This window comes from Callospermophilus lateralis, chromosome 9, assembly GCF_048772815.1.
Source record: "Callospermophilus lateralis isolate mCalLat2 chromosome 9, mCalLat2.hap1, whole genome shotgun sequence".
In the NCBI taxonomy this organism is placed as follows: Eukaryota; Metazoa; Chordata; class Mammalia; order Rodentia; family Sciuridae; genus Callospermophilus; species Callospermophilus lateralis.
This window is the reverse complement of record NC_135313.1, coordinates 71,781,762-71,923,083: the sequence shown is the minus strand read 5'-3', so window position 1 is coordinate 71,923,083 and position 141,322 is coordinate 71,781,762. Positions and strand designations below refer to the sequence as shown.

The following is a 141,322-nucleotide window of genomic DNA, read 5'->3' as shown; positions in this document are numbered from 1 at the left end:
TAAGCATTGAATTGTGTCTCCTAAATTCTTATATTAAAGCTGTAATCCTCTACGTGACTGTACTTGGAAATAGAGCCTGTAAGGGCATAATTAAGTCAAATGAGGGTGGACATATAGGACCCTTACAGGATAAGACTAGAGCCCTCAAAAGAAGAGATACCAGAGATTCTCTCCACCATGTAAGGACACAACAAAAAATCCGCCATCACAGGGCAGAAAGAGCCCTCGCCACAAGCTTGATCTTGAACTTCACAGCCTTCGTAACAGTTAAAAATAAATTGATGTTTTGTAAAGCCACCCAATATGTGGTATTTCTTGTACTGTGGCATTTGTTATGCTATGGTATTAGTTATGGCAGCCTAAGCTGATTAATATACTCTATAAACCTCAGTTTTCACAGTTCTGAACAAAAGGTTTTAGGGAGGAATAGATAAAATAGCCCATTAACAGTGCATGGTACAGAATAAGCTATTATCTTAAGTAATAAGAATTCAGAAAGAAAAGCTTCAAAGGAAATGACTTTGATTCTTTATGAGCTGCCTTGTCCATTACCACATGATCATACATGCAGCAGGGATGCTCTTATTCATTACATTGCATGTGGGAGGGGAGTTGAGTGGTTGTTTAAAAAACAGGGGTTCTTCTGTGTCCTGACTTTAAGATAGTTTTTGACTTTTTTCTTTATTTTACTTTGGCTGTTTGCCTTTATGTGAACATGCTTTTATTTGGCTTCCTAGACTGCCACAGCATTTTGTTTTGCTTTGTTGTTTCACTAATTGGTTTTATTTTGGACTTTGCCTTTATTTGGATAGAAAGCCTTTATTTGACTCTCTGGAGTAACATAAGAGATGGGTTAATGTTACACAGGCAATATTTTATTTTTATTATTGTATATTTGAATTTATGTAAGGTAAATTTGATTTATACTCATATATAAACAAATGTGTGTATATGTGTGTATATATATATTTAGTATCATAAGAAACAAAAAATTAATCAATTATCTTGGCTACTAAATAAAATTGGTAGGTTATATCCATTTGTTTATATAGTGATGATTTAGTGAAATGCGTTCATTCAAATCCATTTAAGTTGAAGAGCAGGATCTTAAACACTTAGGCAATAAAATAAAATATATATAAATAGAAAGTGGTATGTGTGTGAGTATATAAGGCAGAAATCAAAAATACACCAATAATTGTAGAAGATATTGAAAAAGTAGTCAACAGTCTGTCCTTTGAAAGATCATGAGATGCAGATTACTTGATTGGTGTTACACTAGATTTGCCAGTTGCTAAAACCAGCCTGGAACTTCTGGTCCTCCTGTCTCAATGTTTCAAGTAGCTGAGATTACAGACAAGTGCTACCACACCAGGATCTTTGGTGTCTCTTTATCATTTTCTTCTAGCTATGCAAAATTCTTCCTCAGAAAGGTCTCCTGAAGTCCCCACAAAATACTACAGCAAAGGAGAGAAAATTAATCACAGAAAACTAATTTTTCTGGTAGAAAAGGATATTGGTTTGAGGTATTGAGATCTGCTGAGAGCCATTAGCCAAGTAGGTATGACAATTTCCTTGCCAGCGTACCCCATGTTGCTTAGAGGAAGGACTAGTGGAAATGGACTTGCCTTGGACATTTGCAGTGACATTGCATGTAAGGTGACCTTGCTCAAGGACCAGGGCGGATCCGGGTTTAGGGCAGATCAGGGTTTAGGGCTCTCCTTGGGTTTAGGGTGATTCCAGGTTTAAGGTGTACCCTGCTGGGAATAGGGCATATCCTGCTGCCTCAGGCGTGCCCACTCCTGGAGTTCCCATTGAGTTCTCACGGGATTCAGAGAGTATTTGGGCAGAGAATGTGGATTTCCCCAGAAAGTGATTGTAGAGTGTCGGTGTGAGTTCGGGAATATAGAATTGCTGTTTGAATCTACAAAGCTGTGAGTGGCTCGTGATTTTGTGCCCAGCCAGACTGCAGCAGAGATCCACTGTTTCTAAAATGGCAGTTCTTTCTCATGAGCCATTTATTATCCCATTTTTCTCTACCACACACACACAGCTACGTTTCTAAATCTTTTCTCAAAATTCAAAGTAAACAAGGATAACAATGTTCCTTCCTCTTCCCCTAATGCCCTGTGTCACCCTGAAATGCAGTTTTTACTTCATCTAACTCTTGCCCAATAGACATGGTCTGTCAGCTTCACAGAATAGGGAAAGCCTTCAGGGTTTGGGAAAATAACTTCTTAGAAAACAAGAAACCTGTTTGGGGACTGGAATTTTGTGTGATACTTGGAACAACAAAATATACACATGAAATATGGATGATTCCCCCTGACCTTTGAATAAAATCCAAATGCCTTAATCTGTCCTTCACAGTCCCGCATGTCCTGGTAGATCCCATGAGTTCGAATTGTGGCATAGCCTGATCATGCTGGGTTTCCTTCTGTCCCTTCAACAGCAAGCAGTTCCTTCTCAGGGCTTTTGCCCTCACTGTCTCTTCTGCCTAAAACATGCTACCCTGAACCTATTTCACTTGTACTCTCCCTGCCATTCAATTCCCAGCTCAACAGTAACTAGAGAGGCTCCATATTCAACCCTATTGAATGGACAAAGATGTTAAACTACATCCAAACAACTCCAAGGAGAGTTTTCACCTTAGGATTCCCCAAATAGTCCTCCCTCCAATCTGCTCACCATCTGCTTCCTGGATTAACTTTGCCACCTGTAGGGATTTGTTTGTGAACATGGTGAGTGAACCAACAGAGAAGGGTCAACAGGAAGCAATGAATAGAACGTGCCTCACCTTCTCCATTTTTGTTTTCAAAATCTAGAAAGGGGTGTGTGTGTGTGTGTGTGTGTGTGTGTGTGTGTAGCAGAAGGAACTACAGAGGAACAATAAAGTTAACTTTCAGAAACCAGAATCCTCTATTTTATTTCTATACTTGCCTACTTAAAATTTTAAATAGATATGAACTTTCAATTGCTTTGAGATTTAAATGCCATACAGGGAAGAGGAGTATATTAATCATTTCTATATGCCCATAACCTACCACACAGCCTGAGTTACAACAGGCAGGCAAGAAATAGTTCTAAAATTTATTTAATTAAAATAATAAGTCAAAAAGACACAGCACAAAGTATTAAGCATAAGAGAAAAACCAATAACAGTATGTCCCTCTTTCATAAATCCATACTGTTTATTATAATCCTCAATAAAGAATAGAATCAAAGGGCTAACTCTGTCTCCTTCTATTCTCTCCTTTTTCTTCCTTCCAAGACTTTCTCTCCTTAAAGTCATAAGAAGAAGCTGGCTGAATTTACAGAATGTCAGACTAGAAAGAACCTCAGAATCCTTTCATCTAACTCTCTTTATTTTCTTGTGAAAAACTGAAACCCCAGAAATTCAGTCTTCCCCAAAGAGACAGAGTGGTTTAAAGACAGGACTATGGCTAAACTGCAGTCTCCTTCCATTGAATTCCACAAGTACTTAGTGAATATTTAATGATAATAACAGAAAGGCAATGAGTAAATGTGTTTAATTTCATAGAAGTCATGAGAATAGAACTTCATTTGCCATAATCCCCCAGATGAGGACAGGACATTGAAGCTAACATACTCGCCTTAGATTACACAGCTAAACCCCAGGATGTCCAGAGTGAGGGTCCAAGGATGATGACAAGGTTAACCATTCTGCAGTACCACCACTCCGCACCTGGGCAAACGCTGCTGATATACAAGGAGCCAGATATGACTCCTGGCTTTGTGGAGATAAGGATCCAGTAGAGGAGATAAATAATGAAAAAATAAGTTTTAGTATGATTGTGATTCAAATAATGGTTCTAAGAAATACTATGGGTTTATCAAAGAAGATCAAAATATTTGCCTTATTGCAGCTCTACTTGTTCCCCAAAGCAATCTATAACCTTGATAAAATGCTATGATAAGTTTATAAGTAGTCATAATGAAAGAAAGAATTCCAATCATTAGTAATTTTTGTTTTGAATACCCCATTAAAAAATCACATTAAAAAAGGCACCAGTAAGTCCTGACTCCTGATACCTGTAAGAGTGGCCTTATTTAGAAATAGGGTCTTTGCAGACGTAATCAACTTAAGATGAAGTCATTATAGTGGTTCTAATCCAATTCCATTGGTCTCCCTATGATAAGAGAGGAACACATTGTGAGAACAGACACCTTGGGATTGCAAGTTTTGCAGTTATAAACCCAGTCACCACCATGAGCTAGAAAGAAGCAAGGAAGGATTATATCCAGAGTCTCAGGGGAACAGTTTCCTTCTGGCACCTGTATTTCAGGTTTGTATTTTCCAGAACTTCAAGAGATAAAATTTGTTGTTTTAAGCCACTGAGATTATGAAAATTTGTTATGTCAGTCCTGGGAATTCGTCCTATTCATTTTTCCTATTTAGAGATATTTAAGAAAATATCTTAAATATTAGCCATGGCCCTGTTGACTTCCTGTTTTACTAGGAAGCTGGGAGCAAAAACATAAGGAAATGTATGGTTTAACTTAAGACAGAGGGACAGCTGGCCTCATCCCAAAAGCAGAAGCCCTGAGAATGTGCCACGCAGTCCCAACACTGAATCTCCATGGGCAGCCCACAAGGACTGTTCCTCCTTCCAGTGGAAATAAACAGAAGATACTGCCTGCTTTAGCAGACCCTTGGCAGCCTGGTCCTGCCAGTTGGCCAAAGTGAATGTTATCTTCTACATTGGAATACTGATTTCCAGTGTCAAGTAGCCAATTTGCATCTCTGATTGTAAAAATAAATAAATAAATACATAAATAATAAAAACATTGATGAGATAAAACCAGTGAAAGAAGGGAGGACCAAGACCAAGTAGGAGATAGTAGTGCATGTCTAGGCTTCAAGGCATCTTGTTTCCCTTCCTAACTCTACTTCCTGCCAGCCACAGGGATTTGACAAGGTCAGTGTCAATTTGGAGTCTGTTTCCCCATATTCCCAGTGCAGAAAGTAATGACACGTCATCATGATCAAAGCAAAAGACAGAGAAAGTGGAAACAACCTTTGAGAATGCAAAGTTATATAAAAATAGAGGCATTCAAAAGTTCCCTGGAGAATGCAAGCTACGCTTCCCCAGTTCCACATTATTGGAGACCATTATGGGCCAACTCCATTACACATACCATAGTGGTAGTGACACAGGATCCCAAACCCAAGAGAATTCCATCACTTCAGCTCCAGAGGTACACCCTCCTCCACACTATTTGCAACACTTCCTCTGACCATGTCCAGCATCCTCTCAGGGTTGCACATCCCCGTGTGCATGCCTTCAAAGGAGGAAGGACAACGGACTAAGCATGGGTTCTGAGGCCCTGGAGCAAGTACTGATATGTGTCAGTGTCTTCAAAGACTGACCTGACATTCCCAAGCAGCCATGGGAGAATCTTCTCAGGTAATCCAAAGCATGCCTTTGGGGTCTGTCCTGTGATCAGTCACATTTTGCCTTGGTAAAATTATGCATGATTGTCTTTTTTTTCTTGTGTGCCTTTTTTTCTTGTGTGCAGAGCTCCATCTCATTTATCCTGGGTCCCTCTAGAACTTATAAGAGTGACTTTTTTTTTTTTTAATCAGAGCTGCTCAGTAAGCATTTGATGAATACATTCATAATCTGCCCAAAGCTCTGGCAGTTGATTAATTTCCCATTGATTTTTTTACTTTGGGCAATGTAGGTATTTGCTGAATATTATTTACATGATTCATATTATTATTAATATTATTAATATTTTAATATAATTTATACTGTTTCTTGACTTAATTGCAATAAGTAATGAAATAATTTTGCATTGAAAGCCTAACTCAAACACAATAATAATACACATTTTACATACTTTTTTGATGATAAGGTGCCAATTAAAATATATACCATCGATTTACTAGCTTATTTTCAAGAACAAAAACATCACTTTAAATGTGCACATAGATGGTAAAAAGTATCCTAATTTCAAAAATGCCAAGTTGGAGAAGGTGTGCATCACAGTGCAAGGAGTGCAGTTTGAACCTTTGTCTAGGAAGAGTAAGACTTGCTGGGAAAACTCTGTAGTGGAGAACATAGATTCCCATCTCTTTTGTCTCAGACTTCTCTTTCTGATTGATAGTATCTCATGTTTCGTCACATCTTCCTCTGCAATACCTGCTATCTGTCTTGCCGTATTCATCAGCAGCTTCCTGCTTCAGGCATGAGGCTCAGTCCTCAACATACCACAACCTACCACAACTTGTCTCCCTATACACAGTCTCCCCAGCCTAATTCTTCTTATCTGATCATCTAGTGGCCCCAAAACTATTGAATTAAGTTTAAACTTCTTAGCCTTGCATTCAAAATCATGTACAATTTAATTTTTTACCTACTTTGACAGTCTTAGCATTTAATCTAAATAAACTGGCTTACTTCTCTGAGATGCAATAGCCTTCCTTCTGACAGTTTCCCTGATATTACAAACCTCAGTTTCTTTGTTTAAACTCTTCTCTCTTCCTATGATCCTCTTCCTGTCTCTAGTCACTGCTGATCAATCCACTGTTAGTAGTTCACCTCAAATGGCACCTCCTCTGTGAAGTATTCCCTGATGATAGCAGCCAGAATGTCTAATTACCACTCCTGGATTCCTATAGGATTTAGTATATGCTTCACTCATACATCCCATGACACATCACCCAGTTGTTTATTGGTATGGTCATTCATTTATCAGGACAGAAAGCTCATTTTATATTTTTGACCCCCACATCCTTAAACAATGTCCCAGTGTAATGAAATTAGGAATAAATATATGACAAATGAATAAATTAAATATTTGGAACAGATAATTCACTTGATTAAATGTCAGAGAGGTTTCTGAGGTGACATGAAAGGAAATGGAGCAGATAAAAATAACTAAAATTAAGAACTTCTTTCCTAGTTTTTTCACTTGTTCCTTCGGTAGGATGCTCAGAAGCTTGACAGAGGAATGTTGGGCCTGTGGGAATGCACTAGAAGATAAAACAGCTGTTGTCCCTGACCAGTTTGTTTCGTTTAAACCAGGTAGAATAAATCAAAATGGAAATGAGAGAATGTTAAATATTCTGGGGTTGAAGAAGAGGAAAAAAAAAAAACAACTAGAGTCTATGCAATCACCCAAAACCTGTGTTTTAAAATAGCATCAGAAAAATATGCCCTCACTCAATTTACGGGGAGAAGAGGAAGCACTTTTTTTCTTTCCTGCTGGTGTTAAGTTCAGCTGATAAACTCTGTGACTCCAGCCCCACCCTTCTCCATAGTGCTGGAGAAGAATAAAAATGCAGGATGTCTAAGAGATGTGTCTGAAGAGCGACAGTAATTACTAGCCAGGGCTAATGAAAATTCTCCTAGGACCTCACAGAAGTACACTGATCATGGCTGAGCACCGAAAAGAAGACAGAGCAGCTGCTTACCAGAGCACGTGTGCAGTGCAGAACAAAGAGAGCAAAATATATCACTGGCTCCTAGCCACAAACTAAGAAACCGAATGATGGAAAAGCCAGATTGTATCGATCTGTCGCTCTTGTCTATGATATGATATTCAACTCCATAATCAGTGAGTGGGACAACACTTCCACTTGCTGGTAAGCAGATTGTTAATATTCTCTAGTCTTGCTCATGCTGATGTATTTCATCTCCGGAAATGGTTGCAAAATATGTTTGTGTCCTATATTTTGTTTCACTTATAACACCTGACAAAAGATGGTGTACACATTATACACAAAAGCATGAGCACACAGGGACCACAGGGACGATGTCCTGCCTTTTTCACTTTGGAAAGCAGGCACAATTTTATCCTTAGAACCAGGAGGTACAAGGGGGGTATTTGTCAACCTATTGATTCTCCTCCTTACCTGGCTTAAAGGATTGGTTTACTAACTGTCTTTTGAATTTGTTGTTGTTGTTTATTTGTTTGTTTGTTTAAAAATAGATACTCTAAAAATCTTTTTCTAAAATGTAGGGAGAATCATGATCAATAGTACACAATACAATGAACTCTGATTTGTTTTACGACTATTGCTAACTAATGACTTATACCTTGGAATTTTTCAAAGGGTAAAAATCCCTTAAAGTAGTAAATAGTTCATAAGTATACATACTATTATAGATTTTTGATTCTTCACTATGTCCCTTGTCTGCTGTTTTGTATCCTTTGCTTAGGGTTTAACTTTTGGAACATGGTTTACTTTCTCAAAAAATTGAAAAAACCAAAACTAGTAAACTGCCCAAAGAAGGAAAAGTACTTGTATAGAAAATTGGGAACGATTGGAGACCCACAAACCACCTTAAATCAATCTAAATTTTCCTTTCCCAACTTCTGAACTGTGATTTCCCCTAGGGTAGGAATCATGTTATGGAACTTTTGCACTGCACAGAAGGAGGAAGATCATCTAGCACTTGCTCAACAAGCCCCGAGGCCCTCTTTGTCATTGTCCAAGTAAGTAATAGTTGATCATTTACTTGCTTTATGAGCTCCTGTCGTAGGACCTGGGTGCAGAGAGGAACACCATTCTATTTTGCTTTTAAGTACTGGCAAAGTGAAAGCTCTATTTAGTTTTGTAATTGTCATTCTTTTTCTTTTCTTTTCTTTTCTTTTTTTTTTTTTTTTTTTTGTAACTTTTTTGCAAAAACTTTAACAAGATTGCAAAGAAACACGCCAAGTCTGCATGCAAGCCAGGTTTAAGAAAAAAGTAGGACAGGCTGAGAGGAAACCAGTGGACTCCCCTAAAGAAACTGTACTTGCATTAATTCTTCTATTTTCATTCTTCTTTTTTCTCTTTTTTAGAGTTGGTGTTTGAATATGGCTAAAAATAAGCAAGACACAATGGGTTTTGCAAAAGAAACAAGAGAAAGTAAGCATTTAAATCAAGGGCCAACATCATAGGTTAAATAATGTTCCCAAAATTCTGAGTGTTTCATCTAAAAATGTTTAGATGTTTCATCTAAAGTGTTTCATTTTTAAAATGCTGTCTGTTTTCTTTTCCTTAACAAATTAACTCTATATACTCTGAACATTTCTTGTTTCATCTCTCTCGCAGATGAAAAACCATTATGAAATTTGATTGGGGGAACCTTAAAAATAACCCAATACTATCCTCTCGTACTGCACAGATGGACAATTTGATCCCAGTATGTGGTAACTTGAGTGGAAACACAGTGGATCACTGGAAGTAGCTGTAAGACAAGCACCAGCCTCTGTTTCCCAAACTAGTGCTATTCCCATCGAACCTCACCACCTTTTACTGGAAGAATATCATTAGAACTTGGCCTTTTCTCATCTTTCCTCATAAATCTGGCCCTCGAATCTTTCAATCATTTTTATTCTCTTTCAACTAATCTCTAAGATTTCAACATGGCATAACAGATAACTTTTCAATAAAACATAAAATAATCAGTTCATTTATTCATAATGACATCAAAAGTTCCAGGCTTCTAGCTTTACTATTTTGCTATTCCTGCTAGTAAAAATAATTCTTTGCTGCTATTTTCTGACTTAAAATCAAACTCTCATACATATTTCTGGTTTTGCGCTTTTCCTACTCTTTCTCGTGTGTTCAGATCAGATTGTGAAGATTTCTGAAGCCTGACATAAGAATCGTTGAGTGCTCAATCCTGCTGCCTACTGCCTGTCATCCATCCATCAATTCAAAAATGAATATGTAGGAATGTAGTTCACAGTCTTGGCAGGACAAATTTTTTAAAGACTGATTGATTTTAAAACATTTACCAATTTGCTAGAAATCTACTCTGACAAAAAAAAATCTCAATACTAAAACATAATTATAGGAAAGCAGGAGAAAAAAATAGGTTTCATTCTTACCGGTACATGGAAATAGTCCAAGAGAAAACAGCACCAAATGAAATACTGATTTCCTTTTTTTCCTGTTCTTTGACATTAGATAAATCTAAGGTTTTTTTGAGCTTAGTTATTTGGGATGAGGTAAGAAAAGAGCTAGCACATAAGTTTAAGCATGGTAACTGGACTTTCATTGGAAAATAAATTGTAGCAAGGCCATAGAAACCCATTGTATTTAGTGTACATGTACACACATGTATGAACATGTTTTTTTTTTCTCATGAAAAGTAATAAATATACAGATAGAAGGGAGCTCATATTCTAAGAAATATTCTCCCTTCTGAGCTCTTGATGTCTAAGGTGGAAACCTGAGAAATATAAGGTTAACTTAACATAAACAATATTAAAATATAAAAAGTACACATGGATGTTGACACAGTCTTTTTTTTATCAATCTTAGTGTTTCAAGAAGGAGGAATTTGGGGTAGTTATTACAAAAACTTCCTACATGTGTTACCTGGAAAAAATTATGCCGTTTTCCTTCAGAAATTTTTGCCCAATAAGACAGAAAATGATCCTAAATATATTAGAAACCATAAATTTTTTTCTAAGACAAAATTTTTCTTGTTCAAGGAGAATCTGTTAGGTTCATTTAATAGTGATAATAATTTACAAATAAATCTTTAGAAAATATTTATTGTCTGTCTCCAAGTGTTCAATCCCAAGCACATAAAAACACACATGTTGGAAGACTGAGAATTTCTTTGACTAGAAGCTGTCTCAGGAGTATCCCTTCCAGATCCTTCAATCTCTGAACTGGAGTTGAGCTGGTGGTTGAAAAGCCAACTTCTCCCATTAAGTTTATTTCATGTAGGAGAAACTGAAGTATGCAAAATAATTTTAGGGCAAAGGCAGCCCTAAATCTGGCCTTTCCCAGACTGTGGAAATCTTGAAGAGATTCAGGCAAGGAGTTCATAAAGAGGTAAGATTTCCATGGGGTCTGTCCTGGTGAGGTCAGTATGGATTCATGTGCTACCGGGCTTTCTGTTGTCTCTAAAGGAGCATCAGACAGAGCTGAGCTGGTGCTCCTCAACATCCAGATGAAAACCAACCCCATGTGACTATCTGAGGTGGCACTTTCCTAAGAGGCAAGCTCATTGAACATTGGCATGGAATGTCAAGGCACTTTATGGAGCATCTCTGAAGTTTTACCAAGTTAGAAAAGACATCTGGGGCAGAAGTCTGCTTGAAATCCAGTGACTACATGTAAGAACTGAGCAGAATCACTTGTCTAACTCTTTTAAGTCCTAACAAGCAAAGGATGGAGAATGTGGGAAAAGGAAAACAGCCTATTCTTTTAACGGGGTGGGAGGACAAAAGAAAATTGCCTTAGTCTGTCTCCTGGCATTTGCCAAAGAGAACATGCTGAAAGGCAGTATCAAGAACCATCAGTTTGTGGGTCAGGGTTCCTGCCAGAGTAACCTAATTGTCTTTGACTCGCTTTTAATCTCTATGAATGTGGTAAGAATAGCTAATGTTGCTTTACAGCATTTAGTCTTGGTGTTCAATATAGAAAATCTACAGAAAGATTCTTATCTACAGAGGAATGGAAAATATTGTCACGCAGTGATAAAAAGTCCAACAGAGAGGAAGGTGGGAAGCGTCCCCTTTCCTGTGCAGGTTTCATCTGTGCACAAAGGTCCCACCGGCTTCAAAGAAAACCTGTGCCCCAAATAATGGCTAAGTGTGTGGTGGAGAGTGAATAGGAGAGTGTTATGAATAGCATTACCAAAAAAACTACATGATACCTATAGGTACTGATGGAAAAATGGCAAAGTATTCAAAACTGAAAACAGGGTAACTGAAATATTGTCACAAGGTGCAAAGAGAATCGGTTTTGAACACTATAACCTTTAACATAAAAGAAGAGAATTTTGTAACAAGTCACAAGAAAACACTTTTCTTTAAAAATCCAATTTTATGACTTCAATACACAATTTTCAATGACTCTAATTCTTATCAGGTAATCTCATTAGTATAGATGAAGAGGGAAACAGACACTATTGGCCTCTCTGCTCATAAATACAGTACATGATAGAGGTTAATTAAAAAAAAAAAACATTTGAGGACAAAAAGGTATAAGATGTACAATCCAAAAATGTTTAAAGACTTTCCATTACAAGCTAGTGGAAAATTAATCATTGGCTCTATTAATGTATGTGGGGATTGTGTCCAAAAATGTCATTAGTTTTTAAGCTCCCACATACAAAAGGAATCAAATTCCATATAGCACATTTTAAAGGAAACTGTATTTTTGTCCTTTGACAACTATATTGTAGACATCATTTCTAAAATCACATTTTGATTTTTCTGACTTAGAAAATATTACTATAGTAATAAGATATAAAACCAATCAGATCTTTTCTCCGCATTTGCTTTACACACTCTGTATAAATAAAAACTTAAATTGATGGTCCAGATTAAACTTAAGTTTGTTTGTTTGTTTTCCCCAAAGTGAATTTGTGAAAATGCAATTCCAAACAACAACATTTAGCAAAGCCCTACTACAAGCGTGTCTATGATCGTGGAGAAACAATGCTGAAGTTAGGTAAAGTTAGGACACCTCCCAATGTACTGCGTGAGCCTCCATCCAGGAAGAGAGCTCAGAGTGCCCTGCTATAGCACCAGAGAGAAAGTGACACAGAGCCATTCAGAAAGAACAGAGATCACCTTCTTCTTTAGATAGGGACAAGGGCTGCTTTGAAGGAAGAAGATGAAAGAGAATCAGTATCATTTCAACAGTGAGCAATGGTGGCCAGGGGAATGAGAGGAGAGGAGAGTCGACAGAGGAGAAAACAGGAACCAGGTTGCTGTGTCAGGAGTGTGGTTGGCTTAAGAGAAAACTACCATGCACATGACTGGGGCTGATTGACGAGGACCCTGACCTGACACACTTAAGTGCTTTGGGCTTGATTCAACCATCAAAGGGTATTACCAATATTTTATTTTTAAGCAGAGGCATAAATTAACTAATTTTAGGAAAATTGACTTGGCAGGGGGTTTATAAAATAATTGAGGGGGAGAGAGTTGAAACCAGTTCATCTTGTGCCATAATCTATCTTAGAAATAGATAACAAAGGCTTGAACTAGCACAGTGTCTGAAGGGAAGGAAAAGGAAAGACCAGACGGAAGGAGCATAGCAGAGGGATAAGGCAAGAGGACCTTGTGGGGCAACAGGCTTGAGGGGCAATGGGAGGGGACTCAAGGACTCTGCACCATCCCTAGGGACAGGGAGAATGATGCCATTGTGAACAGTGGTGGTAATAACCCTAAGTGTTTTGCTCAGTTATCTGACCCTGATTTCATTTTCAGCACTGAAGTTAAGCTCCAGCACATAGTAGCAAAACTTTGAAGTCCAAAAATCAAGTCCCTTGTTATAAAGCCTCGCTACATGGGAAAATCTAGTTTTCTCTTTTTCCTACTCTACAGAAGTCACAGACAATGGAAAAAATCAACAAGTACCAAGGTTCTACGGCTTTTCAAAAGCAGTAATTCCCAAGGATTTGCCATTTTGCTATATCTGCTCTCTTGAAGCCTAGCCCAGCTCTATCCCCCTTCCCCTTCACAATCAAAATGGAACTCCTCAGAAGCCTCCTGGAGAGGCGTCCACCATTTACCCAAAAGAATCATTTCCTAAGCATCTTCTCTAGCAATTCCTTATAATCATCCCTGGTGGGATTTTATACCCCAAATCCCAATTTTGTGTGAGCTACCTCCTCTCTCCCATGTGAGTTTGGCTCAATACAGAAAGCTGCTTCTCCTAAATTTGATTCAACAATTCCATGTCCTGGACATTAATTGAGCACCCACTGTGTACAAAACTGTGAAACAGGTCTGGAAAGTGGATGAACAAGTCTGAAACTAAAATATATATGTGACATATTGTATCTTTCAAAGATGGGCTCAGGTTATATCCACTGCACATGCTCTCTTTATGATGTGGGTTTTGAGAGAAAAGATGGACATTCTCTTCCCTGGAATCTGGGTAATCCTGTAGGCACTGCAGAAATAATGCTAGACACTGTATTGCCTGGGTAATACAGTTTTATAACTCATCACTGGATGAGTTATAAAAGGCAATACAGTTTTTACCCAGTTATCTAAGAATCCTGGGAACCTAATACCATGCTCTGAGGAAACCAGGGTGCACCTCCTTAGGAAGTCCACATGTGGGTGCTCCAGCCATGGGTTCTCCCCTAGGTCCCAGCTGAGAGCCAGCATCAAACACTGCACATGTGAGCAATGGAACCTTCATAGGATTCCAGCCCAACCTCCAAGCTGCTTCAGCTAATCCCTAGTGGAGCAAAGACAGGTATTCTCATTGAACCCTGCTGGAATTCCGATCTTTGGGCAAAATAAATGTTGGTATAAGCCATTAAGCCTTGGGATTATTTGCTTCTTCACAGTAGATAACCAGAACAGATACAGAGCATGACTTCAAAAAGCTTACAGTCAATTCAGGGAGACAAACTTGTTCACAAATGACAACAGTAGTAGCAAAATTATGTTAAGTGAGCCACAAGCAAAAATGAATGTGTACGCAAAAGTGGGCATATACTGGTTTACACACAGAAAACATTTAAATGCATAAAAATTTAGTAATAGTCACATCTGTGGAGCCACCCTGGGATGTAAGAGAAGGAAGTCTTCTTTGGCCTATCTCTTGGTATGCATTACTCCTTACCTTACACATGGACTTACTTCTCTGACTTGACTTCTACAGTGGTACAATAGTGGGAGGGAGGGGAAGGACCAAACACGTGCTGTAGGTTCCCTATAAAGACATTTTGCAGCCAGTCTCTTGGAACAGCTGCATTTTATCTCTGTGTGCTTCAGTTTCAGATCTATACAAAAATAGTACTAATCTCATAGAGGCTTTTGTGAAAATCAAAGTTATGTAAACGTAGCGAACACAATAGCAAGTACTGAATAAACATTAGTAAAATGTCTCAGAATCCCTGAGCTACTAAGCACTGGCATGGCATGCGGACAGAGAGTCCAAGTGGCCGAATCAGACTTGCTTTAGGAAGAAAGATATTCTTACTCGCTTTAGATCAAAGGATAAAAGGGAAGCAGCATTCTTAGATGTGATTGCATGGCAAGGTATATGATGGTCTTGATAACAAGCAATAACTTCTGCAAATGGCACACTGACTTACATTTTCCAAAATGCTAAAAGACCACTGAATTTATACCTCCCATCCCACTTCCCCATTCTGCTTCCCCTTCTTCATGGTTTTCATTGTGTATGACAAGTTGACTGAGTATTACAGATGACTGGTCCACCAAAAGAGGCCAAAGAGATCTGTACTTACAATATTTTTGCACCTAATGTTTGGCCTTTCCCTGTATTTAGAGAAACTGAACATTGTCTCAGTTTTGTCAAAGGAGAACTGATCTTTCCATTTGTTCTTTTTTTTTCTTAAATATTTTTAGTTGTAGTTGGACATAACAACTTTATTTTATTTACTTATTTTTCTATGTGGTGCTGAGAATCAAACTCAGTGCCTTACACATGCTAGGCAAGCACTCTACCACAGAGCCACAGCCACAGCCTTCCATTTGTTCTTGTATGTACTTTTTCCATTCAAATTATATAGGGTGGTGTAAGTTATTCACAAGAGTAAGTAGGGTAATTTATCTTCTTCTTGCTCAAAGTACCTTATGTCATACACAGTTTGCAAAAACATGCTCTATCTATAAGTATGAAGCATTTTAGTAGCATAAGAAAATAGACAAGGCAGAATCATCCATAAAATTACATGATAATGAGCATATAACCATAGTACTTTCATAACTGACAATATATTGTCTCAAGGTTTATAGATTTCAGGGTAATGGCCTCATCATTCTGCTTGCAAACTCTAATGAGTAATGAGTAGTTCCTCTCTGACTCAGGACTTCGATTGTTGTTTCCTGTTTAGTCGAACTTACCCAAGTATCTTAGAAACAGATGAAATATTTTATCAGTTCCTCAAGGGTAGCTGGGGTTGTCTTTTTTCCTTATGAACTAGATGTTTCACCTCATGCAAATTTCTGGCATTTCAGGAAAAATTTTATATCTGTTTTTTTTCTTTAACATAGAGATGATACCAGCTACTCAAAGTATGAGGATGTTCTATATCCACAATGATTTAAAGAAAATAAAAGAAGAAAAAAGCTCTCTGAAGAATAGAGAAATTGAAATTAAAAAGTAGAGAAATTATGCTAAGTATGGTCAAGAGACAATTTAACTGAATTTCATTAATTTAGCCATTTTAAATCCCTTTGGTATTAAACGAGGGTGAGATTAAATAAATCAAGAGATTGATTAAGGAACAAAATCTCACTGATTCCATCTCTGCTTTGCGAATGTGAATCAAAGTGTGTGTGAATTGTAATGACTATGGAGAGCAGGCTGTACAGACTGCATACTCAAAACTCTCAATGATACCCTGTGTTGAGTCACATAGGGGCATGAAGAGTTCCTAATGAGCTCTCCACAAAGTTCTTGAAGGGGGAAAAATCATCTGCAAGTATTTTGTGACAACACTTACTCAGTACTTCCGAAAGCTGGTTCACATCACCAGCCAACAAACTGTACACAGGTTCTATGCAATACAACACAATCAGCCTCAGGTTTTCCAGACTATTTACCCCTTATTTTGGAAAAGGAAGCTATCATAGGACACAAGTCTATGACTCTCTGATATCTTTGAAGTACTATTCCATCATAGGTCATCAGCACAAGGGCTGCTTCAACAGGAAGATCACTGAAGTCAAAACAGCAGGAAATACAGCCCCACTAGCCCATAGCCAGGGGCTAACTACTTTCTCTCTGAGACAAAAGCCATACATACTTCCAGCACTGAAAGTGCCTTCTCTATGCTCTGATCAGAAACAATAGGGCACCTGCTCTAACTTCATCCCCTCTAGGCAAGGAACGTCTACACTTTCCTACTCACCTACCAAAGCACACACACTTATACACATGGTCCTTTACCTCATGTAAAGAGTAAGTTTAAACCTGTTTTTTATATGTTCATTCTTACTCCTCTGTGTGGGCAATATATGTTTTCCAGTTTGATGTTGCATCTAGAGCTTGAGGTGTAGCTAGAGAACTTGAAAAGTCTCTAATTTGCTTTTGATAATCTGCCTGTACAATAGAAGCTTATTAGTACTTGAAAATACTGCTTATTACTGTACAAGTAAAATAAATACATTTTATTGTATGGAAACTTAATCTCAATAAAGTTGATTTTTAAAAAGTGAAAAAAAAAAGAAAAGAAAATATTGCTTATTTACAATCTAAACAATTGGGGCCCTATAATAAGCAATTCAAATTTTGTGACAAAAAAAGTAAGTAGAAAAACTTTTGTTGTCATAAGAAATGATTCATTCTTCTAAAAACAACACTTCTAGAGTGTGTTAAAAGGTCAATATATTTGCAGAGCTATGTAGGGATTACTGATGTTTGTGGTATTTATTCTGATCCAAGTTCCTTTTTCCCTTTCTCTGAGTGGGATAGTTTCAATTACAGTATTTCAAGATCATATTTTTACTAAGCATTAACAGTACTAAGTCCATAACAATCAACATTCAGCAGAGTCTACCAACCAACAAACAAAAAATCAAGCCAAATAGAAAACCAGAACCTACTGACTATTCTGCTCTCAGGCAGAAAGACAAGTGCCTGGGCTTCTGGCTGACTCTGGAGTCCCATGTACTTTCTTCTCCAGGTCATGCTTGCCCCTGGAAGACTCTTTGCTAGCCTTGAAACCTGTAGGAGCCATCAACACCACCACACACACCTGACTGTTCCAGTCATGTGGCTGCCCATGGTCCCCATACCAGGAAACACTGCCAGCACATGCAGGCTCTATGATTCAATGGAATTGTAAAAAGTGCTGAATGTCAGTTTGGTGTCAAAGATGGTATATAAACCTGTAAACGTGTTCTATATCCTGAGGACAATATATGATGAATCGAAATTTCTTAAATTCTTTTAGCCTTGGTAACCATGACTATAAAATAAAAACATTTACTTTTTCAGGGTTGTTCTGAAGATATGAAAATATGCCTAGGACAGTGCCTAGCATGTATTCACTAAAAAAAATTTTTAAAAGACTTTATTAGTAGTACTAATAGTCATAAAAATAACAGTAGCATTCATAAAGATATTTGGAATGCTATTTGAATAATAATGAGAAGGGGTAAACAAGCTGAGACCCAGGACATTACAGATGGATCGAGCTACAGAACAACTGTAGCAAGCATTAGGATGTTAAAGTTTAAGAAATCCAAGTCAGTGAAGTCAGTATTCAAGCAGAGCAGAGATAAACCTACAGAAGGCATCCTGAAGAAGGGGCAGCTTCACTTCTACCTTGTCTGCACAGATCTTTCTAATTAGACCATTCAAAAGGGTAGTCCATCCTAGGAGGTCACTCTGCTAGTTCAAACCAATATCCAGAGAAGGCAGACCAGTATCAGACCCCAGGAAGAGTACTTGGATCCAGAGAGGCACCTTCAAAATTTTGGTGGAGTGCTTGCCTACTGTGCACAAGGCACTGGGAATGGAACCCAGTGAATCAACCAAAAGAAACCAAGTTTTCATTGAAAAGAAATCACTGTTTATATATTTTTGTTTTTAAGATGTATTAAAAAGCATTGAGAAATCACTCCCCAAAATTCAGTGATGAAGGACGAACAAACAAAAGATAATCTTTCCTATCACCTTGCCAGAGCCTGGACAAGCTTGGCTTTGGCTGACTTCTGCTTTGTCCTCCTGATGGCTTCTGGAATTCCAGTGCATCCATGGATCAAAGCCTAGATGCATCAGGCCCCAAAGTTTTAAGCTCTTCTTCAAGTTCTAGATTGTGTCTCCAAAAGTCAATATGGGGGTCTCTCTTTTTACTATGTTTTAACTACAGCATAGGAGATTTTTTTGTTACCATGCCATATTAACTCTCTCTTATCTCTATTTCCACTTTATTCTAAGATTTTTAAGGCAAAGTCTCTTTCCTCTTTTAGGCTTAACATCTCCAGCATCTCACAGACTGGCAGTTGTTACTTCTCCCCCCATCCCCAGCCCATCTCTCTTAGGTGAATGGGAGATTGTTTAGAGCTAGAGAAAACACTGGCAGGACATACATCAGAGGTTAATGTCAACTGAAATGCCAAGAAGTAACAGAAGGGCTTATGTGACATGAAAACAAACAAACAAACAAATACATCTCAGACTGATAGAGCTCCATGCCTCTAAACAGACTTAATGACTCCAGAGGCATCTGAGCCTACCTAACCATATCCTAGTTTTAAATTAGCATTTTACAATTCTAGTTGTAACTTGGATGCATAGCTGCAACAAAATCACAGTTACAATACCAGTAGGCATATACCCACTGAAAGGGGACTGGCCCAAATGATGAGATGTTCCTATGAATATACACAACACCATTTGCATTTAAAAAATTGACACTTTGGGTGCAGTGTTTGGTGACAGCCAAAACTGCCTTCAAAGAGCTAATGGAGATAGAAGAGGAAAGAAGGTGACAGTGGAGGAGTGTGAATTCATATGCATCATCTCCCTGGCTCAGCAGAGCAAAGCAGTGAAATAATACATATGCCATGATGATTAATGCCCTGAGACTCAATGACATCATGCTTTGGAGATCCAACAACCTGCTTCTCATATCCTGAGCTGATGAAGAGCCCCATGTGATCTTACTGAGAAGAAAGAAAATAGTTTAGCGGTGAGTCAGTGAAGATTTCAATCTTAAATACACTTTGTTTTTGTAAAAATTTATTTGACATAATTATGTTCATGTTTTAGCCATATACATTTATCTATTGGTATACATACATATATGTGTGTGTGTATATATATATAATATGTATATTAATACAAAAATATACATATTCTTTTTACCATGCCTATATAAGTGATCACTCACAATTGAGTCATGGGACTAGGTGGTTGTACTCAAGCCAGTAGTGAAAGGGACGACAAGACTGAGACCCCAAAGTAATTTGAAGACAAGTAGAAACAAAAAGCACAGGTGTGAGTATGTGGACCAAGCAGGGATCCATTATTCTGAGAACAAAACTGAGAGAGCTTGCTTAGAACCAAGAAATCTGGGTAAGAACTAGAAACAAGGAACGTAAATTCATAACCACGGAGCAGAGGCTCTAAGCAAAAAAAGAGGTAAATATACCCATCCTGGGGGACAAAGGTGTTTAAAGGAAATAACTAGAGCTTCACATTCTTCTAATTCATTGAGGGCAAGGAACGTTGGAAACTTCCAAATATTTAGACTATAGAAAAGACAAACAACATTGACTAAACCAAGTATATTTACTTCCTGCTGTCCACACCCCCTCCCCAACTTATTATGTAGCATGCATTGGAGACTGTGTGGACAAAGAAAAATAAAACATTAAAATGTAGAGACCGAAAACATCTTAACCTGAACGTTTTAGAGATAAAGTTGAAAAGCTGTGTGACATTGATAAATATGTAAAGTTGGGCAGAGAATCAGTTTGTTTTAGAAAAACACTGGCTTTTATCAGCATACTCAAAAAGAGAAGCACAGGGCTTTCCTTGCAGTTGTCCTCTATGCTCCAGTGCTCTGAAAGAGGTAGCCAACAACATTACGTATTCTAATATTTTTGTTTTTTCTAAGCTCCGTTTCTACATTGCCACCTACATTTCAGATTTGAAATCATATTCATCACTATTTCCAGTGATCTGCCCTTTTTTCTTCATCTCCCTCTTTCCCACTGTGTTTCTCTTTTCCCTACTCTAAGGAAGTTTCCCCTGTTATTATCTCTGTTTGTTGCAGACAACTTTAAAATAGAGAGGATCCTGTCACCACCATATGTACCTTGCCAGCTTCGTTTTTGTCTTTTTTTCTGGTTAGCACAGCCTTTCTTGAAAACCAACTAAAGTTGTGAACACAGAAAAGAGGCTTCTAAGAAAACAGAATCCCAATTTCTCGGGACTATTGTCTTTCCAGGTAATAAAGAGTCACTGTAGAGTTGCATCATTTAGAACAATAGCTGTGATGTGTGTTCCCTGCAGCATCAGAAGTACAGTAGACTCACTGTCCAGCACAGTTTCCAGGAAGAGGTGGGGCTCCCTAGTCATCTCGGGATCGGTTTCTATGAATATAAAACACAGAGAGAAGACAGAAGTCTGAACTGTGCTTCTGATTAGCTAGACATTCTCTGTTCAAGGAATGGAGTCATATAACAAAACATTGCTCTGGATCATATGAAAGTAAAGAAATCTATGATCTATTTGGAAAGCAGATCTCTCAGTGTAGGTTTATCTGATACTCTTTGTGACAACATGGTTATTAACAGCTAATTTTGAATATATTTTAATTTTTAAAGCAAAACTTAAAAATAGTGAATTCATAGCAAAATTGAGTGGAAAGTGCAGAGATGTCTCATACACCCTCTAACCACTATTGGAATCCTACACCACAGTGGTAAATATGATAAAATTGTGAACCCATACTCATATGTCCTAATCACTCAAAGACCATAGTTTACATTAGCATTCACTCTTAGAGTTTGAAATTCTATGGATTTTGACAAAAGTATAATTATATATTTTGAGCATTATGGCATCATACAGAATAGCTTTATTACCCTATGAATCCTCTGTGCTCCATGGATCAGTCTCCTCTCTCCCATCCCCCATCCATTACCTTTTATTGTCTCAACAGTCTTGCCTCTAACACAATGTCATATAGCTGGAATCATATAGTACAGGGCCTTTTCAGAGTAGCTTCTTTCACTTAGTAATATGCATATAATGTTCCTCCAAGTCTTGATATAGCTTGATAGCTCCTTTCTTTTTAGTTCTTAATAATATTCCATTGCATGAATGTACCACAGTTTGTTTATCCTTTCACCTACTGAAGGACATCTTGGCCAATTCAACATTTTGGCAATTATGAATAAAGCAGGCATACACACATGCATGTAGAGTTTTGTGTGGACGTAAGTTTACAACTTATTTGGGAAAATTCCAAACAATGCAACTGCTAGATTCTATGGCAAGAGTTTCTAGCTTCTATAAAAAAAAAAAAAAAAAAAAAAAAAAAAAAAAACCTGCCTGTCTTCCAAAGCAACTGTGCCATTTTGTTTTTTCACCAACAATTGATGACAGTCTCTGTAGTTCCACATTCTCACCAACATTTGAGTACATTTTGGATCCATGGGTTGGATTTTTATCATTCTGATAGGTGCATAGTGGTATGTCCCTATTTTAATTTGTAATTCCTAATGACATGAGGTTGATATTTTTTTCGTGTGCTTATTTGCTACCTTTTAATCTTCTTTAGTGAGATGTCTGTTCAGATTTATTGCACATTAATCAAGTTGTTTATGTTCTTATCATTGAGATTCATGAGTTCTTTGTATATTTTGGATAACAGCCCTTTATCAGATATACTTGTAAGTATTTTCATATTGATCCTTAACAGTATCTCTTGCAGATGAGAAATTTTTAATTTTTTGTCAATTAATCTTTGCTCCACAAAGCACACAAATGTAATAGCCTATTAAGGGCATACTTCCCAGTTACCCAGTTATGGCAATTAGGACCCCAATATCGGGAGAAAGAAAAAAGAAAAGTGATAACTGGAACCAACCATGTTCTTCAAGTCTTAATGAGTAAATGACTCTATTGCTCTCAACTGTCACCCCATCACTAGATAAGTCTCATTGGAAGCTCAAGAGGAAAAGGCGTAGGGGAAATCATCAAAGTGCAAGGCAGGCTTTGTAGGAAAGGGAAGGGAGAGATGCTGAAATTTTCCCAACCTTTCCATCACAGAGCCAAGTATAAGGGCAGACAAGAGAAACATTCTTAAAGCTTGGGAGCGTTGCCTATAGGAAGGGAAAATGAACATTTTATTTCTAACTTTGACATGTGCACCTGCAGTGGCCTTGTTAATCCACCTCCTGAACTAATTTGAACTGAAGGACAAGGAGACATAGGAAAGACAGAGGCCCCAGCCTTAAGGCAACCCACATGCATGTGTACTTAGGCAAGTGAACTTGGGAGAAGTAGCTAGGTTTATGCTATCATGACATATTCTGTTCACCCAGGCTGGCCACTGAACTAGCAGACCCCCACAGCAAGATGCTGGGTGGGTGTTTGTGAGATCTAACTGATGCTGGAGCTGCCATCTGTACAGTTGCATAGACCCCCAAAGGCCAGAGAACTCCCACCCATACAATTGCCACATGAAGGGCCTCAGCCTGTCAGGCCACATTATCCAGAGACACAGTAAAAACATTCACAGAGGACAGTCTACACTATAATATGTGACAGACAGGTCCTTTTATCCTCCTTCTTCCCTGGAGTTCCAGTTTGGATCATCCCAAACTGAAGAAACCTAGAAAAGGGACAGGGGAAGAGAGACCATATCCCAAAGGCAGACCACACTGCTGTCTTCCATCTGGAAATTTTGTACTTCTCTGATGATGTTGGAAGAGATAATTTTAAATTGGGGGAATAGAGACTTTCAAAAGACTGAATTGTTAGGGTTTTGTTTTTAATAGAAAAAAATGACCAAAATATCATGATATTTGCCCAAGGAAAAGATAAATTTGACAAAGCTTAAGTAATTACAGAAAAAAATCACTTTCATATATATGCTCCAGGCAAGTTTACATTAATCAAAGTAAACAAAATAATACAATATTGCTATTAGGAAGAAAAGTGTCAATTAAAGTGGTCACAAGTGAAAAATGAAAACATAGGACATTAAAAATAAACTCCATGCTTAAAAAATAATTATTAGGAGAATATGAATCAAATAGCAAACTATACAGGATTAATAATGGTATTACAGAGAATAATAGAATTTCAGTATATCATAGGAGTAGAAGCATGATTATAGAACAGATTCAAACCCTCATACTGTATACTGGTGAAATATTTTGCTGATTCATCAAAATATAGTTTTATGTAAAGTTTTTTTCATAATTAAATTTATTTGTAAATTATTGGGAAGCCCATCACCAAGATATAACTTATTATAGTTGAAAGAATTCTGTTAAAATAATTTTGAATTTTTATTTTCTCAAGATAGTATGTCATATCAAATACATTCTACTGTCATGTATAACTAAAAAGAACAAGTAAAATAATTTTTAAAATGTTATGTCATACATTTCCATCCATATCAGTAACAATTTTCATGGTTATTATTTTCTTATCTGAAATAATTAGAGGGAGATAGTAGGTAGATTATATGTCTCTCTCTCTCTCTCTTTTTCTCTCTCTCTCTCTCTCTCTCTCTCTCTCTCTCTCTCACACACACACACACACACACACACACTCATGAACTAATACCACAATGTGATGGCATGGTTTGGATAATATAAGATGCCATCACAAATCATGATAATATCTAATATCATCAAGAAAGACTAATTTGGTAAGGAATATTTGACATAGGCTTTGCAAGGTAGAGAAAATATTGCTAACCAGGGATGTCAAAACTTTATCTATGAAGCAAAGGGCCTGCAGCAGAAATATAGTGGGAATAAGCATATATAGGATGGCATGAAGGTGCTACAGAGATATCACCCTACATATTTTTAAATCCTTTTACAAATATCTATATTCTAAAATTATAATCATGAAATACTTGTGGTAATCTTATTTTCACTAATAAAACTAATTGAGGTATAAATAAATCAAATGGTTTTTACTAGACCATTCGCTGTAAGAAAGTCAATTCCAGATTATTTGGATTTCTAATTTTATTGTCTTTCCATTTTATTTTTAGGGTTCTCTAGAAATAACTTGGAATAAATTGATGATATGATAAAAATATTATTTCATTTTAAAAAATCCTGACTAGCTGCTGTATCCATGGTATATCAGAATCCACATGGAAAATGTTTAGATGATACCTTCTAACACTGTTACCATAAAGATTAATGATAAAATGTTTTAAAAAGTGACTATTGTTATCAGCATTTTTCTCTTCATCATTTGATTCATCATTACTCTCTGTTATTGTGATTATGTACTGAGATGATACCAGTAACATCCGTAGATAAAACAGTGCTGATAAAAATAGATTTAATTTGAAATTTTGGTTTATGAAAAAAAACCTAAAAATATATAGTTCAGGGTAAACAAAATTCCTCAAAATAGCTAGATTTGGTGATAAGTTAGTTGTGCCAGTTTAGGAACTACTCTGCAAGTGAAAAAATATATAAAGTAAAATGTCGGGCTTTGGTCCACTGTGTATGCCTTATTACCACTTAAAAGGGAACTTAGGAGATGAAGGTCCCAAAAGGCTAAATGACCAGAGGCTAAATGACAGTCTGCTCACACATCACCCCACTCATCCTTCATACTTCCCATCTATTTACTTATTGATTGTTACTATCATAGCATACTTTATTTAGGTCTATCTTGCAAAAAGCATTCAAAAGCAACATGCCCCCCAAATTCACCTTCATCTTTTAAGAAAGGTAGCTGGGGTGCCAGTAGTTTCTTCTACTCTTGGTGCTTCATTTGAGGAAAGCTCTTGACATCAGCCACATGTGCCCCAGTCAGCTGTTCAGTAACCCCCCAGACATTGCACTGAATTACCAGATAAGTATTTGATTTACCTGCAGTCTATTTGATCTGTGATCCCTGTACCTTTTCTCTCTTTGATCATTTTTCTCTTCACTCACTATTCCTTCCATGCAGGATGGGTGGTGGGTATGAACAATTCCAAAAGTTGATGCATTTTGCTTTGTTCTCCTAATGTATTGTTGGTGGTGGTGGTAGTGGTGTGTGTGTGTGTGTGTGTGTGTGTGTGTGTGCACGCGTGTGTGTGCGTGTGTGTGTGTGGTGCTGGGGATTGAACCCAGGGCTTTGTGCTTTATGAGGAAAGCATTCTACCAACTGAGCTACATCCCCAGCCCCTCTCCTAATGGTTTTACTGAGAAAAATCAATTAAACTGTTGACTTAAATACCATTGTGGGATCAATTATAATTCCAATTAACTGGGCCATCTGGGTTGTTCACCACTAGCCTTGGAAAAAAACTCACGATGGTGAGAAAAAAAAAAATGTTTCCTATTCTTTTTATTCATCACCCACTCTAGGATTTTCCTGTAGGCACTAATGCTGGACTCTTGAGATCCCAGAACTGTTCTCCAGGTCTTGGTAAGATCTTATCTCTGTCTGTGACCACAAAGGACATCAATGACATTCCCTTCTGTCCCCACCAAAAGAGCTAACATGAACTAATTCCTTTACTATGTACCAATACCTCTGCCAATGAACATCGCGTGCCTTATTTATTCAATTCCCTTGAGGTAGACAATATTGTTCTCTTCTTTTGAAAACCAGGAACCTGAATCTTAGGAAAAGCATTGTGCCTAAAGCCACAGAGGGTTCAAACTTAGGTACATTAAGACAAGTGCTACTTCTCAATCTTGGCTGTCCTGCATCTCCCTCAGAGCCAGGCTTCTTCTGACATAAACAAGCCAGAGAAAACCCATAATTTTTTCTTAAGGTTGAGGTCCTCTAATACTTGCGTCCTTTATAAAATAAGTATTCCCCGAGACACATAACCCCTACCTCCAATTTGTTGAATCAGAATCACCAAAGGTGAAACCCAGGACTAGTGTTTGAACATTCTCCAGAGGGATACATACATCAAAGTTTGAGCTCCACTGTGTTGTCTTTCTTCTTAGACTCTAAAAGTATACTCAACAAAGGTTTCCTGGAGACAGTGCCCTGACCCCTGGTGGTGTAGCCCAAAACTGTAACTCCGACATGATGGAGATTTGATAAAATACTTTTGATCCCACCCAAAACTCACCTTTAACTGGCAACTTGTTTAAGTTTTGGTTGGCTCTAAGTGAGCTCTGATCACTTTATTTAGGTCTATCTTGCAGAAAGCATTCAAAAGCAACTAGTTTTGCTAAACTTCCTGTAGCAGTCACAAAAAGAGACACCCCATTCAATCAAAAGATTTATTGATTATCTATTCCTTGCAGATGATGCAGAGCTTAAAGTGCATATGCAGTAGTGATGGTTGGTATGGATCATCCCCCATGGAGGACAAGTGGCCACCTGAACATTTAATGTCAGCATCCACTATAAATGACAGACTCTACCCCAAACATCCCCACCTGGGCCTTCATATGTGTGTGTCATTGAACAAAAGTCTTTCACAGGTTGTGTTTTGTTTTGGGACAGCTTAAATCTGGCAGATACCCTGTGTAATAAGCATCTGCAACTCTTGCTCCTACCTGTGAGGATCTTATGCCTGGTAGATAAGTTATAAAATCTTTGTTTTCTGTGTGCTTTTATTTGTTTGCGTACATGTGTATCGTATGTTGTGGCAACATGGTACTAAATTGGCTTATAGATGACTGAGAGCTCATAAATTTGAAAAGACAAGTCAAATGTCTTTAAGCTCACATGAATTAAATAAATATGTGACAAAGAAGTTAATCGAAATTTGTTGGGAAGAACAAGAGCTCTTGTCCTTAGAAAAGCTAGAGTAGATGCAGTCAAAAAAATAATAATAATAATGAATTCCTTCTCATGTGCATTCTCTCTCTCTCTCTCTCTCTCTCTCTCACTCACTCACACACACATACACACACACACACACACACACACACACAGACACACACAAATTCCCATGAGCAGTCTTTATCACCGGACTATTTTTTGAATTCTTAGTAAGTTTAAACTTGATCTCTCACTGGCTCCCTCCTTTCTTTTCTTTTAATAAGAACTTTTAACTTTCTAGATGAGTTTCTTTTCTTTGCTATTCTCCCTGCCATGATGTTATGTTCCTGTATTTATTAAAACTTTCTATTATCAAATATTATCTACATGTCACAAACTCAGCATCTGGCTTGACATAAGATATCCACCCCCAGCAAGTCCCCTCACCATATGCTATAAGAAAAAAAAAAAAAAAAAACAGAAGCAACCTGGTGTCAACAAGTAGAAGTCAAAAATATTTGATAAAACCCCTAAACATCAGCCCACTTATTCATTAAACACTTGAATAAAAAAGAATTACCAGCAATAATCCCCATTATTTTAATATTGATACTTCATTAGTATTTGTTCACTTTCTCCCCTTCTCGAGATAAAAAAAATAATAATGTATAATTCAGAGTCATCTCATACATTTCAAACTCAAACTCACCATAGGACTGTAACTGGAAAAACTCCGAGTGATCCTCCTGGTCTCCAAACCAGGTTTCGTCTCCTCTGTTCTACATGAATTCACAACCCCTGCAACACAACAGGACAACCAAATACTGAGACTGAAACACAGTCTTGCCCTGGCAACTTTCCTATCTAGTTATTTTAGGACATGGACAGTCACAAATAGAAAGAAAAAAATACACAACAGCAAAACTTGAATGATGTTCCTGTGATTCCAAGCCCTGTATGGATGGAAAATTTATTCTATAATGAATCAAGTGGAGAATGCAACCATTTCTAATCTGGAGTCACCCCTAAGTGTTTTACATGTAGCTTCCATGTGGACTGTGAGATTTCAGAATCTCAAATGCTAGTTCCTATAATCTAACTACAAATTTTACTTCATTTGCCTTTGTTTTCAGGTAATTAATGAGTGCATCTTAGTTGGAAGGAAGTTTTCTTCTACAATTTTGGTTTTTAAGCAAAACCTAAAGCCCTACTTTTGGTCAATTCTATGCTGTTCTATTAAAACCAGACTTACCTGAGCCTTTTCTTTGAAGCAGAACAGACATAATTTTGTGATCTATTTTTTAAATAGAATACCATGTTGGTTTCTGCTCACATGACATTCATTTCAAGTCCCAAGAAACAATTTATAGAGAGAGCAAATGTGCCACATGGACAGCAACTATCATATAAATATGTATTGTGGAAAATTTTCCACCCACATGGAAAACCTCATGGTCTGGTTTGGAAAACAAGCACTTCAAAGTTGTGGAAAATAGGAGCTGTCCCTGCCTTTAAGGCAGATCTGGCACTGAGAGTTATTCTATTTATTTTGAGCTTGTAACTGGTTCTCCCTTAATTTGAGATATTTATTGTGTGTGATCAGCTGAAAGTTAATATGATGTTACCTTAAAAAAAAAGAAAGAAAGAAAGAAAAAAAAACCCTCTTTTTCTTGTATTTTCAAATCAAGGAAATCCATCCTCCATTGAAAACACAGCTTTTGTTCTCCAAATCAAATTTGAACTGCTTGAGTTTCTAAAAATAAAGGCAATATTTAATATAGCAACAAATACATTGGAAACCATTGCAGCTTTGACCAACCATATGTGAAATAGTGCCCCTCTCTTTATTTGTCTCCATAATATAGAGAAATTATGGAGAAGGAAACAAAAATAGTTGGCTTTTTTATGGATTCCTTTTAATGAACTATAATATTTTGCTGCCAGCTACTAGTAGAGATTTAGAATTGTTTGTATAATGCACATGAAATTGAGAAGCCAGCAGCTCTGGCTCATGCTCCTGATGGCCTGACACCTCTATCTCCCCTTCGGGATCTACTGGATGTTTCCTCATAGAGCAATCTGTCCCGGGGCTTCTTCTGTGATTGAACAAGCAGCTGCACCTGTCTATACACTAATCTATCGCTTTAAGATCATTAGTAAAGACCCAAGTTGCATTGCCCCAGAATCTCCTTAGAGGCTTCAAAAACTGTTTCTGAGGTTTGCTGCGTCCCTACCTGTGCTGTAGTGCTGGAGCTGGCCGGAGGAAAGGAGGAAAAGCTGCCCTGTAGGAGATCCCAGCTCAGCATGAAGTGGGGGGAGGGCACAGTGTGGGCAGCTGGAGGAAGAGAAGGCGGAGGGAGGAATTCATGTGCCACTGCAAACATGATACAGTGCCAACGAAAACACCATTCTTTTTTCCAAGAAGTTCAAGGCACTTTGTAAACATTAACTCATGAGGCCAAGTACTCATGGAGCAATTATTACTTTAATATACCCTTAAGATAACTATTGCCGTCAAAATCATTAGAAAAGGGATTCTCTTCATCATTTCATTATTTCTCAAGTATTTATTGAGCACCTACTGTGTACAGAGCACTGGCACCTGAGGGATCCTATGGGGCTCTTATAGTACTCTTCACTGTCATACTGGGCTACACTTATTTACGTTTTAGTTTCGCCAAACTGTTTAATGGAATATGTTCCATTCTTCAGAATGCCCATAATGTGCTAAGTGCTGAGCAAACACACCAAAAGAAAAAATTTAAACTACCTATAAATCTCTTTATAATTATAGGAATTGAGGAATATAAATTCAAAGTGCTTTATTTTAAGATGCCATAAACAAAGCTTTAGTGTAAGCAATTTCTGTCTCTTTTAATATCTGTGGAATTGCTATATGAGACAAGGAGAGTTAAGATCAGCAATATCATGCCAAGCAGTTTATATAAATAATATATATTTATGATTAATCAAATGATCAAGCATGTTTGGTGAAGCAGAGAGCCTTTATCCATGGGACTTTTTCTGGCCTTTTTATTTTATGTGACAAAATGGCAAGTCAGATATAAAAAATGATGGTAGCCATTTCTAAATCCTTATCCTTAGGCAATGAACTCCAGAATATATGGTTAGTCTAAGACTAACTGGACTGAAGTGGCTGGTGGTGGCTTTTTTAAAATGCATGACATTCTGATGACTCAAAAGGAATTCAGTCTGTTGTCTTTTAAAGAAACAGGATAAAGATTCTAGTCTGGCTAGGGAGTCACTAATCCAGCCCAGTTTGGATCAAACCTAGGAACTGTTACAGATCTCACTTAGAAACTTACACATATTTTAAAAGTCATAGGGAATTATACCAATTACAACCCAAATTCCTTCCCTAAGAAATATTTCCTTGACTGAATAAAGTACAACAGAGGTATAAAATTGATCTGCCACTCAAAACACACATAGCCAAAAATTCAAGCTCCACATCTCAGCAGTTGGCCTCAAATTACCCTTCCAGCCTTAACATCACCTTCCTTATCGCTGTAACCACAGCATGCATTTCCATGATACCATATCTTGCTTTTCTGGGGTCGTCTGCCTTGAAGTCTGCCCTTCCCCAAGCTACACACACAGACACACACACACACCACATGCCCATGCGCATACACACTCTCACACTTTTTCCACATGGAAAACTTCATTCTTCAAGATCAGATGACATAGCAAAAAGATTTTAAAAATAAATGCTGGTAAGGGTGAGGAGAAAGGGGAACTTTCATATGTTGACGGTGGGAATGTAAATTAGTATAGTCATTATGGAAAACAGCATGGAGGTTTCTCAAAAAACTAGAAATAGAACTACCATATGATTCAGCAATTCCACAACTAGGTATATATCCAAAGGAAGTGAAATCAGTATGTTGAGGAGACATCTGCACTTGCATGTTTATTGCAGCACTATTTGCAAAAGACAAAGTAAGAAATCAACTTAGGTATCCATCATGGACGACTGAATAAAGCAAATGTGGTATATATACATAATAGAATATTATTCAGCCATAAAAAGAATAAAATTCGGTCATTTGCAGCCAGAGGGTGGAAGTGTAGAACACTATGTTGCATTATATAAGTCAGGGACAGAAGGACAAATACCATATGTTATCACTTATGTGATAGGTAAAAGTGATCTCAAAAAAGTGGAGAATATAATAATGATTGTCAGAGCCTGGGAAGGGGACAGGGAGATGGACAGAGAGTAGCTAACCAGTGTTGGGTACAGTTGTCTAGGAAGAATAACATTTGATTTTTTATAGCACTGTAGAATAACTGTGGTTGATAGTGATTAAATAGTTCTGGTATTGTCTGATACTCCCCTACTCCTTTGAAAGGTTCTTATGTCTTCTTTCCCTGCCACAAACTTTTCTTTAAATAGTTCAAAATAGATGATGAAGAGCATTTCATATGATCCCAACATAAGGAAATGATATATATTGTATATGATAGATATGGCAATTTCCTTAATCTGATCATTACACATTGTGTACATTTATTGAAATGTCACATTGTGCCTCATGAATGTGTACAATTACAATGTGTCAATTAAAGTAAATATTAGCAAAAAGAAGAGTTCAGAAAAAAATCAAATGACATTTCTGGTTATTTCTTCCCCAATTTCCTAATAGCCAGCTTATAATTTATTTATGTATTTATGTAGGTATCTAACTGAAGCCTGAGTATCTCATGTATATAGGCCATGTCTTATTTCTTTATGTCTTCAGCAACTAGTATTAAAACTTTGTTGAACATGAATTTTCCAGAATAGATCAATATAATACTTGCTGAGGGTAGCAAAGTAATCAGTTACACTTGGATTTACTCTTCAACTAGATGCTCAATTGGGATTAAAAAAAGAAAAACTTTTTATTAAGCAGAGCTGCTAATGAAGAGAATAAAATTGATTAAATAAACAAGTTAAAAAGAGATCTATTATTTTTGATTAAAGAACTAGTACTTTAACACAGGCATCATAGCGCATGTCTATAATCCCAGCAACTCAGGAGGCTGAGACAGGAGGATCACAAGTTCAAGGCCAGCCTGGCTAGCACATTAACATCAACACTATTGTCATTCAGCTTGTCATCCCTTAGATGGCCAATAATCTGAGAGCTGGGCTATGTTCTATCTACTCCAATTAAAATAAGAGCACTGAAGAGAAGAGTATACCTGTGGAATTGCTGTGTAAGGGCAAGAAATAGCTAAGCCCAACAGCAGTGGCAATACTAGCTGGAAACTGCCTCTTTCTAACTTCAAATTAAACAGGAGGTAAACAGAAGGGAGGGATAGAGAAGGACCTAGAGCAAAGAGCAAAGGAAGAGTGGAAAGGGAGGTATTTGTTGCTGTGAAACATTATTCTGAGAATGATTTTTTGCTATTTTTCTCTTAATGAAAGCAAAAATATAGACATTTATACAGGCAGTTCAGAACATATTGAAGGGCAATTAAAGATAAACACTACCAAGTAAAGAAGTTGTTCTGTCTCCAGAACCTCTTGGAAAAAATTATTTTTAGGACATCCTGCTTTCTTTCAACATGTTTAGAAAAATGTCTTTCATTTTCTAGGTTTGAAACACGAATAACTTTTTGCCAGTTTTAAACAAGATGAATTTCCGGAAATCAATAATTTAACAATGTTGCTAATGTAGATCACTTTGTACTACTGTGTAAGCTGTACATGGTATGTATATTTAAAACCCCACACTTGCAGGGGGTACAGTAACATACTCTCACCTGCATTATTAATTTATTTGATCCTCACACAAACATTTTGATGTAAGTCATGTATCTTACTGATAGTCTGAGCTTCAAAGAGTTTTAGTATCCTGCCGAATTAATATACAAACCAAACCAGTCAACTGGTACTCCCAGTGTTCTTCCTGTCACATCACACTATATTAATACTTTAAAAAAAATTATAAATGCAACTTTGATTCTTTACATTTCTTTAAAAATTTTGGCACTGTATATTTTGCATGCCAATTTACTAAGCAAGAGGGATGCTTATGATGATACACAATGAATATTTTTCCTGGGCACTCAGAAATCCCCTGAGAATTCAGATATTATGCAAGGAATGCACTCTCTGCTAAGTAAATCTCTGCAACACGCAAGCAAATATTAATTTTCAACTTTCAACTTTAATTCTTTAGCCAGTAATGTAGATTCAGTTTTTCTAGCCAAATCCAGCAGAGGGCAGGATACTCCCATCAACGCCAGCTGGTTGCAGCCTCCTACCAAAGCAATGAGACTTCAACTCCCAGAGAGTTTTCTGCCATTACAGCAATCATTATTTACTCACCTGGATTTGAAAAAGGGTGAAGTTTAAACTAAAAATAGGAGTTACAGGACATGGCCTTGGAAATGTCAGAGGAAGTTTTGTTTCCCAGGCTGCCCACTTTTTCTTTGGGAATTGGTTTTAAAGGAACCTGGAAACTAGCCATTTCCTATTATCTTTGTGGAATATCTTGTAGAAGAGACTGCATAGGGAACTAATTTAACATAAACCATAATGATTTCTGTTTGTGGCATTAGGTGGCATAACTCTCAAGGAGGCCACTTCTTTCACACATCCTGCAGGACTCCCCCTGAGCTGACCATCCCTCCCTGTCCTTGGAAACTCTTAAGAACTGCCCATTATGTGGTCTCTGTTGTAATTACTTCACAGCTCCCACTGATAGGGGATAATGATCTCCTTCCCACTAACTTACATTCTTTCCCTCTCCCTGAGCTTGACTCAGGGGCAACTCCATTGGGAAGTTTCTGCAAGTCTTGGTGTCAATAGTCATTATCTACAAAATGTTTGCAAAATGAACTACAATTTGGGAGTTTTGTACCAAGCCTTGTGTCTAAAAAGATATTTCCCATTCATTCTAGTCCAGGTAGCAGTATAATAAGTGCAGAATGGAAGAAGACAAGGACAAATGCCACATTTCATAGGAGAGATTAATGCTGAAGAAAAATTGCAGCCACCATCTATGCTAGAGTGTCAAATGACTAGCTAGAAGCTTGTCATCAGTACCTGAAAGTCTTCCCAGGTGGGGTGGTGGCTGAAGGAGGCTGGGTGCTTGGGCAGGCTTTGTATCACTCTCCAACTCCCACCCCACTTCCTTACTACCTTCCAGCCCAGTGAGACAAAATCAGTTTTACCTGTTTCGTTAGTGTACACCTGTGGGTACTAAAACCTCCTTTAAAGAAAGGGTAACTGCAATAATAAGCAAATAGTCAATCCATTGATAATCAAAACAACAGAGCTGAGGGTATAGCTCAGTGGTAGAGTGATTGCCTAGCATGTGTGAGTCCCTGGTTTTGATTCTCTATACCATAAAAACAAACAAACAAACAAATGTAATCAGAGAAACAAAAGAATTTTTAAAACACAGGTTGATATAATTGCTCTAGAATGTAAAGGTTTGACTTTACTATTGAGGAAACCAAACTCAGAAAGGAGGAAAGATCAGTCCAGGGTGAAGGCTGGCACTTAGGAAAACTGGACTTGAAATCCTGTCTAGCCTCTAAAATTCAAGGCTTTCGAGCCTTGCACTCAAAGACTGACTTACATTGAACCTGAAAGAGACTGAGGCATTAAATAAAGGGACTGAGCTCTCAGTCACCTGTGGATGGCTGTCAACCAGCAAAGGGTAGGTGCAAAGTTGCTTAAGCTTCACCAGCAAAAGATTAAGGCCATTTTTCTCAACCACATCTACAAAATGCTACCCTGTGTAAGGCAATGTGTAGGACACTTGGACAGAGTGGTAAATGACATAGACATGGCACTGATCTTCCAGACAGAGAACCAGACATTATAACTTGATGAATGCTACACCCAGTAAGTACAGAGTACTAGAAGAGATTTATTAAACTCTGTGGACTGCAGGACCTCCTAGATTATTCACTTGTCAATGTCTTATTGCTAACTCAAATAATCAGTTCTTCCAACAGCATAAAGTCCAGCCAGGTTCTCTTCACTCGAGGTGTAGGATCTAATCCAGGACTTGACATTGCATTCAGTGAGCATGAGTTCTCACTCTCTTGCCATCTGGGAGAGCAAAATAAATAATGATAATATTAGATTATCATCTATAGATTATAATTGATGTGACTGGCAATTTTAAACAGTACAGTCAGTTGTTTTGTAGAGTATTCAGTTTGGGTTTGTCATGATTAGAGGAAAGCTATGGGTTTGGGTAAGAATTCTACAGAAATGATGCCAGGCCCTTCTCAGTGCATCATTATCAGGAAGCACAAGGTGTCAATATGTCACATATTTGATGATATTACCTTTGATCACTTGGTTAAATGTGTGTTTGTCAAGTTTCTCCACAACGACACTACGTTCTCTATTGGAATTAGTGAGATAGTTCCAATATTTGAAAAATATGCAAATATCTTATTTCTAGTTACATTTTTGCTCACTAGTTTTTCCATACATTGAGTCATCCCTAAAGCAAATTATCACTGTGGTGTTCCCCGAATGGTGACCTGGACTTTCTATTTCTGCCATTCCTTCTCCACTTACTCTTTGGAATTCTACTGTAAAGGATGACCTGTCCTTTCTCCTTCATTTACCTGTTTCAATTATCTGTTTTTGTCAATATGAACTCATGCATATTTAGTTTATTCTGTGGATTATAATCCAATATTATCAGTATTTATTTTGTTGCCAGTCAGCTCTGGCCATCAGGGGGTACTTCAGGTTGGTTTCCAGTCCTTTTAGTATGTGACCATTTTTTGCTAAAAAAAAAAAAAAAAAATGTGATATTTAGAAACCATGCTCTGGGCATGCTCATTGTTGCTGGGACATCATTCTAGGTGAAGAGAGCTAGGAAATATATGCATACACACACACAAACGCACATCCATCTGAATCTATTTCTCTCTCTCTCTCTCTCTCTCTCTCTCTCTCTCTCTCTCTCTCTCCCCCCCCCTCTCTCTCTCTCACACACACACACACACACACACACACACTCACACTCACACACATACACCCAGAACCAGTATATATAGAACCAGTAGTTCACACTGATACTTCTTATTCTAATTCATGGGGTTCCTTCCAGTCTTCCACCTCTCCTCCTTAGTAACTCCTTTCTCTGACAGTGAGAAACTGGCTCTCATTATCCACAATTTATTTACTCATTTGCTCAACTTAGAATACATATAAATTATCTTCACATTCACTAACATAGCCCTATAAAAAACAAATTTACAAAAGACATTATAATATGTGTGTGCTGTGCAATTCTTTATTCTTCGGTCTTGTAAAATACACTAAAAATACTATTATTCACTATTATTTATGTTTATTTTTTTCTTTTTTATTCCAGTTGTTATAGTTGTAATATTCGTTTACTGTACAGTTAGATTTCTTGGTTACAGTTCACATGTCATTTAAGTTCTCCACAAATCACAGTCATATTAATTTTTGTGATATTGGAGATTCAATCCAAAGTCACTAACACTGAGCTACATCCCCAACTATTTTTTTGAGATAATTTTTATTTTATTTTTTATTTTTGTTTTTGGTCTCTAACTTGCAATCCTTCTGTTTCTGTTTCTCTAGTTGCTGGGATTACAGCATTGCTATGCCTGGCTTTATTATTATTATTTTTTTAAATATGTGAAACATTACTTGATTCTAGAAGTCAGAAATATACACAAAAGTATTCTTAGAGAAAAATCCCCATTTATCCCTTCTACATATTCTCTACTCTTTGCATTCATTGCCACTTATCCCTGTAAATAACCAATCATATTGGTTGTTTATCCTTCTTATATTTCTTTTTGCACAAATGAGCAAACATATGTATATTTTTTTATATCCTTCTTTCTAAGCCAAGGATATCATTCTATAGATGTATTGCACACTTTGCTTTTTTGACTTAAAGTATATCCCACATATCTCTGTATCTGCCCAGAGTGGTATTTTGTTAGAGTCTGTAAACAAGTCTGGATGGTGCCTGGCAAAATGCCAGAGGGAGTGGTTTGTGAAGTAACGCCAGCGAGCCATTAAGTGTGGAGATTCCTTATTGGTTGACTGCTGTATCTATTTTATGCTAATTAAGATAAGCTGTGTGGAATGTATAAATACCACTCCTGTTCTACAATAAACGGCTCCCATTCCTGCTGTATGAATGTACACAAGTTGTTCGTCACCCCCCAGTTATTTTGCTGCAGCCAGCCGGGCTGCGGCAGTATTTCTCATTCTTTCTATAGTAGCATAATGCCATCAGTTGTAGAGATGCTTTACCACTTATTCAACCATTCTTTCATGTATAACCATTTAGGTGGTTTCTCATATTTTATATTTACAAACAATGCTCCAATCAATCACATCATGCCCATATGTTCGCTTTCAGAATAACTTCCTAGAAATAGGATTATTTTGAAAGATGTGCTGGTTATTCTTTTTTATCAACTTGACTGGACTGAGAAATACTAGAAAATTGGTAAAGCACACTTCTGGGTGTGTCTCTAAGACTATTGTATGTGGGTAAGGAAACTGAGTGGTGAAATCTCATACCGAATATGGGTGGCACAGTCCCATACACTGGGAACGAAGATGGAACAAAAAATACAAAGGGGACGCTTACATGTGCTTGCAGCTGGACTTCTTAAGCAGATGGAGGTTTTTTGCTGCTGCCCTTAACCACCAACATCAGACTCCAAATTTCTCTAAGGGCAGACCTGCACCAACAACTCTCCAGCAGTTTCCAGGCCTTCAGCTTTGGACTGGAGTTCCATCATTAGTCACTCTTATCCTGAAACTTCCTGTTTCTTGAACTGAGCAATTACTTATTTCCCTTAAGCTCCAGCCTGCAGATAGCTCATTGTGGGACCATTTAACCTCTGATCATTTAAGCTAACCTAATAGATACTCTCATAACTAGGTATGTAGGTATGTAGGTAGATTATTTTATATATATATTCAATTATATATATATAAAATCAATTGATTCAGTACCTCTGAAAGATCCTAATGCAAAAGGTAAATGCAAACGTACCATTTTTAAATATTGCTAAATTTTCCTGGGAAGACTGTAATACCTATCAACATTCAAATCCCACTCCCAGAGGTTTTAATGTAATTGGCCAAGGGTGGGGATCAAGCACTCCTATCATTTAAAAATTTTGACTTCTTTACTGAGATTTAATTTAGATACTATAAATTCATGTACCCTAAGTGTACAACTTAATAATTTTAATGTAAATGTATACACATGACAATATAAGTTACTTTAACATAATTATAAAAGCATGAAATATAATTTGTTTTAATAATAATTATTGTTATCTTAAAATTTCCCTAAATGATTTTAATGACAAAAGTTTAAGATCACTAAACTGTTACATAACTTTCAGTGGTTTTTACGACTATATGGTGTCACTATTAAAGACCCATTTAGATACTTGGGCTTTTCTTACACTGTAGTATCCTTGTTGGTTTAAGTCCAATGGAACCAGATGTACATTAAACAAAAGCCTGCAGCTCAATCAGTTCTCATTCTTCAAAGTCACATCATAATCCATGGGCTATAAATGCTAGATCTAAGGAGTTTCCAGCACAAGTTTTACACTTGTCCAACCTAGCTGTCTTACACCAGAGCCTTGGACTGGAATCATGTCTTTAAACCAGGTTTTGTTTGTGACTTAAGGAGATTCTTTTATTCATGCCCGTTGGTTCTTTCAGTCCCAGTGATCAGTTGAACATAACTCTAGAAGTCAACACAAATTTTAAATAGATCCCACGTGAGATAGTCCTTTGAATGACTCTTCGAAGAAGCACTCCATGTATACAAAGTCTGCCTAGGCTGGGAAGTATTAGGTCAGTGATATTTGAAATGAACTTTAACTGAAGACTGTAAATTAACCGGGAGAAGCACAGGGACATAAATGGAAGCACAATTCCAAGCAAAGCAAGCTGCACAGGCAAAGACCCTGAAGGAGAAGGCTGGTGTGCCCGAGGCAGAGACATGAGAGTGAAAAATGCCACTAGAAAAGGCGAGAAAGGTAGATCTGAGACCCGATATCACTCTGGCCCTCTTAAGCTTTAAGGATTTGGGTTCTGATCTTAAAAGCAATGAAAACAAACAATATTTTCAAAAGCTAGATTAAAGGATGGTTAGTGGGCTTGTAAAGTATGATCAGATTTATTGAGAAAAGTTTGGTGACTGTAGCAAGGAAAATAGGCTTGCCAGGGTGGCTACTGGGAGACCCATTAGAAAGATAATGTGCTATGATCATCAATGATCATAGCAGCACAATTCACAATAGCTAGATTGTGGAACCAACCTAGATGCCCTTCAATAGATGAATGGATAAAAAAAAATGTGGCATCTATACACAATGGAGTATTATGCAGCACTAAAAAATGACAAAATCATGGAATTTGCAGGGAAATGGATGGCATTAGAGCAGATTATGCTAAGTGAAGCTAGCCAATCCTTAAAAAACAAATGCCAAATGTCTTCTTTGATTTAAGGAGAGCAACTAAGAACTGAGCAGGGGGAAAGAGCATGAGGAAAAGATTAACATTAAACTGAGATGAGTGATGGGAGGGAAAGGGAGAGAGAAGGGAAATTGCATGGAAACGGAAGGAAACCCTCATCGTTATACGAAATCACATATATGAGGTTGTGAGGGGAAGGGGGGGAAGGGAGAGAACTGAACAACAACAGATGAGGTAGAGAGGGAAGATGGGAGGGGAGGGGAGGGGGCATAGTAGGGGATAGGAAAGGCAGCAGAATACAACAGTCACTAATATGGCATTATGTAAACATTGTGAATGTGTAACGGATGTGATTCTGCAATTTGTATTTGGAGTAAAAATGGAAGTGCATAACTCACTTGAATCAAATGTATGAAAGGTGAAAAAAATAAAATAAAATAAAATAAATAAATAAATCAAAAAAAAGAAAGATAATGTGCTGAAACAGGAAGAAATGATATTTTAAAACTGAAGTGGTGCTATTATGAAGAAAAGCAATATATCGACAGGACCCAATAATTGGTTGACTCTAGAGGTCGAAAGAGATAAAGATAATCAAGAATGACTCAAGTTAAAGGACCACCCACTTCTCTTTACAGAGTCCTCTCCTCTAGCCCTCCTTATTCTTTGGGAGATTTTAGCATCTAACCCTCTCATTCTCTGTATTCTGCCTTAATTCTTGATGGTTTCAGTATATTTGCAGACAGTCATTCCATTACCATTGTTGTTCAGTTCCTTGATTTCCTCTCCTTTAATCATTTTGAATTCGGTATTACCTTAGCTACTGATTCCCAGGGACACAACTTTTCTATCACTTCCCAAAGTATTCTCATTCTCCTTTATGTTTAATATATTCTTTACCAAGGCAAGTACTATTCTGATTCTATTATCATGAATTATTTTTTACCCATTTTATGTGCCTGTAAATTAAATTACATAGTTTTTATTCTTTTATGTCTTACTTTTGCTTTCAACATCATGTCTGTGAGATTCATAATACAGGATATAGTTCTATTCACAGTATGTCTTCTTTCATTATAATATCCAATTATATAGTGTAGCATTATTTGTTCTCATGACCATAGGTATTGAATGGTTTCTAGTTATCACTTATAAACATAAAGATGTTCTGAGTAATCTTGTAAAACCTTTCTGAGGGAGTATATTTTCATTTTTTCTTGGATAATTAAAGGTGAGTGGAATTGATGGGCCATGGGGGAAATACACTCAGAGTATTGTAAGAAACTGGTAAATAATTTTAAAAATGAACAATTTCATATTCCACAAACAATGCATGATAGAACCAATTTTTCAACATTTTTTGCCAACATTTGGGGTTGTTATATTGGCTTTGCAATTTATTATCTTACTGAATTCCTAGTAGTATCTCATTATGGTTTTAACTTGCATTTCCATTGAATACCTTTTCAGATACTGGAGGCTGAGGTGGGTTGGTTGCAAGTTTAAAGCCAGTCTTGGCAACTTAACAAGACCCAATCTCAGTCTTTCTTGAGGTGTCACAGTCTTTGGCCCAATTGATAGGAGACACTTATCTACGTATAATTGAATTATAAGAGTTATTTTATGTTCTTAATGCAAGGCCTTCACATATGTATATTTGGCTAGCATTTTCTCCCATTTGATGTCTTGCCTTTCTATATTCTGTAGACTAGATGACAATATGATATCAATGTTATTTACCTGTTTGATGTGTAGTTTCCTATTTGTACTGTAGTTATTTAAGAGAATTAGGAGATACATACTGAAGTAGGTAGAAGTAAAGAAAAATTGAGAAAGAAATGGAGACAAAGAGAGTGCAGACATAGTAAAATGTTAACACATGAGAAATCTGAGTAAAAGGTAATCAGAAATTATACTAACAACTTTTTTGTAAGTCTGAAATTATTTCAACATATTTTTAAAAGAATATATGATATCAGATAAATCACAGTAAGAAAGCATTTTATTCTGAGAAAAAAAAAAGGTGTTATGGACTGAATGTTTTCCCAAAAAATTCATAGGTTGAAGCCCCAACCCCCAACATAACATTGGGAAATGGGGTTCCTGGAAGGTGACTAAGTTCAGATGAAATCATGAGGATGAAGCCCCCATGATAGGTTTTCTCCCTTCACAAAAAGAAGAGGAGAAATCAGAACTTCCTCTCTGCAATGTGAAGATATAGCAAGAAGGAAGTTGTCTATAACTCAGGAACAGGATCCTCACCAAATACTGAATATTCTGGTATCTTAATCTTGGACTTCCGAGGCTCCAGAACTGTGAAAAATAAATGTTTGTTGTTTAAGTCACCCAATCTATGATATTTTGTTATGGCAACCAGAGCTGACTAAGACAGAAGGGTTTATCAGATGTTATGTATTGGCATGAAGTTAAATCAAATAAGAACTAAAATATGTTGAAAAACTGTGCAGCAGCTAAATTGTAGAATTTTAGACTCTAGACTAAAGATAATTGATTGTATTCCTGAGGGCAGTGGAGATACATTAACAGCTACTGAACACTGGAAAAAAATGTATGACATACTATTTCAGAAAAATTAATCTGGAAAAGGCATGTTGGGAAGATGAGACTGGTTGGATGTACCAATTAATATATAAGTGTAACAATTCAGCAAATAAAAGTTTAGACTTGGGCAGGAGTAATAAGGATGGAAAGGAAGTGACAGACAGGAGAAACATTATGGTGCGGTAGCTTTGTATGGGCCTTAGAAATTTGTTATTTTAAAAGCCCCCCAGTACATATTCCAATACATACCCAAATATGGGAACATTGAGATTACAGAAGTACTGATACCATACAGTGACATTAAAAAGAATGTGCCCCCTGGACAAAGATTATCAGTCAAATGGAACCAGATTGAACCTAAAGATAGTGGGGGCGGTTACTATGATAAAATTGTGAGTTTGTTATAAGACAGGGAATTTGAACAAAGCAAAAATTCCAATGTAATAAGTCCGAAAGAAAGCTAATGAAATGGAGAAGTGTATATTGACAAAAAATGGAGCCAGAGATTTGGGTAGATGCCGTTCAATAATAAGTAGTACAAATATGTTTAGAATTTTATTAAATTACAATATATTTCAAAATTTGTTCTGTGCATTTTGGGGACAGTATCAACACAAACTGTTTCTACTATGGTACCCTCTAGTCATCACCCTTAATATTCTGAGCTGTAAAAATTTCCCATGCATGTTTCTTAAAGATTGAATCAAATGCTATTTCAAAGATCTCCAGTTATGTACTTTATGCAGAGTCCCTCACAGAACAGCCTAAATGCTTTGTGCTTTGGTTTCAAACAAACTAAAATCATTGGAGGTAGTCAAAAGAACAACCCAATTATCTTCTCCCCCCCCCACACACACATATCAGATATAAGCCAAATAATCATTTACTTGCAAATATCATTTTAAAAAGATACATTGACTCATGCAGAAGATAAATACATAGTCAGATGATAGGATAAAATGAGAGTTACATCAAGTCAAGGTGGTGGATAAATAGTAGGTCCTCCCCACAACACCACCCACTATTTGAGAAGAAGGAAAGGTACGAAAGAAAGTACCACAATTTTAAAACAAAGTAAATTTGTCATCTGCTGTCAACCTCAGTTTTCTCCACAGGTAACAAATTCATTTCTGTTGGTTTCTACTGGGATAGAGAGTATTTTGCAAAAGGGGTACAGAGAGGTTACAAAGTAACTTTCTGAAATATTTTTTGCTTATTGTGGGAGGTGAGAGAGTGGGCAAAGTACAAAATGATCTCTCCCACTAATACTACCAATTAGATATTCAAAGCAGTTAATGAGCCGTTCTTTTAAAGTGCAAAGGTCTCATAGGGTTGCACCTCATTTGCACCCGAATGTCATTAAACAAATAATTAGAATGAGTTAAATTTCAAGACAGAAACTTTGTGTCAGGGAAAGGAGTTGTGAGAGTTGAAAGGAGTAGTGAGAGTGGCAGACAATTCCTGAGTCCCTGAAGGCAGAGAATTTGGGAAGATCAGCAGGAAAAGCCAGTAGCAACAGGATTTCAAGAGAAACTGAGGATGGCCAAGTGTAGAGTTGCCATTTTGTTCAGGAACCATAGATCAATGGGTATAAATCACTCATCTTCCAGAAAAATTCAGATGACTACATTAAGATGTTAAGATACTCATTATTAATTAATGCTAATTTCCTTTATTTTCATACAAAAATTGTAATCCTTATAACAATCTTGCAAGAGACTTAAGTCCTTATCTCCCAAATGAGGAAACTTGCACACAGAGAATTTTGCATGGCTTGCTCGAGGACTTAAGAGAACTCATAAATACTAGGAAAGAATTTGAATATATATCTATATAATATCTATATATAATATATTATATATATTATGTGTGTGTGTGTGTGTATATATATATATATATATATATATTTTTTTTTTTTTTTTTTTTTTTTTTTTTTTTAACTACAAAGATGTCTTTTTTTTCAAGGCAGGCCTCTACATTTGGCAGGCTACAAATCTCATCTTTGTTCTACTGGGCTTCATCTTCTCAGGCTAGAGCCTGATGGACTTTCTAGCTCAAGTTAATGTCTTGCTGGTCAACCTATGCCTTCTTAAAGGTGTGGCCCAAAAAATGGAAGAAACTCAAACTTTGGATTTAGACACATTGGAGTTCACAGCTCAACTCTGCCATATACATGTTATGTAACCATCAGCACATTTCTTCTTTAGTAAAATAGATGATCATATTCTCTTATAGTTGATCATATTCTTGGTGGGCTATATGTTGCTGCATAAAAAAATAAACTCATAATTTATTAGCTTAAAAGTAATAATTACAATGTTCATATCTATAATCACGTACCTGTTCAGGATAGTTTGTCTCTGGTCCACTCAGTGTCCGGGGCAGCTTAAAAGTCTGAATCACCTGAAGGTTCCATTACTTACAAGTCAGGCAATTGATTCTGGCTCTTGTATGAGACTTTACCTGGTGTCATCAGCCAAAATATCTATACCTGGACTCTCCCTATAGCTTGATTTTCCTAACAATATGGTACCTGGATTACAAATGCAAGCATTCCAAGAGAAAGAGCAATTAGGTGGCTCTTCAGTGTAAGCTCTGTTTCTTTCTGTGATCTAGCCTCAGAAGTCACAGAGCATCACTTTAGCAAGATTTTACTCTTTGAGGTAGATTCCAAGTCCAAGATTTAGGGTATGGGATATATAGTTCATGAATGGGAGAATTGAAAGATTCTAGAAGAGCATTTGTATGCTACCAAAAGTATGATGCAGGTCATTATTGGAAACTAAAATCTGCTACAACACACTTTTAGGTGAAAAAACTCCATATCTCTGCCACATGCCAAATACACTCATCTCTTGGCCCTGGGGTGACTCTCCCAAGCTTATCAAGCTAAGGCTTGCTGAACAAGTTCTTTTCATCCTAATCAAATAAAGTTTATTGACTGTGGTTCCTTGGGTTTATCATATTGCGTATCAATCTTTTTGCATCATCCTTGGAGACAAGGAAAACAATGAAACAATATGTCCCTGAAGTGCCTCTCTCTCTTTCCAGAAACCTAGCCAAGTTAAGGGAACAAAAAAGAGCAAGTCTGGGCCAGAATATCCAGACAAACGTTATCTTCAAAGACACTGGCTTTCTCACGCATGCTGGGAATTAGGGCAAGTTGCTGTTATCTGTAGAAAGTTGCTTTCTTGAATGCATGCCAACTTCCTTGGCATGGCGGTCATACAATGGGACAAAGCAAATTAAGTCAGTGACATCACTGCTTCTGTAGCCCAGTTTATAAAACCATTCTCCCGGTGGTAACTGGTGTGAATCAGAGCACTGTGGAGAGGGAAGTGCTCATCCAGCCAGCCACCACTGGATAACTGCCATGGGAAATGGAGATATTCTTTTCCTGAGTATCACCAGAGGCACTGTGTGAAACAAAGGGACACCTGTCCAGTCCATCACCATTGAACTTTCTGATGAAGAATCTACATAGCTCATTGCCACTGGATCTTCCCTGTAAGCATTTCTGGGTAAACTTTATATCTTATATCCCGTCTCCAGGTGTCTTCTTGGTATCTCAACAGCCTATCTCATTGGCCTACCACAATTGGTCCATGGATGGTATTTCTCCAGATTTTAAGACCTGTGAACTAAATAGATGATTTCTGTATTGCATACACATCTGACATACAGAGATGGGATAGATAAAGAAAAAGCGTTAAATATACTCACATTCAAAAAGGAAAAACAAACAGATAAATCAGTGCAGTCACTTGGCCTTAAATTGTAAAATAGAGTTAGACACATGTTACCTGTACTTTCATTAGGGTTCATACCTACTACCAGTATGAGCCCAGAGTTCTCCAGGGTTCTTACCTCTACATTGGGGAGCTATCAACACACAATCTATCTTTCCTATTCCATAAAATAGTCATTTTCTTGTTCTGCTTCCTTCTCAAAGATATTTCATGATTGAGAGTCTTCTTTTAATTATATAGTCCCTATCATTTTCAATTACAAGGTTATAAAATTCCTTTAAACACTTTGTGGGTTTCTTATGAATCAATTTATAATCCACTCCATTAGACAAAAGCCACATGCTCAAATCTCACTGAAATCTTCTTTTCTTTTAAACTTGGATTCTGTTAAAGAGTACCACTGTTAAGATTCTCAGAAATTATATTGTTTTATGGAAAGAATCTTAAAGGCACACAATAAGATCCTTATATGGCCTTTTGTCTGCTCAAAATGGTCTATAAGGCACTATCTCAAAACTTTATGAGGCATTAACAAAAGGTTTTTATCTTTAGATCATGTTTTCCTGACAGCACCCTGGATTTGATCTCTGCTCAGAAGCCATATCTTAATTTAGCATCATTTGCCATCTGGAGAGGCTGGGAATGAGAAACAGTTTTCTTTTCCAACCCAGCAAGTCCTGGAGACTTATATATAACAGTTCTTTCTTTAGCTCATCTCTCTTCCTTGCATTTTACTACAGGCAGCTAGAAACAGAAGGCAAAGCACTTTCAACCCTCTTTCTGCAAAACTCCTTAACTAGAATATAGGTATATTTCCTATTTTTCACCTCACTGCAGGAGACATTGTTGCTAAACTTTCTACCAGTACATAACAAGAGTTCCCTTTCCTCCAGCTTGCAATAATATTTTCCTCTTTTTCCTTTAATTCCTCACCAGCAGTCTTTTTAAGATCCCTTATGTTTCCTCTAACCAATTCCTTGAACTCCTTTAAACTTTCACTAACACTGTTTCACTTCCCATCCCCACTTGCCCCTGATTCTTTTTCTCTTTTTCTTTCTGTCTTTCCTTTCCTTCTTTTTCTTTTTTATTTTCTTTTTCTTTCTTTCTTTCTTTCTTCTTTTTTTTTTTTTTTTTTTTGTACTTGGGATTAAACTCAGAGGCAATTTGCCACTAAGCTAGATCCCCAGTGCTTTTTATTTTGAAATAAGGTCTTGCTAAGTTGCCTTGCGCTTACAATCCTCCTGACTCAGCCTCCCAACTTGCTAGAATTACAGGGGAGCACCACCACGCCCAGCTTTGCCCCTTATCCCGAACCTACTGCCTCATGTATTTGGTTGGATTTTGGCTGTAATCCAAAATATGTGTTCTAGTCATCTACTACTGCCAGTAAATCCACCTGAAACTTAATGTTCTGAAAAAAACGACATTTATTTTGCTTAAAAATATACAACTTGAGAAAGATGCTGTGGAGATTGCTCATCTCTGCTCAACTCAGCTTTAGTAGGGAAAACTCAAAAGCTGAGGACTGAATTCACACTTTGTCTCTGCTCCAGGGTGCTTGAGTCCTCAACTGGTAAACTTAAGCCTATATAAAACTTGTTGGCAAGGACCCGGAATCATCTGAAGTCTTATTCAGGTTCATGTCCGATAACTGATACTGGATGTTGGATGAGACCTTTACTGAGGATGTTGGCTAGAATATCCACATGTAATAGTTTCCTGTATCCTAGGCCTCCTAAAAACATGGTGGCTGAGTTCCAAGAGGGAGCATTTAAGGGAAAAAATGAGCCAGGAAGATGAACTGCCTTTTATGCCTTATTCTCAGTAGTCATGTTTGTCATTTTGCTGCATTCTTTTCTTTTCATCGAAACAGTCACACAGGCACAATAAATTCAAGTAGAGGGTAAATGGATGTTAAAGATGGGGGAATGGCAAGGTTTTGGAAGAACATGCGAGACCCAAACTACAAACGTCACCATTTTTGGAAATACTCCACTACCATCAACAGGGTCACACGAAATAATTTACATTTAAAAATAGATGTTCAACACATATCTACTCCCTTCCTCAAGCAAAACTTGCAGTTCTTTTCCACATTTTTTCCAAATATCACTTTTACATGGGATGTATGGATGGTGTTTAAAACCCCTTGGGTTGAATGTAGACAGCCATGGGTATATACATGTGTATATAATTTCAAAAAATATTGAAAACACAGGGAGGTCCAAAAGAAAAAGACATGAAAACAGCTCTTATAAATATATTCAAGTACTAAAATAAATATACAAATGATGGGAAAGGAAGTGGAAAGTATGAAAAATACAAATGAAACTTTCAGAACTCATCAATTCTTAAAGTATCAATGATCAGGGTAAATAATAGATATTATTATAGTCTCCACTATTGCAAATAATATTATAAAAATATATTTTTGGAAAATGGAACTAACTTCTATAATGCTAAATGTCAAATTTACAGCTACTTCCTTCAGGAAAAAAAAAATAGGAGGAAAAGGGGATCAATATTCACAAGTTAAATTTTAAAATTTAAATCATCTTTAACATTCTAGTAGATAACCACAGCAAATATGCAAGCAAGCACACGTTGTCTCTGTGCTCAATCCTGCCCTTAAGTAACATCTCAATTGAAACTGAAATCAACTTGCAGTAATTCAAGGCTACTATTAGAGAGAGCACTAAAAAAGGTACACTATGATAAAAGCCACTGGAGACTGTGTCAACCTGCCCTTAGAGTTGTTCTTTCTCAAATTTTATTAAACAAGGTCTGGTTTCATGAAGCCAAACTCAAAATAGTTTCTGTTAGATTTTATATGGATCATGATTCAGAAGTGGCCAGCCCATGTGAAGGGGTAAGCAACAAAGCAAAACTTTTTCCCTTCCAGAACAGGCATAGCAACTAAAATCCTTCTTCCATTATAATACTTTTTGAGTAGCAAGAACTGGGGAAATGAAAGAACACACAAAATCAGGAAGAAAAAAAGGAAAAGTGGGAGTAAGAAAGGGGAGTGAAAGTATCACATTAAGGGGCATGTCAGGCACCTGCCACTCCAACCCCCAACCTTCCAGAGGAGGAAATATTGTAACTGTCAGAAATAAGATAGACGTGTGATAAGTATATGCAATTCTCTACATTCATTTAGAATAATAATCAATGCTTTTGTTCTATAATTCCATAAAAATGGCAAAATTTATACAGAACTAATGCTAAGATTCTATAGTAGAGGCACAATACAAAATATTATGTTCCATTTATGCTTACAGTAAGACTTAACAATGTAGGAATAATTTTGAAACTGTTTGCACTGCTCACAATTAGACAATCCCTTAATGTGATGATCATCATTATCCAAAGTACGTGTATGAAGACATGAATTGATGTGAATATACTTTGTATACAACCAGAGTGGGGGGGGGAGATTTCAAATGTACTCACTAATATATTTTAATACATAGGATCCAATCTACTCAGATTATTGGATATATAAATAATACTTTGAAAGCAAAAAAATTATCATTCTTCACTTTACAATATCTATTCCCACTCATCAATATAAACAGATGATTATGAAGCTTTTGTGATCTTTTTCTAATTTTCATCCCCCATCTCTCAGTATTATAAACATATTTTAATCAGTTGGACATATTCAAAAAAATTTTAGGTACTTGTCATTCTGTTGCACTTGACTTGATTCAGTCTCAAAAGATGTAATTCACAGAATAAATAGACAAGCATTCAAATAAATAATTGGGGAAACAAATATAGCATGATAAGAACTTTAAAAATAAAAATGGATTTCTGTTCCCACCAGTAGCAGACTAACTATTTGGCACTATAATTGCCCTCCTGCTATAAACAGCCAAATATATATTTAATAGGAATTAAACACATATGCAATATGTATGTAAAAAATACAAGTAAATACACACACATATATATATCCACATATATATTGTATATGTATTTACAATATCAAACTACTTCAGGCATTCAACAACAGGTGGGAGAACAGGATTATAATTCCTAAAATAAGGAAAACACAAGAAACAAGCCATATCATCACTCAGGATCCTTCTTTTCCTTGAGTATTTTTTAGAGAATTGTGAGAAAAAAGGCAGAATCAAACTGCCCATAGCATCTTGCTGAGTTGAAGAGACAGATGCTGCAAGGGTAAAGATAACTAGTACTTCAAGACCATGAAAGTACTTCACAGAGAAACAGTTTCAAAGAGCTTTGAAAGTCTGCATTATGGTACCTGGAGTCTTTTTTGAAATGCTTCATGGTACATGTTTAGTTAATTTTCAAGAAACAAAGCAAAGAAAAATTACTGAGGTGATATAGAGTTCACACCAGCTGGATTGTGTATGTGTACTGACCAGGCAGAGTATAGAGAGCTTGGGGCATTCAGTTGAAACCCTGGAGGATCACAGGATTAAGCTAACCCTGGAGTTAAGGTTACTCTACACCTTAAATAAATGTAAAATGCAAAAAAAAAAAAAAAAAAAAAAAAAAAAAGAACTAGTCTTCAACCCCCTTAAATGTCTTCAAAGTCAAAATTTGACTCTTCAGAAAAAAATGACAATAAAATCTATACACTCAATAGCATAACCTTTACAATGTCCAGCATCTAGTAAGAAATTATTAGACATGCAAAAAGGAAGAAAATGCTGACCCATAAGCAAAAGAAAAAGTGGTTAAAACAGACCCAGAGAAAGATAAAGACATTTAAAACAGCTATTATAACTATGTTCGATCACTAAAACAAATATACAAATAATGGGAAAACAAGTGAAAGGTATAAAAAATACAAAGGAAACTTTCAGAGCTGAGAAGTACAATGTTTGAAAAGAAAATGTCACTGGAAACTTATTTCAGGAAATCAGAGAATGCAAATAAAAAAAAGAATGAACTTAGACGAAATAAGTGGTAGAATTGAGTCATGTGTAAGTACATAGAAAAGAAGCTATAGAAAAATAAATAGAATCTCAGTTACCTAAGGAACAATATCAAGTTGTCAAATATGCATGTACTTGAAGCACTTTTCTCTGAAAGAGAAAAGATTAGTATGGGACAGGGCAGCGGGGTGGGGACCTGAAAACACTGTGAGGTCCAAACATTTTTCAGAATTGGATGAAAATTGAAACCACACAGTCCAGGAAGTTAAATGAACCAAAATTGAATTTAAAAAAGCAATCTAAAACCATCACAATCTCATTGCTGAAAACCCATGGAGAAAAATTTTAAGATGAAAAGAAAGGGTCACAATAGAGGAAAACATAATTACCACTGACCTTGTCAGAAACAGTGAGACTTAGGAGGCAATGAAACAATGCAATGTCTTTAAATGCTGGCAGATAAACAAAACTGCTAACTTAGAATTCAATGTCCATTGAAAATATCCTTCAAAAATGAAGACATTTTCAGGTTAAGGAAGCTGAGAATTCAATGCTCCATAAAGAATGTTAAAATAAAAAAATTCTTCAGATTGAAAAAAATAATATCAGATCAAAACTCAGATCTAAAGAAAGAAATGACAAGCATCAGGGAGAAACAGTCCTTATTTTTAAAACTTTCAAATTTAATTATTTAAACTATAACCATGTAAATCAAAAATTATATCAATATATTATGAAATGTATAATATGTATAGAAGCAAAAGTTATGACAATAATAATAAAAAGGATAAGAGTGAGAAAATAAAATATATTTGATAAGGTTCTTACTTTTTATGTAAACTGCTTTAGCAGTGTTTCAAGATAGATTCTTATAAGTTAAAGATACTTGTGAATCCTAGAATAACATCTAAAATTTTAAATAGATATTACTTATAAGTTATAGATAAAATAAATTGGAAAACTCAAAATATTGAACTGATTCAAAATATGAAGGAAGAAAGTAAAAATAGAGTAGATGGGAAATAACAAAGTAATAAAGTTAAAATCAATCATATTGAAAATTATGTTAAATATAAGTGGTCTACACATTTCAATTTTAAAAGTGAGAGGTTGTGAGACTAAATAAAAATGTAAAATCTAAATATATATACTGTCTCCAAGTTTGATATATAAAGACCTAGATATATAAAGAAAAAGTTGGAAAAATACGGGCCATTCAAATACTCATTATAAAAAAGTTTTAGTGGCTATATTAATAGCAGACAAAGTAGATTCAGATCAAGGAATATAATCAGGCATAAAAAGGGATGTCTCATAATAAAAGGATTTATTCAAGAAGACACAATAATCTAAATGTATAATAACTAAAAATAGAGCTTTAAAATACCAGAAACAAAAACTGACAAAATGCAAGGAGAAATCAACAACTCCACTATTACAGTTGGAAATTTCAACAACTGTCTTTTAGTACATAGTGGAATAAGTAGAAGGGAATCAGGATAAAAGATTGAACACAATCAGCTAAACATTATATTTATAGAACATTATTCACAAAACTATAGAATACATATATATATGTTTTTAAGGGCACACAGAACACACACCATATTCTTGGCCATAAAAAAATCTCAGTAACCTGGAGAGGATAGAAACCATTCAGAGTATGGAGGACTCAAGATAAAACTGTCAGTAAGCAGAAGAACAGGATTTGGCTCAGAAAACTGGTTTCAGTAGCCAGGCCTACTACAACATGCTACTGGCCAAGGAAAATACTGCCAACTTCTGAAAAGATGTCCTTTTTTCTGGTGAATTATTGGTCAAAGTATATATAAAACAGAATCTAGACATTCAAAAATAGTCCTTTTTAGGAGTTTTTCACATTTTGTTTATCCATCCCTGCATTACTCATCTTTTTTTTTTTTTTTTCCTAAGTAGAAAGGAGGAGAATGAGCTTTTACTCACATCCATGCTCGCATCCTGTTTTTGTCCACCAAAATTTTCCAGGTAGAATAGTGTGTCAAGTTTTAAATTTCATCCCTGCATTATTTAGCAATCGAGGGCAAACATCTTATTTTTGAAATTCAAAACATAACATGTCACTTTCCTCCATACTAGTCAGGTTTCTGTGCTCACAACTACCATGATTACCAAGATTGCTAGTTATTTAATGTCTAGGCACCAATTCTCTCAGCCTATAAAACTTTTGTTGATTTCACTGTTCTATCACTTATCCATAAAGTGCCCTCAAGATTCTCAAAGCTTATAAGCGATATATGGCATCCCTATTATAATTTTTAAGGGACTAAGACTTTCAATTCTTTGCTGATTAAATTTAGATTCTGATGTAAAAATGAGCAATTGTATTTGCAGATATTAACACAGTAGAAAAACTAAGAAATGGAAGATTTTCCAATTTCATCAACTTTTCCAATACCATCCTAAAAGCATGTAAAACTTTGGGATAAATTAAACAAAATAAGTGCAATAGAAGTAGAAAAAAATCCTCAAAATGTTGCTGAAAGAAATTAAAGAAAACATAAACAAATGAAGAAATATATTCCTGAATTGAAGGCCTGATATTTTTCAAGGAAGACATTTTCTCCAAACTGGTCTATGACATCAATGCAATCTCAATCAAAATTGAGGATTTTTTGGTAGAAAATTAAAACCTGGTTCTAAAATGTGCCTAAAAATTAGACAGACTAGCATACAACAACCTCAAAACAGAACAACAAAGTTAGAAGAATTACACAGTTTCATTTAAAGATTTACTATAAAGTGTGAATAATCCAGGTAATATGCTATTGATGTACGTATGGGCATACTGATGAAAGAAACAGAACCACAAATACATGACAAATCAAACTTTGACAGAGGTTATAATATATTTAAATGTTAAAAAAATTCTTCAAAACAAATATAGAACAATCAGAAATCCTTACAGCTGTGACCCTTACCTTACACAATACACAAAAATTAACTCAAAATGGACTAGAGATTAAAAACTTAAAGCTAAACCTATAAAAAACCTCTAGAAAAAACACATAAGATAGGATTCTTCATTTTCTTGGAGTAGACAAAGATTTTTAGAGAGAAGCCAAAAGCAAATCACACATTTAAAAAACATAGTAAATTGATCCTCATCAATTACATTGATTTTAAAACTTCTGCTCTTTTGGGGGGATTGGCTAACTTCACTTAGCATTATCTTTTATAACTCCATCCATTTACCTGCAAATGCCATGATTTTAATCTCTTTTTTTTTCTGAGTAAAATTCCATTGTGTATATATGCCACATTTTTTAATCCATTCATTCACTGAAAGGCATCTACGTTGGTTCCACAGTTTAGCTATTATAAATTGTGCTGCTATAAACATTGATATGGCTGTGTCCCTATAATATGCTTTTCTCTGATATAAGGAGGCTGACTCATAGTGGGGTAGGGAGGGGAAGCATGGGAGGAATAGATGAATTCTAGATAGGGCAGAGGGGTGGGAGGGAAAAGAAGGGGGCAGGGAATTAGCAAGGATGGTGAAATGTGATAGACATCATTATCCAAACATGTATGAAGACACGAATTGGTGTCAACATACTTTATATACAAGCAGAGATATGAAAAATTGTGCTGTATATATGTAGTAAGAATTGTAATGCATTCCACTGTCATTTATTTATTTATTTATTTAAAGAGAGAGAGAGAGAATTTTTTAATATTTATTTTTAGTTTTCGGCAGACACAACATCTTTGTTTGTATGTGGTGCATCGAGGCTCGAACCCAGGCCGTATGCATGCCAGGCGAGCGCACTACCACTTGAGCCACATCCCCAGCCCCTCTGTCCTTTATTTTTTTAAAAATCAATTTAAAAAAAATCTTCTGCTATTTGAGAAATACTATTAACTTAAAAATATATCACCAACTGGAAGAAAACATTTGCAACGCAGACACTTGATAAAAAAGAGTACATCCTGAGTAATTATACTCATATTACATTGATTTTTGCCCATTAATCTTCTGGTAGCATTTTAATAGATTTGTTAGGATTTTTGTATGTACACAATAATTTCAAATAATCATTTATTTCTTCCTTTCTAATCTGCATTTATTTTCTTTCCTTCTCTTACCTTATTTTATGAATTAGCTTGCCAATACAGTGTTGAAGAGAACTTTCAAGAATGAACATTATTAACATATCCCTGGTCTTAAAGGAAAATCATTCAGTCCTTAACAATGAAGTATCATAGTAGCAGGCTTTTCATAGAATTGCTGTGATTTACAGAACACAATGTGAGGATTCAAACACACATGCATATCTATTTATTTTTTCTATTGACTCTCATTTATACTTAAAAGAGATAGCCACACTGTGCATCCTCATTTTGACAGCACAAGCTTTGCATCTCCCAAATAAGCACCCTTCCTCTGGCTCTCCTATAAGATTAGGATGGGTATCTAGCTTAAGACTGCATATGGGGAGAAATATCCAGAAGCATATGATACTTCAACTAATTCTGACCATAAAAATAGAAGTCAATCATGTGAGTTAGATAGAAATAGGAAGTTCCAGAAAGACAGAAAAATAATCACATGATTTCAGAATCCTAGATAAACATGCAGTATTTATACCACTCTCAGTAGTTGCGGTTGATAGACCAATTGAAGAAAGAAATAAGACATGAGCCTATAGAAGACAAAAGAAGGGAATTCAGTTACTATGAAATTCTAATTTCATCCTAAAGTAAACAGAAAGCTGGTAAATAAGATTTCTTAAAATAAGAGTATGTGAGGATACTTATAATTTAGATCATCCTGCTCACTATTTAGTATACTCACTAATTATAGGAGCAGAAATGGAGAAACTATATAAGAAAAACCCATGGCATATGCCAAAGAAACGACTGGAAGGTCCTAAACTAAAACAATAGTAGTAGCCTACAGAGTAGTGACATAAAGACGGAGAGGAGTGACAGAGTTTGGAGAGAGGAACAATAACATGGTTGTTAGGTGGAAGAACAGGGACCACAGACAGTTTTCTCATGAAAGAAAATGAGTTCATTTTTGACAAAATATTCTAATGTACTTCACAATATATGATGTCAATATTTGCAGGAAAAGAATATAAATATAGTTAGTACAATTTGAAATAATAATGAGTCATAAAAGTACAATTTGTACTAACAATAAGATCTCACTACATTATCACTGGAAAGGTTAAAATGAAAAAAATCTGGAGCAACTATTATTCTCCCATGCTGGTAGAAAAAGACTCTGTAAAATGGTATAGAAACCTTGGCCATAGTTTCTATTTACACCAGTAGGGATTTACCCAGTTACATTCCTAGATATTTATCCAAGGGAAATGAAAATTTATATTCTTTAAAATCTCATACATGAATGTTCATAACAGATTTATTCATAATAACTCCAAACTGGGAGCAATCCAGACGTTCAACAAGTGAATGAATAAACAAAGTGTGGTGTGTTCATGGAATGGAATTGTACCCAGCAATATAAAAGAACAAGCTGCTGACATATCTAACAACATGGTTGAATCTCAAAAACAGCATGCTAAGCCAAAGAAGTCTGGCACAAAGAAGCACACTTTGACATTTGTGTCTCAAGTGACAGTGTCACATCCCAGTGGATGCATCAGGAGCAGCTGGACCTTAGGGCCTGGATCTTGGAAGAGAAGTCTAGAACAAACATGTAGGCTTGGAAGTCACCAAGATTGTCAAAGACAAGAATAGATGAGATCTCCAGAGAGGAGTGTTTAGGATGAAGAGCAACAAAGTCGGAATCCTGGATAAATGTTAGCATTTTTAGGGACACAAAAAAAGGAAAATATATGAACACACCAAAAAAAAAAAAAAAAGGAAAGGCAGAAAGAAGAATCATAAGAATTAAATGAAGAAATAAATAACTCTGGGAAGTGACATTTTGTAATAAAGGAGAGACGGGAAGAAAAGGATGAGTATTCTTTGCCCTGGGCTGCTGTATCAGTGAGCATGGAGAAGACAGATTTAGAGGATGAGTGAGCATAGAAGTCCTAGTACTGCAGTGGGTAGAGAAATGAATGGGCAGAGATGGTGGGGACAGAGAATGCACCCAGCTCCCACAACAGCTTGCTTCAGAAAGGAAAGAACACAGGGGATGCATTTCTGAATGTCATCTTCCCACCTGATTATAATTTTTACTATTTAATAAATGCCTCATGCTGACGGATTCTCAGTTGGATGTTTATGATATCACCCATGTATTTCTGGTAAAGGAAAGCAGACATAGAGAAAAGTACATTTTATGAACTAGTTCACGTATTTTATAAAAGCAAAGATCCAGATTGTGGTACAGAATTAAAATGTGTTTTGCAAAGCTTTGCTTTTACTCTATGCAGAAACCTCAGCTATATTCCCCCCTGTTCCAGTTCACTTATATCTTATATGATTGTGTCACCTTGTGTTTCTCCATTTAAAAATAAAAGGCAAACTCAGCAATTCTTTTTTCTTAAACTGCTTCAGTAACCAGCAGTTGCCACATTAAAAGCTTTAGCTGAAAGACTATAAAAATAGTCTAATGCCCCTTAGCAGGTAACTACTTTTGAGCCAATTCTTTCAGGGATGTAGCAAGGTCAAATCAAATGACCAGGGAAGGACAGAATATAAGAAGGGTGGGAGTGGGACGGGGCGGGGGCTGGGGTGGGGAGGCTGTTGACTTTCGAAGGGCGAAAGTACATTGTGCTTGGACTGTTTTGTGTAAATGTTAAACAGCACCCACATTTAACCACCTGCTTCTTGTTTAGAAGGGTTCGAATGAACAATTTCAAGCACAATTGAGTAACACTCAAAAGAAAATCAAGTGTAATTTCCTAAGTTGCTGAAGCAAGTGTTCTTCTATGAAATCGCCATTAGTATTTCTAAACCTGATTTGATTATATTTGAAATTTAATGCACACAGTTCAGTGGCACCTGGAAATTTCTTCTATGAGGTAGACCTTTTTCAATGATTGTTTTTCTGTATGTATGAGTGTTTGAAGCTTTTAAAAAATGCCATGGGTCATATTTGTAGTAACACTAAATTATTAAAGATGAAATCTTCATTTCTTTTTTCTCTTTCTTATTATAATATTTTCCTTTGCTTTGACAACACATTAAATTAATTCAGGGGAAAAAATCACATAAATCACATCATATCATTGTAGAGCTCATCTTGAAGTTCTTCACCTATGTAGTGTCTCTAAACATTTACTAGTTAAGGGAGAAAAGTATTGTGGAATCTGCAGGTTAGCTTGGTAAATCTCTTAAGAAGGTAATTCTTTTACTGCCTTTATTAAATATCAATTTCACATAATTATTGCTACTTAAAAGCTTTAGCATGTTCCTCAATGACCAGATGAATTTTAAATGCTGTGATCTAATCCTTTCCCAAACCCTTCATTCCAATTCCTCAGGTTCCTCATTGCCTTGAACACTCCTGCCTTTGTTTTGGATATTTTTCCTACTGAGGAACTCTCATTTGTTTTGTACTTAGACAAATCTTCCCCATCCTTATAAGCTTCATCTTGTCAATTTTCTTGACTCTTTCAACTGAATTGATACTTGATTTCCATGTTTTTATGAACCTTTCCAATTAAAAAAAAATTGTAGTTGTAGATGGACAGAATAACTTTATTTTATTTGTTTATTTTTGTGTGGTGCTGAGGATCAAACCCAGTGCCTTATGCATGCTAGAAAAGCGCTCTGCTGCTAAGCTACAGCCCCAGCCCAAACCTTTCCTATTTTTACCCACATGAGACCTTAATAATTTTCTACCTATGATAGCTGTTCATGTACATGCCTTGTCTTCCTAAATAGATTGTTATTCTCAAATGCAGAAGCTTACTAGTTTTTTTTCACATCTCTTGCAATGACTATCATGTTACTATGTACTTACCAGCAATGTTTGATTAAAAAAAAATTGTTGACTAATATTTGAAGGGAAAAGAATATGATTCTATTTTTATTATAGAAGTGGTTATAATTAAAATTTGGTTAGGTATAGAATTTAAAAAAAAAATCTCTGTAAAGGGAAATGTTTCTAAAATCGATTTTAAAGAAACTACTGAAGTCAAAGTTTTTAATAACTCTCCTGAACCACAACATATGTTTATTTCATATAAGAGTCGTGGATTATTTCTTGAAAATCTCACTTCCAGAATGTCCCACAATAAGCTTACATTTAGTGACTCCCCCAAGTCTCCAATAATTTATTCTAAATGAAAAAAATAACTATCCAATTTTAAGTTCACACTTTAAGTAAACTATTTCATCAGTGTGAGGACTCCCCAAATTTTGTACACATTAGTGTTTAAAAAACAAAGATGCTGAAATTTCAAATGACAAATGAAAAAAGTAAAGCTAGTGGTAATACTGCTGAAACTAATGTATTTGTTTTATTGCATGCTTATTTCACACTTGATACTGATATAAAATGAATAATATGCCTTTCTCTACAACCCTAAGAAGCAGCTGATTAACAAAGCCAGCTGAGACAACACAGTGTTTGCCTCTCTTATAGTAAGTCACAGAAAACATGAATTTTGTAGGGCTAGAGATGTAAGTCAAATACCTCCTGTTCTTACAATGTCATTTTGGAACACCTACCATGAATTAGTTTAACAGATTACTGACTGGGTTTTTATAGACATCTTAAGGTTTATTACAGACATTTTAGAACAGTAACTTCCATAAAAGTATGTCTCATTGTGCAAAATAGTATATTACTCAATGTTTTAAAACTATTTTCAAATGAAATGACCTCTAATTCCAATGCTGAAATCATAAAGGAAAATTTAGCCATCATGATACTATATGCTCTCAGATCTGGAATATAAAATGAAGTCAATTAATATTAAGTGCAATGAAGAAAACTAAAACAGACAGTATATTAAATGAATAAAGGTGCCTCCTTAGAAAGGGTGGTATTCTACCAGAATATTTTACAGTGTACACTATAAAAATATCTGGAGGAATAACATTTCAGGCAGAGAAAATGGTCAAGACAAAGTCCCGGGACAGGCAAGTGCTCAGACAAGTTCAAGAAACAGAAAGAAACTAGAGTCTGGAGAAGAGCTGGGGATAAAGGTGGTAGATACCAGAAGTAAAAGCTGAGAAGTAGTTGGGTATCTTGAAAAGACCTGTGGAATGGGTGAGTCTGTGTAATTTTTTTTAAATTTTTATTGTTGGTTGTTCAAAACATTACATAGTTCTTGATATATCATATTTCACACTTTGATTCAAGTGGGTTATGAACTCCCATTTTTACCCCGTATACAGATTGCAGAATCACATCGGTTACACATCCACTGATTTACATATTGCCATACTAGTGTCTGTTGTATTCTGCTGCCTTTCCTATCCTCTGCTGAGTCTGTGTAATTTTAAGTGTGATGGAAGTTATTTTCAGCTTAGGAGTGAGTCAATCCACTAATCTTCCAATATATGTTGAAAAAGTGCAAAAATGCCAAGAAAAAATTTTAAGCCTATTGTCTTAAGTGTCATGTAGAGAAATGGCTGTTAAATTTAAGTGTCTTTTCCAGTTCTGAAATTCTAGAATTCTATAACTCCCTAGGTAGGAGGGAAGGAAACCAAATTCCAGTACTGCTGGAGCCAGCATTTAAGTTTCCAACAATCTCTCCATACTCTGCACAAAAAGTATAAAATGAAATTTTAAAATAATAGAACTATAAGGAAACCAAAATATGACACATTTTCTTTTATTTAAAATAGAGCTCTATGTGCTTCACAGAAACAAGTGCAAGGGGTGCTTAATTTATTATTTTTGCCACTTTACAAAACAATACATTTTCAGAAACGCATACATAAAAATATAACATTTAGGCAGATAAGTATTTACATCAAGAGGCAGCTGAAAGTTATGCAATAATATTGAAAAGCTTTAAAATAAATACTTTTATGACTTGCTGTTGGTAAAGTTAAACATTTTGGTATGAAGCCTATCACTGAGTTCTTACTAAACTCTAAAATACTATGATTTCTAAATAAAATAAGTAATATTACTAGAAATTAATGAAACATGTGAATCCCATTCATTTCTCTTTAAAATTTGGAATTCTCTTTACCTTCAACAATTTAATTGCAACTATGTACTAAAATTCCCAACTGTACATTTTTTGATACAATTTGTAGTACAGTTCTCATTTTGAAACCCAATTTATTTTTCATACTCCTTGTATACATCCATTTGGACCTCTTTTTCAAAAGGCAGTATCTTTTTTACATACTTAAGAATATCAGCTAGCTTACAAAAAGTCTTTACAACAGTGATTCTTTTCACAGTAGTTCAAGAGTTCAAGGCATGTTTTGCAATGTCAAAATGCAATGGTTTTGACATTTGTAATATGTTCTTAGGTATAAGAAGAGTCACGCTACCAAAAGAAAAGTATAATTAGTATTAGTACTTTGAAAGTCAATCCAAAATTCCCTTTTTGAGATCTGAATCTCATTTTCTGTTTTTAGGGCATTTTAAAACGTGAAATACAGATCAATTTGGAATTATCCTATCCAGTCTAGGATCACAAGAGTACATGAGTTTGACACCAGTCATTGTGGAAATGAACTAAAATTTAATATTTTAGCTCAGAGATCCTTATTTTATATAAAGAATGGCGCTGGATCTTTAAAATTGCTTAGATACATTACTTATACTATGGAAAAAATGGAAATATTGGTTAATGTTATTCTATGCTTGATTTTTTTTAGTCAGAATTTAGACACACAGTTCTGTCTTTATAGGCAAATTCATTGAATAGGTTCATGTATGAAAGGAAAACTCAATGGAGATATCAAAACAGGATCTATGTACTTGGCTATAGAAAATTAAATAAACAGTAAAAACATACAATGAAGAGCCAATGAATTAATCTTGTAAGTTCTCTGTTCAGTTTACAGATGTCAAGAAACATTTTGAATTTTTAAGTCCTCATGTCTAAAAATGTATAAGCAGGTCCACTTTCTGAAGATATGTTAGTACATTAAGATGCTTTTCTGAAAATCATTACATTTTCTGTGGGTTGAAAAGTCTAATTTTAGTTCCCACTTGCCTCTCAGCTGGAAGTATTTGTGTGGATCCCAATATGCACAATGGGATGTGGAGACAGAGGGTAGAGGCTAACTTCATCCTGCACTCAGATTCCTTGTGGCCTAATTATTAACAATCAAATGCATATAGCCCAGGGAAAAACTCTTGCCATTAAAACTTTCAGATCTGTGGAGAAACCTCGTAGTCTGTAATGGACAAATGATGAGAAAATATGGTCATATTTGACAATATTAAATTAGGAAGAGATAGAAATCACATTCTCTCAAATGTTGTATTTGCCCACAACTGAAATAGATGTTCTGGCAGTTCTTGGTGCATTTTTAAAAGGGCACCAATACCTATTTTAAATATAATATTATCTTCTAAACTATACAGCATAATGGCTTAGTTTTAAAAGATGGCAAAAGCAAAACAAAGCAATGCTATTAAACACAACAGAAATAAATTCAGCAATCACATTATGGGACATATATTTCATGTTCTATTTTCAAACATCACTGCCTCCACTGGAATTTAGCATTAAAGCAAATGTAGGGGTCCTTTGTATGTTAGCTTAAAGGCTGGACTATAACTAGGCAATCTTTTTTAAAATGTAAAGGAAAGTCATCTCTGTCATTAACCAAATCCTCTTTATAGTGCCAAGAGAATAATAACTGGTAAAGTTATGAGGTGAAACCTCTCATACACGGGTGGGAAAATTAAAATCTTGTTAAGTTCAGCATGTAACTGTGGACGGGGCTAGAACACAACTAAAAAAGGACTGGAATTATGAAGTGATTTAGGGTAGATGAAATCCAGCAGATTTTTTTTTAATGCACTGTGTCCTTTTTTTAAAGGACAAATATGAAACTAATAAAAAACCAAGAAGAAAAAAAGAGAAGTCAGATAATTTGCCAATACACATAGAGGCAAATCATTTGATCTATCAAATCATCTTTCACCTCATTGCAATGCATAAAGAGAGAGAGCAATCCTGACATAAAGTGAGGCAGGGGACAGGACACCTCTTTGATCACCACTTGCACTAAGAACATCTATACTGTTGCCATTCTTAAATTGTGTTCCTCAATTTTATCAGCCCAGTAGTTGCCTACCTGGCCTGGCAACAATTTTACAGCTCTTACTTTGCCTATTTTGGTTTTTGTCACTAATCTCACCCTGAGCAAATTATTTAAATAGAAATAGAAAGGGAAATGGAATTTTTAAGAATCCTCATTAAATGGCATATTATGATAGTGCACATTCAAGGTAGGTTTAGATATATGTTAATTCGTTTTTTAATTAATAGAAGTTGGGTAGGGCACAGTGTCACCACTGGAGTTCTGCAATAACTAGTAGTCATTTAATCTCTGATCCTTAATCCCCTTAACTATAAAATATTGGGATCAAATTATGAAATCTCTTAGATTCTTTTTCAATTCCAAATTCACTTTTGGCTGTGACATATCTGAAACAATTTAGACCACTGATTCCTTTCCGTGAAAAGGCTAAAATTCGAGAATGATTGTTAAATAGTAGTTATGCTTTAAATCTAGGTACTATTGATAATTTTGGAATACAGTGAGGAATATTTAAAATGAAGTGAGGAAAAACATTTTAAAAGCTAGTTGGAAAAAAGAAAATCAAATATTTGCATTAAATTGTTTTGAAAAATTGCCCATTATAGACATTCTGCTTATTATTAAAATTTTGACTAAAATTTTCATTCTGGCTGGATTATTTTTTCCTGTTCAGAAGAGGCCCTCAAGAAGAAAAAATGAAGCTCTCAATCAAAGGGATTACTGTGTTCACTGAAATAGTGAATAAAATCCAAGAAGGTATTAACATATGGAGCCAGAACAAAGTATTGTCAAACGTGCAAGTGTCCTGTTTCACAAAAGATTCTTAGAACATCTCCAAAACACACAATGACATCATTTTAAGATACTAAGACGAAACATTCCTAAGTAGCTTATGAGGTTCTATTTGTGAGTTTATTTAAAGCAAAAAATTATTGAAGACACCAATGGTCAAATTTTATTTGTTTGCTACCATTATTTAATTTCTTGATGGGAAATAAAATGCCTGCATTTTAAACACATTGAACAATGAAATCTATTTTCACATTTGCTTTAGATAAACAATCAAAAAGCTATTCTCTGACAAACAACTAAGTTGTTCACTTGAACTTTGTGTGATGGTGAACATCAGCTCCCTGCTTTCCATTGACTGGCTCTTAAGTTCCCTGGTATTTTTGCATCAACTCCAAGATAGCCCTGAGCTTGTTCTGTCCCAGTAAGTCACATGACAGCAAAATACCAGGATAGTAGAAGCAGCTTTGTTTTCTTTGTCTAATAATTCTACAATAGTAGAAGTATTACAAATAATAAATTGTTGTGGAACTTCTAGTGAATCTGTTGTAGATTTTCATTTTAAAATAAAAGCTGATTTTGAATTCTTCAGATACTGCAACCAGGTTACTATTTTCATACAATCATGGAAATTTAAAATGCAAAGTTAATTGAAAGTATAAAGATGAAAAGCAAGTGCTATGCCTAAAATAGTGCACGACAGTCATGTTTCACTTAACTCTCAAGTCAGAACATAAATTAAGAATTCTAGATATGACATGCCAAATATTTTAGACACAGAAGAATGCATACAACAGAATCTGCACCAATTACAAACTTAAACGCATAACTTACAAGGCAGCAAGTCCATGCTTAAATATTGACAACAAATAATGTTTCTCTTATTTTCAGGAAGTGATGCTGCATAGAAGTCACATCACCTCTTTGTACAGTACTGAAAATTCAGAATAGCATATTTCCCTAAGGTTTGTATTATATCCCAAAGTCAATATATCTGAAAGGAGCAAAAGAACAGTGATACTCTGAGCCTAACAAAAGAAGAATATTTTTTTTTACTCAGAATAAAATTTAAAAGAAACAGATATTACACAGTGGGACTCCATTAAAAACAAATATACAAAATTTAACAGCATTAAATATATACAGTAAATCTGCCTTCTGCTCTAAATTTTACCCTATTTTTCATAAGTGAGCATTTTCTACATAAAATCATGTTGAAAACGAAGGAAAATTTTACAACTTTTAATGTTTTCTTTATCATTTTATTGCTTGACCTCTTTCTTTTAAAAAAATGCATTTCGTAATTGAACTATGATTCTGTTAGGAGTTATAGCTGACCAATACAAGAACAAACAAAATATGTCAAAATGTGCCAACATACAGATTAATCCAGAGTGAAAGATGAATCAATAAAATGTGGGATTATATTTAGATATCCTCAAATAAATATTAAAACATAATGACAAAGAAAATACAGATGTTAAGATATCCTCTCTTGAAAAATTCAATAAGTACATTTACCCAACACATGTGACTAAAATAGGAAATATTATCCTTGTTTATTTGAGACAAGAGTACAATCATAGTAAATAATTTCATTCTCCTATATACCAAAACATTCTATGAGAAATAAGGTAACAAGCACAAGCAAGATTACCCCTTCACATAAGCTCTTTTTAAAATCCCTTCACATAGGCACTTTTAAAAACTGATGATATATTTAGACTGTAATACCCAAATAAAGATACTTTCTAAATGTGTAGCAAATTGAAAGCGATTTTCAGACCTATTCTAGAAACCCACTGTCATACAGAACTCAAGACATCCCACTTTATATTTTATCTGTCAATTTACTTTCTTCCCCCACACACTCACATCCCTTTTCCCATTCCCAAATTAGACTTTAAAATCCCTGAGGGCAGGACCTATCTATCTTTTTATTCCCTCTTGCACCCAATATTGTGGCAAGCGAGATATGGGGTGCTCCATGATTATTTAATAAATGGATGAATGCATGAATGAGAATGAAAATATATGCAAACCCCATAGCTGTCAGTTTTTGTCTTTCTTATCTCAACTGAGTCAAATGAAGATGGATTTAGGAACATATTTCCATAGTGAACTAAATTGTGTTCTATGGGAACTAAATTGTGTTCTATGGGAAAATATAGCTGTATGTCCTTCAGAACACTGTTACCCAAGTTGTGCTCTGTATAACATCTACGAAATAGTAAAAGGTTTCCTGGGCTCTTAATAAAATGGTCCCATTGTGGTCAAATAAAATGACAAATCCAGTTTCTAAGAAAAATTCAGGGAACATGTCTTTACTGATAGACTCTTCAAAGTACATGATATGCTAATGTTCAGTATCACTCTCTTAAGAAGCTATCAAAGAACACTTTTGTTTTTGGATCATCTTAGCAGAAGAATGTTTTAAGAAACAGAGCTTAGGAAGCAATGTTTTGGAACAAAAAATATACCACATTACATCTCCTTTTAACAAAGCAGATGTATAGATTTGAAGGAACTATGTAGCATCCTATTAAATACTTATTATTCTGTCTCCACAGAAAGAAAAAATGAAGGCAATGCTCTGATGAGCATTCTTCTGCACCCACCTGTCCATTTTGACAAGGTAGGTAAATATACATTTACTTCTGCTAATACTTTCTGTAGGGTTTAATTGTTATTCTTTTTGAAAATTTTTTCTAAATTTCTTTCAATATGTTTCCTTATTTACTCTTCTTTTTCTGTCCTTTTCTTCCTAAATAAGTATGTATAAAAATAATAAGAACCACTGAATTGTATCTTAAGTCATCTTCAGACAATGGATACTTGTTTAGTTATCTTTGAAGTGTCTGGAAAATACTAATAATCATTAACAAGCAGGGTAACTATAATTTTTCTGAGGAAAATGTTAATAAACATGGGTCTGAGATTTCCTGCAGGTCCATTATAATTCTGAAAAATAACACACTTCCTCTATGACTAAACTCAAATATCACAATGAATAATGTTTTGCATAGGGAGAAAAGCACTACAGAAATTCAAGGAAATGTAGGATGCACCCTACCTTTCCTGTGTTAATTGTCACAAGATTTGGACCTATTACCTCAGTGTCTGGCTTTGGATCATTTCTCAGTGTTTCAATATGTCAACCTATTTGCCTAGGGGCTGCTGTAGTAGTGAATTATGAAGAGTAGGAAGGAGGGGAATAAGGAGAAGAGACCATGTGAATGGGACTCTGACCTCACTTACATATTCCACCAGAAGATCTGTATTTGTAAGTTTTATATATCAAAAATAAGAGCATTATTTATTTTTAGAAAGCATTCTAATAATTTAAAAAGGGAAAACTATAGATTGCATGATCTAAAGTTCTGTTTCACTATAACATGCTCAAGTTCACATTTTTAATAAGTTTTCATTGCAGAAAAAAAATGTGACTACATTTTTTTCTAGTCATTCACATGCTCTTGGTTCAAGTAAAACAAAATCTTAATGATATTTATTACTGTTATATAGCTTATTTTACACTTTTATAATATCTTTCTCATTAAATAAAAGATAAGTTGATGTGTTGCTTTTCAAAATAAAATTAAAGACAACATGGAGAGTGGATAAAGTCAACTCTTGCTCATGCTTAACTTTAGAGTTATTCTTTCCTGCTGCCTTTGGGCATTTAAATACTGTACTGCATCATCTTTGAGGTAGAACCAAAAATGAAAAAAAAAATTCACATACAAAGGAAAACTGGGAAAGAAAGAAAGCTACGAGAGATTTCCTTTTGACACAATTATCATCTTTAGGCTTTGCAGTCTTCTTTGACACAAAGTTGAGAAATAGTCTTCTTAATTCGAAGGGCAGTTAGGCGGGCTGCCCCATTGGCATACCAACACTCCCGCATTATTCTTCCCATGACTCGGAGTGCCTGCAAGAGATTAAAAAAAAAAAAAATGTCAAAGACTTCAGCTACTTACCAAAACAGTGCAAAAGAAGCAAAATCACAAACCCAGGAATTAATGCTAAGCTTACAACAATACAAAAAGGAAATCAGAGCCAAACTTCTTCAAAATATTATCAAAACACAAATATTAACCTGGTAGAAATTAACTTAATTGAACTTTCAATTGAAATTAACTTAATTGAATTATGGGAATGTGGCAGAATCTTCTAAGAGGAACCTAAAAGACTGTAAGGGACATGAAAAGGGTTGGAATTTCCTTTTCTTTCTTTCTTTCTTTTTAAATATTGGACACAATATATTTATTTTTTTAATGTGGTGCTGAGAATCAAATCCAGTGCCTCACACATGCTAGGTGAGCACTCCACTACTAAGCCACAGCCCCAGCCCTGGAAATTCCGTTTCTTGATCCAAGAGTTAAGTATGTATGAAAAATTTCATCAGGCTGTATGCTAAAATTTGTGCTTTTTACCATATGTAAAATATACCATATTAAAAATAATAATTCAAACACAAATTTAAAAATATTTGGAAATCAGTATAAATCCACTGTCAAAGAAAGAAGACAAGCACTCAGAGGGTAAAACAATGAGAAGGCATGAAACCAGAACAATAGGGATCACTGACGAAGGTGGCTGCTTTGGTGGTGTTGGCCCATCTCAGGCTGTACAACTTTATGTGAAAGACAAGAAACCCAGCCTGAAGCATGCAGAAAGTGTCAAAATGCTTACAAACCCTAAATTTAATGATGCATTTGTCCCAGAAAGGAAGCTTATAAATGAAATTGCTTACGTCTTGGCTTTGATGAAGAAAAAAAAAAATCAAGCCCATACTTCTAAACATTGTAGTAAACCTGAGCTCATAACGAAAGTCCACAAAAATAGGCGAAAACAAGGTACCATAAATAAGAGTGAATTGGAGCAATACCAGCAGCATTGGATCCGTAAAAATATCAGATGTTAGAATTAAATGATATCAAGTATACAAAATATGCTTTGAAGAGAAAGAAAATTCAAAACATGAGTAAAATGAACATTTTTCAAGTACCAAAAAAGTCTCAATCTGAAAAATATAACAATCAAAATAAAGAACTCAATGAATGAATTAGATGGCAGAATAGAAGAACTTCAGAATTCTGAAGACAGAATTAATGAGCTGGAAGACAGTTCTGAGAGATACAGCATAAAAATACATATATAAAAAATAAGAGAACATTTTTAAAAAGTAGGAAAAAAGTTTAATATGCTTTCAATTATTTTTTTTTTTAAAAAAAAGAGTAATAGAGACAACAAGAAAAAAAGAAAAACTATTTGAAGAGATAATACCTTAAAATGATCTATTAAATTCTTCCAGACTGAGGAATGTTACAAATCTTTCAAATTAGAAAGGACAAAAATTCCAAGCAAGATTAACCAAGCTACATCATAAAGAATTTAAAGAACACTGAAGAGGCAGTGAAGTTATTTTAAAAAATTATCAGAAAAAAAGATAAATTAAGTCAAATGACACATGATTTTGGTATTTGCTGACCTCTCAACAACAATAATGGAAGCCAAATGACAGTGGAATAATAACTTGAAGGTGCTTAGAGAAAATTAGTATTGATCTCAATTTGTATGACTAGATAAACTATTTCAAGACTAAGGACAAAATATACATTTTGGTCAACCCAAACTAAATATTCTTAAAACAAGTAGGCTTATAATGAACAAACAAACAAACAAACTTTTAAAGGATGCATATCAGGAAATAAGAAAATTACTTTAGAAGGAAGTTCTGAGAGGCTAGAAGGAAATGTTGAAGCAAGAAAAAAATAGTAATAAATAAACCATGGTTAAAAAAATCAATATTTGAGACACAGGATTAACATAAAATTTGTATGTAGAACTGATATTCAAATTTGATCACATATAAAATAACTATGTTGAATCCATTTCAATAATACATGATTAGCACTTGCCCAACATGCACAAGACCCCGAGTTCAATCCTTAGTACTGCAGCAAAGCAAAACAAAACAAACAAAAACCATGACATCAACAACAAAAAACACCATTACAAAAGACTAAAGCAGAAGTGCCATATCATTACCTCACAGACGGGGAACAAACAGTGAAACCAATGTCAGCTTTTATTAAACCTTATTTTTAACAAAAAGCAATATCGTAGATATCATAGTCAAGGGTGAAAAACAAAAAGTTTTAAGAAGCAAACAAGAATACCCACTGTCTTCACTTTCAAGTGATGGTATACTAGAGATCCCAAAAATTGCAATAAAAAAGAAAAAACAGAAAAACTGGTCTTAGAATTCCCATTATTTGGAGCTTTGACAGTCTATATGGACACCTCAAAAGAACAACTAGTTTTATACTCCTCCAAAAACTTTTCCTCACTATGCAGCATCATTTGTTAAACTAAATATGAATTACATGTGCAATAATTAATAGTAAATGAATAAAAAATTCTGTTCATTTCATAGAATGGAATGTTACACAGCAATGAAAATTATCAGATTACATATATATACATATATATATATGTATATATATATAAAATAAAAATTTATGTAATTAAATGCTATATGTCATACATAAAATACTATGCAATAATTATATTGCTTTTTTATTTCCATAAAATGTCATTATACAATTAAAAATAATACATTATTTATCCTAATCATGTATGTATACACACACACACACACACACACAATACTGAATTTTTTTAAAAAGAATACTTACTGTAAGTTTTAATCATGTTTTATCAATATATAAAACAAATAACATGACTTTTAGGATATAGGTGTATACATAAATATATGTGTGACAAATTGTAAAGAAAAGAAAACCAATGACAAAGAAATAATTACAATAGCAATGCCTCAGCAGGGCAAAAACATCTTCAAAATATTGGAAAGTTTTGAGTCTTCAAACTTAGTATTCACTAGTTTTGATTTAATCATGAAATTTCCAACAATACAGATTTGTAGTCTTTAATATGTAAGAAATTATTAATATTAGACAATTGTTTATTTAATTTCAATTATATTACAAAGAACTCAAAAAATGTTTATCAAATAAGTAATTAGGGGATCTGGGGTTGTGGCTCAGTGGTAGAGCACTTGCCTAGCACATGTAAGGCACTGGGTTCAATCCTCAGTTAATCTTACACAAGAAAAAAAAAATATGGTCTCTAAAAATTCTCTAATACTTACTGGAAAAGAAAAATACTAGAAAGATGATTCTTGAGAACATAGCTGGGATTTGATATCCAGCACTACAACACACACACACACACACACACACACACACACACACACTAAATAAATAAATAAATAACAACAGCAATAATAGCCTTACTTCACAGCTTTGCCACTGGTTTGGGATACTAGGCCGGAATTTCTGGTCACAAACAACCTTCCTCATTTCCTCTATCGAGGGATCTGAAGGCACCATGTCATAATAAGGCAACTGATACTCCTCAACAATTCCTACAAGAAATTTGTATAATAAATTTCCCTTATAAATAATCAATGAAAGTATTTATTTAACATTAATATCATTTAGGTCATATAGGCATAAGTGACACCCTCGGAAGCTGGAAAGTCAGGTTTATTAAAATAATGTAGAATAATGTAGCATGATTAAACCAAGGATTAAGCTTAAAGCACTCAGTTGAATAGCTTTGTGAAGTTATAGAATTTTATATTATGAAAACATAAAAATTTATGTAATTAAATGGTATATGTCATACTTAAGATATTATGTAATAATTATATTGTTTTTTATTTCCATAAATGTCATTATGCAATTCAAAAATAACACATTATTTATCCTAATCATGAAATTTTATAACACATCTTATTGCTCTGTGAATAAAGTATATTTTTCTATCAAATGATTTGTTTTTCAAAGAAAGTTTTCTTTCTTTAAAAATTTTTAGACAATCTTTTAAAGGTGAGCCCCTCACATTTATATTTTAAAGTACTATACCTAAGAATGTTCTGGAGAAGCAACCAGAAGAAGTTGAACATGGATATGTTCACATGAAGGATGATGTTTACAAGTCTCAAATCCAAAGACAAAGGTGACCTTAATTATCAGAATATTACTCTCATAAAGTCTTAAATTAACTATAGCTCTATTATTTAAAATATTTAATGACAAAACCATAAAATCAAATCTCAAAATTATGAAAATTTTATAAAAATAATGAATATCCAAGATATCTTGATATGTACCAAGCATTGTCTTAACCACTTTATATATTTTAATGTATCCCTCAAAACTACTAACTAAAAAGCATACTGTATCACTGCTAGTCTACAGAAGAAGAAACTGTGGCAAGGTATTGTGGGTTTGTTCAAGAACACACACGGATAGGAAGCAGCAGATGTGGAATTTTTTAATTCAAATTCGTTTTTTATGTTCTGCACCACTGTAATTCTACTCTTTCTATAAATAGTTTCATACTCCTGAATATTTTACTATCTCATCTATGAATAAAAAAGTGTGTTTTCTCATTTAAATATAATTTTAACCTTAGAAGATTTTCATAAACCTCATTTTAAAAATGAGATTGATATAATACAAAATGACATCAATACAATATGCAAAAAATGAATGTAGTTTAATAATGACAGTTTTTATTGAAGTTTTACTAAAAGTAGGTTACATACAAGAAGCTTGCACATGAATCAGTTCATTAAGTCCTCAAAGCACAAGGGTCACTTTCATTCTTCTCATTTTATAGATGAGGAAAGTGAGACTAACAAACTTGCTAGTCTGTCATTTAGGGAGTTGCTAAACCAAGGCTTCATGCTATGTCTGTCTCACATGAAAGTGAAAACTCTAAACCATTGCTATAAGCATTTAATTTTTCTCCACTGATAAAATAATTCCATCAGACTGCACTTGTAGGGCTGCATACACACGATTTCTTCCTCTCATTATTAATTTCTAAACTCTTGGGAACAGTAGAGGCAGGAAGTTTGTCTTTCTCTACCTCCCACCTTTATCTTCACCTTGCTACATTCTTTGTATCAAAGGAAACAGAGAACAAGAAAAGTCTAATGTCAAGTCATTTAACCTCCTTGAGACATAAAGTAAAGATAGCAACTCACTATACACAAAACTATATAACTTTCAACTGTCTTGCAAAGCATCATTATAGAAATCATTATAGAAATCAGAGTTATCAGAACTGTTTACATCGTAAGAAGGACTTACAATGTAAAGTATTTTATTCAACGTGCTTCATTTTTCTTACTAGAAAGGAATCACCAGATGTTATTCTCTTAATTATTTAGAAATGACTCAATATAGTGCTTAGGAAGTCACACCTTACATTCAGAGTATTGAGGATTGGCAAACATAAAGAATATTATCAATATCTTACCTCCAACTGAACACCTTCGGGCTATTTCCCAGTAAACTAGACCAACCGAGTAGATGTCAGCTCTTTTGAAGGACTCGAAGATACTCACATTCATTGTGTCATCAAGCATTTCTGGAGCCATATACCTTAAAAAACATACACATTTCAAATTTTGTGTATGACTTTGTAGCAGTCCAATAAAACACAGTTTTAATAAACCCTGATACAAAACATAAATTAAGATAGCTTACATCAATGTTAAAGGTAGATCTGAGGCACTATATAGGATAAATGTAAATAATACAGTTATTAGCTTAGCCAACAATTAAAAAACACTTCGAATAGAACTGGAGGTCATTTAATTTGGTCTTATTGCAACTGTGCCAGGTATCTAGTACCTGGAAAATACAAGTTTCAGGGAAATTCTGTGAGCAAGAGAGACAGGTCTCAGTCTCCACCAATGGCTTGCTGCCTCTGGAAGCTCTTAGAGGGCGGAGAGTCTTTTACCATCATTCTGAGCCCAAGCCTTCCATACAGAGCCAAGCAGCATGCCACAGACACCTCTCTGAATGAACAATTTCACTATATTGTGCCCAGAAAACTGTAGCCTTCTATAAACAGGACTGAATGGAAGCAATCACTAGTCCATGGGACCTAAGTCTGGTTGTCTTAGGGACATTTTGGAGATTTCCCAGAACATTGAAGTCAGGATACAACACCTCCTAGCTCTTTTAAAAGTGCAGTGAAGTTTGTTAACATTATCTAGACTAGGATTAAGAAGGAGAAGGAGAAGGAGAAGGAGAAGAAGAAGAAATAGTAGTAGAGGAGGAGGTGAAAAGAAAAGAAAAGAAAGAAATTCCCACGAATAAGCCAGATTGCAAAGGAAATTTAAAAAAAAAAAAAGTTAGATTCCACTGAAGGAATCCACCATCGAAGCTTCCCCTTAGGTCCCTATTCTGAGGACAGTCTAGTGAGAAAGTTAAGGCTTTATTTTTATGGGGAAAAGAAAAGAGGTCCCTTAGGGCTGCTCTGAATAAAGTGCACTGACGTGTTCCTGCAACCTTATTAAAGCATTCCAGGAAACCAAGGGAAGGACTCACAGGTGCCACCCTGAAATCTCAAATATGGCTAAGAGGCCAGTTATACCAGTTTAGGAATCCTAACTCTGAAGGGCCTTGAACAACTCCAGGAAAATATCTTGATTGTTGCTGTTTTCAAGTTCAAGAACCCTGAAATTATGTCAAAGTAGCATAAGGCCTGAAACTCATAAGGGAAATGAAGTAGTCTGGCCACATAGCCACCTGCTGGCCGTAGCAAGAAAACCACTGGAAATCCCATTACTCTTGAGCCTGTCCTAATCCATAGGAGGTATTTCACACATTTACAAAATGTTTGTTCTTAATTTCAGGGACTCTGTCCCTTAAAAGTGGGAAGTTTTTCCAAGCTTATTATCTTAACACACATCACTTTGGGAGAATTAAGGGTAAGTACCCTATAGGCAATACATAAATTGTTACATAGTATCTTTAAATATTAAGGGAATAAAATAGCACATAAAATTATGCACTGTATAGAGTTCCTACCTATGTTTCAATATATTGATTTTCTATCTGCTTTTTAGAACCTGAACAGGTAGAACTAGCCTTGAATTTTGGTTTATTTTTGAAGGATAAAGCTTTAGAGGGACCATGCACGTTGTTAAGGGGCACTGTTTTCTTATCTGTAGGAAAACGCATCCTTGGAAGGTGAAACATGAAAAATAATATATCTGTATGTCTTTCACCATTTCTCTTCACTGGCTGACTGCACCCAAATGGCTATTGTCGATATAGCCAAAAAAGCCAACTTGTGTTTTCTCTGACTTCTCAATGACTCAGCTTACTTTCTTGGGCCTAATGTTTCCCCAGCAGTTTTTGTGCCTTCTATACATGTATTTTAAGCTTTCAGGTTTTTTGTAGGCTTTCAGGTTTGGTTTTTTTGTTTGTTTGTTTGTTTTGTTTTGTTTTTTGATCAATCATAAGTCTTAGTATGCTTTGGAAATCATCTTACCTCTTGGTTCCCACTTTTGGATTCTGGGGTATGTCTAAAGTGTTCAGTATTGAATCATGCTTCACAGCCAACCCTAAGTCTGCTATGGCACAAGTCTCACTTTTTTTCACTAAGATATTCTTTGATTTTATATCTCGATGCGCAATAGCAGGTTTACCTAGGAAGCATAAGAAAAGCATATTCATTTTTTTTCTTTACTGAAAACTGAGTCCCTCCAAGAAGAATTATTTTGAAGACTTATCTCAAATATTGCCTCCTCAGATAGGTCTTCCTTGACCACCAATTCTGCACTCCAAGTTCTTGTTCATCAGAACACCCATTTTGCTTTCTTCCTAGATCTTAGTACCTGAATTATCCTGTCTGTTTATGTGTATGCTTAGCGTCTGTCTCTCTCAGACAGTTCTCACCTGAACTGTGAGCTGAATGAGGGCAGTGGCTTTGTCCTGTTCATCACCAGGCTTCATTACTTAGAACACTAAGTGACATTGTAGGCACTAATATTTTTTGAAAAAATTGGGAAAGAATTACTATTACTGTGTGAACATAAGAACATGGAAAATATTTTCTTAAAAAACAAATTTAAGCTTTATTCTATACCAACTGTCCCCAAAGGTAACCCAACGATCCCTGGAGGTACTTGAGACTCTTTCCTAACTACATATCTTGTGTGATGCTACCTTCTCTTTACTCTGACAAAATAACACACAAGGACAGACTTTAACAAAGAACAGCTATAAAAATCTAGACATTGAGAAGATTTGCAAATACGTAAAACCATTATTTTCACTAGTTTTTTGCATTAGAAAAAACGATGTGACATTTAAAAACTGTTATTTATGTCAACATTTAATTGATTAATAACTGCTACTTTGAGCAAATAAATGTTTAAATTTCTCATTTTTAATTTTTATTATGATGATATTAATACATATAACTTAAATATAAAAAAATTGGGGGTTTTCAATAATTTTAAGAGCATGAAGAAATCATGAGTCCAAATTTGAGAACATTGCCTGTTTAGATGAATGACTTTCTAAACTAAATACTAAAATACAACATACAACTTAGCTGTCTATCCTCATATTCAAGGAGAAAAAAAAATTTGAAAGGAAATACATACCTTGTGTACCAACAATCTCCATATGAAGGTGGGCCAGACCACTAGCTATTGAAAGGGCCAGCTTGATCATTCCAGCCACTGTTACTATGTTTCTATTCAAATAGTCATATAAGGAGCCTTGTTCATGATACTCAGATACAAGCCAAAGTTGAGTCCATGTTCCATTATCTAACAAGAAGACATAATTTTTTTGCTGTAAATATATATCAAGAAAGAAGATAAAAGCCTCTACCAAATGTCAGTATTTAAAATTGTTAACAGAGCAAGCTAATTCCTTTCAGTTGGGCTGCTCGTAGTCCAAGTTACTAAAGTTTCTCAATAAATTACTGAAGATGCTGATATCAGACCCACCATAGAAACAGGAAGTTGTGACACGGTGAATCTAACAACTGAACAACTCCTTTCTTATTGCCTCTGATCAAAACCTGCAGGCAACAATAACCACATCACAGCAGAGACCATTGAGAGGAACATTTAGGCTCTGTGTTGTGTTTATAAATTACTCAAAGCTTTTAAGAAATATTGTAGCAATAAAGATCAGAATTACAACAAATTTACACAAAGTATTACTGCTATCATAAAAGCTCTAACATTTTAAGACTGTCCATGTTATTTACCTTTCAAAATATGAAGATGATGGCTTTCCCCAAAAGCCTATGTAAATGCAATTTCAAGGCATTTTAAAATAATTGACTTCATTTAAGCAAAAGCTTATTTTAAAAAGACTTATAGCATATGAGAAACTAACCTAACGTTTCCTTAAGTATTAGAGTTCCTTGAATTAGCTTTACTTTTTAAATAGTGTCTGTAATAACCTAGGCAATCCTGACCAGTTCTGACACTCAGGAATCTATAATGAACACTTGCTAAGAACCTCTCTTGCTTGGTGCTTTACATACAGAAGCTGCTTTTTTCCCCACAAATATTTCATTTTCAAGCCCAGATAGTAATAAATTTCCTAAGAACACAAAAATTCAATGTTACATGATAAAGCTCACTAATGAACTGGCCACATACAAAATCACCCTTACTCACACTCTCCTTCTTACCTCAATGACTTTGCCAGACACTTGACTAAAAAGTGAATGAAACTGTAAAATGTAGCAAAGCTAAAGGAATTTATAAAGATCAAAGTGATATTAGAGACCATCTGGTATTGGGTACAAAGTGATTAACAAGAAAGGTATGACAGACCAGATAAACGAGAAAATAAGGATGATCTCTCTTGTGCATATTGTTTCATAATCCAGTAAACATCATGATTAAAATTCAAAATGAACCATATAACTACAGTCACTACTGAACGGATACCACTCTAATTCATCTAACCAACAGTTCAACTCAAATGAGAGAAAAGTGTTCTTAATAGATGAACAAGAAATGTTTCATTTTCAAAAACCTGGATATAATTTCAAAGTATATGTAGTTAAGAATTTGAAAAGAACTTTTTTTTTAATCTCATCTTGGCTTTTCTGTCTCTCCCTAGCAAATCAGAAGTGACAAGTCATCTGCAAACTAATTTTAGTCAAAATAAACAATAAATGCTAAGCCTCTCTTTTGATATGTAATTTAAAAAATACTTTCATGATCAGGTTTATATTAAGTCAAAATAATCATAGGTTTTCAATGTTCACAGGCAATAGTGGATGCCTGACATCCAGAGATAATTTGTTTTAACCCCTTTTTTATGTGATTATAACTGTGAGTCAAAATCCTTCATGAGTACTACTCATTAGAGTTATAACTTAAACATGAACTGAATCAAGTTTTGCTCAGTTTTGTTTCCCATTTTCCCTTGTTGAATAGTTAAATGAGTCAGAGCTTTGCAGAAAGAAGAAAGACAGACTAGGTAATCCATAAACTTTACACCCTGCCAGTGATTAATCACACATATATGCAATATTTTAAAGTACTGTTTTTAAATATTAGAAAACTGATGCTATATTTTGTTCAGGTGAATTCAAAAAATAAAACTGTCATTTGTAAATGTTAAACTTCAAGATATAAATCATGTTCAATATAATACTAGCAGATTTCACTAAACTTGTCTTGCTTGCCACCATTCTAACACAAACCTACAGGTACTGTTCACTGAAAATTTGAGTCCTGAAGACAAAGTCTGTTATACAGAAGAATACAGTCCTAGCAAAGGTAAATATTCAGCTAGCATTCATTGGTATGTCTAGATCTGTTATTGAAATATTTCCATCCTGATTGATAAATAACTGTTATTCATAACTCCCAAAGATATTCCTTTGCTCTATATACCTAAATGCTCCCACCTTCTGAGATGCCTCCTTAAGGTGGCAAACACAAAAGAAATGAAACTTAGCAAGGCAGGGATCCCCAGGACTGGGCTCCAGTTGAGGTTTCTGCTTTGGATGGTTAGCTCCTCCCCAACACCAGACATCAAATATTTGCAACACTGACCTGGCTATTGCAGCAACATGATTGCATATCACTCCCTTGTCCTACTATATTGTGTGGTTATATACATTTATTTATAAAAAAAGAGAAAGATTTATTTTCCTCAATAAATAAACCAGACTTTCACTTATATATCATTTAAACAGGAAGATTATTTATTCCCACCTGATAATAGATTTAATATTTTTACTTGCTAAACCCAATTAGATTGAAAATACCTTTGTTGTCCGCAGCAATAAAACCAAGGATATTTTCGTGCCGTAGCATAACTGTCTGATAAATTTCTGCCTCACGAAACCAAGATCTTTCATCTCTGGAGGAGAATATTTTCACAGCCACATCTTCTCCACACCATCTTCCATGCCACACCTCTCCAAATCTTCCTTTTCCTACTATTTCCTGAAGTACAATGGTCCTTGCAATTGTTCTTTGAACCAAAAGAGGCAAACCTAACCAAAAAAAAAGGTGGAACCCATCATTAAAAACAAATATCAGAAAAGAACTGCCTGGTGGCCACTTTAATAATTTTACAAATTATTAAAGCACTTTAATAATTTTACAAATTTTGAAGAAATAAGCACCATTATATCAAACTTGTCAAAGCAAGCTCAAAAAAGTACTCTAAATTATACATATGAATCTCTCTTCCATTTACAAATATAGTTTTGAACATAGCTTGATGCTGCAAATAATATGGTTTCCAAGAATTGCTACAAATTTCCCTGAATTGTCCATCAAAGCCAGTCAGGTTACTTATTACCCAAAGGAAAAAAAATATTTTGTTACATCTAAAATAAAATACATGATTCCTGGCACAACTGGGCAAACAAAATAATTCTTTATGATTTTTTTCAAACCAAACTAAAATTAGTAAATAAATTGAGATAGTCAAGTGAGACAATGATGTTACACTAAAAAATATATTTTCTATGGAATAAAAAATGTTCAAGAAAATATGTTCTGACTGTGTGTATCATAGTTATATTCTTTGAACTAATAACTCCACCTCTACAATTTTATCCTAGAGTTTAATTCAACGTGCATTAAAATGTATGTAAAAATGTTGAATACATCATTATTATTTCTAGGAAACAATAAGGAAATGTATCAGGTTATAGAAAAAAATTGTGAAATATAATGCAGGCAGTATAAGCACAGATCAGAAAGACCTGGATACAAACTTTAACTGCAATACCTGGCTACCATGGGATGGGCAAGTTATTGAGCCTCTGTGAACTTCAGCTTCTTTCTCTAAAAAATGGCACATAACAATGTTATCTATTTGATGGGGCTAATATAAGAATTTTTAAGAATGTTAAGCACTTAGAACAGTATTTGGCATATTACATGCTCAATAATGGTTAGCCATTATTATATTCATCTTAGCATGGATTTCTTAGAACCCATAATGCAGATGCTGCTTATTAAGAGGTATTCCTAATGATATGGGAAGCTACTTTTGCTACACTGTTAAATGAAAACAACATATTAAATTGTATCCATATAAATGCATGTATCTAGCTTTTAAAAAATATGCACGGAAGGAAGACTGAAAAGGAAATATGCTAGATGCTAAGATTGTTGTTTATATTTGGTGGAATCAGATTGAATTGTGACATTATTCTTTCTTATTTTTTACATTTTAATAATTTCTACAATGGATATTTATTACTTTTATAATCATAGGGGAAATAGTTTAAAAGGCTAGAAGATGAATGCAGTCTGGAGAGTCAGTTTAGTCATTATCACTTTTCCTTGGATCTCTGGGGTGCAACAACCCTGCAGCTCCTGGGGGCTTCAGCCCCTGCTCCAAAAATTAACCTCTCTGTATTCAGATGTTCTCATCTTCATGAGAACCACCCACTGTGGATAACTAGGCACAAACAAGAAATTCACTGTCATGAGTCTCAACAATTAGTCACAAAGCCCCAAAGTCAGAAAGTTGTTTTGAAATTATCTGGTTCAAACTTATTATTTGGAGATGAGAAAACAAGGGCCCAACCGCAATCACACAGCTGCCCAGGACTCAGCTGCTGAGGGGGCAGACCTGGAACTAAACACTGGTCTCCACCCATGCTGCTGTCTTGTCATCCCAGTGGACACGGCTGGCTGCAGTCCTTCCCCTTGGAAAGACATCTAGCAGCAAATGCTAAGGGCTGGTTTTGTAGGTTGCAGTCAATTTTACTATTTGAACACCCACTAAAAGTGAAAGTAACAATTATGAGAGGAATCCCAACCTCAATATCTGCTTCCCCTCACTGTCACACACAGAATCACCACTAACAAATGGAATGGGAATTTGATAAGCCAGTGCTTTTATATTAGGATTGATAAAACACATGATTCGTGGTGCAGACCAGAGACAAAGACAACATCATATAAGGTGTTCAGCAGGGCAATTAGTTTGAGATAGTAAAAACTAAAGTTGACTCCCTATCTTTCAAAGCAGCTACTAAAATGTATCTGAGCGGTTCTTGTATTACGCACCTTGAAGAACCTAGATTCTCACTGTAAATTCATTTTAATCTTCTTAGGAGGGACTATAGAAGCTGATGCCTGCCTATGTCACTATCCTTCAGAATTGTTACACCAAAAGAGAAGAAGCAACCTACCTAGTTTCTTAGAATCCACCTGAGACACAATCTACTCTCAAAGATGATTCAATAAAACATCATCATATTTTTCTGTCTTGCAGATATTATATACCTCTTCAAAATTTGTCTATCAGGTCAGAGACAAGCTGCACAATTTTTGTTTCTTAACAGGTGACAAAGCTGCCTCACATTTAAAATCACTGATCAATTAAGAAAAGCAGAGATGAAGCAGAACTGCCAATCTCCCTATGAAGCAGGGGCCTCTAATGGCAGAAGTTTTGCAGTGGGTAGACCCAGTCTCTGATTATCAAAGGCAGAGACACTATCAGCTACTTTTAGCCAGTGGTCACTGCTAAACATATGCAACTGGCTTTGGTTAAAAATTTAAAAAAAAAAAAAATGCCTAAAACTTCTTCAATTGGCTTTTAAAGAAATCATCTGTGCTTGGGTATATTCACTTCCTTTATTTGCACAAGTTATCTTACAAGAATCTAAAAGGAGAAAGTCCGGAAGTCAATAAATAGAGATCTAGATTTAAAGACACCACAAAAAAAAAAAAAAAAGAATTTTTTTAAAAATTTTATGCCCTGGCTCATGACTACTTTCTTAAACTAGATATCCAATCTCCAATTTTTAATTATATTATTATTTTTTTAAAGAGAGAGAGAGAGAGAGAGAATTTTTTTATTATTTATTTTTTAGTTATCAGCGGACACAACATCTTTGTTTGTATGTGGTGCTGAGGATCGAACCCGGGCCGCAAGCATGCCAGGCGAGCGCGCTACCTCTTGAGCCACATCCCCAGCCCCTAATTATATTATTTTTATTTGAAAGAAAATACTTCAGTCATGGTTAAACAGTAGCTCCAAAACGAAATTTCTACCCAAAATCTTCAGATCAACTGAAATGTTTGAGTGGAGATTAAATAGATGATTATCTTATCATTTGTATTTTGCTAAGAAATTGCTAAAGTTTTGAGACATTGGGCACAAATCAGACTGCTCTGCTTAAAACATTGCCAGTTTCATAAAACTGAACATAGTGGGCCTCAAAATAAATGTAATATTGACAGAAGGAAAGAATATAGAATCCTAACGAGTGTTCCTTTTAAAGAAAGAATGTCAGCCTTTCTATCCAATAATTTCATTTGGATTCCAGCTTAATAAACTTTCCATTTTCAAGATTTTCTTTCAAAATTTCCTCCCTTGAAAACATGCTACTTAATTTGTACAGTGATAATGTAAACATTTAGACCTTGGTCAGGTGTAGGCAGGTAATCTTATTCCCAGAATCAGTAAAAATATCCTTGCTCTCTGGATGCCATAATCATGCTTTTCTTTTCTGATAAAACCAAGGCACCTCTGTGCTAAATATGGATGCTCACATGGATGTTGTCACCTGCTTCCATTAATTGTGCCTGCCTAGATGCTCCAAAAGGCCATTGGCAGTGAGTTCCTCAAAATCTGCTGGGGTAGTAATCTTAATGATCCTCCCAAAGTTAGAAGGGATGTAGAGGCTTCTGGTCATCTGGCTCTTCTGGTTCACCCTTGCTCATATTTCTGTAAAATGAATACTGGCAGGATTTCTTAAATTAAATGTGAAAGGAGGAAAAGCCCTATGATTTTAGGGAGTTTGTTACTATGGGGAAAATCTGCTATATCACCCCCAAATGCTTTGTGCAATGAGAAAGACTCATTTAGACCATAAGACCATCTAGCATTTTAAATTGTTTCACCAGGGGTTCTGGAGTCCATTTAAGAGGAAAAGAGTTGTCATATAACCTGAAGCATCAAAAGACAGCTCAGGAATCCTGTGCCGCTCCCTTTAATCTCCCATTACTATGCTTTCAGAACATACTGCTGATTTAACTCCAGGTGAGCTCCCTGTTAACTTCACACACACGTTCCAGGGGTACCTACAGATTCTGAAGACCTTCATATCCATAAGCAGAAGTCTCAAAGAACACTACTGTGCATAACTAACTTCTTTTTCCCAGGACTCCTTTGCCTTAAATATAATAACCGTAACTCTCCTGTGTCCATAAGACAGTACCAGGAAAGCAATAGTGATTATTATTCACCATATGGGAAGAGGGTAGGAAAGAGAGGAGAGAAATTGATTTCTTGCTTTAGAAATGAATTCTGAAAGAACATGAAAATGAGAATCTGAACACATAAAGCACAAAAGGCAATTGGGAAGGCTTTGGGGCCAGGACAGATTTTTTTCTTCATCTAATGCCAAAAGCTCTTTTATACCAGAGCTCATCATGTACCTCATCAAGCATTTTAGATGATGGAATTCAAATTTGGGCATTTTTTTTTTTGTTTAAAAATCTTCTATTTCTAAATAAGAGTTTTCTTATAAAATATGGACAATGGACACATACCAGAGCCAGATCCAGAAGCAGTCACATCATAAATCAGATCTTTAAGGGTTTTTCCAGCATTTACCAGATTGCACTCAGAGAGTGGCTCCTCCACGTTCTGTCTCTTTGTCTTTCTGTACGTGCACTGTCGCCCTTGGCATGCCCATACTGTCAGCATGGCAGCTATGGACAAGAGGCAAATGGGTATAGTAATGACAATGGTCAGCTCCATGGGTCCAAGTCTTGGGGCAGTTGGTGATGCTGCAGTTAAAAAAAATAATAATAATAAAGAGAGAGAGAATACAACAATGAGGCAACCCATTTTAAATATTTTAGAAACTGGAAAGGCAAACACCAAAATTTCATACATAGGCTATTCAGCTACACAGTATGCACTTATGTTTGTTATCAAAGATTTTTTGATACAAGCAAAGACCTGGAAAGGGAGTTAAGATTAGACTGCTGCAGGGAATAGTTGTCAGTACAGACAGGAGGCAGAATTGGGACCAGGGAAAACCATTAGCATTTAAGTTTAAAACTTCAAAGCATTTGACACCTTTATGTTTATCATTCCCTCCCTATTATTCAGCAGCCCATTCTTACAGCACATTCATTTATTCAGGCATGCCACAAATCATAAGCCAGCTCTTGCAAATGTGTTGCCACTATTCCAGGTGCTGCAGATACAATGGTGAGTAAAGAGCCAAATCTCTGCTCTCCTGTGCATATGTTCTCCTCACACACACAACTAAGCATAGAGAGATGTAACACAAAGGTAAGAAGGGATAAGTGCAATGAAGATGAATAAAAAGGGAAGAGACAGAGATGTCAAGATGCCATTTTAGACTGAGTAGGCATAGAAGGCTTCTCTGGGGGAGGTGAACGAAACAATGTAGCAGCAACCAAAGGGGTTGCAGAGACCCAGAAGGGAGAGTAATGGGCCTGAGATGGAGAGCCTTTGTGCTGTGTTCAGGAATAATATGTGCCTAGAGTACAGTAAATGAGAGAAAGAAAGAAAGGGATCAGGGAGGTAAGACAGGGAAACTTCATGTGGGGCCTTATATGCTAAAAGAAGGGCTGTGAATTCTATTTTAAGCAGAAGCTATTGCAGGGTTTTGAGCAATAACAGATATGATCCAACTTTCATCCTGAGTAGTTACTATTTGAATGAACAACAGAAAACCAGTAAGGTAGGCACTGGTGTCTTGGGTGAGAATCCTTCCTGAAATAGCATCTTCTTCCTATTCCTCCACTCACTCTCTAGACCTACTTTACTTTGTGGCTCAGGTCACCACCTGGCGAGCTGCATACTTGTTTATTTATTATCTGATTTTTCTGTAAACAATATAAGCTTTGTGAAAGGAAGAAGTTTGCCTGCATTGTTCCACCACATGCCCAATGTTTACAACAGGACTTGACACATAGTAGATGATCAGGAAATATTTCTTAAAGGACAGAATGGTTCCTTATAAGGAAGGGATGAAACTTTGTTTTAGAAAAATGAATGTGAGGGCTGGGGTTGTAGCTCAGTGGTAGAACACTTGCTTAGCATGTGTGAAGTACCCAGTTTGATCCTCAGAACCACATAAGAATAAATACATAAAGTTACTATGTCCATATACAACTAAAAATATTTTTGAAAAATGAATGTGATCATTGAAACCAAATAACATAAGGATATACTTAAATTTACAACGCTAATTTTAAAACACATATAGCCAATTTTCTACTTAAACTTCATCTCGTACTGAAATCTTTTTTCAATTTAGAAAAAGATCCATGAAAAAAATCTATGATGTCAGATATTTCCAGTGTTTTTCAAAAGTTATTTTGACACTTGAAACTGGCTCACTTTCATTTCCTTTTTATTCACTAAAGACAGACTCAGCATTAGTTTTTCTAACCCCACATACTACCATGAGAGGTATTGGTTTTTGTTTTTAATGAACCATGAGATGTATTCAATAGAACATGGGATCAAATTGAGGATATTTAAGTTCTCAAACATCAGGAGGAGAATGCAGTCTCTGGGAGAGAAAAGCATGTCTAGATTGTGGGCTGCCTCCTTCTCCCTCTGAACTGCTCCCCACCCTCAGTTGACTCTCTACAGGCCAGAGAGGGTGAATCTCATGACCATATCTGGAAAGTAGCAGCATAACCCCCGTACCTTAGAATCCAAACAAATGACTGTGGTCATGGGCCTTGAGGATTACACAGTTTCTCAGACTTCCTTTTTTTTCATTGACAAGGCTATACAGCTTATTGCATTAAGTACTTGGAGTTTACTTACAATGTGTCCAAAAAATACATAAATATGGCCAGGCACAGTGGCACATGCTTGTAGTCCCAGGGGCTTGGGAGGCTGAGGCAGGAGGATCATGAGTTCAAAGCCAGCCTCAGCAACCTCAAGAAACTAAGCAACTCAGTGAGGCCCTATCTCTAAATAAAATTTAAAATAGGGCTGGGGATGTGGATCAGTAGCCAAGTGCCCCTGAGTTCAATCCCCAGTACTCACCCCCCCCCCAAAAAAAAACCCATAAATATGAAAATATATAATTCTAGGGGGAAAAGTTTTAAATTCCTCAAAAACATGTTCATAGACTTTTCATCATGATGCTAAAAATTGTTAGTGTATATATTATCAGTAAGTCAAAGATTTAAAACTGTGAGGTGAACTTTAGAAACATAATCCAGGCTCTTCTACTCAGTGAACTTGATTGCCACCTCTCCTCCTGGGGTTTCAGTGTTCCTCTGGAAGCATTAGAAGTTGGACAGATGCATAGGAGGAGAGTTGGCCTTGAGAGTTTTTTGGTAGGTGCTGAAAGTGTTCTCTCACAGCTTTGCAAATCATTAACCATGGTTCTTGCAACTTCTAAAGTTTGCTGTTTATTTTTATGTGGTGCTAAGGATCGAACCCAGTGCCTCAAACATGCTAGGCAAGTGCTCTGCCACTGAGCTACAACCCCAGCCATTAGCTTTATTTTAAAAACATCTATTGGGACATGTTTTTAAGAATGAAATTTCACTATTGTACACATTTAAATAGGTCAATTTTATTTTGATATGTGTAATTAGAAAATACCAATATAAACATTAGCCTGGAAAAGCTTATCGATTGTCTTCACTTGAGTAAAGTGCTATTAAGCAGAGCTAAGATCATCACTATAGCAACTAATAAAGAGGTAAAAGATCAGCAACCCTCAGAATAATCTTCATGAAGGTTCACTGCTTTGGTGATTCCCACTGCTCTCAGGGATGTTTATTACAGATGGGCATTGTTTCTACTTTTGTGAACAAATTTACTGATCAGTTAGTCAGGGAGAAAAATAAAGATTAATCTGCTATAAAAAGGCTAGTAACACTATCCAGAAAGAACCCCTCAAACACCTGGCAGTTTTAAAAGCAAACATTATAAAACTATGCTTTAAACCAAATGTTGATTGTAATCTCCAAAGAAGAGAAATGAAGAGAAAGTAGAGTCCACACCCAATGAATTATGGCAGAAGAGGACAATCATGCAGCAAGAAATACTTTTAATAATAGTTACCTTTCATGGATATATTAATTTTTCTAGCAGTTTCTACAATTTTGATCATGGAACTCTTTCTATTAGATCAGTTCTAATTTGGGAGATTTCCTGTGCCCACTGAGATGCGTTTTCCATGGAATAAGAGCACCATGAGAGAGTTTGAATTCTTGAAGCGAAGTATGGAGAGTGCTGCATTACTAATTCAAGTTACTTCACTCCATAGCAAATGGGGAAATGAGGGAAAAAGCATCAACTTAGATATGTGAGAAATTAGCTCTCAAATATCTCCCCCAGAATATGTTGAACCAAGAAATCACAAGTAAAGGAAATATAGTCATCCCTTGGTATCCGCAGGGGGTTAAAAATCCAAGGATGCTCAAGTCCTTTATATACTACAGGTAGTATTTGCATAAAAATAGTATTTGCATAAAACCTATGCACAACATCCCATATACTTTAATTCCTCTCTAGATTACTTATAGTACCTAATACAGTGCAAACGCTCTGTAATAGTTGTGCTGCTTAGAGAATAGCAATAAGAAAGAATCTGGACATGTACAGTAAGGATGCAATTTTTTTCCCTGAATATCTTCAACCTGTGGTTGATTAAATCTGTATGTGTGGAACTCATGGACACAGAAGGCTGACAATTAGCAAAGTAGAAAACAGGAAGAAAGAAACAAGGAAGGAAGGAGGGAGGGCGAGCAAGAAGAGGGTAGGAAGGAAAAAATAAATTGATTGTTGTGGATTTTGCAACTTTCCCTAGAGCCGTGGGTGGAGGTGGTGGTGGGGAAAGCCCCTGGTGGTGGCTGCTGCCCACGTGAAGTTCAGAATTAGTTCAGTACATGGGCCGCTCCCAGGAGCTCATTCTCATTCCTCCTTGCCACTTCTTATTTCATGCTCCAGGGAGGCAAACTCGTCCAGATGAAAGGAGAAAGATGAGATGATGTAGGCAGGATTCTCATACTTCCTCCCTGCTGACCTCTTATACTTTTTTATCAAAAATATGAAAAAGTACTGATGCCTAAGAGACTTAAATGGCATTCAGCTTAATAAATTTACATTTCCTTAGCATATGTTATTATGAGGAGAAGGCTTAGAATTGAGTGGAAGTATTGCTTAATTAATTGCTTCAAATAATTAATACACTGGATTCTCACTGGCTTGAAAATCTCTTAGTACAATATTCAATTTACAGACACGTTCCCCTATCATGTTTGAATGACTTTCAACTGAGTAAAAACTGAGGCATCACAATAGAGCACTGTGTTGAAATCCCTCCTGAAAGTTTCTGTAGCAAGTAGTTACAGAAACTCACAGGGACCCAAAACACTCCTAAAACCCACTATACACTAATTTAGCTCTAAAACCACTCCTTCTCCTCCTTTTATTAAAGGTTTTTCCTAAGTGAAAATATTGGTTTTGCTAGTTTCAGTTCATGAACGTGTAAATATCACATCTTCAACTATGAACATTCACAGCTTCAACTAGTTGCCTTCTCACCCAATTCTACAGCTACCAATGGAACATTTATTTTTTTTTCCAGTCCATGGCTTTGGAGTATTCTCAGGTAATACATTAACCAAAAGACAATATTGCTAGAAATGCTTTCTGAAAGTTCTGTTCCTGTCCTGTCACCTGGAAAACACCACCATGATCAATTGAATGACATGATAATGTCTGTCCATCCACTTTCCTTATACACCTTCTGTGATACAAGCCTGTGACATAGGAGCATTGTTTACTTCTCAGGCTTCTGAGGCAAAATAGTAAAAACAATATGTGCAACTGCAGCTGAAGAATCTATTTCCCCTAAGATAGTAAAAGGTGCCTCATTAACTCCAAAGGAATACTTTCTTTCGTCAAAGACAGAGTGACATGCTAAGCAATGAGAAATCATTAACATGTTACATGTTTGTAAAGAAGTTAGAAATCGTTCGCAGAATAACTTAGATGTGAGGGGAGGGAGGTTATACTAGCATAGACTTTTTGGAATTCTCCTCTGTTATCAATATTTTAAGAATTTCACTGAACAAGGCTGGAGCTCAGTCACAAATGCTGCTTTTACCTGTCACCGTCCCATGCAATTGTGTGCTCACAGATTACAGGCAGATACCCCACCTACACTGGCCTGCCTCCCACTTGTCTAGCCTACTTTTTTACAGTGACCATTGTAAGATTCCTCAGGTATAATCCAGTTAAGTTGATTTGGTTTGATCCCTTCAAGGTTCTCCACTGTAGGTAACAGCAAAAAGTCTCCATTCTACACAAATCGAGAATAATCAGGTCAAAAGTGCTGCGATCAACACTGACCTCATGTACTAAATAAGAGCAGAAGATTTTCTAACCTAGAGATACAACTAAATCATGACAGGAACAGAAATAAAATGACAATCATTTCGACATTTTAAATGAATCTGATGAACTACTGATGGGCCATTCCATTGGTCAGTGTTCAGTCTGTGAGTGGTTATTTGCACACCGTCTCCATCTGGCCAGATTTACTAATGTTATAGTACACAGGGGGCATCGCATGTAAAAATATTTCCTGGACAGTTTTTACCCTGTGGTATGTTTTCAGGGAGTACGTGAAGAACATCTAAAGGCTGCAAATCTTTTACCCATCAGCATCTGAACTTAAGAATAATGCTTTTTAAAAATATTTTAATAAGAATATTGGATTGAAGAATATAATCATGGACTTAAAAGTATGAAGAACTTTCACTCAGAGCTGGGTACAGTGGTGCACGCCTGTAATCCCAGTGACTTGGGAGGCTGTCAAAGGAGGAGTACGAGTTCAAAGCCAGCCTCAGCAAAAATCAAGGCACTAAGCAACTCAGCCAGACTCTGTCTCTAAATAAATAACAAAATATGGCTGGGCATGTGGCTCAGTGGCCAAGGACCCCTGAGTTCAATCCCCCAGTACCAAAAAAAATACTTTTACTCAGGAGAAATTAGATTAATAAAATATAGGAAGGAAAATTTAAATAGGTTCCACTATTAGTTTTTCTTACTTGCAAGGCAGTTAAATTGATCATCTTTCCATCTCTGCCATCGAAACACATATTCTCAAATGATACATGTTTGTAAAGAAATCAGAAGGTAATTATTCAAGGGATATTTTAGGTTCTTTCCTTAAATCAATGCTTTATATGGGAAAAATGAAAGTTCCTTGGAAGCCACACTCATATCTCATACCTTTCTCTTCCCAGCTCGTGGCAGAGGGCCTTGTTCAGTGAAGGTACTTAAAATATTGATGACAAAGGAAAAGTCACACTTCCCTGTCCTAAAGTCTATACTAGTATAACAGCTAATATATTCACACAAAGCAGCTTGTTCACTTGGAAAAGATTGATGTGGGATAATCACATTTTGACCTAGCTCAATGTCCTGCATATAATAATCACCCAAAACATATTTGAGTTAAAATATAATGGCACTTACATGACTGAGAGAGTACAGCCTTACATAATGCATAATCCTCAATTTAAATTTTGTTATAAGTTTCACTTTCAATTTTCAATTACATCGTTATGAACAAAATCTCCTAACCTAAATCAGTGTACTTGTTTCTGAAGACAAGAAATGCTTCCTGTATTAAACTTTTAAAGCACAAGTTCGACTTCTTTGTTTGCTTATACTTCAGAGAATTTTCCAAAATATAAAATCATAGCACCTTTCACTTTACAGGGAAAGAAAAGCCTGTCTGGCACACCTGTCAGGTGTGCACTGAATCCTCAGAGAGTGAGCTATAAATGGATTTGTTCATGTGATGGCAGAACAATTCCACAAGGGGTCCCATGAGCATTTCTCAGCGTGCACATGTCACCTTATCCTGACTACAGCAAAGAATTTATGTCTCAAATAGAAGCCATAAGAATGTTAAAAACAACAATTGATATTTTTTAAAGGAATGGAGATAACAGGACTTAAACTCCCAAAAGAATAACACTCACTTCCTGAGTCTGCATTTTTTAAAATTACTAATTTTTGATAAATTTGATTTTGTTTTGGCTGTTTGTCTTCTTCAGAAGCAAAACTGTGGTTTGGTTGAAACTGAAGGCTAATTTAGAAATACACCTAATCAATATACACTATCCACTAACATAAAATAATAAATAATTAATCTTCCTTTCTCTTTTTACACAATGAAAGACAGAACAGGAAGGTGAGAATTATACTGAAGTTAACAAAGCACCCACATTTCAACATTGTTCTTATATCCTTTTTATTGAAATTAGTAATAATATAATACTATTATTTTTATTTATTTATTTATTTATTTATTTTGGTACTGGGGATTGAACCCAAGGGAGCTTTTTGACTGAGTTACATTGCCAGTCCCTTTTTTATTTTTTATTTTGAGACAAGGTCTTGTTAAGTTCCTGAGGCTGGCCTTGATATTATAATCCTCCTGCTTCCGCCTCCCAAGTCATTAGGATTATAGGCATGAATCACCACCTGGCAATATAATAGTATTATTAAAATAATTGAAATCTAAAGGAAAAAATCAGAAATTATCACTACACTTACGCTATCAAGTACTGAATTTTTAGGAGAAAAAAATGGGAACAAAGATGCCTGGAACTTGAAGGTTTTTTTAAATAGTCTAATTCCCTATGAAGGATTGCAATTAGTGTAAGCATGAACTAACCAGCAATTCCTATCAAAATTAACCCTATAAATAACCAGCTTCTCTGCCCAAACTTCCTAAGCTCATGCTGGAAAATTTCCATGAACAATTATAAAGTGTTCTTGATGCAATTTGACATTAGCTATTTCTATTTCTCATGATCCTCCTGCCTCAGTCTCCTGAGCTGTTGGGATTACAGATGTACACCTCTGCACCCAGTTTATAATCATATGTTTGATGTCACCTAGAATCACAAGAAATCCTTCATTATAAACTGAAGTGTAACTTAGCCCTGAAAGAATAAGCTACAAAAATGTTTCCTTCACAAAGAAAAAGATTTGTTTTTTATGTTAAGGAGAAAAAAGGTATAGCATAAAATTATATCAAACAGAAAAACCCAACAATATTAAAATAGAGAATAAACTAAACTCTTGATAGTGGGAAGTCTAGAATAGTGAACATAAACTCCATACATACTGAGTGAACACAAAGAATAGGAAACTCTTGTGCCCAATAAGGAAAAGTCAGTTACTATTCCTTTTTGGGCAACTGATACCTCAAGGGACACTTCAGGGATGCCAAATATTTTGATTTTTCAAGGCGAGTGAAGAATCAGGGTTAGGAAGCTATTTTTTTTAAAAAAAAAAATAAACAATATAAATTTGTTTCTCACACTTGTGAAAGCTAAGAAGTTCAAGGACAAGGCACAAATAAATTCCATGTTTGATGAGCTCCCACTTTCTAGTACATAGGTGGGACCTTCTTGCTGTGACCTGGTAGAAGGAGCTCCCTTAGGCCTCTTTTAAAAAGACACTACTCCCATTCATGAAAACTCCACCCTCATGACTAATCTCTTCTCCAAAGTCTCCAAATCCTAATACCATCACCTTAGGGATTAGGATTCCAATACATGAATGAAGGAAAGGCAAAACTATTCAACTATAGCCGCCTCTAAATGTTTTAAACATCATAAATGCATTCATTTTTCTTTTCCAGAAACTGCATAGATCAAATAAAACTTGTCTTCAGGCCACACACATCCCCCAGGCAGGTGGAACTCTGGTTGAGTTGTTTTGCCATTTGTATGTTAATTGAATTGGATTTAACTGCTAGTAGCAGAAAAAGACAAGTAGGAATTTTCTATTTTCTTCCATTGAAAAGGAATTGGAAGACAGGTAGTTCTGTTAGCCAGGTGTCTCCATGAAGTTGTCAGTCAGACTCCTCTCAGCTCTCCTGTTGTCATCTCTATTGTGCAGCATCACCCTTGTGGTCCAAGTCAGAAGTCCAACCATTACATCCAGGCAACATGGAGGAGGATGGCACATGAACGTGCCAGTTCTGTTTTAATGGACTTTCTCAGAAGTTCTCCAAAACACTACCACTCGCCTTGTCAGCCAGAATTCAAGTCTCTTGGCCATACTTAGTTGCAAGAGCAGCTGAAATATTTCTGTTAAGTGGACAGTTGTCAGACCAGTTAAAAATCTAGGTTCTACTAAATAGTTGTTGAAGGCTACCAGATGCCTTTTAAACAATTATTGATAGTCATTTTTAACCTTAACTTAATTTGGTTTTCATTAGGAAAAAATAATAATAATTCAAACAGCATTGGAATTTGCAAGGAAAGAGTTAAATAATGTCCTCTTCCAATTCTCTCCCATCCCAACTCCAAATGTTAATAGAATATATAAATATAACTTTGGAATTTGATGTTTTATTCATTTGTTGTGAAATATAGTGAATATACAGAAAAGTGCATATAACATCTAGGTAGAATAAAACAAGTAATTATAAACTGCAATTCATAACCTACTCATTCCCCACTCCTCTCTAAAATACCTCCACATGATCACAATCTTGTCCCTTCCCCAAGGCAGCCATTATCCTGATTTGAGGAATAATTATTTCCTTGTCTTTAAAAAACAGTTTTATTATTGTACTTGATCATCTTCTTATTAACTTTGGTTAATTTCAACTATGGTTCCTATAATCCTTATAGGATCTCAGCATCCTATATGGTTCCTATTCAAATTTAGATACCTGCATATATGTTCATGAGTGAGCAGGACATAATTTTCCTTTTTTTCTACTTCCTTTGTTGGGCTTTGATATTAAGATTATGCATAAATGAATTATGGAATATTTTATACTTACACATGCTTTGGAAGAGTTTATGTAAAAATTATCTGTTCCTGGAAGTTTAACATACTTTTATAGTAGATCCTCTTGGGCTTTGAAATTTTCTTTAAGGGAATATGTTTTTCCTGCCTGCTTTAAGATCACTGATTTAAGTTCTCTAATGTCCTAAGATTTTGGGGGGTCTGGGAATCATTTTCTAGGAAAATATCTATCAATTACCAGGTCAGTGCTACTTTTAAATCTCCCTCTGAGATTATGGACTTCTATTTCTCCTTATTGTTTCATAACATTTTATTTATTTTTTGGGCTATGTTCTTACATGCACATAAAATGAACTTTTTTGGTGCTGGGAAATGAACTCAGGGCCTCATGAACACTAAAAACACACTCCACCGCTGAGCCACACAAGCCCAGAACTGATCATTTTCAGCTCCAGTAACTTTTTTGCATTAAAGTTTATTTTGTCTGCTGTTAATAGGAGTCACCCAACACTTTTTGTTTGTTTGTTTGTTTTGAAGTATACGGCATATCTTCTCTATCATAATAATTTAAATATTTCTGTAAAATTTCATCTTATATACATGCTTTTAAACAACAGGTAATTGAATTAGTTCTTTTCCAATTTGATAATCTTTGCATAGTATATTTACATTAATGTATTTACACTTAATTATTAATGATATATGTTGGTTGCTTTCTTTTTGTCATATCTGGTATATGCTTCCTCTTCTCTTTCTCTCCTTTTTGACTTCTGTTGGATTGTTTCCATCATTCCATTCTTTTTCTGTTGCAGATTACAGAGAACATTCTCACTTCCTATTATTTTATAGGTGTGGAGAAATGATCACAGGCCATTTCAAAGCACATTTGAAATAATGCTTAATGATATCTTTACTTTCCTCCTAAAGTAGGCCCTATGAACATTTTAACTCCATTTGCCTCTCCTGACATATATAATGTGTTATTTTTATATTCAATGGTCACTTAGTATAATTTTTTAAAGAGCCACAGACTTTATTATTGATGGAGATTCTTTAGAATCAGCCACACGGTTTTCATTTTCTTTAATCTTCACTCCTCCTTAATGTCTCCTTAATTTTTTATACCTGAAGGGCATCCTTTGGAATTTCCTCTACTCTTGGATAACTATACTCCTTTATTTTCTGCATAATGTAATCCTATATTAATTAAAAATGTCTTTGCCTTACATATATGCTTTAAAGATAATTTGGCTGTATACAGAATTTTGTTATTTGCTTTTCAAACATGGAAGATATAATTCCACTGTTTCTCCTTTTATTTTTTGCTTTTAAGAAGATGTCAGTCCTATTGTAGCTCTTTTGAATTTGATTTACCTTTGTTCTCTGAAACATTTAGAATCTCTCTTTGCTTTGGTGTTCTGTAGCTTTACAATGATGTGGCAAGTTTTGGATTTCTTTGTATTTGTCCTCTTGGTTTTTGTTAAATTTCTGAGATTTCTGGACTGGCATACTTGATCAGTTCTGGGAAATTCAGAATTGTTATCTCTGCGCATAAACATTTTTGCCCAATTTTTGTCTCCTCTCTTTCTGACTTCATAAGAGCAGATGATACAGCTCCTTACATTTTCCTATTTGTTATCTTCTTCATGTTTTCCATCATGTCTTCTCTACATAATGCACATAAAATAATTTCATATGACTTGTATTTCATATCCCTGATTCTCTCTTCAATTGTTATTATACCAGTTGTTGTCAAATCCATTCCTTTGTTTTTTTTTTTTTTAATTTGAAGGAGTTTTTTTTTTCTGCTACTGTTTACATCTGCTAGTTCACTTTTTCATGTTTTCCTATTCTCCAAAAACTATTTTCAAGTTTGCCTTTTATTCCTTTAAACTTAAAAACATACATAGTCTGTAAATTTTGTCTGTTACCCATCATACATGAAACCATTTCTTCTGGTGTGTGGTCTTCTCTGCTGGCTCTGGCTCAGCTGCCTTGCTGAGTGCTTGGTGAGTCTGCACCACAGATCATGTCCTTCAAAGTATGGTTGCTGTGTCTCTTTGAGGCCCCATATTAAAGTGTCTTTCACCAGAGAGAGTTTGTGCTTTTTCTGAGAGGCAGTTATGGTCCCTTTAGTGACTCTAACTAAATTAAAGGAAGTATTTATCTGGAAAGTCCTGCACCACCCAAGCAGCAGAAAAAGAAAAAAAAAAAAAAAACCCTAAAGTATGCATGATAGGTTCATTCACAGGTTCTCAGGAACAAATTATTCTATTTACTTATTTATTTGTAATAAGCCCAAAGCCCATATTTGTGGTAGAAGGAGAAGAGTTTATTTGTGGTCTAAATTTGCAATAAGAAACAAGACCTTTGACATCTCAACTAAATAGAGTTCTAGTACACTACCTAATTTGGGCAAATCAAATTGAGCTTGCCTTGAAACTTGAGTCCCCAAAGAACAAAACCCCAAACCTATATCAATAATAAAAACAGATTCACATGAGGAAAAAAGAATCAGAGGAAAACTATCAGAGGAATCAGAGAAAAACTATCATGCTGTAAACAATGAGGGTATACACAACTGGCAAAAAGAAACCTGGAAGTAGGATGGTGACACTGAGATTGCTTCCAGATTTCTCACCATGTGATTCAATGAATTGTTTTATTATTGAAGATGATACTATCTAATTTTCTGATGCTTTTAGTTGAAAACACCCTAACATGTCATTCTTTTTAACCTTTGCCAATCTAATAGTATGTCATCATTTTAATTTCTATCTTCCCAGCTATTCCTGAGGTTGCACGTCATTTCAAAACTTGACCACCTCGGATTTTCTTTTCTACAAAACTTGTGTCCTTTGCTCATTTTTTCACTTAACACCCACCCATTCCCTCCTCTCCTCTGATCCTTCTCTCGTCAGTCTCTATCTTTTAAAATAGTTACCTTACCCCAGTTATATATGCTATAAATATTTCTATCCAATATTTAATTTATCTCTTGGTTTTATTTATGTTCTCTTTTATCATCCATTATTATTTTCGTTTTCATGTAGTCAATTTTATCTCTTTTCCTTTTATAGCAGTGAGTTTCCTGTCTTATTTAAGAACAGCTTCCATACTATAAAGTCATAAAAATCTTTTTTTCTAAATTTTCCTCTGACATTTAAATTGTTTTATATGTCACAATTAGATATTTAATCAAGCTGCAATTTATTTTTGTATATGGTATGACACTGTGGTACAACCCTGTGTTCTTCCAGATGGATAGATAATTATGCCAGTATCATTTCAAAAATAAACCATCCTAGAATTTACACTTTTGCCAAGTTACACTTTAGATGTCCATAGAAATCCTTTTGGTACACATGAAAATGCTAAATAAAATACAAATGAAAAAAAAATGTTTTTCTATTTTATGATTAAGCGGGTGGAAAAAATAAATGAATTGCTCAGCAGCCACAACCACAGTGCCAATGCAAAGAGGTGCATGAGCATGGATGCCATTTGCCCTGGAGGTATGTGCCAGATCCTGGGGCCAAGTGCATGGTTGACAAAGTCAGGAGATAAAGGATGGCTCCTGAAACAGTGAAGTTCAGGACAGAGATTCTTATCAATTCAGGCAAATATAAATGGTGACTCCTTGAAAACAAGACAAAACAAAAAGTGTTCCACAAAGAGACAAGGTGTACCCTCCTATGTCTCAACCTTGACTTTGGGTAGAGCAGAAAAACATTTGTCTCTGAGAGTTTTTCACCATAGTTATGTACCATACTGGCAAGCTTAGAGCCAGGATTCACTCTCCATGTTGGCCCCAAAGACCAAATTCTAGAATTGAATGGATTGGAGTTGGTAGCACCCCCAGACACATTTGACAAAAACGAACAAATATCTTCTCTGAAGGAGCTAATTAAATACAGGCTCCAAAAGTTCCTTCAGATAAGGTTCTCATCAATACAAGCTCACAATGTAAAAAATAAAAAATAAATAAAATGATTTTTTTAAAAATCCAAGGAAAGAAACTAGCAAGAATACAAGTCAGCAGAATCTAAAAGAGCAGAATTAAAGTCTCAGAAACTGTAGGTATTGAAATTATCAGAGATTAAAAGATTTAAAAATATGAATAAAAGAGTCTGAAAGAAATAGAGGATAGAGACAGAAAGCCAAATTAATTCCAAATATGTAAAAGCAGTGAGAAAAATCGGGGGGTGGGGGACAGATTATGGGGCTCACAGAGAGAACTCATGCAGGGACTAACACTGCAAACATCGTCCACTGAATGTCAGACTGTTACCTGTTATTATTTGTTCACCCAACCTGAGTTTTCCCATAGCACATACTAATTTATGCAAATACCTCTTTTCTTTTTGAAAGGAAAATATTCTTGAATAGTTAAGGGATGTATCAATTATTTCTGAAGATGATTTTTTTTTCCTCACCATAATTGCTTCTCTCCTTATCTGAAAGGAAGCTGAGGGAGTACAATCCTGCCTGTGTTGGAACCGGGCAGGAAACAAAGCCTGGGAGTGCTACATCAGAGGGACTAGAGTCACAGTGAAGCATCCTGAGAGGGCATGAGCATGGATGCCATTTGCCCTGGAGGTATCTGCCAGATCCTGGAGCCAAGTGCATGGTTGACAAAGTCAGGAGATAAGGATGGTTAAATAAAAGCATTTTTATGTAATGAAATAGCACTGATAGAATTGAAGAAAGCTCTTATCTGTCTTAAAATAAAAATGAAGAGGAAATTATGGTAAGCTCCAGGAAACATAGAAGTTTCTCTTGTTTAACTGATTTGCATAGTCTATATTTAATTTTAAAATATTCAGTACCATACTCGTTTTACGGAAATAATAGTATATTTGTTGTTTGTAGACATAAACTTTAATTGCCAGTCAAATAAAGGACTGTTTTAACATAAAAACAAACTCTATTGGTGATAAGCAGTTGAACTTAGAAGATCATTTCTTTATTGACATTGAAAGTTCAGGGAAGAGGCAAGTTTTCTAATAGTATATTTCTGCCAAAACATAAAATTACTTCTATTAAATAAAGTGATTAACTCCTAAAAAATTAAGCCCATGTGTAGTATCAAACAAGAAGATATTTTTTTAAGGGCAAATGAATGAATTCATTGTGATCTAAATTAAATATTACTCATAATAATCTGAATTAATTTGACTTAAATTTAATCCATTTTTTATATTTAAAATGAATAGTAAGAAGTTTTTTAAAGGTCATTTAAAAAGAAAATGTGTGATTAAAATCATAACAAAATTTCAAATAGTTTTTTTTTAATACTAGTGAATTAAAGTAATAAATGTACTTACTCCAATTAAAACTACTACATTTTAAATATCAATTAAAGTACTGTTTCTTGAACTGTGAACAAACCTATTAGTGGGATCTGACTAGCATTTTTATTTAATGAAATAGCAAAAATCAAAGCACCTCACACATTTTAAAGGTGAGTATGCGTTGTGAAAATCTTGTTTCATTGTATGTGTCAGGGAAAATTAAGTAGAATGCATTTCTTTCTATGTGTCATAATCAAAACCTGTATGACAGTCACTAAGGTTTTATGAATTAGCACCAAACACTCAAGAGGATTTTCAGGAGGGCAAGGGCAAGTGCCAGCAGTTCCGCAATTGCTGAGTTACTACCATGCAAGCAGCAACGGTTTGGGGTGGGAGAGACATGAGCTGTATTTAAGTAGAAATTTTGTCACAAAGAAACAAGGCAAGGATCATTGCAAACAGCAACTAAGGACAGAAGAGCTAAAACATGCCAAGACTGAGAGACTGCACTTATATTAAATTGGTTATTCAGAAATGACCCCGTGGTCTGGGGAGATGGATGAAAGGGCGGGGGGGCGGGGGCATGGACCCACTTGGCTTCCAGGTGGAGCCACAAAGGGACGCCCCAGATTTTGCTCAACTTCTTCTGATCACCACCCGACTTTTTCTCTTACTGATTTGCCCATGAACATGGTGCTGACTCTCAAGTACTGCAGAAATATCACACAATTTGTTTTTTGGAGTTCTCTTCCATATTTCACATATAGGTGATCACATCTGAAGTTGACAGATCCCTACTAGGCAGAGCAGGGTAGATATCAATTGCTCTCTCTGATGACATGGAAACTGTGGAGCTGTTGGCACTGATTGTATGGGTGCTCAGCCTGGAGGTTCCCAACTCTTCTTCAAACAGCTGCTATTCCTAATACAGCTAATAACAATCCAGCTCTGCCTCAAAGAGAGAACAGTCCCACACGAGATGACTGCACTGAGCACATGCTCTCCTTGTAGTTTAATGTCAGTTTACCAAAAAAAAAATGTCATTAAACATACAAATTCTTATTTTAAGTCAAAACATTTGAGTTCAATGAAATATCATGTAGCATTTTCTTGTAGACATTAATTAGTGGCTGGACAATACATATCATCATATTGTAGAAAATGTTTCCTACTCAATTAATGTAATCCATAACATCAACATACTGAAAAAACAACATGTAAACCTCAATAAATTTGTAAAAATGCTTGAAAAAAAATTAATCTCCATTCAAGATTTAAGAAAAACTTCACCAACTTAGAAATAACATCAAATTCCCTCAATTGATAATAGGCATCAACACCCTATAGAAGAGACTGATAGGACCAGGAAAAAGGTAAGAACCTTAACTCTCATCACCCCTATTAATCATTATATTGGAGGTCTCAGACAATGCAAAAAAGGCAAGAAAGAGAAGCAAAATGAATACAGACCAGAATGGAGATCAAAGACAACCTGTGTTCCCAGATAAGATGATTGCATATTTAGAAAATATCAAAGAATCTTTAAAACTAAAAAAATATTAGAACTAATTTATTTTCTCAATCTTGCAGGCTATATGGTCAATATACAAAATTAATTATTTCGTATAGCAGCAATTAATATTTTGAAATTAAGATATTAAAAATACCATTCACAATAGCATCCGAAAGCATGGCAAATTCAATGAAAAAAATAAAATGGCAATTCACAGAGTGGGAGAAAATATTAACAATAAATATATATGATGATAACTTGTATGAGAATATATATCAAGTTCATATGATTCAACCATAGGAAGATAAATAACCCAATTTCAATAGGCACTTGAATAGATACTTCATAAAGGAAGATACAGAAATGACTTATATTCCCATAAAAATAATTTAACATCATTATTCATCAGAAAAACATGAATGAAAACCAAAATAAAATATGACTAGACAACTACATGAATGGCTAATATCAAAATAACAGATTATACCAAGTGTTGGCCCAGCCAGACCGGAGCAGGAAGCCGCGCCAGCCGCCCAGCCAGACCGGAGCAGGAAGCCGCGCCAGCCACCCAGCCAGACCGGAGCAGGAAGCCGCGCCAGCTGCCCAGCCAGACCGGAGCAGGAAGGCGCCAGCCGCTCAGCCAGACCGGAGGAGGAAGTCCGGTCCCGCCCCGAGCGCTAGTCTCCAGGAAGCCCATCAACCCTTAAAACCCATCAAAGTGGGTGTGGCTACCAGCACAGTTGCGGCTGATCCAGGTACCCGGTTTCCAACTCCCCCACCCTTAGCTGCGATAACTCAAAATATTTCCCACAAGCTTTTGGGGATTGTAGCTATCAACACAAAACAACAACTGTAGAGGCACCTGGTTTCTACCTCAGAGACTAGAGTAGGGAAGATACAGGTGGAAGCTCATTTCCCTTCACACTGGCTATACCCACCACCCTGAATACAGAGGCTCAAACTAGGAATAGACAACGCCACCTACTGGAAGCAAGGAAAACAGTGTTCTGAGAGACTTTTTTTTTTTCTTCCTCTCTTTCTCTTTTCTTCTCTCTCTTCCACAACTTCAGCATATGTGAAACCAAGAACTGAGCATGAACAACTGAATTACCAAAGTAATATAATATAGAGGAATTGCATATACCCCACCTCCCCCCCATTTTTTTTTCTGTATTTCTATCTTACTTCCCTTTCCCTTCTCTTATTTCTCTTTTCTTCCTTGTTATTTCTTTTCTTTTCTTTTTTTTTAATTCATATTTTCTCTATACCACTTTCAATCTCCTAACTTTTGCTATCTATACATAGGGTAACTATCTAAATAGGAGGTTGAGTCTATACATTCTTCCATAAATTACCAGTCGAGTGGTTAGAGTTCTCCAAAGGTGCTAAGTTAGTTTAACCTCATTCCCTCACTCCTTTCTCTTTAAGTATAACATCCTTCGTCTGAAATTAAGTTTTCTATATGCCACCAGATATGGTACGCCTTTTATGAAACTAAGGAATATATTCTTAAGTAATAATTAAATCCAATATCTATAGTCTTAGAATCTAACTATAAATGTATTAATAATGAAAACTTGTCCTTAGATAATGTACTGTTGATATTGGGATCTGTTAACATTGTCTTTCTCCGAAAAAGAGGGATATTGGAGCTATTCAAGAACAATACAAATACATAAGGGGAAAAACATTAGCTCAACAGTTTCACAAAGCTAGAAAGAATCATGAGCAGTATGAAAAGACAAGGAAAGAAAGGACCACAAACAATACAGGTCAATTCAACATTAGATGAGGTAATATCTGCAGCTGATGGAATATCAGACAAAGAGTTCAGGATATACATGCTTCAGATGATCTGGAGTCTCAAGGAAGACATTATTCATCAAATTCAGACAATGAAAAATCACTTTGACAATGAATTACATAAACAAATCCAAGAAGCAAAAGATCAACTCTATAGGGAGATAGAGGATATAAAAAACAAACAGAAATCCTGGAAATGCAGGAAACAATAAACCAAATTAAAAACTCAAATGAGAGTATTACCAGCAGAGTAGAACACTTGGAAGATAGAACTTCAGACAACGAAGACAAAGTTTTTCAACTTGAAAAGAACATAGACAGCTCAGCGAGAATGTTAAGAAATCATGAGCAGAACATCCAAGAATTATGGGATAACATCAAGAAACCAAACCTAAGAGTTATTGGGATACAAGAGGGTACAGAGGTCCAAACCAAGGGAATGAGTAATCTATTCAATGAAATAATACTAGAAAACTTCCCAGACTTAAAGAATGAAAAAGAAATCCAAATACTAGAAGCCTACAGGACACCGAATATACAAAATCATAAGAGATCCACACCAAGACATATAATAATGAAGATGCCCAACATACAGAATAAGGAGAGAATCTTAAAAGCCACAAGAGAGAGGAAGCAGATTACATTTAAGGGTAAACCAATCAGGATAACTGCTGATCTTTCAACACAGACTCTGAAAGCTAGAAGATCCTGGAACAACATATTTCAAACGCTGAAAGAAAAAGGGTTCCAACCAAGAATCATGTATCCAGCGAAATTAAGCTTCAGGATTGAAGATGAAATAAAAATCTTCCACGATAAGCAAAAGTTAAAAGAATTTGCAGCTAGAAAACCAGCTCTTCAAAACATCCTTGGCAAAACATTACAGGAAGAGGAAATGAAAAATAACAATGAAAACCAACAACGGGAGGTAGTACAATAAAGGAAAAACTAAGCATAGAGGAAAAACTAATCATGTTAAGTATCATACATAACCAAATATGGCTGGAAATACAAACCATATCTCAATAGTAACCCTAAATGTTAATGGCTTAAATGCACCAATCAAAAGACATAGGCTAGTAGAATGGATTAAAAAAAAAGATCCAACAATATGCTGCCTACAGGAGACTCATCTGATAGGAAAAGACATACACAGACTGAAGGTGAAAGGTTGGGAAAAATCATATCACTCATACGGACCCCGGAAGCAAGCAGGGGTGTCCATACTTGTATCAAATAAAATAGACTTCAAGCCAAAGTTAATCAAAAGGGATAAACAAGGACAATACATGCTGCTCAAGGGAACCATACACCAACAAGACTTGACGATCATTAATATATATGCCCCAAACAATGGTGCAGCTATGTTCATCAAACAAACTCTTCTCAAGTTCAAGAGTCTAATAGACCACAACACAATAATCATGGGAGATTTTAATACACCTCTCTCACCAATGGACAGATCTTCCAAACAAAAATTGAATAAAGAAACCATAGAGCTCAATAATACAATAAATAACTTAGACTTAATTGATATATACAGAATATACCACCCAACATCAAGCGGATACACTTTCTTCTCAACAGCACATGGATCCTTCTCAAAAATAGACCATATATTATGTCACAGGGCAAAGCTTAGCAATTACAAAGGAGTTGAGATACTACCATGCATTTTATCTGATCATAATGGAATGAAATTGGAAATCAATAATAAAATGAGAAAGGAAAAACCCTACATCACATGGAGATTAAACAATATGCTACTGAATGAACAAAGGGTTACAGAAGACATCAAAGAGGAAATTAAAAAATTCTTAGAGGTAAACGAAAACTCAGAAACAACATATCGAAATCTTTGGGACACTATGAAAGCAGTACTAAGAGGAAAATTCATTTCATGGAGTTCATTCCTTAAAAGAAGGAAAAGCCAACAAATAAATGACCTCATACTACACCTCAAAGCCTTAGAAAAAGAAGAACAAATCAGCAGCAAATACAGTAGAAGGCAAGAAATAATTAAAATTAGAGCAGAAATCAATGAAATCGAAACAAAAGAAACAATCGAAAAAATTGACAAAACTAAAAGTTGGTTCTTTGAAAAAATAAATAAGATTGATAGACCACTAGCCACTCTAACAAAGAGAAGAAGAGAGAGAACCCAAATTACTAGCTTACGGGATGAAAAAGGCAACATCACAACAGACAATTCAGAAATACAGACGATAATTAGAAATTATTTTGAAACCCTATACTCTAATAAAATAGAAGATAGTGAAGGCATAGATAAATTCCTTGAGACATATGAACTACCCAGATTGAATCAGGAAGATATAAACAACCTAAACAGATCAATATCAAGGGAGGAAATAGAAGAAGCCATCAAAAGACTACCAACCAAGAAAAGCCCAGGACCGGATGGATATACAGCAGAGTTTTACAAAACATTTAAAGAGGAACTAATACCAATACTCCATAATCTATTTCAGGAGATAGAAAAAGAGGGAGAACGCCCAAATTCATTCTATGAGGCCAATATCACCCTGATTCCCAAACCAGAGAAGGACACTCAAAGAAAGAAAACTACAGACCAATATCCCTAATGAATTTAGATGCAAAAATCCTCAATAAAATTCTGGCAAATCGTATACAAAAACATATCAAAAAGATTGTGCACCATGATCAAGTAGGATTCATCCCTGGGATGCAAGGCTGGTTCAATATACGGAAATCAATAAACGTTATTCACCACATCAATAGACTTAAAGATAAGAACCATATGATCATCTCGGTGGACGCAGAAAAAGCATTCGACAAAGTACAGCATCCCTTTATGTTCAAAACATTAGAAAAACTAGGGATAACAGGAACTTACCTCAAAATTATAAAAGCTATATATGCTAAGCCTCAGGCTAGCATCATTCTAAATGGAAAAAAACTGAAGGCATTCCCTCTAAAATCTGGAACAAGACAGGGATGCCCTCTCTCACCACTACTATTCAATATAGTTCTGGAAACACTGGCCAGAGCAATTAGACAGACGAAAGAAATTAAAGGCATAAAAATAGGAAAAGAAGAACTTAAATTATCACTATTTGCGGATGATATGATCCTATACCTAGAAGACACAAAAGGGTCTACAAAGAAACTACTAGAGCTAATAAATGAATTCAGCAAAGTGGCTGGATATAAAATCAACACGCATAAATCAAAGGCATTTCTGTATATCAGCAACAAATCTTCTGAACTGGAAATGAGGACATCTACCCCATTCACAATATCCTCAAAAAAAATAAAATACTTGGGAATCAACCTAACAAAAGACGTGAAAGATTTATACAATGAAAACTACAGAACCCTAAAGAGAGAAATAGAAGAAGATCTCAGAAGATGGAAAAATATACCCTGTTCATGGATAGGCAGAACTAACATCATCAAAATGGCGATATTACCAAAAGTTCTCTATAGGTTCAATGCAATGCCAATCAAAATCCCAACGGCATTTCTTGTAGAAATAGATAAAGCAATCATGAAATTCATATGGAAAAATAAAAGACCCAGAATAGCAAAAACAATTCTAAGCAGGAAGTGTGAATCAGGAGGTGTAGCGATACCAGATTTCAAACTGTACTACAAAGCAATAGTAACAAAAACAGCATGGTACTGGTACCAAAACAGGCGGGTGGACCAATGGTATAGAATAGAGGACACAGAAACCAATCCACAAAATTACAACTATCTTATATTTGATAAAGGGGCTAAAAGCATGCAATGGAGGAAGGATAGCATCTTCAACAAATGGTGCTGGGAAAACTGGAAATCCATATGCAATAAAATGAAACTGAATCCCCTCCTCTCGCCATGCACAAAAGTTAACTCAAAATGGATCAAGGACCTTGATATCAAATCAGAGACTATGCGTCTGATAGACGAAAAGGTTGGCTCCGATCTCCATATTGTGGGGTCGGGCTCCAAATTCCTTAATAGGACACCTATAGCACAAGAGTTAAAAACAAGAATCAACAAATGGGACTTACTTAAACTAAAAAGTTTTTTCTCAGCAAGAGAAACAATAAGAGAGGTAAATAGGGAGCCTACATCATGGGAACAAATTTTTACTCCTCACACTTCAGATAGAGCCCTAATATCCAGAGTATACAAAGAACTCAAAAAATTAAACAATAAGAAAACAAATAACCCAATCAACAAATGGGCCAAAGACCTGAACAGACACTTCTCAGAGGAGGACATACAATCAATCAACAAGTACATGAAAAAATGCTCACCATCTCTAGCAGTCAGAGAAATGCAAATCAAAACCACACTAAGATACCATCTCACTCCAGTAAGATTGGCAGCCATTATGAAGTCGAACAATAACAAGTGCTGGCGAGGATGTGGGGAAAAGGGTACTCTTATACATTGCTGGTGGGACTGCAAAATGGTGAGGCCAATATGGAAAGCAGTATGGAGATTCCTGGGGAAGCTGGGAATGGAACCACCATTTGACCCAGCTATTGCCCTTCTCGGACTATTCCCTGAAGACCTCAAAAGAGCGTACTACAGGGATACTGCCACATTGATGTTCATAGCAGCACAATTCACAATAGCTAGACTGTGGAACCAACCCCGATGCCCCTCAATAGATGAATGGATAAAAAAAATGTGGCATTTATACACAATGGAGTACTACGCAGCACTAAGAAATGACAAAATCATGGAATTTGCAGGGAAATGGATGGCACTAGAGCAGATTATGCTAAGTGAAGCTAGCCAATCCCTAAAAAACAAATGCCAAATGTCTTCTTTGATATAATGAGAGCAACCAAGAACAGAGCAGGGAGGAAGAGCAGGAGGAAAAGATTAACATTAAGCAGAGTCATGAAGTGGGAGGGAAAGGGAGAGAAAAGGGAAATTGCTTGGAAATGGAAGGAGACCCTCATTGTTATACAAAATTACATATAAAAGTTTGTGAGGGGAATGGGAAAAAAATAAGGAGAGAAATGAATTACAGTAGATGGGGTAGAGAGAGAAGATGGGAGGGGAGGGGAGGGGGGATAGTAGAGGATAGGAAAGGTAGCAGAATACAACAGTTACTATTATGGTATTATGTAAAAATGTGGATGTGTAACCGATGTGATTCTGAAATCTTTGTAATGTTTTGAATAACCAATAAAAAAATACAAATTGAAAAAAAAAAATAAAAAAAAAATATACCAAGTGTTAGCAAGAGTATGGACCTAACTGAAGCTATCATACATTTCTATTGGGGATATACAAGCAATTTGAAAATTATTTATGAGGTTATATTTATGAAGTTAAACATACACTTTCCATATGATGCCACAATTCTACTCAGGTTATTTTCCAAGAGAAATGAAAACACTCTCCAAAGCCTTGTAAATGAATGTTCATAACAGCTTTGTTAATAATAGTTTGCAAGTGGAAACAACCTGAATACTCACCAACACATGAATGGGCTTTAAAAAATTATTATGTACATATAATTGGTAATTACTGAGCATTTAAAAAATAAAAAAGCTACTAATACAAACAACATGGATTAATTTTGAAAACATTATGTAGAGTGAAGGAAGTCAAGCCCCCTAAATGTGTTCCATAATGACTCCTTTCATGTGAAACTCTAAAAGAAAAAAAATCAATCTACAATGATAGAAAATATATCAGTGATCAATAGATTTACTTAAATCACCATATTTATAAACCACTATAGAATTTTAATAAACTGATTTTTAACTGAAAACGTTTATTTTATACAGAAACCTAGTATCATTACCACAAATTTATAAGTTTGCTTGCCATGAATAGAAGATAACTACGTAAACCATCAATGTTACTGCATTCCAGTTAGATATTTTGTGTTTTCTCTCTGTTTAAAAGAGAAAAGAATGAAATAGTAAAGGCACACTATCTGAAAATGAGACAGCTTGATACAAAAGTCAGGAAAACTAAGAAAATTAGAGAAGATATCATCATGTAATTTAATATTCTTTAGTTTTTTCCAAAAATTTCTAAAATTTTTTTATTAGCAAATATTAATTGTACATATTAATGGGGTTCAGTGTGATATTTTAATACACATTTCAGTGTGCACATATAAAATTCAATATCACATGTGTTTGCTATGCCTATTCAGCTTGAAAATTCTTAAAATCTTTTCATATACCACGACTGGTACTTGTCTCACTCTTAGGAAATACTGCTCTAAGACATTATCTTATATATACAACCTCAAAAGTTATGCTTGGCCCCTTTCATTCCTTAAATCTACTTGCAATCTTGGTTTTTAGATTGCCCTATTCTCTCTGCCTCACATTCCATATATTTCTTTATTTGGTGGTCCTCTGAGATCTATCATGAACATTTTTCTTTGTTTATGGTTTTTTCCCTAGTTTCTCCTTGGACCAGAGATTCATTGTTTAGATTGAGCTGAATATATACATTAATTTGGAGAGGATACTCATATTAAAAATATTGAATTTTTAATCCATGAATGTGGAATGTTTTTTTTCTATTTTTTTTTTTTAGTTCTTCTGTACTGATCTTATCCATAATTAAGTACAAAAGATAAGAAAATATGGAGGCAAGTCCTTTCATCAGTTGTGTCAAGAGTCTCTTTAATGTGTCATCTCAATAACGAATTATACACAAGACCATGCTCTGCCGGTCATTATGGGTACAAGACAGTACTTTGTAACAAAAGAACAAAATACTTTCTATGTGGCTGGGAAAATTAAAGGTACTTAGAGCATCTCAAATGCAGGTCCTTCCCAGTCTAATTATGAACTCTGATTAAGTATTTACAATGAATTCTATCTGAGTCCATGTTCTACCCTTAAATTTAGTCAAAAATCAGTCGTTCTTCTTTGAAAATCCACTCAATTGAGGCATAATCTCCATATAATAAAATGCATACATATTATATTTTTCAGTTTGGTGAGTTTTTACACATACATATGACCATATAACCACCACTGCATCTCGATTATCCCAAAATGTTCTCTGTCCATCCTCACTTCCACTAGGGCTAAACTACTTATCTATTTTCTGTCAGAGATTATATTTGTGCTCATTGTTTCTTTCCTTTGTCTTTCTTTTATTTGTATACATACCAATGTTCATCAATTCTTTTCCTTTAGAAAAATTCATAAAAACTTACATTTCATTTTAGGTCCATTACTCACTTCAAAAAAGACAATTTATGTGAACAAATCTTTTCAAAATGGCTATGCCAGTGTCAATGTTGTGACAGTGATGTGCAATATTTTTTTTAAAAAATCAACGTCAACTGGACTCTAGAGAATTTTATGAGTCAAGAACTAAAAGGAAATAGTGAAGCAGATTTTCTTATTTAAAAAAACATAAGACATTTTTATTTCCATTGTTTATAATTTCCCAAGATTAAAAGGAAATTTGAAATGAATTTAAAAAAAAAAAAAAACACCTCTTACCTGTTGGAAGATGCAATGTTATATTGTTGCAAAAATCTGTGAAGCAACATTCAGTTTTGGTAACATTGTTGGAACTATGGCAGAAGACTTGAGCATTTAACTCTGGGAGGGAGACACAGGATTTGATCACCTGTTCTTTTCCATTGGTTAACATGACTGAGGCCCAACATGCTCCTTCTGTTTGGCAGGTAAAGTTTGAAGAGTCACACAAAAGACATACACACTTCAATCCTGCAAAGAATAAGGCAAATAGCTTTAAAATGCAAAAGAGATCATGCAAGTTCTTTAGTTTTACTTGAGAATAGAAACTCAACCCTTATAAAAATTAAAGGGTTTAAATAAGCAATACTTGATAAATACATGCTCTACTTTTACAGTCTCTCAGTATTGTATTTTGTTAAGTAGGCTACCCAATTATCATTTACTATTGCTAGTGTTTGTGAATTTATTCAGCTGCTACTATATTTGCATTATCTGTGCTCTGAATCTTTCTGAAGCTCCATCAGTTTGTTCCTAAATCAATAGCTCCTATGAAATGCTAGGAAACAGTATCACAGCAACAGGGGAGCTGTCCAGCATCACTCACAGAACATCAAAGTATGGTTGTGGCAGCTGCGTAGCCAAACAAACCAATGTTCTGTTCACTTACCTTTCCCCCTTTAACCATTTAAGTGCATTTGCTACACATAGAACTAACAATAGAAATTTATATCTCAAAAAAATGGTTGTGATTCTCTGTATTCTATGACATTTTAACCTTATTGATGTTGTCAAAGTAGCTTTAAGGCATTGATGAGCCATTATACTTCCCCCTCTTTACTAAGAAATATATACATCTTAGAATGAGAGTCATTTGAACATAGACCATGACCTTCAGGCAATTCTCTCTAAGGCAAACCTCTCCTCCATAAAGAAAAGAACATCAACAGTAGAATTTAATATATCTGTAACAATAAAACTTTCAAAAATTAGATTTTTTTAAAAAATTAATCTGTTCATGTCCACATATACCTCAATATTCCCTTTACACACCTCTCTCTCTCTCTCTCTCTCTCTCTCTCTCTCTCTCTCATGAAGTGATACACCAATTCTTCGTTTTGGTGTAAAATATTTGCCAATATGATGTGTCTAGTGATTGTGGGTAATTTAGTCAAATTTTATTTAAGTAGATTATTCCTAAATACTACAACACTAAATAAGCTTTCTGTATTACTTTGATGAACTTTTTGTTAAATCCTAACTGCCTCTTTACAATTATCTGAATGTCCAAAATTTTACCATGTAACCACTGTTAATGAAATTAAAGACTTTAAATTGATAATCAGTCAACTTAGGGATGATTTAATATTCACAAAATATTTGGTATATAAATGATAACTTTCACTCAACTTCAAATATCAGTATGGGAGCAAAATGAGTAATATTCCCATATAACTGGGATGTAAGGGAAAACAATTTATACATTAATCAGCTAAAAATTATTATTATTCTTTTTTGGTAATTTTTCTTGACTTATACCATTTAGATCATATTTTAGCAAATATTTCTTAAGGGAAATATTATAAATATGTATATATATTTCCTAAGGGAAATGCAAATCCCCAAATAAAATATTTTGTTACCAATATTGGATCCAGCACAACAAGCTCACTACCTTATTAATTGCAGTATTGATCAATGTAAATAAACATGCTCTTTCTTCAATAGTTATATGCTACAGTAGAACTATATATTATATATTGATCTGGATCCCACAGAGCTAGATGTACAAAAGCTTGTGATTTAGAAAATGTGTTAAGGTAGTTTTCTTGCATAAATGAAAGTTCATATAGAGAGCATTCAATAACCCACTGTCTTTTGGCAGTGGAATCTCTCCAGAATATTCCAACTCCAACCTGAAAAAGGCCTTCAAAATCCTGCTTATACTAACTTTGTAATCATAGGCATTACTTGGTCCTTCTGTGCCTCCATTTCATTTTATGAAAGGTAATAATAAAAATGAAATACACATCCTTATAGTGCTGCTGTAAAGAATAAATCAGTTAATCTATGTAATGCTCTTAGCCCAATTTCTGGCCTACAGGAAAACTATAGTGACCATCTCTCCTATGACTGGAGTGGATAAAGCCAGTTGTCTTACAAAAACAATCAAAACATATGTTTAGTCTATAAGGGAATGGTTGAATGACTTAGGATGTAGAGATTATTTTAAAAGGCATGATAAAGAAATGCATTTCTCTGCTCTGCTAAGTGTTAGTTGAGTGTTCTCATTCTGTTGATGATCCAGACTAGATCCTAGATAACCACAGAGCAAGTGATGGTTGATGATAGTCCAGAGAAAAAATTCAGAGAAAGAGAAAGGTTCTAGCCCTTACCTTGTCACTCACTTGCTGATTGAATCTGGAGAAACTATTTGACTGTACAGAGCCTTCGTGCCTTTTATTCGAAATGGGAAATAAACCAGAGTAGGGACAGTATATCCAGAAATCTTAAAGTCTCATATATTACCAATATTTTCTAACTCTATAATTTACATTTATGGAAATGTAGAAAACATTCAACAATTAAGATACTTCCCCTCCTTCATTGTTCTTCACCCTTAAAATTTAAGGTGCTAAAGATGGGAAGAAGAGTAACTCTTGTGATACAACCTCAAATCATCTGTAACAAGATTCATTAGAGTCCTTGAATTTTCTCTCTCTAAGAGAAGCTGAGCCAGAAAATCAAGGCAAGTAACCAAGGAATATGGATCCATTCTCTAAAGACAACCCTGAAGTACTCAACAACTAATCATATGCTAGTTCATGTGCATTCAGCCTGACATATAATCCCCAGTGAAGCTATGGGAGTTGTCACTATCACTATTTGATAGATAATGAATGAGACTCAAAAAGATCAAGTGATCATCTTAATCGAACAGTCTCTAGACTATACAAGCAACACTATTTCTATCCCATCAAAGCTGCCATTTTCTTAAAAAAAAAAAAAATTCTCCCAGTCTAGTAGTTTCTAGCAACTGTGAATAAAATATAATTGTTATACAACAGAAAGAAATTAATATTTAATTAATAATTGATAACTGACTTTTTATCTGTATTGTTTCAATAAACTTTTAAAAAACTGTTCCTATTTTTAAACAAATTCAACCTGTCCATTTTCTGGTGAGACATATGGTCAAATAAAAGTCAGTAGCATGTGCCTTGCATCTAGAATAAGTAATCTTAACTTTCAGCTTATCTAAATTTTGTATTAAGTAAATATCTAAATACCTGTCCTGATACTTTCTCTTCCAAGCACTAACTGGTTCTTATAAAAATATTACATAACAGTTCTTATCAAGGAGTAATGTGGATACTCACTGAATGTTTAATAGGTGATAAAAATTTCCTTCAGCTTAAAGTAAAAGTTACCATCCAGAAAAATATAGACCTAGGTAATAGAGTTAAGACAGAAGATGACAGCTTACTTTAAATCTTGCACAATGGAAAACACTGACAAAATTGAGGAATTTGTTAATGATAATGGCTTTCAACATCTGCTAAATGTTCCTATTCATTCCAGGTCAATTAGCAGTACTATTGCACGGACAGAGAACAAACAGAAAACCACACGGGGCCTATGATCTATAAGTAACATATGACATATTTAGGCTCTCATTTTTCATTTTCCACTAGTCCACTATGTAGTCGCATTTGACACATAACTACTTATACTAACTATCCTCAAAAATTCTATGTTGTATTAAAATTTAAGTGGCCTTGACAATGAGACTTTTGCTTTCATATTGTTTTTTAGAAATCTGATGTTAATTGAGTCAATTATATTAGAATATTCCATGACAGGATAAATCTGGTTGTTAGCAGACAGTTGTCCTGCCTTATTATTCTTTATTTTATACTTTCTCATTACAATGAACTTGAGTCATATGGAAAGGGATAGCAAATGAGGTTGAAGAAGAGGCAATTACCCATAATAAAGAGGTCTATTAGATTTTTCCCCACAAGGAAGATTGCACTTTTCTTGTGTCTACTCCCACCCCTTTAATTATCTCCCTTTTACTCCCTCTTTGCCAATTAGTCTGTAAAAGCCAAGACATCTGTTACCCACAAGACATCTGTTACCCACATCCACCAAAAGATGTACACATTCTCAATCAACCAGAAAATAAATTTTCATCCATATTTACAGCGGATGGCTAGCACACCCTGGTGTACAGAGTAATATCCATCAGACAACAATAAAGAACCAAATTTATCAATTTGCACTTATGCCCTATTCTTCTTTAAAAGCCAAATATTTCTTTGACAAATAGTTGTTGTTTTGAATTAGATATTATTTTTAATAAGTTTGCTTTATATTACTTGTTTCCCATATTTTGAGGCTATGTGCTAAAATATCTATTGGCCAAGGCTTAATGTCAACCTCTGATATATATCCTTTCCTCTTTTTCAGACATTATTCTATTCAGTTTTTCTAATTTGTGACCAGAGTATCAAACACAATATAGAGTTGTTGTTTTCTTTTTTCAACTGGAAAAGTGTCTCAGATCCTTCTGAATATGTGATCTTTCCATCATTTGCAGGCTTCTGAGCTTGCAAAGGGAACAATTCAAGTCCATCCATGTTCTAAATCTGAAAAGTATGACCATAGCAAAGAAGCCAGGACAACTAGAGTGCACCTAAAGGAAACTAGACAGTCAAACAAACTAGACAAATGTCTGTCTTCCCTTTCTAATCCTTGCTAAAGTTTTAAATTTCATGCCATGTGGTCATTTCAAAGCACATGCCTTTCTTAATTGTAAGGAAAAATAGAAGAGGGGAATAAAAAAATATTATTAAATATGGGCAATACAAACACAAATTTTTTTTTTGCCAAATAGACTTTGAATAAAGTTTCAGATTATAGAAACTCTATTTGCCAGACTGTATCCAAGAAAATTTAGAACTTCCAAAATATGGCATAGGAAATTTCTCCTTTGTGCAAAGTGAAACTTTGTTCAAGAAGGGCTCATTCTCACAGCTAAGAATGCCTGGAACTACCATACCAGAAGGTATTCTGCCCAGGAGAAGTGCTTCAACTTCCAGCTTTGGGGCTCAACACTTTGTGGGTTATAATATTAACCATGTGGAACTTTCTCAGTCTAAAGGCAGCACTGAACAAACCAGAGCATTCAGCTCACCTCTGCCACAGCTACCTAAGAAGACAAATTTCTCAGTATCTCCAGACCTTGAGATTTCTAAAGACCCCTCCTGTTTTGTTGTCCTTGGTTGCTCTGAACTTGTGACATCCTTCTCCATATAAGCAACTTAAGGACAGAGTTAAAATTAGCTATAATGATGTTTTTTTGTTTACTTATGATCTCAGAATTGTAACTAAATACAGACATTATGGCATAATGTCATAAAGCTTGTACTCGGATTTTTAAAATTTTTAACGGAGAAAAATAATCAGTTGAATACTTTTTAATATCAGCCTGGCTATGATCTGAAAGATTCACTTTTTAAAGACCTTTTTCAAAATTACTATTATAGCGTTATTCCCTCAGCTCCTACAGCCTGGTAGGATTCCATGTAGAGATATAACCTAATCTAAAATAGGTGGTGGCAAAATTATTTGCCTATGTTCCATTAAAATATCCCTTTCAGAGGATGAAAATGTGGCAGAACCATGAGACAGGGAGATGACAGTCTTCTCCTTCCTACCTGTGGAATTTGAAGCTCAGTGGGCTGGGAGTGTGGCAGTTGGATAGTACTGCCTTGGGGCACAATGCAGAGGAATCTAAATCTATTTTTGCCTAAAAAGGACACATACTTCCTGGAGTCCCTTGTCCAAATATAGTCCTTGTGGTCACATAATGGAGAAAAGAAGCCTATTTGGAATCTCCTGCTGAAAGCACCACAGAAAGAGTGTTCCTATTCAGAGGACATATTTCCTCTGCCACCATGTGATTCTTAGTTTACTTGAGAGTTTATTTTCTTACACTGACAGCCTAAATGTTCCCTCAGTCTTGGGCGTTGAAATTTATTGTCTTCTACTTAGGAGAATAGCAATGCTCAATGGATTCCAATGGCATTTAGAATAAAGCAAAAATTCACCATTGTTAATATGACTGAACAGGCCAACAGTTGGAGTTCTTCCCATCCTTGAACCTCCTCTCTTAAGACTCAGCCTTCCAGACCACCTATCTTCTTTCCACAGCTCTAATAGAACAACTTCTTTTCTACCTCTGCCTTTCCTGTAGTGCCCTTTACCTGTAACATTTGTTCCTTCTAATTCTCAGTTCAAATGTCTTCACTTCAGAGAAACTTTCCCTGATTCTCCTTGATCAGGTATCTTGATCAAATATCTTCATTTTTCTGGTATTATCATAATCTATAATTAGTCTACTTGTTGCATTAGCCCCACTAAAATGAAAACTTCATGAAGGCAGGGACCTTCTCTGGTTTTATCTACCATCATATCTCCAACACCTAGAAGGTCTGGTTCCATAACTAGACTAGATGTTTTTGTTTTATTTTGTTTATATTTTATGATGCATATAGTTATGCATCATAACGGGATTCATTGTGAGAAATTCACATATGCACATAACATCTTTGGTTGACTTCATTCTCTTGTACCTCCCCTTTTCCTCTTCTCCTCCTTCCCCTTTCAATTCCCTTTCTCTACTGGACTCCTATTTTTGTGAGATCTCTTTTATTCCTTTTTTTATCTCTACTTCTGAATATGAAAAAAAATGATCCTTGACTTTCTGAGTCTGGCTGATTTCACTTAGCATAATATTCTTTAGTTCCATCCATTTACCAGCAAATGCCATAATTTCATTCTTTTTTATGTCCAAGTAGAACTCCATGGTGAATATATTCCACATTGTCTTTGTCCATTCATCTGTTGACAAAACTTAGACTGGTTCCATAACTTGATTATTGTGAATGTGCTGCTATTATATTGACATTCAATGTAATATGCTGATTTTTGTTCTCTTGGATAAATACCAAGGAGAGAAATATCAGGGTCATATGGTGGTTTCACTCCTAGTCTTATAAATCATCTCCATACTGATTTCCATAGTGGTTGTACCAAATTGCAATCCTACATACAATGTCGAAGTGTGCCTTTTCTGGGTATCCTCCCCAGTATTTTTTGTTATTTGTATTTTTGATGATTACCATTCTAACTGGAGCAAAATAAAATCTCAGTGTATTTTTTATTTTCATTTTCCTGATTGCTAAAGATGTTGAACATTTTTTTTCATATATTTGTTGGTCTTTTTTATTTCTTCTTTTGAGAAGCGTCTGCCTTAGTTCATTTGCCCATTACTCAATTGGGTTATTTGTTTTTGAATTCTTGCTATATACTCTGGATATTAATGCTCTGCATAACAGTAACTGGCAAAGATTTTCTCCCATTCTCTATGCTCTCTCTTCACATTCTTGTTTCCTTTATTGTGCGGAGCTTTTAATTTGATGCCATCTCATTTACTGATTCTTGGTTTTGTTTCTTGAGCTTTAATAATCTTTATAAGGAAGTCAGTATCTGAGCCTATATGTTGGAGGGTTGACCCTGTATTTTCTTACAGCAAATATTCTTAAGAGATATTGTCAAATAACTTTCCAAAGAAGTTGGAATATACCAATGAGATTTCCATTGACTCAGTACAAAGTACCCATTTCTCAATACATTTGTCAGCATTTGCAGTTTCCACTAAAATCTAGGGGCTAGCAATGTAGCTGAGTTGGTAGAATACTTGCCTCGCATGTTCAAGATCCTGGGGTCACACAGACACATGTACAAATTCTCACTAAAATCTTTTTTTTTTTTTTTAGATAAATAGAAAATTTTTTTTATTGGTTATTCAAAACATTACAAAGATTGCAGAAAAGTTGTATGTGACGTCATTTTGCATTTCTTTAATAGGGTTGAACTTGAAAAAAAATTCATCTGGCTTTCCTCTTTGGTGACCTTTTTATACATGATATTATCTCTTGGATAAATCTTAAAGTTGCTTCTCAATCTGAAAGAGCCTTTTATAAAGTAAAGATGGAAATCCTTGGTCCTTTTCATATTTATTTTCTTTCTCTTAAACATTATCCCCATTGGTTTTGGAAAAAGAAATTCTGTGTCAGAAAAAAAAAAGTCAGATAACACACATAATATGAAGGAAGTAAAATAAAATAAATAGCACTTTATCTGCTCTCTCAAAACTGACCGTGGCTAATGGCCTCTCCAAATAGTTTTCTATGGTGTTATCATACAGATATGCTTAGTGATGTTCTCATTAAACTCCTAATAGTATTATAAATATAAACTGTATCTATCAATCTACCAATTTGTACTTTCTTCCTTTACCTTAAAACTTAGTAAATCCCTCATCCAGATGTTTTCTAAATATCCCATATTTTCTTCCACTTTATGCTTCAATTGTCTTTAGACAGTTTTCTTTTTCTTTTCTTTCTTTTTTTTTTCTTGTGTGTGTGTGTGTGTGTGTGTGTGTGTGTGTGTGTGTGTACGTACTGGGGATTGAACCCAGGATCTCATGCTATTTTTAGACACTTCAATCTCAAATTATATGGAATTTTTATGGATTATCTGGATTATGTATAATACACAAATCTTTTTAACAGGTGATGAGTGAATTACTGTAAATTCTTAGATGTTAAAAAAGTTTTTAAGGTCATTATTTAAAGAATATTCTACTATATACCAAACACTGTGTTAAGGAAGGGAGGTAGGGAGTTCAGAGAAAAGTCGTGCCCTAAAGGACCTTTGTCCAGTAGGTTAAAGGACGTTCAGAAAGTGTGGTTAAAGCCAGGCATGAGTGCAGGGCACCTGGGGACACAGAGGTGGGGCACACTTAATCCAGCTGTGGCAGGGGCAGCGGTGGGGATGGGGGCGGCAAGTTTCTTTGAGGTGAGCCTTGGGGAACACACCTGCTCTTCACCATCCCAGCATGTTCGTAGTACCAATTCCACCGCACCCTCTCAGCAGTGCGGAAAGACCGTCCAACTCGCACCCACCAGCCTGGGGAAACCTCGCAGTCCTCACCCACTAAGCAGTGTGGAAATATCTCCTGCGGTGAGGCTGAAACGTATGGGCACTAACCTGCCCCCACTTTGTCAACGGCTTCTGTCACACCCACTCGCCAGCTGGAACTCGGTTTCTATCCACAGCCCGCTCCCCACCCCCACAAGCACATGGGCACCGCGCCACCTCTAAGGGGAGGGAAGCTGGACCGAGCGGCGGGCGGGCGGGGAAGTTGCACTCGCTTTCCCTGGACTTGCAAGTTGGTGCTAGGTTCCCTTCCCTTCCGCAAAGCCAGGGCCAGGGCTGACTCCTCCTATTTGCCCGACAGGCCTGGGGTCACCGGCAAGCAAAGGCAACCCAGAGGGGGATGGATGTTCTCCTGGAATGGTTTCCCGCACACCTGGGTACCATCCAGTGGCACAGAGGCAGGATGCAGGCTCCTTTTGACAGAACGACCTCCACTCCCACTCCGGTTAGCATTTCTCAAGCTTTTTAAAAAACCCATGTTTCCTTAAAATAAACATCAAAAGCTCACAAGCTCATTTTCTGTTATTTGAAATATCAAATTAAAACCCCTTGTCTAGGAACTTAGGGATACAATGATGACTTGAATGCACTTTTTCATTAGGAACAGTGTCCCCCAGTCCAACACACATAGGCACACAATAACGACCTTGAAGATCACCTCTCTAGCCTAGGAGGATGGTTTTGAAAATGCTCCTTCCTGGATGGCTACTTAAAAGATATCTTGTTTGCAGCCAAAGATCCCAGCTACCCAAGTATTGCTAGTGAAGTCTTTTCAAAGGATATGAAGAACAGAAAAGGCTGAAATAATACCCCCTATGGGTCACATACTAATGTGTTTATGTGTCCACAAAGTCATACCTGATGGCAGTGGTTACCATCACTGGGGGAAGATGGTTAATGAACTTGATTTAATCATCCCATATTATTCATATACTGAAACATTACATTGTATCCCACAAGTGTACACCATTATGATTTGCCAGTTTAAAATAATAATGATTTTAAAAATAAAAACAAAAGAGCTCTAAAGAAACAGAGGACAGGGAGACAACAAAGAAGGAAAAGGAAGCATTTTAATACCAACCAGGTAAGACAAGTCGTATGTCTCAGAATTAAAGTCTTGACTTTACCAAAATCAAGGATATCTGTTTAAATTTTCAAATGTAGAAAAACATAATTATGTTTTAGGATGTTACATTTTTTTAATTGTCTTTTTCTAATATAAATTGTTCATCTGGGAGTTGACTGTGTATCGGAAAATAGAGAGATTGGGTGTCCAGCCTTTTCTTATCTCAACCTGTGTTTTGTTCACAAGCAATAGCCACACTCCACATAAGAATGTTGTCTCAAATGGAAGTGGCAATTTCTAAAGTGCAAGTTTTTACTCAATATGGAACATTCTGGAAAATGAGATGGGGGCTGAATAATAAAATAAGTCACCTACTCCAAGCTATGAAGAAAGCTAACAATAACAAACCAGGTGTCTTGACTAAAAGTGGACTTTCTTGCTCAGAGGGCAAGGCTGCTTGGCCTTCCTGGCTCAAGATTACTCTATGCAAATGTTTACCAGCCAGAAATTTACCTGTAAAACCTCCATCAGAACTGGTGGGCAGATCTTAATAGTGTGTTTGATTGGTCTGCACATTTAGGTCTATTTTACAGGTCTTAGAGGGTAATACACATTTTTAAAAGTTATTACATTCTTGTGTTCAATATATTGCTCATCAAATCTGATTTAATTGATGATAAACACTTGGTAAGGAACAAACCATACAATTTTAACTTTGTTTCCATGGAAAATAATTACCAAGTGGAAACAATACCTGAAAGATACAATTTCAAGCAATATCTTGTGATAAGCAGGAATTGCTACTCTGTTGCATTGAGAAATGAACCTGTGTTTAAAGAACAAATAAGCAAACAAAAAACACTGCATGAGCCCTAATTTATCCCAGGCATTTTTGAGCCAAGTTAGGAAGTCTGGAGTTCTAATCTTAGTTCTAGCAACCATGGCTAGAACTGGGTTCTCAACTGTTGTGTTTAAGAAAGAATTCATTTAGATGATCTCTGACATCACTCCCAGTCCTAAAGTTCTATGGCCCTAAGATACAAATCTATCAATGGCTATCTTGCAGTATGAGAAAGAACAGGATGAGTGACTGCATACAGAAAATCATGAAGTTGTTGTCCCAGAATAACAGTTCGGATAGCATTTCAGAGAAGAATTTACTGTGGTAAAGACTAAGGTGAATAATTGGAGGTCTAGTAAGTCATAGAAGTCTAGTTTTTGGTTTTAAGTCTCCATTAAAGTAGAGAAGATAGAAATCAATGGGGAAAGACTATAGAGAGTTGGTGAAAATAGGAACTCAAAGCACGTGGCATACTTAGTCTATGTGGGAAAGATGGTATAAAATATGAAAGGTTAATGATAAAAACATTAAGGTTTCAAAGGCTAAAAATCTCTGACTTGTTTAAAGGAAGCAATTAAAAATAGTAAAGAAGAAAATAGATAACAAATAATACATAGTCAGAATACAGCTAAAAGAATACACAGAAAAAGACAAATTTAGAATAAAAGTAGCAAAGAAAATTCAAATGTTAAAGTTCTCAAGAGTTCTCAGGGGTTCACTTGTCAAAAATTTTTATCACAATCCATGGTTACACATTTATATGATCAGATACGTTAAAGAATAGATGATTCTCTATCTAGAAATAAAAGGGAACTATCCAAAGTAAGAAGTTGATCTAGCTAAAAATAGTGTGGCAAGTGAGGAGTTGAAAGGGGAAAAGAGGGCAAGAGGCCAAGTGGTTTGTTTTTAAGATTTATCTTAACTGTGCCTCTTTCCAGTGCTGACCCCATGGCTCAAAGATTTAACCTGGATAATATTAAGAATTCATAATGTACAAGCGAAAAAGGGCAGCACCACCTGCCCCTTTCATCAAAGAAGATGCGTGGGAGTGGGAGCTGATGAGAAGGAGATGAATTTTTTTAAATATATAATTATAAAAAATACATTTTTGAAAAATGTAATTCTCAGACTTCTAGGGATCATCATAGCTACTTTAGGAGATAGTCACATGGTTTCTCCTAGTTCCTTTGTCTATCAAAGTAATATCAAACAGAATAACTGCCTTTTATTTGCAGCTACACATATATATGTCAAGATATGCAAATGAAGAAATATTAGAAAGAAATTAGAGAAGATCTGAGAAATCTCTTAGCCAGAACAAAAGGAAAGTAAAGGAGTTTGTCCCAAGTTCCACTGCTTCTCCGTGATAAGTGGGTATAAAACAAAACAAAGCAAAAAAAAAAAAAAATGGAATAAACAAACAAAACCCCTATCTTTGTAGTTCAGTTCATTTGAGTTTAACATTGTAGAATTCAGCAAAGTACAGTGAAAAGATCCTGGACTTTAGAAGGTGCTTTATTCATACCTGAACTCCTGAGCCACACCTTGACCAGTCATGTGGCCTGGGAAGGTCTGACACTTCTGTAATCTGACTATCCCATAATAAAGGGGGAATAATAACTGATATCTCACAGGGCTATTACGAAGTTTAAAAGAGATTTTAGATAGCACATTTGACATACCACAGATGTTAAAAAAAAAAAAAAAAAACACTAAAAATTTAGCTCCCAGTATTGAAAGTTAGGAACTATCTACAGCACTACATTTGAGACACAAACCACACTCCTAAACAGTTGTTTCTAACAACTGTTTCTGGTTTTGATTAACATTTGCTTGGTGGTTCCATACTGCCACACTAAGGTGATAAAATGAGCAGTTCAAGATAGATCTATTTTTTAAAAAAAAATTGGTATTTGAGTACAATCAAAGTATTTGGAAGTCTCACATTGCTTACAATACTAATGTTTTTCCACTTTCACTTGGTCATTTTTTGGGTCTGACAAATATTTCAATTAAAATAAATGAAGTGGGTCAACAGAGGAAAAAATACCAATAAATATGAAAATGTTTAATTGCATTAATATTCAAAACAAAATAAATACAAAAACATAATTTTCATTTGCCAAACTGGCAACAATTTTATGAATTATAACACTCAGAAATGTGGAGGAAGAGGGGGAAGGACTCTGGAAAATTAAATGAAATTTCATTTTTATACACAGTTGAGTATCAACTGGTATCAAACTTTTAGAAACAATCTGAAATATTTGTCTCAAGAATCCTACAAATATTTATTATCTTTGTGGTTGTATTTCTACTTCCTCTAGGTGAAATAATCACAAACGTTCATTAAAGCTTCTGTTCAGAGTTATTATTCACAAAAGTAAAAAATGGAAATATGCTAAATATTCCCAAATCAAAACATGAAAATAAATCTGACAATATGTATGATTGTATAACATCCTATTTTTTAGTAGTATTTAATTAGAATGGAACTTACTGTAAAATTAAATGAAAAGTAGAATCATAAACATGTAGGATATATCTCAATTTACATACATGTATTGAAAGAAAGACTAGAAGGAAATGCATCAAAATCTGAATGGTAGTTATTCCTGAGGTATGGGACTAAAGATGATTTCTACATTTTTTCAACATTCCTCCCTAATTTCCTACAACGAACACATACTAATCTTCTAATCAGGAGTGGACATTGTTTTGTTATAGTAATTTGTTGCTCCGTCAAAGTATTTAGTTCACAGGCAGTGGTTGAAAATACCATGGGAACACCTTTGGTCAGTGTTCTGCAAAATCCTTTAATAATACTGACAGTATCATCTAGATGAACACCCACAGGCCCTGTTTCATACCACATCATAGTGGCTGCAACTGTTTTATAGTCCCCAAACTGGATTTTGTGGTCTGAAAATAGGCTAGCATGTCGAAAAGCAGGAATGTCTCCCACAACTCAAACAGATGATCATTGCAAAAGGACTTCCATGCTATGCTAAAACTTAACTACTGATCTCTGGGACATAAATGGACATAAATCAAAACCTAACTTAGCCTGATGATCTTCCCACAACTTTTCCTCTCATCTTTTAATTATCTTGAGCAAGGGTTAGAATAGACTTCGTGACTTTTGCTGAATGGAGAATATGATCAAGAAAATGCTGACTGCCCACTGTGTGCATGGCATGACACTGAATAAGGTGTACCTCTAATTTGACTCAGCAAAATGAGGTTGGTTAACACATTAATGAGCCTATGCAGAGACTGCAAATATAAGCAAAATTGTCCATAAACAAGCTTAATGCTATAGTAAACTGAGAAAAGGAACCCAAGTAGCTCATAAGTGTTCCCTTGTAGGTGATAAATGACCTTTCAAGTTGAACCAAATGTTTTCACCTTTAAAAGGGCAGGTGAGCAATTTTGCATTTACAATGAGCTTTATCTATGTACAGAAAATGTCCCCAAGTTGCAATTCCCTTTGTAGTTTAAGAACTCACTATTCCATGCTAATGAATTAAACATAACCTAATGTATCCTAATTTTATTTTGTATATATCTACTTCATGCCATTTTACAGAATAAAGATGAAACACACACACAAAAAAGCATTTTGATATGTAGATAAACGCCTTACTTACAAAGAAATTATGTAACAAAAGTAAATCAATTATTTAAAATGTTAAATATATTTTACTTTTTAAATCAATATTATAAATGTACAAGGCAAAGAAGTAGTATAGGGAATATTCAAATGAAAAGCAACCATCTAGTTACCCATACATAACCAGTAAGTTCTCCCACTTTACAATATTTTTGTTATTATTTTTAGGACATTAAAAATACACTATGGTGGGGCTAGGGCTGTGGCTCAGCCATACAGCGCTTGCCTCGCATGAGTTAGGCACTGGGCAGGATCCTCAGCACCACATAAAAATAAATAAACAAACAAAACAAAGGTATTGCGTCCATCCACAACTAAAAAAAATACACTATGGTTCTTTATTAACCATTTGAAACTTCCTTATTTTATACAACATTTTATACACACACCCTTCAATTTGGGGCAAAGAATCTGATATATGGAGATGTAATTTACACTTGGAACATTCATCCCTTTTAGTGTGAGCTTTTGTGAGGTTGACTATTGCAGTTCAATCATCCCTCCCTCTCAGATTTCCTCACTCTCCTTCTTAGACAACTCCTCTCCCCACCAGCTCCTGGCAAGCTATGTTTTTGTTCCTATACTTTTGCCTTCTGCAGAGTGTCAAATGAATGTAGCCTTTTGAGTCTGGCTTCTTTCATTTGTCTGAAGTCATCTGAGATTCATTCATGTCTTTGCCTACCTCTGTAGTTTTTTGAATGAATGCACAAGAGTGTGCTTATTCATTCCCTAGTTAAAAGACATTGGTTCTTTATCCCCCTGTTTTTATGGATGAGAAATAAACTTAATAAACATTAATATAGAGATCATTATTTGAAACAGATTTCATTTCTCTTTGCCAAATATCTACAAGTGGGATTACTATGTGGTGTAGAAAGTGTATAATTAAATTTATATAAAGGACCGGGTGGGTATACAGCAGAGTTTTACAAAACCTTTAAAGAAGAATTAATACCAATACTTTTCAAGTTATTTCAGGAAATAGAAAAAGAGGGAGCTCTTCAAATTCATTCTATGAGGCCAACATCACCCTGATTCCGAAACCAGACAAAGATACCTCAAAGAAAGAAAACTATAGACCAATATCTCTGATGAACCTAGATGCAAAAATCCTCAATAAAATTCTGGCGAATCGGATACAAAGGCACATCAAAAAAATTGTGCACCATGATCAAGTGGGATTCATCCCTGGGATGCAAGGATGGTTCAATATACGGAAATCAATAAATGTTATTCACCACATCAATAGACTTAAAGATAAGAACCATATGATCATCTCGATAGACGCAGAAAAAGCATTCGACAAAGTACAGCATCCCTTTATGTTCAAAACATTAGAAAAACTAGGGATAACAGGAACTTACCTCAACATTGTAAAAGCAATCTATGCTAAGCCTCAGGCTAGCATCATTCTGAATGGAGAAAAATTGAAGGCATTCCCTCTAAAATCTGGAACAAGACAGGGATGCTTTCTATCACCACTTCTATTCAATATAGTTCTCGAAACACTGGCCAGAGCAATTAGACAGACGAAAAAAATTAAAGGCATAAAAATAGGAAAAGAAGAACTTAAATTATCACTATTTGTGGATGACATGATTCTATACCTAGAAGACCCAAAAGGGTCTACAAAAAAACTACTAGAACTAATAAATGAATTCAGCAAAGTGGCAGGATATAAAATCAACACGCATAAATCAAAGGCATTACTGTATATCAGCGACAAAACTTCTGAAATGGAAATGAGGAAAAACACTCCATTCACAATATCCTCAAAAAAAATAAAATACTTGGGAATCAACCTAACAAAAGACGTGAAAGATTTATACAATGAAAACTACAGAACCCTAAAGAGAGAAGTAGAAGAAGATCTTAGAAGATGGAAAAATATACCCTGTTCATGGATAGGCAGAACTAACATCATCAAAATGGCGATATTACCAAAAGTTCTCTATAGGTTCAATGCAATGCCAATCAAAATCCCAATGGCATTTCTTGTAGAAATAGAGAAAGCAATCATGAAATTCATATGGAAAAATAAAAGACCCAGAATAGCAAAAGCAATTCTAAGCAGGAAGTGTGAATCAGGTGGTTTAGTGATACCAGATTTCAAACTATATTACAGAGCAATTGTAACAAAAACAGCATGGTACTGGTACCAAAACAGGCGGGTGGACCAATGGTACAGAATAGAGGACACAGAGACTAATCCACAAAGTTACAACTATCTTATATTTGATAAAGGGGCTAAAAGCATGCAATGGAGGAAGGATAACATCTTCAACAAATGGTGTTGGGAAAACTGGAAATCCATATGCAACAAAATGAAACTGAATTCCCTCCTCTCGCCATGCACAAAAGTTAACTCAAAATGGATCAAGGAGCTTGATATCAAATCAGAGACTCTGCATCTGATAGAAGAAAAAGTTGGCTCCAATCTACATATTGTGGGGTTGGGCTCCAAATTCCTTAATAGGACACCCATAGCACAAGAGTTAATAACAAGAATCAACAAATGGACTTACTTAAACTGAAAAGTTTTTTCTCAGCAAGAGAAACAATAAGAGAGGTAAATAGGGAGCCTACATCATGGGAACAAATTTTTATTCCTCACACTTCAGATAGAGCCCTAATATCCAGAGTATACAAAGAACTCAAAAAATTAGACAATAAGATAACAAATAACCCAATCAACAAATGGGCCAAGGACCTGAACAGACACTTCTCAGAGGAGGACATACAATCAATCAACAAGTACATGAAAAAATGCTCACCATCTCTAGCAGTCAGATAAATGCAAATCAAAATCACCCTAAGATACCATCTCACACCAGTAAGATTGGCAGCCATTATGAAGTCAAACAACAACAAGTGCTGGCGAGGATGTGGGGAAAAGGGTACTCTTGTACATTGCTGTTGGGACTGCAAATTGTTGAGGCCAATATGGAAAGCAGTATGGAGATTCCTGGGAAAGCTGGGAATGGAATCACCATTTGACTCAGCTATTGCCCTTCTCGGACTATTCCCTGAAGACCTTAAAAGAGCGTACTACAGGGATACTGCCACATCGATGTTCATAGAAGCACAATTCACAATAGCTAGACTGTGGAACCAACCCAGATGTCCTTCAATAGATGAATGGATAAAAAAAAAATGTGGCATTTTTACACCATGGAGTTTACACAGCACTAAAAAATGACAAAATCATGGAATTTGCAGGGAAATGGATGGCACTAGAGCAGATTATGCTTAGTGAAGCTAGCCAATCCCTAAAAAACAAATACCAAATGTCTTCTTTGATATAATGAGAGCAACTAAGAACAGAGCAGGGAGGAAGAGCAGGAAGAAAAGATTAACATTAAACAGAGACATGAGGTGGGAAGGAAAGAGAGAGAAAAGGGAAATTGCATGGAAATGGAGGGAGACCCTCATTGCTATACAAAATTACATATACGAGGTTGTGAGGGAAATGGGAAAATAAACAAGGAGAGAAATGAATTACAGTAGATGGGGTAGAGAGAGAAGATGGGAGGGGAGGGGAGGGGGGATAGTAGAGGATAGGAAAGCTAGCAGAATACAACAGTTACTAACAGGGCATTATGTAAAAATGTGGATGTGTAACCAATGTGATTCTGCAATCTGTATTTGGGATAAAAATGGGAGTTCATAACCCACTTGAATCTAATGTATGAAATATGATATGTCAAGAGCTTTGTAATGTTTTGAACAACCAATAAAAATAAATAAATAAATAAATAAATTGTGGCTCAACCTGATAATAATGGTCTGTAGTTTTCTTTTATCATGATGTCTTTTCCTAATTTTGGATTTAGGGTAATGCTGATCTTAAAATGTGAGGAAAAAACAAACAAAAAAAGGTGTTCTCTTTCCTTCCCTGTCCTGGAAGAGTTATGTAGGATGGACATTGCCTTCCCAAACTTTTTGATAGATTTCAACAGGAAAGTCCTCTGAGACTGGAGTCTTTCTTAGATGTTAGAAGCATTGAGCCATGAAATGAATGTCTTTAATGTATGTTTAGGGCCATTCATATTTTATAATTTCTGGGGTGGTCTTAAGTAATCTGTGTCTTTCAAGGAATTAGTCCATTCTAATTAAATTTTTGAATTGGATATAATGTTTTCAATGTTCCTTTGTTTTTACTTTTTCTGTCTATATAGTATGCATTGATGTCACCTCTTTCACTTTCATTTTTTAGATTTCCCCTTTGTATATGATCTTTATTCACAGCATATTCAGCATATCTTCAAAAACATTATAATATTCCTCATGTAATATAAGGAACTAAATTTATATATCCCCAATACTTCCTTCCTATCACTTGTACTAAGACTGTCTCAAATTTCACCTATGGATATGTTACAAATTTACAAAGACTTGCTGCTTTTTATTTTTGCTTAGAGAGTCAATGAATTTTGGGGGTGATTAAAATGAAGTAAAAAAAATGTATTTTATATTTATCTTCATGTTAGCCATTTCCAGAGATGGTTATTTCTGTAGGTTATTTCTCTTCTGCATCCAAGATTCTGTGTGTTATTGTATTTATTTTATCTTTAAGTTTTTTTAAAAAATTCTTACAGCACAGATCTATGAATAAAAAATAAATGTTTTTATTTATCTGTTGTTTTTATTTTTCCTTCATTTAAAAAGAAAACTTCATGTTGTATGAAATATTGTGCTGGGTAGATTTTTAATTGCTGTATTTTAGAGATGTCATTTCATTCTTGTCTGTTTTGCATTGTTTCTGATTAGAGTACATATAAATATTAAAATGATTCATGTAATAGCTCTATTTTATTCAGGATGCCCTCAAGATTTTCTCTTAATTGTTAAATCTCCTCAACTTGAATATCACATATCTTACGGTGTAAAGTTCAGGAGGATAGGTGTTTATTCTGATTGGTTCTTTAAGCTTCTGTGATTACATTTCATTACATTTGAAAAATTATTACCCAACATTTCTCCAAATATTCCCTCCATCCTATTCTCTTTCTTTCTCATATGGGATTCCATTCACACACATATTTTGCTACTTCATGCTCCCCGCCATGTCTTGAATGTTCTGTTTTACTTCTTTTGACTTTCCCTCTTTATCTCCTGATAACTCTCACCTTAGTAAAATAAGAGTAAAATCAGTTTAAAATAGTATAATTTTATGATTATAAGGCAATTTCCATTGGCTCATCTTCAAATTCATGACTCTTTCTTTGGCTGTGTGGAGTCCACTAATGAGTACATCAAATGTATTCCTTTTCTCCTATTTTCATATCTTGCTTTTCCATTTTATACTTTCTCACATTTCTATCTTTCTGCTGAGATGTCACATAGCTTCATGCATATTTTCCCACTGTAGACTTTAATTGTAATCATTTTAAATTTCTATATTATTTTTGTAATATCTGCATCATATTACATCAGGTTTACTGACTGGTGTCTTAAAAATAGGGGTTCTTTCCTTGGTTATTTGTGTGTCTCATAATTTTTGGTTGATGTAAATATATTCTTTATAGACTGAATTATACTATCATAAGGTCTTCACACTTAAATTGGAATATGTCAAAGTAAAGAGGGATGTGTGAAGTAGGAAGATTGAAGTGTTAGGTGTAAAGGGAAAAGTACAAAATAGTACAGTATTGGCTCAAAATGGACAATACATTAGGCTAAGAGTAACCTTTAAAAACAGGTAAAAGGTAGAATTGAGAAAGAAAGAAAGAAAAGAAAATGGAACAATAAAAAAGACTAGTCAAAAATAAAATAAAATAGAATAGAATAAAAAGTTAAAAACAAACAGAGGAACAATAAAGAAGAGAGACAAATAACAAGATGATAGGCTAAAAAGCATACCAATTATTACACTAAATGTGAATGAGCTAATTAAAAGCAGACTTTTTCATATTATTAAAACACAATGATCAGGAAACATTTATATATGCCATTTGTGAAGGATGTAGTTCCAATATAACAACATAGATACGTTCTAAATAAAAGTGTGGGGAAAATATTTATACAAATACTAAACGTAAGAGAATTAGCATGGCTATATTAACATTAAAGTAGACTTTAAGATAAAGAATTTTACTAAGACAAAGAACTGCATCTTATAATAATTATATAGTCATTGTCTGAAGAAGACATGACAATTGTAAATGTTTTGCATTTCTTATATTTTAAAACTGTTTTATTCCAGTAATCAAATAGCTTTAAAATACAAGAAATAAAAAAATAGCAATTAAAAAAACAGACAAACAAAAAGGCATTGTTGGAAATTTAAAAAAAAACATACTTAGTAAAAATATACAAAATCTGAAGAGCATTATCAACAAATTTGACCTAAATTGGTATTTACAAAACAATACACTTAAACAGCCAAAGCTAATCTATGGAAAAACTAAAAACAGTTCATGCCTTTGGGAGTATGGCATTGAGGAACAACTGGGGAGGGATTGAGGAAACTCATTGTGGTGACATTAATCTTTAATATCTTGAAAAATATTAGGTGAATGCATTTCTTAAAACTCCATAAATAAACATACAGAACTTGTGAATGTCATATATAAATATTTGACTGAATGAAAAAAAGTTAGCAAATATTGAACTCTGCAGAAAAATATGTATGCTGAAATACATAGAAGGAAGTATATTGCTATCTGTAATTTATTTAAAAATGCATCAATAATAATGTGTATTAATGTCTACAGAGGAGGAAAAATGAAGATACATGTAATAAGGCAAATATAATAAAATGACACTGGTATAATCTAGTTGGTAGTTAGGTGGTAATTGTAAGATTCTTTCAATTTTGATGTATATTTGAAAAGTTTTATGATAAATCTAAGGGGACATTAAAAATGAAATAAAAACGTTCAAAAACAAAAATAAATTTGAATTCTTTATCATCAGAACTGAAGTACAATAATCAAAGAAAAAATGAACTGGATGTAAACTGGAATTTGTACTAAGTTAACAAGAGCACTGGAAATGACAAATAGGTGGGTAAACAAAAACTACTTCATACATGTTTTAAAATTTGTTTAAATATAATCAAGTATTTAAAGTCAAAATAATAATAATGTATTTTGATGTTTATAAAATATTTTAAAAGTACAATGGCTGAGATTCATTGTACAAAGGATAAGAAAGAGGAACTGGAGGTATGATGGTAAGGATTTTAAATAAACTATGACAATTTACAATAAACCTGCTTCCTGATAATTCCAAAAAAAATTATAACAATTTAAATATGGATATTATAAATTTTGGAACAATCAACTAAAAATAAAAGAGGTGTAGCTTATAACCCAATCAAAAAATATGTAAGACTAATAACTAGTCAATTAAACCAAATGAAGATAAGAGGAGAAAGTGAAAAGAGAAAAAAATAACAAATAAAATTAATGTATTGATAAATACATTAAATGTATATGTTTTAAACACTACAGTGAAAAAGCAAGAATGTAAGATTCAATGAGAAAGCATAACTCAGCCATATGCTCTCTACTAAAAAACAATTTATGTCTTTATAAATAAGTAAGGAATAAGAGGAAGGAAAATCTATAAAATGCAGACATTCAGAAATCTAGAGCAACTTAAAAATTTTAAAAGTAGATATGAAAATACCATAGGAAAGCTCTGATGACTATATTGACAGAGTAGACTTCAAGGCAAAGAGCATTATCACCAGTGATGAAGAGAGACATGCCACAATAATACTCACTGCCAGGGATAAAGCATATTTCCTAATGACAAATATTCATCAAGGCAACATAACAAACCTACGTAACTATGTACTCAATAGAAAAAAATCTCAAATACATAAAACAAAAATTGGAAAAGATAAATAGACAAGTGCTGAAGTAAGTTGAAGATGTCAACAATAATCCTTCAATAATTGGCAAAAAACAGGTAACAGAAAACCAGTAAAGATATAGTAGTGTGAATAAAATTGTCAAACAACTTGACTTATAAAACATTGCATTCATCAAAAGCAGAATACACATTATTTTCAAGTATATTCAGTAATTCAGACACAAACTGAGCTACAAAGGAAGTATGAATGAATTCAAAGAACATATATCACACAGGTTATCTTATTTCACCATCATTGAATTTAAACAAGAATATAATCATAAAACGCTGGAAATTGCTAAAATATTTGAAAGTTAAACCACAGACACCTAAATATTACACAGACACCAGAAAGTTAAAAAAGAGAATAAGAAAATATTCTCAATGAAAATGAAAACAGAACAGATCACAATGTAGGGAGGAACAGAGACAGTTGCCTAGAGGAAAAATTTAGAGCTTGAAATGCTTATAATTAGAAAAGAATAAAGATCTTGAATGAAAGGTTTCAGAAAAGCTCAGCAAACTGTTGCCTATAGGCTGGCCCATTTATGAATAGCTTTACTGAAAACCAGCAATACCTCTGTGCAGATGTATTGTCCATGATTGCTTCTGCACTGCAAAAGCTGAATTAAGTAGTTGCCACGTTAACTACATGGTCCTCGAGTTTGAAATACATCCTAACAAACCCTTTTGGAAAACAACCAATACTAATCTAAGATACCACCAAAAGAAGCTAAAATAAAAATGAATAAATTTAACCCAAAGTAAGTAGAGAAAAGAAACAAAATAAAATCAGACAATAAGAAAATAGTATTTATTTGAATCAATAAAATTGATAAACTTCCAGTTAGACTGATAAGGTCAAAAGAGAAAATTCAAATTCCCAGTGTGAAAAACATAACAAGGGACATCACTACAAATCCTATAAATATTAAAAAGATTATAATGAGATAATATGAAAAACTCTAGGGTAATGGCACTATCCAAAGCAGAGCTGGGCAAAAGCAATTGTATAGGAGAATCTTCATCATGATTTAGCCAAACTCTCAAATCTGTTTAAAGGGATTGTTTTTAACGTAGTCAATTTTTTTCACTCTGCAAAAAACAATACCTCTTAACATAGCTAGAGAAACTGGAGAAAAGGAAAACTTTTAAAAAGAGAGTTTCATACACTTACATATTTATTATCCTATAAGGAATCCTCTGCTAATTATATAATTATTCATTCTTCAGTCTTTCAAGCTCAGTGCATTATCTATTTCCTAGAAATACTGGATTGTAAGTGGAATTCAAGTGAGAATACCATCTCACCATGACTATCAGAGCAGGAAAATGTTCATAAGAGTAGAATTTTTACTCTTGGAGAGTGATAATGGGAATGGTAGAAAAGAAAAAAAAATACACTTCTAGGGGAGCAGGCCAGGAAAATGTCATCAGATAAAATTGTGAGATGTGATGAGTTAATACTCTTTAATATATTCTGGCTCTGTTTTAAAACAATCTGTTTTTTAAAAACTGTGTTAATCTGGATTACCACTCTCTTAGTTGACATCTCTTGGATAAGCATGCATTTATGAAACTAAACATTTGCATTAAAATTATTGTCCAAGTCTGGATGAAGTGGATTTTTTTTTCTAATTTTATCACAGAGTCTTTATTTCAATCAATCTTGAAGTTGCACAAAGAAATGATAAGGCACTTAATCAACATACAGAAATGTGGCATTTATCACTGTCCTTATACCTTACCATGAGGTAAAGATGACAAAACAGATTGGGGAAGGAATGTGTTTCACTTTCGAAATTTGAGCATCCTAATGATTTTCTTGATGTGAAAAGTTTAATGAAAAAGTAGATTGATCTAATTTGGGATGTTTAAGTCATTGCAAATTTAAATTGTTCAAAAAAAAATAATAAGCAAGCTCTTGACTCATACTGAATGATTCACCCATGAATTCTTGAGGGGTTTAATTTAAAACAGCTCCAAAGAAACATGCCTACTCTCTAAGAGACAGAAGAGAACAACAGAAAAAGGAAGTTACTCTAGAAGAGAAAAAGTGAAGTATCAGGACGAGAGCAGAGCCTTGTTAGCCTGGCTGGCCAATCAGAGCTAGTGAATTCAAGATGTGCAAGGGAAGTAGCAAGGTGTCTGGCCTCTGTAGAAATAAAGTCTTCCTTCTCTGTTTCATACTCCTACTCACCTCCTCCTCTCTCTTCTTTATTCTGGATCCCTGAGTGAGAGGAGTAGTGATTTGTATTGTTCAGATTTCAGGGGACCAAGTGGCCCACATGCTTTGGGGATCTAATGTTCAAACCACAAGAATGGCACCGGGTGCAGGGTCATGGGGTCTCCTACCTCTTTTCCACAGCAAGTGTGGGAAAGGTAAGACTTGTTTCCTTATAGAAGAAACCCAACCATCCTTCTCCACTCTCTGCCTTTTCTCACCTAGTAGCCACCCCTGATATTATTGCTTAAAATCCTGCCACAGTTTCTATGAGAACAGGACTAATGGAAAGTGTTGGAAGTAGAAATTCCCTGCTCCACAGCCTCTCTGGCTTCATCTTGCCAGGCACTGGATAGCCTTTCAGGATGGAATCACAGTGTCAGGATCCAGAATTCTGGCTTTTCACAGTCCCTGCTTCGTTGCCCTTAAGCTATTCCGTTGTTAAGTGTTAAGAAAAGGAAATGTATTGAAATTCTACCATGCAGCTGGGAGCCAAAAGACCAGGTAACAAGAGAATATAACTTTTCCTCAGTTCATTCTGTTTTTCTAGATATCTCCTTCTGAGTGGGGGAGGCACCTAAGTCAAGACACGATTAGATATTACTAGGTCCCTCTAATAAAAGTGTCATTTCTGTATAAGTTAAGAACATACCACAGTTTCTGAACATATTTTTCTTTTCCTTCTTTCCTTCTTGTACTGGGGATTAAATCCAGGGGCTCTCTACCACTGATCTACGTCTACAGCTCCCTGCCACTTTTTTTTTTTTTTTTTTTTTTTGGTAAGTCAAGGGCTCCCTAAATTGCTGAGGCTGACCTCGAATTCGTGAACTTCTTGCTTTAGCCTCTCTAGTCGCTGGGACTGTAAACATGCACCATAGCATCTTGCCCAATTTCTTAAATTGTGTAAGGATAAACCTTGAAAATTTGACCATTGACTAGAAATTTTAACATCTAGAAGGCCAAAGCAATGAAAAATCCAGAAGAAACTTCAGAGATGCAAGTGATAAAGTATGATACATTGTACATTCTATGCACTTCTATTTTTGCTTTTTTTCAATTACTATTAATTCTTTCATTTTATTATTCATTAAAATGAACTCTTTATATACATGTGAACATATCTGCAAGAGATACTTAAGGATGCATACCAACAGGTGTCTACATGTAGGACACTCTTCACTACAGATCTCAAAATGAAGACCATACTAATCAGTTGGTAGCTGAAATACTGGTCAAGAATTTGCAAAAACACAGACTCTGATATTCATCCATCCTGGACTCTTTGCCAAAGGACTTGCAATACTCTTAAAAACCTACTCCAAAACCACAAATGGTCTCAGATTAACAGGTCCTGCCTTTAGGGCTCAACAGTCTAACTCCTACTCTGTCCAGTTTCCTCTTCTCTTAACCTCTGAGTTACAATAAGAAATGTAAATATTGGCAAGGAAAAAAAAACGTTCAGTATCTACTACCTGGAAGCATTTCCTCTAAAAGAGAAACATAAAAGTTTATTCAAAAAGAAAACCACTCTAAAAAATGCATCTGTAAACAATAGTTTACAAAATATGGTAAATTTGGGGAGAACTGACAGTTTTCATGTAACCATCACTTCCGGGAGTCGAGAAAGTTATTTCTCTCAGATATACTTTCATGTTAAGATACTCATGTCAGGTTGGGAAAGTGTAGGTACTCCCTCCAGTTCATACAGAAGTTGTGGCACATCGTGTTCAAAGAACTGAGAGTGACCCATCCTGAGACACACATTGGGATGGTAGCAGAGTTAGAACAGAAGTTCTAAGAGACAAGACAAAGAAAATAGGTCTGCACTTCTCTTTTTTATAAATGATCCAGGAATCATTATAAATGATCAAGGAACATCTCATCTTACCACAGTAACTTTTCTATGTTGGGTTTCCAGATAAAAGTACAGAGTATCCAGTTAAATTGGAATTAAATAACAATTAATTTTTAATATAGATATGTCACATGAAACAGCAGTGAATTTTCAATATAGATATGTCACATTTTTTACACACTCATACTTAAAAAAATTCAATGTTTATCTGAAATGCATTTTAACTGGGTGTTCTATGCTTTATTTACTAAATCTGAGAGTCTATTCAATGTGTCTTCAAAAATTACCTGTAAATCTCCTCGGCTCACAACTTTTTACCTTCAACCCACACATACCCCCTGAATTCCAGACTCACAAAATTAATTGCTCACTGAACACCTCTGTTTAAGTGTCTACTGGGCATTTTAAACTCAACAAATTCCCAACTGAGCTGCTATCTGCCACCATGCCCTTCCTCCCCCCAGACCAGCTTTTCTTGCAGTCTGCCCCACGCCAGTTAAGTTTCCATTCATCCATTACTTGGATCAAAAATTCAATATCATCCTTACCTCCATTTTCTCTTCCATTTCAAACCCTGTATGAGTTTTGCAATTCAGATGAACTCTATATTTCATATGCTTTAAGTTTAAGGCTAGATAATGGGTTTAGGCAGTACAGTCAATGAAGAAATAAATTCCCAAGGGTATTTGCACAGTTTTTTTCTGGGCCTGAGATGTCTTGTCCTTGGAATCAGGGAGTTCTTGCCACATTTGTGCCCATGGACCAAGAAATGACTGTGCTTAAAAAAGGGCAAAGGTGGCAACATCTTTTCATTTACAAATTCAGCCCTAGTGTTTCACTTTCACTTCCAAAAGCACCACTGAAAACTTTTCATGAGAACTGTTGTTACAATTTTAGAGTAAGAGCATATAGCTTTCTGGACTCTCAATACATCTTTGCCAACCAGATGACAAAGGAGTTTTATGAAAGCAGAAGAGAATGTACACAGTATATACTGGCATCATATCCAAATCAACACTTCAAGGTACAGATCTCCTGAACATTTATTGCCAGTTCTTTGTTTAATATGAAAAAAAAATGGTTAATCTGAGGCTATGTCAGGTCTGTCTTATCAAACATCAATAAATATAAAGTTTAGATAATCAGAACAAACTAATTTTCAAAAATCAATTCCAGACCAGTAAGTAGTTTTTCGAAGTTTCCACCAGCTGTTACCCTCTGAGATTCTCAATGAAGAACAATGGTCTATTCTCTACTTTAATGCATGTTATCTGCAAACATGACAGTAATGCCAGAGAAGAGCAACTAAAGCATAAAGAGGTTTATAGTATTTTCAGATATTTATGGGCTGGTGTTCAGCAGAGCCAAATTGAAAGCCAGCACTTTGTATCATGAAGCTTTGCTACCTACGTCAGCATGTCAAGAGTAACACCTCATACAATGTTCTAACAAGGGTGAGTTCATATTCATAAACATCTAGCATGTTAATAATGTAACTTACAAAAGTGGCCAGGTCAAAAATAAGATAGGTACCCATGTGAGAAAACAAATTGAAAAGATGAAGAGTAAAAACTACCTTGAATTCCTTTACCCAATAACCAAAGATCTGTACTAAAATTTAGAATAAATGACAGAGGTAGCAATATATTTCATTTATGTGGAACACAAAAGGGTTAGGAATTTCTTAAAGAAATTTAATAATTGCATTTGACAAAAAGTTCATTGTAAATTTCAATTTTATTATTACCTCTCTAGTATATTGACACATTAGCTCCATATCATGCATTTTTCTTAGATTTCATATTTTGAGGGAACAATCAAATTTGAATGAATGACCTAATTTTTAAAAATTTTTGTTCCTTTCAAAGTCAAAAGTTTCCATAACTTTCCATGCCTTGTCAAGAACAAAATGGGGCATGTTTTATTCTGTTGGTATGCCCAGGTCTCTAAAACTTTTAAAAGATTCTGTCATATGGTGAAATATTCCTTTCAAGCCTAGATTTTTAAAAAATTGATTGTTTTTTCAGCATGTCTGAAACCTAGTTATTAGTTCCCATAAATAAAAGTTGTATAGTCAGCATGTAGAAGAAGTTTCATAGATGCCCAGTCAAAGTTGTCATATCTGAAAGACTATATTTAGGTGTGTTAATGTGTGTGTGTGTGTGTGTGTGTGTGTTGTGGTGTGTTTATTGTGGTAGGGGGGATAAATTCTATGAAATTGTCAAGAACACTTTCAGTATCCCAACTTAGCAGTATTTTCACCCATTTCTTATAAAGACTTCCCATGGTTGGTTTTCTTCCCACTGATGAATTGACTAACTCCAAATGCACATGTGTCACTTTATCCCATCATCTTCCCGTCAGTCCCATGGTAACTCTGCTTTCCAAAAATACAAATCAAATGCTTTAACCCTCAGATTTTATCAATTAATAATTTCCAATTATCTATTTTTACTTGAATATTTCATGATTTACTTGTATTTACTGATTCTCTCAGGTCATTTGAAACACTGAAATATATACATGACAGCAATCATACTATTCAAAATATTCTCCTGCACATGGCACCGAGAGGAAAACTACCCACCCTAAGTATAGCTATTAATGTCAAACAGATTGTCATCTGGGAAAACAAAAATGCATCAAAATCAGCTTCGGACAAAGTACACTCTATGGAAAAACACCAGGTTTTTATGTGCAAATGTCTTCAATGTCTGATTGAAATGTTTAAAGAATGAGTTAGCAAGGAATCTGTTCCTGGTCTGTGTAATCCAGGACAATGTAATAAAAACAGTTTCAAAGCTAATTTTTAGTTACAGCCGACTATGATTTTACCAAAGATGCATTTGCCCCAGTTTCTTGTAAATATTGTAAAGAAACGTTTGGATTCTAGCTTGGGTCGAGGGCTCTATTTAGCCTATCAAGGAACAGACCTGTTATAAACGCTGGGGCGCTTGCCAGAATTTTTTTCCCCTGAAACTCTGAGTAAAGATCATACCTCGAAAGCAATGTGCGTTGCAAACCACGCAGATTTAAGCTCCTACTCCTGCCTCCCTAGCTTGGCACCAGCGGCTTCTGGGATATCCTTCGCCTCCTAAATTTCAAACCAAATTGCCAAACCCCACCACCATAATGCCACCATCCTTGCATAGCCCTCAGGGGCTCAGCATAGAGTCTCCCAAGGGCACTCGCAGCCTTCCACGTTCTTGCAGGATAAATTCATAGTACCACCAGCTTCCAGCTCAGCACCCACCTACAAACGCTCCTGATTCTGCTACAAACTGCCCCCAAATTAGTCACCCACCTCACCCCTACCCCACGTCCGGGACTTTTTTTCCCTACCTCCTAGTGACTTTATATTCAACACACCTGTCTACTCCTACGGCTGCCAGACGTCAGGTGCCCACGCTGTGCCCTATCCCGCGCCCCCTCAACCAGACTGGCGCTTCCACCTCCGCCCCGCGGACGGTCAGTTTACTCCGAGCACCCTCTTTTTCTCGCCCGTGTGCTCACCGCCCCCAACTCCCACCCTCGAGAGCGCAGGTGGAAAAACACCCACTGTACCTGCCGAGAGTTCGGCGGCCACTGCAAACAGCAGGAGAGCCTGGAGGAGCGCTGAGCGGAGCGCCAGGGTCATGGCCACTCGGCGGCCGCGCTGGGGCTGCGGGGCCCCAGAGTTGAGCAAGGCAGCTGGGACAGCGCGGGCCTCTTTGAAGTTCCCGGGGCGCGGGAGGGGAACGCAGCCCCGACACCCTTTTGAAGTGTGCTGTTGGCTCTAGTCAGTGCGAGCGCCCCCCTCCTCTGCCACCCCCATCCCACGCCCCCTGCGGCTGGCGGTGCGCGGCGCTCCTACCACTGGCCCCAGCAGCCGGCTGGGAGGGGGCGGAGGGGGGGTGCGACAGAGCCCGCCCCTGCCGCGCCTCCACCCCCTACGCCCTCTGGCAGGCACCCGGCCAGGTGCTGAGGGACAGGCGGGCCAAGGCGGCCCGATGGCGGGGCAGTGAGATCGCCAAGAGTCAGGGTGAAGAAAGAGGAGGTGGTGGGACAGTGGCACTGAGCCCCCAAGGGTACTTGGTGAGTGGAGTCAGGACAGGAGGGAAAATCCCGTCGAGACTTTAGGGAAACTTAAAATTATGCAGCAGTTGCTTTCTGGTGATCTGCTCTATGGTCTCCTGTAGAAGATCCACTCTTCCAGGTCTTTTGACACTCGTTTATTTGTCCAGCGTAACTAGAATGTAACCAGTCTGTGCCTTGAGAATACCCTCCTGTGTTCCTGCGGATTTGTCCCACCACCATGTCCTGGCTGTTTGTGCGTTAGTGGAAGTGCGCCCTCTCTGTCCATCCCTGAAAATGACCAATTTCCCGACTGCTTTAGGGACCTACAACTTTGTCTTGTGTCTTTCAGAAACCCTCTAAGAATGGCGACCAAACTGGGCCACCTACAGCAGGTGATGTCATCATCTGCAATGTGTAA

At 35.4% G+C, this 141,322-nt stretch overlaps 1 protein-coding gene across 2 annotated transcripts; it reads right to left on the bottom strand.

The window, feature by feature from the left end:
• Positions 1–60,564: 60,564 nt before the first annotated feature.
• On the bottom strand, positions 60,565–140,652 carry Acvr1c (activin A receptor type 1C). 2 transcript variants are annotated; one of them, XM_076865478.2, is made up of 9 exons: positions 140,413–140,652; positions 110,273–110,503; positions 83,933–84,172; positions 79,171–79,401; positions 76,526–76,693; positions 75,406–75,562; positions 73,378–73,502; positions 71,340–71,470; positions 60,565–67,948 (listed from the first exon to the last, which is right to left on the bottom strand). In XM_076865478.2, exons 1-9 carry the CDS (start codon positions 140,483–140,485, stop codon positions 67,823–67,825), a joined length of 1,482 nt encoding a protein of 493 aa, XP_076721593.1. In that variant the 5' UTR covers positions 140,486–140,652; the 3' UTR covers positions 60,565–67,822. The 2 variants fall into 2 exon arrangements, with proteins under 2 accessions (XP_076721593.1, XP_076721594.1); XM_076865479.2 differs by lacking the exon at positions 110,273–110,503 and having other exon boundaries at positions 83,933–84,094; positions 140,413–140,470.
• Between the last annotated feature and the right edge of the window lie 670 nt (positions 140,653–141,322).

Coding starts and splice junctions, on each gene's coding strand:
- Acvr1c (XM_076865478.2), bottom strand. CDS start 140,485: ATGACCCTGGCGCTCCGCTCAGCGCTCCTCCAGGCTCTCCTGCTGTTT. Junction 73,503..75,405: donor CCAAAAGTGGGAACCAAGAG/GTAAGATGATTT, acceptor ATGTTTTTTAAG/GTATATGGCTCCAGAAATGC. Junction 71,471..73,377: donor CCGAAGGTGTTCAGTTGGAG/GTAAGATATTGA, acceptor AATTTCTTGTAG/GAATTGTTGAGGAGTATCAG.